Below are 128,519 nucleotides of genomic sequence, written 5' to 3'. Positions count from 1 at the left end.
TATTTTTCTGATCTCTTTTGGGTTCTATTTGCCTTTTTTTGTCTTTTTCTTGGTTATTATAGACCTTAAAAGTCATGCTCAGAAGATTCTGCTGAAGGGCTCAAGGGTTCGTATCTGTCTATATAAACTTTCGGAAAAAAACAAAACCAGCATTATTAGCTGGATCAAATAAAAGAGGGTAAAAGTTTGCAAAAGGAACAGATTCGGTGTCTCCTTTAGGGTTCCAGAGTTTCTCTTCTGCTGAATAAGTCAGCATATAGTGTTTTAAAAGAAATTTTAAGCAAAGAGCATGATAAAAATAGATTTGCTGGAGTTCCAGGATATGACTCCCTTTCTTATATTACCTAGAATGAACAATATTGTTTCAAAATGATAATAAACAACATTATATAAAAAGACATTATTAATAATCATATTTTTAATATCAAAACTAAGATTTTAATATTACAGGGCTATGAGACAGCAAATAAAAGGAATTAACAAAAGACCTTTGAAATAATATATATATATACATTTCTAACATGGGAAATACTTTTTCACACATTAGTGGGGAATAATAAGTCATTATTCCTAACCCAGTGGTCGGAAAACTTATTAGTTAATAGAGCGAATTATTAACAATACAATAACTGAAATTTCTTTTGAGAGCCAAATTTAAAATGATATAGGTAGGTATATTCCCTACTGAGGCAGATCCCACATATGGCACTCTATTGGAGAACTATACCCAAAGGAGCAAAAGGCCTTATGTGGTCCACAAGCTGTTTACAAGCGGCAGTTTGCCAACCAGGGTTCTTAGAAAAGGGGGAAAAAGAAGAGGCATCCGATGGGCCTGTCCCTTTTTATGAAACCCTAGGCCTAGCTGAACCCTAGCCTGGCCAAGCACAGGATGGCAGCAGCAGCAAGGATCTGGGCTTGGTTGCAAGGTAGCGCCTAACCTACCCAGGGCTCCCGTTCCCTTTTGTTTCACCGCTGTTTTAGGAATGCAGCTGCCACAGGAGAGGTGGCGCAGGCAGGCGGATGTTTGGACCTGGAATTTTCAAGAACTAAGCTGACTTATTTCCTCCCCACCCCCGGCCGCTGTCTAGCTTTATTTTTTACAACAAATGCAACAAATTAAAATATAATTTTTACAAATTTACCTTCCTAACAATGGGCTGCTTTAGTCCACGTGAGGTTTCCAATTTTCCTGCAATATCCTGAAAATTCTTTTTATAATTTTTACTATTATAGCTAAAGTAGTGGGTCTCCCCCATGACTCCCATGCCTCCCTCATTAGATAACAATTATGCCACACGAAGGAACTGAGAGACTTGGAGGGGACCCAACACCTGCCTTACCCTGTGGGAGAGAGTTGGAACCTTTCTATAATTTTTACACTAGTGGAGGGCTACAAGCCTCCTCCCCTTAACCCACGGAGGGCTTGTCTTTGATAATTCTATATTTTATGCTACTATTATTCATATTTCTATTATTATTTCTGGAGCTTCAATTTAAATAAAGAAACTGACAATTAACTAGCAAGGTCCACACCCATGTTTTGTTAATTTCTAAATCCTTTTTGTTTTCTGTAAGATTTTTCTAAAGCAAAGTTCTAATTTTTAATACGATTCCTACCCTGTATTTTCAAAATGGGCAAAATTTCTTTTGGTCAGTAGGTGGATATATGAAACTAGTTTTTACTCTATACATTTTCTAGCTACCTTACCGTTACTCCAGCCCCCTTGCCTTCCCCCCTGCTGTTCCACACACAGCACGTCCCAGCCCTGCCTTCTGCTTTTCTCTCACTCAAACTGCTTACTTGCCAGCCCTTCAGCTCCAGAGGCTGGAGAAACAGTTTCAGTTTGTGGGCTCCACTTTTCTCTCACCCCCTTGGCTACTATTTTTCCAATGCCCTTCTTCCTTACAATAGGCACACTGATTCTTTCCTAGGAGAGTCCTAGTCTTTCTTGAATTGTTTCCTTTCTCTCCTCTATTTCGCTCCTTTGGGGGTCCCTTATCCTAAAAGAGTTTGTCTCTTGGAGTGCTGCTACTATTGCTTTAGTTATTCTTTTTTTCTGTTTTTGACTCAAATTTGGCTTGACTAAGAAGCCGTGGCACCTGCTCTGTATCAAGTATGTTTTAAGCCACTGTGGCAGATTCATTGTTAAACTTAGCTATTGATCAATGTATTATAGAGGTATTAATTATTACATAAGACAAAGGGAAGAAGCCAACAGAAGAGAATAATTTTTTCAGGAGAGAAGTCTAACAGGGTGTCCTGAAGCCAAAGGTCCTGAATCCAAGAAAAGATATGTAGTGGAGCAGGGTACAGGAGTCCAAACCATGAAATGCCACAAGAAATTTCTCAAAGGAACAAAGAAAATCTGCAGTATACACAAATCACCATTTAATATTACTTTCTAGTCAGAAACTTCCAATTTTTGACAGAAAAACTCATGCCAGACCTTAAAAACAGACACATTTAGACATTAAACAAAGACTTTATATACAAATATTAATCGACTTACAACCTATGCAACTTATGACCATTCGACTTTACTACCATAATTGCTACCCACTCCTGCTCCATGTCTGTCAGCGCAAGCGTTGCTCAGTTGGGTGCATGACAGTGCAAACCAGCTTCTAGCAGCACTACCATCTCTGCGTGCACCATTTCAACTGTTATCCCAGACTCAGTACAGCAGTTTGTGTTTTGTGTCTTGGATACTTTTCATCAAACCCCTCCCAAGCTGTCTATCAAGAGGAAATTGTGTTTCCAAATATTAAACCAGTTGTACTGGTAATGCAGTGTTTAAATTAAACCTGACGAATGTAAAAATAAGAAACAAAATGGTGTAGAGATGATACAAATGGCATAAAATGAACAAAGAAAATTGTGATATATAACAATGAAAGAAAATTATGATAAAATATGACTTAAAGATTTTTTTAACATCAGCCTGACCAGGCAGTGGTGCAGTGGGTAGAGCATTGGACTGGGATGTGGAAGGACCCAGGTTCGAGACCCTGAGGTCTCCAGCTTGAGCGTGGGCTCATCTGGTTTGAGCAAAGCTCACCAGCTTGGACCCAAGGTCGCTGGCTCAAGCAGTGGGTTGCTCGGTCTGCTGAAGGCCCATGGTCAAGGCACATATGAGAAAGCAATCAATGAACAACTAAGGTGTCGCAACGAAAAAACTAATAATTGATGCTTCTCATCTCTCTGTTCCTGCCTGTCTGTCCCTATCTATCCCTCTTTCTGACTCTCTCTCTCTGTCTCTGTAAAATAAATACATAAACAAAAAAATTAGAGAATGACGTCAGAGTAATGGCGGGATAGGAAGCGATACCGATAAATCTCCCCCAAAACTCAACGAGATCTTCAACCAGAAACAGAAAAACCTATCCTTGGAGCCTCCAGATGTTTCGCAATACACCCAAAGGTATGATTGAGCGAAAAATTGACTAAATATATAACCAAACAACGAAGGAAATAGGGAGTAAGAAATGCTCCACTTTCCTCACTAACCTAAATAGGGCAGCTTTCACTGGAAACTGAGAATATAGAAACTAAGGCGGGCAAAGGGGGTGAATAGATCCAGGCCGCTGCACAAACGGCCGAACCAGGCTGTGGCACGGAGATCCAAGCTGAGAAAAAACTGTTCCTGTGACAACCCGGGCAATACAGCTAACACTCATGCCAAACCCAGACAAAGAAAGACAAGCGGGGCAGCCATTTTACCTGATCTCCTGGTCGGCGTGTGCAGATAGTGGGCGAGAGGTTCCTTCAAAAGCCCCGGGAGTGTGCGCCATGTTGTCCCACAGAGAGGCAGAGTCAGAGGCATTTGTGTGGGCTGAAAGTGGAATCTCCGGGCCACCCCAGCACCCTGGGGGAGCCATGCACGGGGAGGGAGCGAGAACTAATTCCAACGCTGGAACTTTTCCGTGCGGGAGGGGGTTTCACTCAGAGGGTGAGGCCGCTGGTCTGATATCCTGGTCTGCGCGTGCAGATAGTGAGCAAGAGATTCCTCCGAGTGCCTCGGCAGTGTGCGCCCGTGTTACCCCACAGAGAGGCAGAGTCAGGGGCCTTTGTGTGGGCCAAAAGCAGAATCTCGGGCCGCCCCAGTGCCCTGAGGGAGCCGCGCATGGGAAGGGAGCGAGAACTAATTCCAACACTGGAACTTGTCCGTGCAGGAGGGGTTTCATTCAGAGGGTGAGGCTGCTGGCCTGATATCCTGGTCGGCGTGCACAGAGAGTGGGCAAGAGACTCCTCCCAGCACCTCAGGAGTGGGAGCCCGTGTTATCCCACAGAGGGGCAGAGTCAGAGGCCTTTGTGTGGGCTGAAAGAGGAATCTCAGGCTGCCCCAGTGCCTTGAAAAAGCCACACACAGGGATGGAGCGAGAGCCAATTCCAACGCTGGAACTTTTCAGTGTGGGCGGGGGATTTCACTCAGAGGGCGAGACTTCCGGCCTGACATCCTGGTCTGCGCGCGCAGATAGTGAGCGAGAGTTTCCTCCAAGCACCCCGGGAGTGGGTGCCCGCCCGTGTTACTGGACAGAGTGGCAGAGTCAGAGATCTTTGAGTGGGCGGAAGCCCCGGCTGATTATGCTAGCAGCTCTGACTGACTAAGCCTTACCCAGAGCCCTGTGCTGAGTGGGAATAGAGTGGGGAGTGGCCAGCTCTTTGAGCCTCTTACTATCCAGGCAGAGGCAACAGCAGCCCCATAGCTGGATTATCAGGCTACTAATTGAGGAAGGAAAGACTAGGAGAGAGGCTCCAGGAACACGGACTCTCTCACTGTCGGAGCCTATAAATGCTAATGAGCCTCGACTGCCAACGTGACTAAAGCACAATACATGACATCGCCATAGAGACTTATCAACTGCAAACCTCTACCTGAGCATGCCAAAGGGGCAGAACCCGGGGTACACAGTCACCGACCAGGAAGAGGGAGAGAAAAGAAAAAGCAAGAAGATAACCTCTCAAAATCAAGAATAATCCGCAGACTTTATAACCTATCCCATTTTATTATATTTGTTCGTTTGTTTCTATTATCTTCATCCTTGATTTTTTTTTTTCCTCCTCCAATTTGGTCGTTTAACTCTCTACCAGTCTTACTCTCTCTTCTCCTTGAACTACACTACCCATAAGTGTTACATCTCCCATTATCTTTTCTTTCCTCTTCCTTTCTCTCTATGAGGGTTGCACTCCAAAACCCTTAACTCTCTCTCTCTCTCTCTCCTCTTTTTTCTTTTTCCTTATTTTAGTGGTTCCCTTTTTTTCTCTCCCTCTCTCTCTTTCTTTTCTCCCTCTATATTAGTTTCTTCCTTTCTCCTTTATGTCTCCTCTCATTCAAACCTCAATAACGAACAAATTATCTTATCTGGGACTCAAACTTATGTTTGTGGCATTTTGGGGGTTTTTTACTTCACCTTTTTAACTCACTAGCAGTGCTCCCATCCCTGGCTCTCCATTTTATCAAGCTCTTGGTCCACTAAATACAATAGTAATTCTTAAATTTGTCCCCCCATTTTCCTGTTTCCCTCTTATTCCTCTCATCATAACTCTTAGTCAACCAATACCTAAACACAAATCATTTTATTCTTGATCCAAATTTTTTCCTTATTTGCTTTGTGTGGGTCCATACCCCCCCTTTTTAATTTTTTTATTTTTATTTTTATTTTTTTAATTTTAATTTTTTATTTTATTTTATTTTTGCCCCTTTATTACTTTTCCCCAATTCAGGCCCTCCATTACAGGCATTGTTTGTTCTGTTTAATACAATATAATTCACAGTTCACCACAAGATTTTCTCAAGAAAGAGGGGAGAGGAGAGGAGAGGAAAAAAGGAGGGGGGAATAATTTCCTTTTTTAAATTTTAATATTTATTTAATTTTATTTTTCTTTATTCCATTATTAATTTAAAAAACAACTTTTTTTGATTTTTGATTTTTTTAAATTTTTATTCTTTATTAAATCTCATTAATACTATCAACAAAACTACCCTCATATGCCATTAAGGAAGAGAAAATCAAATATCATGGATACAAAAGAAAGAGAGGTAACACAGATGAGAAAAAATCTATGGAGAAAAAATTTAATATATTGGAAACCTTGGAGCTAAATGACAGAGAATTCAAGATAGAAATCCTAAAAATACTCAGAGATATACAAGAAAACACAGAAAGACAATTTAGGGAGCTCAGAAAACAACTCAATAAACACAAAGAATATATTTCCAAGGAAATTGAAACTATAAAAACAAATCAAACAGGCCCTGGCCGATTGGCTCAGCGGTAGAGCGTCGGCTTGGCATGCGGGGGACCCGGGTTCGATTCCCGGCCAGGGCACATGGGAGAAGCGCACATTTGCTTCTCCACCCCCTTCCTCTCTGTCTCTCTCTTCCCCTCCCGCAGCCAAGGCTCCATTGGAGCAAAGATGGCCCAGGCACTGGGGATGGCTCCTTGGCCTCTGCCACAGGTGCTAGAGTGGCTCTGGTCGCGGCAGAGCAACACCCCGGAGGGGCAGAGCATCGCCCCCTGGTGGGCAGAGCATCGCCCCTGGTGGGCGTGCCAGGTGGATCCCGGTCGGGCGTGTGCGGAAGTCTGTCTGACTGTCTCTCCCCGTTTCCAGCTTCAGAAAAATACAAAAAAACAAACAAAAAAAAAAACCCCCAAATCAAACAGAGATGAAAAGCTCAATTCACAAGTTGAAAAACGAGGTAACAAGCTTAGCTAATAGAACAGGCCAGACAGAAGAGAGGATTAGTGAAATGAAAGACAAGCAACTTGAGGCACAACAGAGAGAAGAAGAAAGAGACTCAAAAATTTAAAAAAATGAGATAGCCCTACAAGAATTATCTGACTCCATCAGAAAGAATAACATAAGAATAATAGGTATATCAGAGGGAGAAGAGAGAGAAAATGGAATGGAGAACATACTCAAACAAATAATAGATGAGAACTTCCCAAGCCTGTGGAAAGAACTAAGGCCTCAAATTCATGAAGCAAACAGAACTCCGAGTTTTCTTAACCCCAACAAACCTACTCCAAGGCACATCACAATGAAATTGGCACAAACCAATGGCAAAGAAAAAATTCTCAAGGCAGCCAGGGAAAAGAAGAATACAACATATAAAGGAAGGCCCATTAGATTATCATCAGATTTCTCAGCAGAAACTCTACAAGCTAGAAGAGAGCGGATCCCAATATTTAAAATCCTGAAAGAGAGGAACTTTCAGCCACAAATACTATACCCATCAAAGCTATCCTTCAAATATGAAGGAGAAATAAAAACATTCACAGATACAGAAAAGATGAGGGAATTTATCATCAGAAAACCCCCACTCCAGGAATTACTAAAGGGGGTTCTCCAATCAGATACAAAGAACAAAAAAAATAAAGCCACAAGTAAAAGCTCTAAGAAGAACACAATAAAACCAAATTTAAACTGTGACAACAACAAAAAGAAAGGGGGGAGAGGATGGAGATTAACAGTAGCAAAGGACGATGGAGTGCAAAAGTACTCACAAAATAGTGTGCTACAATGAACAGGGTAGGAACCCTTTTCATTACTTAAAGGTAACCACCATTGAAAAAACCACCACAGAAGCACATGAGATAAAAAAGATAGCAACAGAGGAAAGATTTATGGAATACAACCAAATAAAAACAAAAGATAGAAAAACGAAAGAGAAGGATCAAACAAGACACAAAACTAACAGAAAGCAATCTATAAAATGGCAATAGGGAACTCACAAGTGTCAATAATTACACTAAATGTAAATGGATTAAACTCACCAATAAAAAGACACAGAGTAGCAGAATGGATTAAAAAAGAAAATCCAACTGTATGCTGCCTACAGGAAACTCATCTAAGTAACAAGGATAAAAACAAATTCAAAGTGAAAGGCTGGAAAACAATACTCCAAGCAAATAACATCCAAAAAAAAGCAGGCGTAGCAATACTCATATCTGATAATGCTGACTACAAGACAACAAAAATACTCAGAGACAAAAATGGCTATTTCATAATGGCTAAGGGGACACTGAATCAAGAAGACATAACAATTCTTAATATATATGCACCAAACCAAGGAGCACCAAAATATATATGACAGCTACTTATTGACCTTAAAACAAAAACTGACAAAAATACAATCATACTTGGAGACCTCAATACACCGCTGACGGCTCTAGATCGGTCATCCAAACAGAGAATCAACAAAGATATAGTGGCCTTAAACAAAACACTAGAGCACCTGGATCTGATAGACATCTACAGGACATTTCATCCCAAAGTGACTGAGTATACATTTTTCTCCAGTGTACATGGATCATTCTCAAGAATTGACCATATGTTGGGCCACAAAAACAACATCAGCAAATTCAGAAAAATCGAAGTTGTACCAAGCATATTTTCTGATCATAAAGCCTTGAAACTAGAATTCAACTGCAAAAAAGAGGAAAAAAATCCCACAAAAATGTGGAAACTAAACAACATACTTTTAAAAAATGAATGGGTCAAAGAAGAAAGAAGTGCAGAGATCAAAAGATATATACAGACTAATGAAAATGACAATACAACATATCAGAATCTATGGGATGCAGCAAAAGCAGTGATAAGAGGGAAGTTCATATCACTTCAGGCATATATGAACAAACAAGAGAGAGCCCAAGTGAACCACTTAACTTCACACCTTAAGGAACTAGAAAAAGAAGAAAAAAGACAACCCAAAACCAGCCGAAGAAAGGAGATAATAAAAATCAGAGCAGAAATAAATGAAATAGAGAACAGTAAAACTATAGAAAAAATTAATAGAACAAAGAGCTGGTTCTTTGAAAAGATCAACAAAATTGACAAACCCCTGGCAAGACTTACCAAGGAAAAAAGAGAAAGAACTCATATAAACAAAATCTAAAATGAAAGAGGAGAAATCACCATGGACACCGTAGATATACAAAGAATTATTGTAGAATACTATGAAAAACTTTATGCCACTAAATTCAACAATCTAGAAGAAATGGATAAATTCCTAGAACAATACAACCTTTCTAGACTGAGTCAAGAAGAAGCAGAAAGCCTAAACAGACCTATTAGTAGAGAAGAAATAGAAAAAACCATTAAAAACCTCCCCCAAAATAAAAGTCCAGGCCCTGACGGCTATACCAGCGAATTTTATCAAACATTCAAAGAAGACTTGGTTCCTATTCTACTGAAAGTCTTCCAAAAAATTGAAGAAGAAGCAATACTTCCAAACACATTTTATGAGGCCAACATAATCCTCATACCAAAACCAGGCAAGGATGGCACAAAAAAAAGAAAACTACAGACCAATATCTCTAATGAATACAGATGCTAAAATACTAAACAAAATACTAGCAAATCGAATACAACAACATATTAAAAAAATAATACATCATGATCAAGTGGGATTCATCCCAGAATCTCAAGGAAGGTTCAACATATGTAAAACGGTTAACGTAATACACCATATCAACAAAACAAAGAACAAAAACCACATGATCTTATCAATAGACGCAGAAAAGGCTTTCGATAAAATACAACACAATTTTATGTTTAAAACTCTCAACAAAATGGGTATAGAAGGAAAATATCTCAACATGATAAAGGCCATATATGATAAACCATCAGCTAACATCATATTAAATGGCACTAAACTGAAGGTTTTCCCCCTTAAATCAGGAACAAGACAGGGTTGTCCACTCTCTCCACTCTTATTTAATGTGGTACTAGAGGTTCTAGCCAGAGCAATCAGACAAGACAAAGAAATAAAAGGCATCCATATTGGAAAAGAAGAAGTAAAGGTATCACTTTTTGCAGATGATATGATCCTATACATCGAAAACCCCAAAGAATCCACAAAAAGACTACTAGAAACAATAAGCCAATACAGTAAGGTCGCAGGATACAAAATTAACATACAGAAGTCAATAGCCTTTCTATATGCCAACAATGAAATAACTGAAAGCGAACTCAAAAGAATAATCCCCTTCACAATTGCAACAAAAAAAAATAAAATACTTAGGAATAAACATAACAAAGAATGTAAAGGACTTATATAATGAAAACTATAAACCATTGTTAAGAGAAATTGAAAAAGATATAATGAGATGGAAGAATATTCCTTGTTCTTGGTTAGGAAGAATAAATATAATCAAGATGGCCATATTACCCAAAGCAATATACAAATTTAATGTAATTCCCATCAAAATTCCAATGACATTTTTTAAAGAAATAGAGCAAAAAATCATCAGATTTATATGGAACTATAAAAAACCCCAAATAGCCAAAGCAATCCTAAAGAAAAAGAATGAAGCTGGGGGCATTACAATACCTGACTTCAAACTATATTATAGGGCCATGACAATCAAAACAGCATGGTATTGGCAGAAAAGTAGACACTCAGACCAATGGAACAGAATAGAAAGTCCAGAAATAAAACCACATATATATAGTCAAATAATTTTTGATAAAGGGGCCAAGAACATACAATGGAGAAAAGAAAGCCTCTTCAATAAATGGTGCTGGGAAAACTGGAAAGCCACATGCAAAAGAATGAAACTGGACTACAGTTTGTCCCCCTGTACTAAAATTAACTCAAAATGGATCAAAGATCTAAACATAAGACCTGAAACAATAAAGTACATAGAAGAAGACACAGGTACTAAACTCGTGGACCTGGGTTTTAAAGAGCATTTTATGAATTTGACTCCAATGGCAAGAGAAGTGAAGGCAAAAATTAATGACTACATCAGACTAAGAAGTTTTTGCTCAGCAAGAGAAACTGATAACAAAATAAACAGACAGCCAACTAAATGGGAAATGATATTTTCAAACAACAGCTCAGATAAGGGCCTAATATCCAAAATATACAAAGAACTCATAAAACTCAACAACAAACAAACAAACAATCCAATAAAAAATGGGAAGAGGACATGAACAGACACTTCTCCCAGGAAGAAGTACAAATGGCCAACAGATATATGAAAAGATGCTCATCTTTATTAGTTATTAGAGAAATGCAAATCAAAACTGCAATGAGATACCACCTCACACCTGTTAGATTAGCTATTATTAACAAGACAGGTAATAGCAAATGTTGGAGAGGCTGTGGAGAAAAAGGAACCCTCATACACTGTTGGTGGGAATGTAAAGTAGTACAACCATTATGGAGGAAAGTATGGTGGTTCCTCAAAAAACTGCAAATAGAACTACCTTATGACCCAGCAATCCCTCTACTGGGTATATACCCCAAAAACTCAGAAACATTGATACGTAAAGACACATGCAGCCCCATGTTCATTGCAGCATTGTTCACAGTGGCCAGGACATGGAAACAACCAAAAAGCCTGTCAATAGATGACTGGATAAAGAAGATGTGGCACATATACACTATGGAATACTACTCAGCCATAAGAAATGATGACATCGGATCATTTACAGCAAAATGGTGGGATCTTGATAACATTATACGAAGTGAAATAAGTAAATCAGAAAAAAACAGGAACTGCATTATTCCATACGTAGGTGGGACATAAAAGTGAAACTAAGAGACATTGATAAGAGTGTGGTGGTTACGGGGGGAGAGGGGAAAGGGAGAGGGAAAGGGGGAGGGGGAGGGGCACAAAGAAAACTAGATAGAAGATGACAGAGGACAATCTGACTTTGGGTGATGGGTATGCAACATAATTGAGAGACAAGATAACCTGGACTTGTTATCTTTGAATATATGTATCCTGATTTATTGATGTCACCCCATTAAAAAAATAAAATTATGAAAAAAAATTAAAAAAAAAAGATTTTTATAACATCATTTCACAGTACTGTACTGTACATAAAGCCTACTCAACTTATGACCAAATCATGTTATGACCAGTTTGTCAGAACCAATCATGGTCATAAGACGAGCACTAGCTGTATACAAATCATAAATTAACAAATTTAAATTAGTGTGCTTTATTTAAATTATAATTATAACAAATATTTTTTTGACAAACAAAGACAGAGCTTCATAGATGAGGGAAGGTTTCCTCCTAGTGGCCTTTTAGGTGCACGCATGTCAGGTCCCTGAAAGGACTTGAGACTCAAACTCAGGGGTTTCAGACAAACAATGAAAGCAAAGAATGAGATCTTAACTAATACAAAGATGTCCCTGAAAATCCTGAGACAGAACCGATCAGCTCAGTATCAACTCAGTCCCTACTCAGGTTTCTTCCCGAGGGCACCACCAAATGTAATGTGCCACCATCAAATATACCCACTTAGGTCTTTCTCTGAGAGTATAACACAACTAGATGCCTCTGGAAATTCGGGGTCTCAACTCAGTCCCCCTTCATTGTCTTCCTAGAGCATGAACAAATGTACAAATATGCGAACAAAAATATACATCTCTGAAAGCCCGAGAGAGAACTGGTGGACCTGGTCAACTCAGTTCCCACTAATTTTCTTTCTAGAGTACGACTGAATCTGCAAACAGAAATGGACATCTCCAGAAGCCTGCTTTCCAGAGTACAACCAGATGCATCCCAGAGAATCCTAAGGCAGGAACAACAGACTTCTTACCAACATCTTGGTCTTTGGAGAGTCCCAGATCCAGACAGACTAGTTCCAAATAACAAAGTAGAAGAGTGGCTCTACCTACACCTCCGGAGCTTCAATTCAGCAAAGCAGAAGATCTGTTCCACTTACACACTTCTGAAGTTACAAATTAGTAAAGCAAAAGACTTGCTTTACCTACAAATTTTCAGAGTTTTAAATCAGCAAAACAAAAGATTTATCCCACCTACATATTTCTGGAGTTACAAATTAGCAATGCCACAAATCTAGCTTACCTACAACCTAGTCCCAAACAAATTTGACCAGTAACAGTTTCAAACAGAAAAGCGAAAGCAAGAATTCAGAGGAAAGCTATAATTCAATAAAGCAAAAGAGTTGCTTCACCTACCTCCTTGATTTCTCTGCCGAATTGTCCAAACTATCAAATTTGGGAACTGGAAGGCATCTACTGAAGAACTGTCTGGACCCACAGGAAAACCGGGAGCCCTGAAAATGTCTCAGGTGGTGCCTCTCCTCGAGACTCAAGTGGGGTCGGGCAGCTCCTTGGAAAGAACCTTCGATTCGGGGTGTCTCTACCAGGTGACACAAAACACTGAAGCCCCACGTTGGACATCAAATGTTGTAAACTACCCGTACCTCAATTCCGCAAGTTTACATAGAGACACTGTTGGGTAGATAAAATATATTATGCTCACTTAGTTAAAGATGGTGCTGGCCACATAGAAGCATGTTGCCCAGGTGATATTAATGTGTGTTGAGGGTGGGCTGTGGGCAGGCAGGATCCTGGTAGCCTGGGCCTTGGTTTTAGGACTAAGTTTTTCCCACCCTTTTTGATGTGGGTGGTACAATCCCATTATGCCTCAGGTAAGTGACTTTGTATTAGAGACTTTCCTATTTTATATATTTGATTAAAGGTTTTGATTTCTGCACTATAAAGTGGGGCAGACTGGGAGCTTGCTCTCTCAGTTTCTGAGATTAGCATTAGAGGAGAGAGCAGAAAAGGAGAGCAGAAAAAGGCCACGTAGAGGAGGCCAGGAGAAGCAGCCTAGATGGTGGAGTGCTGAGGAACAAGCCAGTTTGTGCAGTTTGTGCAGGGAGAAGGAAGGAGATGGGGAACAGAGGTGAATAAGTCTGGTGAGCTAGAAACCTTTGATTCTAAGAAACTCGGATAAAGTCAGTAGCTTTATGAGCACTGAATGAGTGGGTTTTGGAACCCAGTGTGTGTTTTTACTTGCCCGCTGGGTGCAAGCTAGGATTAAAGATGATGGCCTACCAGTTCTTGGCTCCATTGTTTCATTACCATCTGTCCAAATCTAATGCGAACCTGCATGGGCCAGGTGGCTGTTATAGTGGCCGTGGATACTGGCTTTACACTCAGATAACCTTTAAAACTAAATGACCCATTGTTCTTTTAAACCAGAAACTTCTACATTCTTCTGCCTCCCCTCCCAAAGGAAAGACTGGATAGAAAGCCTGACCTTTTCTTCTAAAATATCAATATTAATTTTGCAACTTTTTGGTACTTTACTACAATAACCTACATGCTATAGGAGTTTTGGGTTTTTTTTTAAGATTATACAGATTTCATGGAGAATGGAGGGCCAGCATGTCTATTAATTCCATGTCCTGAGTGGAAACAGCACAGAATTAAGAAAATAGTTTTAGACAAAAAGGATGGGCTCAGAAAGTCTCTTTACAACACAAGAGAGAGCTTGCGAAAGGCAAAGCTCCATTCCCCAAGCTGCTTTATTTATAAGGCAAAGTAAGGCCATTAGCAAATCAAAGAGATGAATAAAGCAAAGTCACATTTCCAAGGCATCTCAAGAATTCTCCCAAGTGTAGAAAAACCCCATCATACATAACATCTTAACTTCTCAAGACAAAGGATAAAAGAAACTTGCCTCCAGTCTTTCCAGGGACATGAGGGGCAGGATGACTATAAACAATCTAGCACCAAAGCACAACAGCCTTTAGCAACTTCACAGAACAAGTGAGGTGGGAGGTTGGGCAGACTGTCAGCTTACTGCCACTTCCCCACACCTCTGTGCCCCCAAAATCTAAACTACAAAGACCCTGTAAGCTTTCAGTTTCCAACAGAGAGGGACATGGAGCTAGAGGTATAGTCAATGCATGGTTGCTTAACTTTCAGTTGTTCAATGATTGATTGCTTTTTGTACATACCTTGATTGGGCACTTCCAGGGTCTCAAATCAATGACCTCAGCATAATAGGTTGACACGACCTACTGCTCCACCTCAGAACTGGCCAGAATTTTCTAAAAGATTATTTCCAATGAAAAGGTCCCTCTGATTTCCTCAGAATTAATACCAGCTTCTTGTCTCTTAATATTGCTCTCTAATATTCTGAGGAGGTTGTATTACTTTAAATATTTAAATACTTAGACTCATGGTGATTGCAATTTTGGAAGTTAAATTGTTCTTGAGAAGGATAACAGAAACAAACCTTCCCTTGTCCCTCTTACACTCTGATCTCCGAGGACTGAGCTCACTTTTGCTGAGCTCTGCTCACTGCACAAAAACTGAAATCCCATTTTTCGAGGTGACTATTTCCAGAAGTAGGAGTGAGAGAAAACGTACTTTATAGTGTTGTAAAGCACCCAATCCACAATTCTGTGGGTTTTTGTAGAGACACCAAGTCCAGATGAGTTTTTAAAAGTTTTACTAAAGGAGGAAATTTATTAAATATGCTGGCCACATATAGTTTACACGTGGCAACAATCCTAAATTGTGTGTGTCTATAATATTCTAGGGGGTCATTATATACCCTTAATTATATGTATACATGGGCAAGGATAAAGTCTGACATCACAGCATAAGCTTTTAACCTTGGTCTTTAGGGACAAGGTTTGGGAAAAGGATTAAGGGGGAGAATGGGACATAATTCATTAGCAAGTTTATAACATCTGTCTATAGGATTTATAAAAGACTCTTCTACACATTAAAACAAGGTAACAGCCCTGGCTGGTTGGCTCAGCGGTAGAGCGTCGGCCTAGCGTGCGGAGGACCCGGGTTCGATTCCCGGCCAGGGCACATAGGAGAAGCGCCCATTTGCTTCTCCACCCCTCCGCTGCGCCTTCCTCTCTGTCTCTCTCTTCCCCTCCCGCAGCCAGGGCTCCATTGGAGCACAGATGGCCCGGGCGCTGGGGATGGCTCTGTGGCCTCTGCCCCAGGCGCTAGAGTGGCTCTGGTCGCAACATGGCGACGCCCAGGAGGGTCGCAACATGGCGACGCCCAGGATGGGCAGAGCATCGCCCCCTGGTGGGCAGAGCATCGCCCCATGGTGGGCGTGCCGGGTGGATCCCGGTCGGGCGCATGCGGGAGTCTGTCTGACTGTCTCTCCCTGTTTCCAGCTTCAGAAAAATGCAAAAAGAAAAAAAAAAATTAAAACAAGGTAACACAATGGTAAAAATGTTACTTTACATATTAAAAGACATTTTTTATATTTTCTAGTGTTCATTTGCTATTCTTTTGTGCAGAGGTACATACATTAACTACATGCTTTCAGGAGGGGAGAGATAGTTTCCATGGGGACAAATGCCTATAAATGGCCCATTAATATAATAAAAGGTTTAATTTACTCTTTCTCTTCCTGCACTTGGCTAGCTATTCACCTATTTCCTTACAGGTGTAGGGGAAGATCAGAGAATTCAAATCACCTTCCCCTCTGCATTTACAATACAATGTTATTGGCCAACTGGTATTATGCTAATCACACAAGCATAGAAATCCTATTTACAAAAATCTTTCTACACCTAGCCCAAATTAATAAAATGTTCTTTAAACTTCCTAAAATATTAATATTAATTCTGTAACTTTTGATACCTTACAACAATAGTATATGTTAACTAACAAGTACTTCTATAAAAGTTACTGAGAGTAGAAATTAAGTTATTGGATATTTTAGCATTTAGTTTACTTTCTTCAGGGCTCATGTTACAGGGAGTATATTTCCCTACAAAACGCCTTTAGTTATATTACTAAATTAATTCTTTATAAGTGAATATTATTTCTTTTATTTTCCTGAGACTATAAATTTTACAAGCGTTGTCATCCACAACAGAAAGAATATTCAGGAATAAAAAAGAGCCCTGGCCAAATAGTTCAGTTGGTTACAGTATTTTCCCAAAGCATGGAAGTAGCTGGTTCATTCTTGATCAAAAATAGACCGTCACTCTTTCTCACATCAATAAATCAAAAAATAGGAAATGAAAAAGTAACAGAAAGCAAAAAGCCCTGTCTAGATAACTCAGTTAGTTTGAACATGGTCACCATACTCCTACGTTGTGGCTCTGATCCTCAGTCAGGACACACAGAAGAATCAACCAGTGAATGCATAAATAAGTAGAACAGCAAATCAATGGTTTTTCTCTCTTTCTATAACTTTAAAATTAATGTTTAAAAATTTTTAAAGAGAAAACAAAAATAGAGCTAAAAAATACTCGTAGGGAAACAGCAGTGTTAGGCTTTCTCACTTACCCTGTTATTGATTAGTGCGTGAGTACACTGTGGAGCCTCGTGTGTGTAGTCTACATAAGGCTACAGGTACTGTCCATCAGGGATGTTTTGAGGATTCCTTGTCCACCAGTGTGAGGGGCCATGTTGCTGTTTGTTTACCTGCTGCCCTGATAAGTTATCCTGTGCCTATCTATTCATCCTTCTTTGCAAGACTTTATTAAATAAGAATGACCCAAATTTTTCCAGCTCCACAGTTCTACCATCTGCCCGAATCCAATGCAAATCTTTCTGGCTCAGCCTCCTACATTAAAATCTACAATTTAAAAATGAAGATAAACTTTCTCATTACTCCAAAGGAACATATATAATCAGTTTTTGGCTAAGATCAAGTGTGGTAGCTGTTCCTCTAGTTTAATATCTGATAAGTCCTCTATTAAAGGACAATATAGTAAATGCTTTTTTGAAATTAATAAATGAGAAAAAAGCTTGATCCATCACCTTCATGCTCTTACCTGGTATTGCAATATTTCCAGGAATTGGGAAGGGGGAAAAATGAACAAAAGAACACATAATAAATTAAGTATTATGTTATACTGCGATATATTGACCTAATAAATTGTTATCAGAAAGAAGAACTAGCCCTTCAGGTCAGTTCTGGCCTTGAATTAGTGTAGAAAGAGATTTACAACATGAGTCCATGTGATTTTTTTTTTTGAGACAGAAACAGAGAGAGAGACAGGAAGGGATAGATAAACAAGAAGGGAAAGAGAGCCTGACCAGGCGGTGGCACAGTGAATAGAGCGTCGGACTGGGATGCAGAGGACCCAGGTTCGAGACCTCGAGGTTGCCAGCTTGAGCACGGGCTCATCTGGTTTGAGCGAAAAGCTCACCAGCTTGAACCCAAGGTCGCTGGCTCCAGCAAGGGGTTACTCGGTCTGCTGAAGGCCCGCGGTCAAGGCACGTATGAGAAAGCAATCCATAAACAACTAAGGTGTTGCAACGCGCAATAAAAAACTAATGACTGATGCTTCTCATCTCTTTCCATTCCTGTCTGTCTGTTCCTGTCTATCCCTCTCTCTGAGTCACTTTCTGTCTCTGTAAAAAAAAAAAAAAAAAAAAAAAAAAAAAAAAAAAGAAGGGAAAGAGATAAGAAGCATTATTCTTCGTTGCGGCACCTAAAATGTTCATTGATTGCTTTCTCATATGTGTCTTGAGTGGAGGTTCCAGCAGAACGAAGGACCCCTTAATCTAGCCAGTGACCTTGGGCTTCAAGCCAGTGACCTTTGGTGACTGAGGCCAGGTAGGTTCACATTGGTACCAAGCAGACAGTAGTGGAACTGCAGATCCATAAAGCATTGGGCTATTACAATTAGTACATTCTTGCAATGGTGGCAAACACAAAGGAAAAAAGCGGTTCTCATGGCAGCGGGCAAACAAACACCAAAAAATCCCCTCAGAGTTGTGGGCAAGCAATCCGCAATCCGTCAAACACTGCCCTGAGTCCAAGCACCTGTAGCCTTACATAGTCTATGCACATGTGGCTCTGCCATGTGCTCACACATTAATACAAAGTGCAAGCGACCAAGCCTAACAGAGCTGTTTTTTCTCCAGCCTAGAATAGAAGATACAGGCAAGAGCCTAGGCCAGGCTGCCTTGGCTCTCTGCAAAATTTATGGGAAAGAAATGACCCTGCACTGGAACAGTAGCAAAAAGGGGACCTTGGAGAGCGGTTTGGGCAATTAGCTGTGGACGAGCTGCCGCTGCCCATTGCTCTTCTGGCTGCAAGTCCCTTGGGAACCCTTATAGTTTACAGGGGTAGTCAACCTTTTTATACCTACCGCCCACTTTTGTATCTCTATTAGTAGTAAAATTTTTTAACCACCCACCAGTTCTACAGTAATGGTAATTTATAAAGTAGGGAAGTAACTTTACTTTATAAAATTTATAAAGCAGAGTTACAGCAAGTTAAAGCATATAATAATAATTAGTTACCAAGTATTTTATATCGGATTATCGCTAAATTTGGCAGAATAAATCTTTATAAAACAACTTACTATTGTTAAATCTATCTTTTTATTTATACTTTGGTTGCTCTGCTACCACCCACCATGAAAGCCAGAATGCCCACTAGTGGGTGGTAGGGACCAGATTGACTACCACTGGGTTCGAAGAAGCAAGCCTGTGGGGGGAAAGGAGTGTGCTAGTAGAAGAAAGAGCATGCTCTCAGCCTTTTGTTTTGAGAGTTTTTAAAGACTGAGTTAGGAGAAGATCTCAATAGAATATTCATCAACTTTTCTTGGTTAGTATTATCTGAGTCCTGGTCTCTCCTGATTAGTCAGCGCCAGGGTGTTATTAGACAATGCATCTGGTCCTGGCATACCCACTGTGTTTTGCTGCTTTTTTTGGCTGGAGCTCAGATGCAGCTGAGGCCTAGATGTTATATGCAGGGAGATGACCTTGTGTATTTGGCTGTAAATTGCTTGGTCAGTTTAGTTATCTGTTTCAGTTTCCCCATTCCCCTGGCAGAAGAATTTTATTAGCTTCTTAGTAATACTCCTCAGCAGTATGATGTGAACAGGTTAATCACAAAGGTATTTGAGGGTAATTGATTTCAAGTGTGGAACTGATCAATTAATATTTTTTTAAAGAATTTTGATTCATTTTAGAGAGAGAGAAACACAAATAGAGAAAGATAGTATTCACTGGTGGATTCTTATACATGCCCTGAACAGTAATGGAACCCCCAACTTTGGCATATCAGATGATGCCCTAACCAACTGATGTACCAGGGCCCTCATTCTAATGCTTAATTGGTTCCCATCCAACTGTAAAAGACATAGTATTCCTAATCCTAGAAAACAACCTCTGGGAGTGAAGCACAAGTACACTCTGTGATCTATCTCACCAACTTCTACCTTGGTTTAGTTTCCCTTTATAGAGTCATTGCGCATAACTGGCTTCATTGGGCCCCATCCTCCCAAGCTCCATTTCTTGGTCAACCCCATTCGCATGATATGCCGCGTTCCTTCTGCATTCTTGATGTTCTGGCGCGCATGCCCAGTGTCACCAGGGGCCGCCTCAAGGACGTCCCCTTCTTCCTCCAAGCGTCATCTTCTGCGGATGGGGAACTGGAATCGAAAGTCATACTATGAACCGTGAGGTCCCGTTTTTCTAGTTTAAACCTTCATTTCATAGCCCCCTTTCTTCATTCAGAGTCTGAATGTCATGGAACTTATGGTTCCCTCAGGCAGTCATGCACTCCATGGTGTCCCCACCAGAGTCCGGCGCTTTCCTTGGGGGATAAAATGGCTCCCAGGCTGCTCCCTGCACTCGGCTCTTTGTCCACGGAGCCTCATCTTTGGCGTCGTTTTTATTATTTATTTTTATTTTTGAGTGAGAACCAGAAAGAGGAACAGAGAGACAGGAAAGTTTTGAATTTTAATTTTCCATGGGATAATTTTATTATTTATCTGTATTTTTTTCTGTAATTGTTATTTATTATAGAGTGTGGTGTGGGGCAATAAAAAGCATCAAATCCCATGTATGCCTTTACCAGGAAAGCCCAGGGTTTCAAACTGGCGAATTTAGTGTTTCATTTGTCCACGGCACCACCACAGGTCAGGGGAGGATAGCACTGTTTCGGGATGTTCGGCTTAGCCCGTGATCCCTTGATGAATTCAGAGACCTTGGTTTCAAGCCAGCAATCTTGGGCTTCAAGTCAGTGACTTTTAGTCAAGCCAGCCATGTTGACATAATTCCACACTCAAAGTGACAACCCTGTGCTCTAGCTGGATAAGCCTGCATTCAAGCCAGCGACCTCAGGGTTTCAAACCTGGGTCCTCAGCATTCCAGATCAGAGCTCTCTATCCACTTTTCCACTGCTTGGTCAAGGTTACATTTCAATAGTTTTGATTAGTTATTTAATTGCTTTACAAGTCAAAGGTCTCTTCGATTTTTTATGTCTTCCTGATCCAACTATCTTTGGATGTGGTTTTCCTCCCCCCTTAAGTTAGAAGTGGGGTGGCAGTTATACCCCATCATGCACCCAACCAGGATCCACATGGCATGCCAACCAGGGGCCAAACAGGGGCTGTTGTTTCATTGCTGCTGGAGCCTGAGGCAGAGGCCATGGAGCAGTCAATCCTCAATGCATGGGACAACTTTGCTTCAATGGAACCTTGGCTTCAGGACAAGAAGAGAGAGATGTAGAGAAAGTAGAGAGGGAAGGGTAGAGAAACAGATGAGCGCTTCTCCTGTGTGCCCTGACTGGGAATCTGCTGGAATCCATGGGAGTCCAGAAAGACCAGATTAACAGGCTTTATTGAAAGGAAGAAAGGACCCATGCTGGGCACTATTCCTGAGAGAAGGGCATCAGTTACAGACTAGGGGTGAATTTTATAGGGTTTGGGAGAGCCTGAGGGGATACCGAGTCAAAAGTTCTGGTATGTTCCCTTTAACAGTTTTACGATTTCAGCTTTCTGGAAATCTTCTGCCTCAGGGGTGACTGTCCAGTAAGTGAGGGTGAGGTCAGACAGCCAGGTGGGACAACCAAAGGGGAGTTGGAATTTCTGGTAAATTCATATGTCTATCATTTCCCAACTCTGTGGTATGATAAAAAGAAAAAGCTGTGGGAGGAAGGAGAGAATATGGGGTTCAGGAAGGAGGTTTGTCTTGGACCAGCCATCTGCTGGAGATACTTTCTGCTGTTATCCCTATTGGGAGCTTTCTTTGTGAACCACCCCTGGGGTAGTTGGAGTAGGGGTTGTAAAAGCATTTGATTGTAGGTAATCCTGGAGATTTCCCTCATTTGAGCCTGCAGGAACTTGATAAAGAAAAAGACAAGCATTATAATTAGGTACAAAATTAGGATTTGTTCTATAATTGGTGGTAGCATTAAGAATAAGGGGATTTTCGGCCCTGGCCGGTTGGCTCAGCGGTAGAGCGTTGGCCTGGCGTGCAGGGGACCCGGGTTCGATTCCGGCCAGGGCACATAGGAGAGGCACCCATTTGCTTCTCCACCCCCCCTCTTTCCTCTCTGTCTCTCTCTTCCCCTCTCGCAGCCAAGGCTCCATTGGAGCAAAGATGGCCCGGGCGCTGGGGATGGCTCCTTGGCCTCTGCCCCAGGCGCTAGAGTGGCTCTGGTCACGGCAGAGCGACGCCCCAGAGGGGCAGAGCATCGCCCCCTGGTGGGCAGAGCGTCGCCCCTGGTGGGCGTGCCGGGTGGATCCCGGTCAGGCGCATGCGGGAGTCTGTCTGACTGTCTCTCCCCGTTTCCAGCTTCAGAAAAATACAAAAAAAAAAGAATAAGGGGATTTTCCACCATTGTTCAGAGTAGGGTGTTTTTATAGGGTTCCAGATTATTCTGTTTTACTAGGGCAGGTTTCAGGGTTGGTGTGTACGGTTAGGTAGATTTTTCAAAATTTCTGATTGGAAAAGGCCTGCATAGTGAACAAACGTAAGAGGCAGGGTTCAAAAGTTAAAAAAATAAATAGGAGAGTGTATGGACCAATGAAAGGCAATAGTCAAGACACCCAGTTTGTGTGAAACCACTAATTTCATGTTTACGAATTCGCTGGGCTTCAGAGACAGAGAGAGTAGGAATAAGACAGGGAAGTGGCCAGTCCCCCTGCTACTAGAACTACTTATGTAAAGATTCCTAAAGCAACAAGGAGAGGAATTACCTATACAGTTGGTTCAGTCCTTAGATTGATGGGTAGTGTACTAGGAATTGCAAGAGGCTCATGGGGTGGGATTAGGTTGATATTTGGGGTGAGATAGATTAGGGTACAGGTTTCTGTCCAATTAGTAGGGAGACATATATAGGTGTCATGCCGTTTTTCTAGTTTAGCTGCAGTGGGAGTTGTCAGGATGACAGTGTGTGGACCTGTCCACATGAAAGTCAGTCCTTGGGTGATGTACTGCTGTAAGCACCTCTTAGACAAGCTTTGAACACTTTTCTGAGTAACCTGTAAATCCTGCAAGTACTTAGGGAAAGGATAGTTATATTTTTACATTTTGCAGTGAGAGTTTAAGTCCTAGTGACCACTGCTTCTAGCTGGAATTAGCAGTAGGTCCCAGCCTACAATAGGAATGGGGCATTGAGACAAGAGGATTAAAGCAACAAAATCAGACTGTCAATATCCACAGTAGAGATCTTCCAGGGATAAATAAAACAAATATTCAGGCAATGTATAATACATGGCCCGTGTGTTTACAAAAAATGAGATCAGTTTATCTGCTACTTGGAAGAAATACCTTAGGCTCGTGAACAATATCCTTGGGCCTTCAGTGGCAATTCCAAGCATGCTGGGCAAGGTCAGGTCACAGGTAGCTGGAGCAGGGCTAGAAGAGACTGAACCCTCCTTCCATGGAGCAAGGGGGCAGCTTACCTTCTCGTGTCCTTCTTTCCACAGCAGAGATGTGTCCCTTGGTGGAGTTGAGAAGCCTCACAGGCTTCAGTTCAATGGCCTTCTTTCCACTCTGGAGCAGGGCCCTGATAGAATTCTATGAAGTCCTTTAGGGCGCTGGAGCCTTTAAGTGCATATGCCAAAAGCTGGTATTTCCTGACTTCTTTTGGGCCTTATTTGCCTGTTCTGTTACTTCCTTAGCCATTATAGACCTTAAAAGCCATGCTCAGAAGATCTCACTGAGGGGCTTGACTAAGAGAGCAAAACTGGGAATCCAGTGTCTAAGGAAGCCTATTAGACTGAGGAGAGAAAGGATTTGATTTGCGGTGGTATGTGGTTGGAGAGTCTGGAAGGTCTGAGTTCAATCTAGGGTGAGACCTCAGGTGGTGGGGGTTAAGGTAATGCTCAGATAGGCTATGGACTAAGAGTTAAGTCGAGCCTTAGCAAAGAAGACATTATATCCCTTTATGGTGAGGAAGTTAAAAAGGGTGGCACTGTGTCTCCTTGAGGCAGGCAGGGAGGGACTGTAGAGGAGTAGGTTATTTACATATTGCAAGAGAGTACTAGTTTAAAGATTGCTTGCTGCTAAATCCTGAGCTAGTGCCTGCCCAAACAGGTGTGGGCTGTTTTTGAATCCCTGGGGTAAGACAGTCCATGTAATTTGCTGGGCTGCATTAGTGTCCAGGAGAAGGCAAACAGAAAGTAAGAGTAAGGGTGTAGAGGAATAATAAAGAAGGCATCCTTGAGGTCTAGAACCGTGAAGTGAGTGGTGTTTGAGGGAATGTGTGACAGTAACTTGTAGAGATTAGGGATTACTGGATGGAGGGAAATTACTGCCTCATTGATTAGGTATAAGGCTTGTATGAGATGATAAGCCTCTGAAGGTTTTTGAACAGGGGAGATGGGGGTATTGCAGGGAGAGTCCATGGGGATTAGTAAGACTTGATTTAAGAGGTTGGTAAATTATTGGTTTAAGGCCTTAGAAACAGACACAGTTACACATTAAACCAAGATTTTATGTACAAATTATGAATTAAAAATTTAAATGAATGTGCTTTACTTGTTTTAACTAAAATTATATTAAAGATATTTTCTGACAAACAAAGAGAAAAAACAGATTACTCACACAGCTCAATAAACAACTCTGCTTTTTTAAGCTTTTTGAGGTGGCAGGGAGTTGTCAGCATAGAGGTGAGGAAGAGAGAAAGCAGTTGGATGGACACTGTGAGCAGCTGGATGGAAAAGAAGGAGGGTCAGAATACACAGGAGGAGGAGGAGATTAAAGTGCTGGTGGTGGTGCCATGTGGTCAGAGGAGTCAAAAAGATTTAAAGCTCTGAGGAGAGGGGAGAGGACGAGGGGTAGTGGAAGGCACAGTCAGTCTCTGAGGAGGGGGAAGAACAGGTCAAAGAAAAAAAAGAGACAGAGCCACCTGTCTGTAAGGAGGGAGGAGGGGTTTAAGAACACAGTGAAGAAGGGAGAGGCCCCTGGTCAGCCGGGCAAGAGAGAGAGAATGGTATTTGCAAGTAAATGAGAAAGAGGATTCAGTGAAGTGAGGGGAGGGGGCTTTCTGGAGGGAGGAGACTCAAGTGAAAGAGATTTGCAGAGGGACCAGAGAAAGATCCTGAGAGAGGGGAAAGCCCAGTGGTCAGGCAGGAAGGGGAAAGAGTTGGGAGTCCATGGAGAAGTAAAGATTAGGAGCGGAGATTTTAGGTGAGGTTTCTCTGGACAAAAAATGGCCTGCATGTAGAACAAACAGCACAGAAACTAAGGACAGAAGGGAAGGGAGAAGAAAGCCTGCATGTAAGAAATCTCTGAGACCTTCCAAGTCTGGTGGCAAACATTATCTAGATCTCTCAGTATTCTGAAATCAAAGGTCCCATTTTCAGGCCAATGGAAGTTATTATCGAGCCTGTATTGAGGCTAGACTGTGTTGCAAAGGAAAATAAGTTTCTTTGGCTTGAGGTCAGAGAGACCTAATTTAGTAAGACTTTTTGAAAAATACCCAAACGGGGTATTATCAGATGGCTTTGACTCTGAAGAGCCCATTGTGGAGATTAGTGATCTAGAGAGGGCATCCTGTCTCTAATCACAATCTTAAAGGAGAAAACTCTCCTGGGAATGTGGAGTCGTCCTACTTAGGGATCATCACCACACAAGAAGGAGCTCAAAGCGAATGTGGAAGGATTTGGCTAAGCACTTCAACTTTTGGAATGTGCTGTCTCCTGAGACGAAAAAATGGCAAACCCCTCAAAATGTGAGGCTGACTGGAGAAAGCTGTCCAATGATGGATTAGGGACTTATGGGTTCAAATTAAAGCCATCCGGGAGAGGGAAGGGAGAAACTCCTTACATTTCTGGTCTGGCAGGGGTTCAGGACAGGGACAGATCGCTGGCCAATCAACCTACAATTACATGTCCAAACTGAATCAGGGAGTAAGGAGTAAGCCCAGGATGAGCTGCCACTGCCCATTGTTTCACTGGGTGTAAGTTTGGACAGCATAGAGGGATCGTCCAGGCAGTTAGTACCCTGTCCTGGGTTTCGGCACCAAATGTTGGAATCCATGGGAGTTCGAAAATACCAGAGTAACAGGCTTTTATTGAAAGGAAGAAAGGAACCCTGCCGGGCACTTCTCCAGGGAGAAGGGCACCGCTTACAGACTAGGGGCGAATTTTGTAGGGTTTGGGAGATCCCGAGGGGGTACTGAGTCAAAAATTCTGGTATGTTTTCTTTTATGGTTTTACGATTTCAGCTTTCTGGAATTCTTCTGCCTCAGGGGTGATTGTCCAGTATGAAAGGGTGAGGTCAGGCAGCCAGGTGGAACAACAAAAGGGCAGTTGGAATTTCATATATCTATGAATTGAACCTGGAACTTTTACCATTGAGTGATGACACTCTACCACTGAGCCAACTGGCCAGGGCCATTGGATGTTGGTCAAATAAATTTTTAAATATAATATATGTTTGCTCATTTATAGTTTGCATTGGGTATGGGGGACAGGCTGTAAGCAGGTAGAGTGTTTATAGCCTAAGGCTTAGTTTTAAGACTAAGCTTTTCCCCACACCCTTGACTGATTGCATGATGTAAGGTGGTGGTGCAATCTCATGAGGAATCCAATTATGCCTCAGATAAGTGACTTTGTATCAGAGACTTCCTTGTTTGTATATTGGATTAAAGGTTTGGATTTCTACATTATAAAATGGGGGCAGACCTGGAGCTTGCTCTCTCTTCATTTCTGGTATTAACATTGGAGAGGAGAGCAGAGAAGGCCACATGGAGGAGGCCAGGAGAAGCAGCCAAGATGGTGGAGTGCTGAGGGACAAGCCAGTTTGTGTCGAGTTTGTGTAGGGAGAAGGAGATGGGGAACAGAGGTGAATATGTCTGGTGAGCTAGAAACCTTTGATTCTAGGAAACTCGGATAAGTCAGTGGCTTTGTGAGCACTGAATGAGTGGGTTTTGGAGCGCAGTGTGTGTTTTTACTTGCCTGCCGGGTGCAAGCTAGGATTAAAGCTAATAGCCCACCAGTTCTTGGCTCCATTGTTTCATTACCATCTATCCAAATCTAATGTGAACGTGTCCAAATCTAATGCGAACCTGCATGGGTCTAGCGGCTGTGATAGTGGCCATGGCTACTGGCTTTACAGATGTGTTTTTCTAGGAATTTATTTCTTATAGATTGTCCAATATTTATTTATTTTAGAGAGAGAGAGAAAGAGAGAGAGAGAGAGAAAAGGGGGAGGAGCAGGAAGCATCAACTCTTATATGTGCCTTGACCAGACAAGTGCAGGGTTTTGAACTGGCAACCTCGATGTTTCAGGTTGACACTTTATCCACTGCACCACCACAGGTCAGGCTAGATTGTTCAATATTTAGACATAAAAATACTCATTCTATTTAGAATCATGGCTGTAATTTCTGTACATTCAGTTATAAACAGTTGTAACATCCCATCTTTTATTTGTGATCTTAATTGTCTTTTTTCTTTAGTTCTTAGCAATCTAGTTAATAGTTTGTCTACTATGTTGAATTCTTCAAGGAGCTGACTCTTAGTTTTGTGTGTATATGTTTTCATGCTCCATATTGCTACTCTGTAACCTCTTTTTTCCCCTGTTGTTTGGATTGGCTTTCTTTTGTTTTTCTGAAAAAATTTTTTGGTATTATTGTTTTTGATTATTTTTTAAAATCCCTTTAGCCAAGATTTCTATCTGCACTCTTTTCTGTTTTTATTTTTTACTAGACATATTATGTTTCTATTAATATAGTGTAAATTTAAAGGGTACTTTGTGTTGATTCAATGCATGTGCGTATTCTAAATCAATACTGCAATGTGTTAATTCACATAGGTATCATTTCACATAATTATAATTTTTATTATAGTGACAATATTTAAGGTCAGTTGTTTTTATTATTTCAATGTCCTTTTTTATATTTGTTATCTCTTTACTTAGGTTTTCGTAATGGCCATCTATGGTGGTTCTAATATCTTTGAGCATCCTAACAATTGTTATTTTAAACTCTGCATCTGGTAATTTGGTTATATCTGATTCACTTAGGTCCTTTTCTGGGGATTTCTCTTGGTTTATTTGTGTTGTATTTCTCTGCCTCCGCATTTTCTCTTCACGGGAGTGGCTGTGATCACGTGCTTGGGTGCACAAGGGTTGGTGGCCTTGGCCTTTGCCCCGCCCCCGTGTGTGACGTTATGCTCGGTCCTGAGGGCACTGGTGAGCACCTTTGCTCAGCTGCGGTCTCCACCTGTTTCCGAGCTTTCGCCCTGCCCTTGCAGGAGGATCCCACTCAAGGAACAGCTGCTAGCCTTGGCTCTACTACCGGGCAGGGCTGCGTGCCCAAGCTCAGCTCCATAGCGGAACTCCGCCTCTTCTGGGCTTTTGGCTCCACCCTCACGGGAGGAGCCGGCTACCAAGTCAGACCGCAAGCCTGGGTTGCACGGGTGGGGCAGGGCTGTGCTCCTCTGCCCTTGCTCTGGGGCTGGTCTCCACCCTTTCCGGAGTTCCCGCCCTTCTCCCAGAGGCTGGATTACAGGCTGCTGGCAGCTGAGCTTGACCGCTTTTGCACGCCCCCTTCTCCCCTGCCAGGCAAGATTGAGCTCACACCTGAGCCCAGTGGTGGCCAGCCGGCTTCCGCTCCTGCCAGCAGAACCGCGCTTTTGTCTCCCGCTGCCGCCCACTCTCTGGTGCGCCCTCAGCTGTGTGGGTGGGGGCATTGTAGCTCAGACCCTAAGACTCACTACTGTAGACCCGAAAGCTCCCTCCTTCTATGCGACTCTGCTCTGAATGCCACGGGGGAGCTTGTTTGGCTGCTTTCCTGCTTCCCTTTGCTGGTATTGCTGTTTCCGGGGGAAATATTCACTTCAGCTTTGGAGAGTGACTTGTCCCAGGGGTTAGGGTGGCTATCTCCCAAAATGTTTCTCCCTATGCCTCCTAGATTACACTCTCTTCCTGTTACTGTGGTCCTCTCCTCCCCCCGCGTCCCCAGGAACCCCAGGTGATTGCTTTTGAGAGAGATGTTCTGCGCAGTCCCTTTAAGAAGGATCCTGGGTCTGAGAAATCAGACTCTCTCACAAACAGTATCCTGACTTGTTTCCAGCTAAATACTGTCCTTACGCCTCTTCTGGGCTCTGGGGCTGCAGGCTGGGGCTTTGTTCCTGGGGCTCAGGACCCTTTCCCCTCTGCTAAACTCACTTCCCGCCACGCGAGTCTCTCCCTGCTGCCGTTCGCTCCGAGGAGCTGGGCAGCCCTCTCTGCGTTTCCGCTTTTCCTACCAGTCTCGATGTGGCTTCTTCAGTGTTCCTTGGTTGAAGAGTCCTCCTAGTTTAGTCCAAAGTTGTTTTTTCCAGATGATAGTTCATAAAATTAGTTTGTAATCCACTTTGGTTCTGGGAGGTAGATTCTGGTACTCCGCCTACTCCAGCGCCATCTTGTCTCTCCAAGGTCAGTTGTTTTAACAACTTTGAAATATATTATTCAGTATTGTTAATTATAGTAGCCATAGTATACATTAGCTTCCCATAATGTATTTGTGTTATATATAGAAGATTATACTCTCTGATTGTCATCTCCTCATTTTTGTCACTCACTGCCCAAGACATCCACTGTTTCTACTGTCCTTTTTTATCATATAGGCTTTTGTTTTAGGTTAACATATAAGTTTTATAAATGAGATTATACACTCTATCTCTGACTTATTTCACTTAGTGTAATACACTTACAGTTTATATATCTTGGTACACAAAGCAGAGTTTTCTTGTATTGTTAAATAATACATCTTTTATTTTGTTTCTTTATATGTTACATATTCTTTAGTCATTGATCTGTTGTTGGACACTTAGGTTATTATTGATATTTTTTTTGTTTTTTTCTGAAGTGAGAATCAGGAAGGCAGAGAGACAGACTCCCATACACCCCCTACTAGGATCCACCGGGCATGCCCACTAGGGGGCAGTGCTTTGCCTATCTGGGGTGGTGACCTGTTGCAACTGGAGCCATTCTAGTGCCTGAGGCGGAGACTAGTGAGCCATCCTCAGTGCATGGGCCAAATTTGCTCCATTGGAGTCTTGGCTGCTGGAGGGGAACAGGGAGATAGAAAGTAGAAGAGGAAGAGTGGAGAAGAAGATGGGTGGTTCTCCTGTGTGCCCTGGCTGGAAATCAAACCCAGGACTTACACACGCTGGGTCAGTGCTCTACCACTGAGCCAAATGGCCACAGCAGGTTGTTTTTTATGATTTGGAGTTTGACATAGTGTAACTTTATTTTTTAAGTGAGAGGTCGAGAAATAAAGAGACAGACACCCACATGCGCCTTGATGGGGATCCACTGGCAACCCCTATCCAGGACCTTTGCTTTGCCCTTCTGGATCCATGCTCTCAACTGAGCTATTTTTAGTGCCTGAGGCAGAGGCTGGACAGAGTCATCATCAGTTCACAGGGCTGATATGGTCAAACCAATCAATCCATGGCTGAGGGAGAGGAGTAGCTGGGGTGGGAAAAAAGGAGCCAGTCACCTCTCCTGTGTTCCTTGACTAGGAATTAATCCCAGGACTTCCACATGTTGGGTCAACACTCTACCAGAGAGGCAACTGACCAGGGCCACAATATTATTTTCATTAACTTATAGTTTATTATATAGATGATGGTATTTCATCTTGTCTTGTATGATAAAATGAACTTGCACCACTTGATGTTCTAAAATGTTTGTATTTTGTGGGTTCACATAGTTTTATAATATATTTAGAAAATAGTTTTGTTTTAAAGAATATTTTACTGATTTTTTTCATGTATTCAATGCTATATTTTTTGTACAATTTTAAACTGACCTTTATTTAGATTATTCCCCAGAGAATCTTCTTTTAGATTATCTGCCATAATAATATATGGTCTGTTGTTCAGCATTTACTTCTGTCTATTATGTATATCAAAAAAAAAAAATATATATATATATATATATATATATATATTACAAGGGGGGGCAAAGGCAGGTTTACATTTGTTTGGATGGAAAATAATTCATTAATTAGTAAATGATAATACAAGAATAATCTTTGTTTCATGTACTGACAACTGTACACCTACTTCCCCCCCACACCGTACATATTTTATTTTCAGTTTTGAGATTATTGTGGTTACTGCTTATTTGGTTTGGTTATGTGGTCACGGGGGGGAAATATTATTTCCTCAAAGGCTAGTGTAAGTTTTCACTACATGAATTGGAATCATAGGGTGTTTTAAACCAGTCTCTCAAAGCCCTAGCCAGTGGATCAGTGGATAGAGTGTTGGCCTGACATATGGACGTCATGGGTACACTTTTCCTTCAGGGTACACAAGAGGAGCAACCAACTGCTTTTCTTCCCTCCCTCTTCTCTTCCTCTTTCCCTCCTGCAGCCAGTGGCTCAATTGGTTCAAGTGTAGCCCAGGCACTGAGGATGGCTCCATTGGGGTGTGTTAGTCTCAGGTGCTAAAAATAGCTCAGTATTTGAGCATCTTCTTGTGATGGGATTTCTGGGTAGATCCTGGTGGGGGCACTGGGCTCTCAAGCCCCATAACCAATCAATAGCTCGTTTGATTATTGAGTTTTGTCCTGAAGCATAGAAGTTGCCAATTCGATCCCTGGTCAGGGCACATATAAGAACAGATCTATGTTCTTTCTCTCTAAAACCAATAAATAAAAACAGTTATATAAATTTAAATTTGGTTCTTGAAAATTTATTTGAACTGGATGTAGCCAGTATTTCATTAGTGAACAGTCCTATTTTATTAGTATTTCTGGGAATTAGTGGGTCATTCTTAGGGAAGAGTCTAAGCTGTTTTCAGTACATCTTGACTTGGATGTAGTGTTTCTTTTCAACATGAAGCATTTATTTAGAAACTAATTAATAGAATAGCTATGGTCCTTTATTTTATAGATGCCTGTTTTTCACATGTGATCAGGATATTAAAACCAAAAAAGACAGTAATACTAGAGAAATCTAAACCGTGATATTTGGGAGACATGAGAACCATGTAATTAAAGGTTTCTACTTTTAGGAAATCCTGAAAAATATGCCTGGATTTGCATGTGAGCAGACAGATGATAAAAGAAATGACAAAAGAATGCCTGTAACTCATAAAACCCACTTTACTGATAGAAGAGAAAAATACGGTTGAAGTCATGGTCACAGGTTTATTAGAAAGAGCCTTGAACTGAGGTGTCATTCACATATCGATGAGATGAAGAGATTTCAAATTAAAAGGAAATTTTATCAATGTAAGCGAGTTGAGAAGTCTGTCATCAATACATATTCAGTTTCATTACTTCAAAGAGTTTTTGCTATTCTGCAAGCCAACATTTTTAATATGGATGGAAATGATTTTATAAAACATGGAGCAACTGTTAAGAAACAGTATGTCTTCCAGATTTGCCAAAAAATTTATACTGGGGAGAATGCTTACGACTGTGCCTTGGACCAGCACGGCTAGTAATTGTCCAGATTCTGAGTGAGAATGGTGCAGAAAGAAGAAATAAACTCAGAAATAGGTTTGGATCAGGAGGCCTCTGCCATGCCTTTAGCTTGCAAGAGCACTAGTCTCCACCCCCAAACTGCTTTATTTATAGGGCAGAGCAGACTCATTAGCAAATCAAAGAGATCTCTGATACAAAGTCCCATGTTCAAAGCAACTCAAGAATTCACCCAAGTGTAGGAAAACCTCCACCCTGCATAACATCTTAACCTCACAAAACAAAAGATTAAAAAGAAAACTGCCTCCTGTCTCTCAAGGAACATGGGGGATAGGACAACAAGTAAAAACAATCCAGCATCACAGCTAACATGGAAGTGTGGAGAAAAACTTGGCCTTTAGCCACTTAATAAAGCAGGTGAGATGGGGCTTGGGCAGACTGTCAGCTTACTGCCAGTCTCCCACACCTCAGTCCCCCCAAAATTTAAACCACAAGAAACCCTTGGCCTGCGGTCTCCAACACAAGTGTAATGAACAGTCAATATTTTAATCCTTTCTCAAAAACAACCATACATTTAAGAGTCCATACTTGGGCCTGACCAAGTGGTGGTGCAGTGGACACAGCATTGCACAGGTTTGAAACCCCAAGGCCACCGTCATGAGTGCAGTCTTATCTGGCTTGACTGTGGAATCATAGACATGACTCCATGGTAGCAAGCTTGAGGCCGGAAGATCAGTGGCTTGAGCAAGATATCAGTTGGTTTGCTGTAGCTCCCCCTGCCCTGCCCCATCAAAGCACATATGAGAAATCAATCAATGAACGACAAAAGTGATGGAATGAAGATTTGGTGCTTCTCATCTCTCTCCCTTCCTGTCTGTCCTTCTCTCTCTCTCTCTCTCTCTCTCTCTCTCTCTCTCTCTCTCTTTCTCTGTCACACACACACAGACATACAATGCATATTTGGAACAGCTATGTCTCAAATTTTCTAAAATCAACACCAACGCTTATATGTCGCAAAGAAATTACAAGTCAAATTATGAAAAATGTAGTTTATGTTCTGTATTGCAGGAACAAAGATGCATACAAAGAGCCCTTGATATTTACTGTTTATAAAATTTATTTGTTTATTTAAAAGACTACATTACTGGCCTGACCTGTGGTGGTGCAGTGGATAAAGTGTCGACCTGGAAATGCTGAGGTTGCTGGTTCGAAACCCTGGGCTTGCCTGGTCAAGGCACATATGGGAGTTGATGCTTCCAGCTCCTCCCCCCTTTCTCTCTCTCTCTCTCTGACTCTCCTCTCTCTCTCTCTCTCTATCTCTCCCTCTCCTCTCTAAAATGAATAAATAAAAAAAAACTAAGTGAAAAAAAAAGACTACATTACTATTTATAAATTTTAACCTTATATTGATGTCTGCCATCTTAGGCTTTCCCTTCAAGATCTGCCATGATGGTCTCTGAGAAGCCATCATTACAGCGAAAGGGCCTACTTCATTGGGTCTGCTTGATGCCTATCTATGACTCCTTCAAAATAAGGACACTGAATGTGAAATTCAAACTGGTGTGAATTCCCCCTGGCTAGACGGTACTCTGCATCTACCTCTTTTCCTTCCAGACTGTGCTGTCCTGCTGAAATGGGAATAGACGCACGAGATTCCTTCCTGCTTTCTGGACTGTAAGCTCAATTTGGTGCATCAGTAGGGAGAGGGCAGCCAGCTCTGTGACATGTTTGTGTTCCTGACAGATGTTCTCACAACTCTACAATTGTCAGTACACTTGTAGGGACAGTGACAGCATCTGCTTCATAAGCTGAGACCTTTCCTGGAAAACTTTGTTCTTATTGCCAATTCCCACCTCATTAGTGAGCATTAGTGAGTGTTTCTAATTCTCACCACCATAGACATTACTGTGGTGAGAATCTATTATCTATAGATTCTGTTCCGTGTCACTGGAGATGAAAGGTTCACACTGAGGAAGCAGAATACGCTGAGTTCTGGAATTTGATGGACAGTGGAAAAAGATATACATATACACATTTGAAAATATTTTAATTTGTTATTTTCTCCCTGTACATCTTCCATGAAGAATCTCTTCATGTTTCTGTCCATTTTCTGATTCAAGTTTCTTATTGTCATTGTTCGAGAGCAGAGTTCGGGAACTTCTTTGGCTGAGAGAGCAATGAATGCCACATATTTTAAGATGTAATTCCGTGAGAGCCATACAATATGTTTAACACTAAATACAAGTAAATGTGTGCATTTTATGTAAGACCAACACTTTTAAAGTACAAGAAGTCTCTGAATTCTTTTTAATAACGTTGTTATGCTGTTGCTAACCAATGATGAATAAAGTACTTCTTACCATTAATGCAACTTCTGGTGCTGCATGATTTTGCTGATGGCTTTGTAGTCTGCTTGATACGTGGTGAGGTTAAGCTTCATGCAGGTGTTGAGACTTTCATCTGTTAAACGTGATCATAGGTTCATCTTAACATTCTTTAGATGTGAGAAAGACTGCTCATATGCATACATAGAGCCAAATATTGTCAGTATAGCAGTACTCACACTGCAGGGTGTGGTATGTCATGGGAAGTGCATTCCAAGTTTTGACAATCAGCTGGTTCACGGGTTGAAGTTTTTTCATTAATCCCCATTTGGGTTTGCTCGCCAACTCTGCTTGCTGTCGTGCAAGTCTTCCCAAATCTTCATTCAGTGACTTGAACTTACTCACCCACATATCTGAGGCCTTCAGGTCAACAGCTTGTAGATAAAAATCTCTGATGGAGACACTGGGGATATAACTCAGGTCGGTGCTGTCCACTGCACACTCGTGTGGATGGGTGATGAATGTAAAAAGACAAGTGCACTCACAAAATTCTCCAAAGCACACTTTAAATGACTGAAGGAGATTAGATGTGAAGCCCTAATCTAGCTGCTAGCTTCTAGAGATCAAGAGGTTGAGCAGGGTCAATTGCTGTGCATGCATCTTTAAACTCTCCCAGTTTTTCAGAGTGTAGTAAATGACCTGTTTCAATGTCAGTGATGAAGAGTTCCAGCTTGTTTTCAAATGCAAACACTGCTTTTTGAATGGATAAGACTGTATTTCCAATGCTTTACATTTTCACATTGAGCTGGTTCAGATGTTCAGTCATGTCCACAAGATAGTAGAACTTCAGGAGCCACTCAGTGTTAGCTGAGGATGCTCGACATTTTTCCTTTCAAGAAAAGTCTGGATTTCACTCAGACAAGCCGCGAATCAGCTGAGCACCTTCCCTCTTCACAACCAACACACATTGCTGTGCAGAAGCAGACCAGGATAATTATTCCCAACTTTATCCAGCAGTGTTTTAAACTGGCAATCATTTAAAGCTCGGGCAACAATAAAGCTGACCACTCAAATGAACAGCGACATCATCTCACTGAGCTGCTCGCCACACATCTGAGCACAAAGTGCCTCCTGATGTAGGATGCAGTGAAAACTTAGGATGGATCTCTTTTCATGTTCACGAAGAAGTGCTATGAATCCTCCATTTTTCCCCACCATGCACAGTGCGCCATCAGTACACACCAAAATAAGTTTATTCATCAGTAGATTTTTTTCTTTAGCAAACTCAGTGAAAGACTTGAATAAATCCTCCCCTCTTGTTGTCTCTTTCATAGGCAAAACAGCAAGACTTTTCTTGCGTAGTGTGTCACCGACAGCATACCTTGTAATCACACTGAACTGGGATAAATCGCTTACGTCTGTTGACTCATCCAAAGCGAGAGAAAAGAATGGTGCTGTATTTATGTCCTTCACTTGTGTTTCCTCACTTTGATTTGACATCATGATGGTACAATCGTGAACAGTTCTTGCCAACAGAGGCATGTCTTTTATTCATTTGATTATCTTGTCTTTATCTAGAAAGTCATCAAAAAATTCATTGGCAACATCAAGCATGAATGTTTTGGCATACTCTCCATCTGTGAATGGCTTTTTGTTTCTCACAATTGCTAAAGCACCAGCAAAGCTAGCCGAATTCCAGTTACCTTGTTGGGTCCAAACACAGAGTTGCTGCTGACTAGCTTGCACTCTGCACTGTAGCTCTTGAAATGCTTTTTTTCTGCTGTCCCCTGCTGGATATTTTGATACAAATGTAGTATGGCGTGTGTCGAAGTGCTGCTTTATATTTGACCATTTCAATGATGCAATTTTATCATTGCATATTAGACACACTGCAGAACCTGCTCTCTCTACAAAGGTGAATTCCTCTGTCCATTCCTGCTGAAAAGTACGATTCTCATCTTTTTTTCTTTTAGCCATATTCTTCATCAAAAGGGTTTCTGAAATTAGCTAGCTAGCTTACTACTTGATTAAAAGGAGGGAAGTTTATTTCCTGGCTTCACAACAACTCGTGTACTTTACGCATTATCCAATAAAAATTTGATGTTGTCTGGAGGACAGCTGTGATTGGCTCCAGCCACCCGCAACCGTGAATACGAGTGGTAGGAAATGAATGGATTGTAATACATGAGAATGTTTTATATTTTTAATGTTATGATTTTTTTATTAAAGATTTGTCTGTGAGCCAGATGCAGCCATCAAAAAAAGAGCCACATCCAGCTTGCAAGCCATAGGTTCCCAATCCCTGGCATAAAAAGTACCCAACCCAAGTCCAGACCACAAGGAGGGTCACTGGTCCTGAAAGTACCCCTGCCCATGGCTGCCCACTAAGTCCTGCCTTAACTGCAAGCAACACAGTCACTGGTGGAGTGATTGTCCCTTTGGAAAACAGGCTTTTCCTCAGTGCCTCTATGTGGAGGACAAGCCACCCAAATGGGAGGCTAAGCCAGCCCAGCGGGCCCACCGCTCAAACTCCTAGGCCTCATGGACAACTGACATGACCCCGACTTGGAGATCCCCATCACCCTCACTGAACCCAGGGTAATGCTACAGTAGTGGGTAAATCCATCTCATTTCTTTTGGACACAGGGGCTACCCTCTCTGTTTTGCCATCACACTCAGGACCTCTAGTTCCCTCATAGGTCTCAGTTATGGGAGTGTATAGGACCCCTTTTTTTCCCTTTGCATCCAGTTTGGACAGAATCCCTTTTTCACACTCCTTCTTAGTTATGCCATCATGCCCTGTAACCCCTCCTAGGTCGAGAAATTCTACAAAGTCTCAAAGCCACTATCCAGCTGAACAACATCTTCCTCACTACCAAAGGCTCCCCCATAATCAATACTACCCTCATTTCTAATTATGTTTCTCATCTCAAGCTTGCCCCCATGCAGGACCACTGGCAGTTGGAACCACTGTGCCCTACCCTTCTCCAGCTCACCAAAAGCCTGAACTCTGCAGATCCTCCTATTGCTCCTCTTTTTTTAAATCCTTACAGAACCACATTTGCAAAGTTTCTCAAGTCACAAACAGATGTTCCTCCTGACTCCCCTCTAAGCCACCACCTTCTGATCTTTCCTCCCCATGATGCACATAACCAGCAGGAAGTAGCCAGATGAATAACGGTGCCCTATCTAACACAAAAGGTCAGAATGTAAGATTGGTGGACAATGGGGAAAGGTCACGTGAGGAACCAGATTCAGGAACTTTGGCTAGAACTGCCCACACCCATGCATGCCAAAAGAAATTTCCCAGGAGTCCTTTGGAAAAGAGCAACCATCTGTCACCAGGTGAGATTTTGTCACGTCATATCAACTCGACCAACCTAGAAGAGACCCTTTAAATATCCCCCACCCAGTTTCTCTATGCGACTTCCGTGGCCCTTGTCCCCCCAGGCCAGAAAACATCATCCGGGAAGCACTGTACTAAATAAATCTTTTGCTTATCCACACTTTGTGGCTACGCCCTTCCTTCTTCCTCAGCGGGGAAAAATACCTTTCACTGATTTCAGCCCTGGGCTTCCTGGTCTAGGCACATAGAAAAAGCAGCTACTATGGGCTACTGCTTCCTTTTCTTCCCCCATTTTCTTTCTCTCTCCTCTAATAAATCAGTAAATAAAATATTTCTGTCTTAAAAAATAATGAGACCTGAAGATGGCAGTGGAGTAGGCAGATGCACAGACTCCCAGCTCAAACCACCGAACTGGATTATAAACTAATTTATGAACAATCAGCATGAAAAACCGAATCTGGACTACAAGAACAGCTCTCAAAAACCAAGGAGCAAAGAAGAAGCCACAACAAACCTGGTAGGGAGTGCCTGAATCTCCCCTGTTTACAGGAACAGAGGGGATGGTGAGGCTGAGAGCCCAGAAGGGATCTCAATCCAAGGAAAAGAGCAGTAAATACTGCTCACAGCCACTTGCCTGGTGACCAGGGAATGAGGTGTGTTGAAATGGCTGGCTTGTCTTCCAAAAAGGAAAGGGGAGAGAGAGAGACAGATGGTGAGGGGCAGAGGAATGCAGGGGACCTGAAAAGCTGACTCATTCAGTGCTGGAGGCGGCCATATCTGGGAGAGGGGCTGATCCTTCCACAAAGTGAAATACAAAGTGCTTCTAGGTCACAGATCTCCAGACATCTCTCCAGCTCCAATCAGCGCAACAAGACACAGCTGAAAACAAGAAGTGGGGAGGAGAGGCAGTAACTCAAGTCTCCATGGAGATCTGAGATACACCTCCCCCTACTGAAGCTGAGAAAGCAATCGCGCCCAGAGAGATTAACTGACAGAAGAGAATTTCAGAGCCTCAGGTTACATCCACTGCATTCCTGGATACAGTTTCAAATAAGCCCCCTGCTGAGATCAACAAACAAGACAATCACCTGTTAAGAAAACAAACAAATCAAGACTTCAAAGCAGCCCAAATCTGAAAGTGGATTACAAATAATAGCTGATGCCAACCCAAGAAGACCTAGAAATAACACAATTGAAAACTGGAGGCACACAACCCCAAGCCTAAACTTAACCAGCTCTACAAACAAAACACCCAAATACACAGATATAATGAGAAGAGAAGTGCAATCCAAATGAAACCACAAGAGAAACATCCAGAAATGAACTGAGTGATATGAAATAACCAAACTTCCAGATGCAGAGTTCAAAATAATGATTGTAAGGATGCTTAGAGATCTTAAACAACAATGGGTGATCATTACAAACACCTAAATAAAGGAATTGCAAGTATAAAAAAGGATATAGAAATATTAAAAAAGAATCAGTCAGAGCCTGGCCTGTGGTGGCGCAGTGGATAAAGCATTAACCTGGAGATGCTGAGGTTGCCGGTTTGAAACCCTGGGCTTGCCTGGTAAGGCACATGTGGGAGTTGATGCTTTATTCTCCTCCACCCTTCTCTCTCTCTCTCTCTCTCCCTCCCTCCCTCCCCCCTCTATAATGAATAAATAAAATCTTTAAAAAAAAAAAAAGAATCAGTCAGAGATGACAAATACAATATCAGAAATGAAGAACACAATGGAAGGTATTAAAAACAGGATAAATGAAGCTGAGGATTGAATAAGTGAGTTGGAGGACAACTGGAATGAAGGCATGTAAGCAGAGAAGAAAAAAGAAAAGAGACTCAAAAAGTCTGAGGAAACTTTTAGCTCTGTGACAACATAAGGAGAAATAACATCTGCATTATAGGGGCTCCTGAAGAAGAAGAAAAAGCACAAGGGATAGAGACTTTGTTCAATCATATCATAGCTGAAAACTTCCCTAAATTAATGCAGGAGAAACTCTCACAAGTTCAAGAAGTACAGAGAAATCCATTAAAGAGAAACCCAAAGAAACCTACACCAAGACACATCATAATTAAAATACCAAAGCTAAGTGATAAAGAAAAAATATTAAAAGCTGCTAGAGAAAAAAAGGCCATTACCTACAAAGGAGCCCCCATAAGAATGACATCAGACTTCTCAACAGAAACACTTGAGGCCAGAAGGGAATGGCAAGAAATATTCAAAGTAATGCAGAACAAGAACCTACAACCAAGACTACTTTATCCAGCAAGGCTATCATTTAAAATTGAAGAAGAAATAAAAAGCTTCCCAGACAAAAAAAAAAACTAACTAAAGGAATTCATTACAACCAAACCAATGCTGCAGGAAATGTTAAGGGGCATAATGTAAATAGATCAAAGTGGGAAAAGAATATAGCAAAAGAGAAATACAGCTTTAAAGAATAAAATGGCGCCTGACCTGTGGTGGTGCAGTGGATAAAGCGTCGACCTGGAAATGCTGAGGTCACCGGTTCAAAACCCTGGGCTTGCCTGGTCAAGGCACATATGGGAGTTGATGCTTCCAGCTCCTCCCCCCCTTCTCTCTCTCTGTCTCTCCTCTCTCTCTGTCTCACCCTTTCCTCTCTAAAATGAATAAATAAAAAAAGAAAAAAAGAAATTAGAACTATCTTTAAAAAAAAAGAATAAAATGGCAATAAACAACTACATATCAATAATAACCTTAAATGTAAATGGATTAAATGATCCAATCAAAAGACATAGGGTAGCTGCATGGATAAGAAAACAGGACCCATACATATGCTGTCTACAAGAGACACACCTTAAAACAAAAGATGCAAAGGAAGATGGCAGCAGAGTAGGCGGTTGCACAGACGCCCAGCTCTCACCACCAAACTGGAATACAAATCGATTTAAGAAAAATCAGCATGAAAAACCAACTCTGAACTGCAAGAACAGCTCTCAAAAACCAAGGAGCAAAGAAGCCACAATCCTGGTAGGGAGCGCCTGAATCTCCTCTGCTTACAGGAACGGGGGGTGGGGGGGTGAGGCTGAGAGCCCAGAGAGGATCTTACATAGGAAAAAGAGCAGAAACTACTGCTCATAGCCACTTACCTGGAGACAAGGGAGCGAGGTGTGTTGAAAAGACCAGCTTATCTCCCAAGTGGAAAGGACAGGGAGAGGGACAGACTGTGAGGGGCTAAGGAATGCAGAAAACGAACTAAAAAAGCTGACTCATCCATGCTGGAGGCAGCCATAGTTGGGGGAGGGACTGAACCTTTCACAAAACAGAGCTGAATTGCTTCCGGATCAGAGATCTCCGGACATCTCTCCAGCTCCAATCAGCGCAACAAGACACAGCTGAAAACAAGAAGTGGGGAGGAGGGGCAGTAACTCAGGTCTCCATGGAGATCTGAGATACACCTCCCCCTACTGAAGCTGAGAAAACACCCTGCCCCCAGTGAGATTAACTGGCTAAAGAGGCCTTCAGAGTCTCAGGTTACACCCATCGCATTCCTGGATAGAGTTTCAAGGAAGCCCCCTGCTGAGATCAGTAAACAAGACTATCACCTGTTAAGAAAACAAACAAATCAAGACTTCAAAGCTGCCCAAATCAGAAAGTGGATTACAGATAACAGCTGATACCAACCCAAGAAGACCTAGAAATAACACAACTGAAAACTGGAGGCAGACAACACCAAGCCTAGACTCAACCAACTCTACAAATAAAACATGAGAAGACAAAAAAGTGCAATCCAAATGAAACCACAAGTGAAACCTTCAGGAGATGAACTGAGTGATATGGAAATAATCAAACTTCCAGATGCGGAGTTCAAAATAATGATTGTAAGGATGCTTAGGGATCTTAGAACAACAATGGATGGTCACTATGAACACCTAAATAAAGAAATAGCAAGTATAAAAAAGAATCAGTTGGAGATGACAAATACAATATCAGAAATAAAGACCACAATGGAAGGAATTAAAAACAGAATAGATAGAGCAGAGGATCGAATCAGCGAATTAGAGGACAACTAGAATGAAGGCATGAAAACAGAGAAGAAAAGAGAAAAGAGACTCAAAAAGTCAGAGGAAACCCTTAGAGAGCTCTGTGACAACATGAAGAGAAATAACATCCGCATCATAGGGGTTTCTGAAGAAGAAAAAGAACAAGGAATAGAAATGTTGTTCAATCATATCACAGCTGAAAACTTCCCTAAATTAATGCAAGAGAAATTCTCACAAGTCCAAGAAGGACAGAGGACTCCATTAAAGAGAAACCGAAAGAAACCTACACCAAGACACATCATAATTAAAATACCAAAGCTAAGCGATAAAGAGAAAATATTAAAAGCTGCAAGAGAAAAAAAAGTTATCACCTACAAAGGAGCCCCCATAAAGATGACATCTGACTTCTCAACAGAAACACTTGAGGCCAGAAGGGAATGGCAAGAAATATTCAAAGTAATGCAGAACAAGAACCTACAACCAAGACTACTTTATCCAGCAAGGCTATCGTTTAAAATCGAAGGAGAAATAAAAAGCTTCCCAGACAAAAAACAACTCAAGGAATTCATTACAACCAAACCAATGCTGCAGGAAATGTTAAGGGTCCTGTTGTAAACAGATCAAAGTGGGAAAAGAATATAGCAAAAAAGGAACACATCTTTAAAGAAGAAAATGGCAATAAACAACTACATATCAATAATAACCTTAAATGTAAATGGATTAAATGATCCAATCAAAAGACATAGGGTAGCTGCGTGGATAAGAAAACAGGACCCATACATATGTTGTCTACAAGAGACACACCTTAGAACAAAAGACACACATAGATTGAAGGTAAAAGGATGGAAAAAAACATTTCATGCAAACAGAAATGAAAAAAAAGCTGGGGTAGCAATACTTATATCAGACAAATTGGACTTTAAAACAAAGGATATAGTAAGAGATAAAAAAGGCCACTACATAATGATAAAGGGAGTAATCCAACAGGAAGATATAACTATTATAAATATCTATGCACCTAATATAGGAGCACCCAAATATATAAAGCAGACTTTGATGGATTTAAAGGGCGAGATCCACAGCAATACTATAATAGTAGGGGATTTCATTACCCCACTAACATCACTAGATAGATTCTCAAGAAAGAAAATTAACAAAGAAACAGCAGACTTATTGGAAACACTAGATCAACTCGATTTAATAGATATCTTCAGAACCCTTCACCCTAAAGCAGCAGAATATACATTCTTTTCAAGTGCTCATGGTACATTCTCTAGGATAGACCACGTGTTAGGACACAAAAGTCCTAACAAATTTAAGAAGACTGAAATCATATCAAGCACTTTCTCCAATCACAACAGCATGAAACTAGAAATGAATCACAACAGAAAAGCTCAAAAATTCTCAAACACATGGAAACTAAATAGCAGGATGTTAAATAATGAATGGATTAAGAATGAGATCAAAGAAGAAATAAAAAAATTCCTAGAAACGAATGACAATGAACATACAACGACTCAAAATTTATGGGACACAGCAAAAGCAGTGCTGAGAGGGAAGTTCATAGCACTACAGGCACACTTTCAGAAGCTAGAAAAAGCTCAAATAAACAACTTAACCCTGCATCTAAAAGAATTAGAAAAAGAACAGCAAGTAAAGCCCAAATGTAGTAGAAGGAAGGAAATAATAAAGATCAGAGCAGAAATAAATGACATAGAGGCTAAAGAAACAATACAGTGAATCAATGAAACTAGGAGCTGGTTCTTTGAAAAGGTAAACAAGATTGATGAACCTTTAAGTAGACTCACCAAGAAAAAGAGAGAGAGGACTCAAATAAATAAAATTAGAAATGAGAGAGGAGAAATAACAACTGACACAACAGAAATACAAAATATTGTAAGAAAATACTATGAAGAACTGTATGCCAAAAAACTAGACAACCTAGATGAAATGGACAAATTCCTTGAAGCATACAATCTTCCAAAAATCAATCTGGAAGAAGCAGAAAACCTAAACAGACCAATTACAACAAATGAGATCGAAACAGTTATCAAAAAACTCCCAACAAAGAAAAGTCTGGGGCCCAATGGCTTCACAACGGAATTCTACAAAATATTCAAAGAAGAACTAACTCCTATCCTTCTCAAACTATTTCAAAAAATTCAAGAGGAAGGAAGACTCCCAAGCTCCTTTTATGAGGCGAGCATAATTCTGATTCCAAAACCAGGCAAAGACAACACAAAGAAAGAAAATTATAGGCCAATATCTCTGATGAATATAGATGCTAAAATCCTCAACAAAATATTAGCAAACCGGAACCAACAATATATGGAAAATATCATACACCATGATCAAGTGGGATTTATTCTGGGGAGGCAAGGCTGGTACAATATTTACAAATCAATCAATGTGATTCATCACATAAACAAAAAGAAGGAGAAAAACCATATGATAATTTCAATAGATGCAGAAAAAGCATTTGATAAAATCCAGCACCCATTCATGATCAAAACTCTCAGCAAAGTGGGAATACAGGGAACATACCTCAACATGATAAAAGCCATCTATGAGAAACCCACAGCCAACATCATACTCAATGGGCAAAATTTAAAAGCAATACCCTTAAGATCAGGAACAAGGCAGGGGTGCCCCCTTTCACCACTCTTATTTAACATGGTCCTGGAAGTCCTAGCAACAGCAATCAGACAAGAAGAAGAAATAAAAGGCATTCAAGTTGGAAAAGAAGAAGTAAAACTATCATTATTTGCAGATGATATGATATTGTATATAGAAAACCCTAAAGTCTCAGTCAAAAAGCTACTGGACCTGATAAATGAATTCAGCAAAGTGGCAGGTTATAAAATCAATACTCAGAAATCAGAGGCATTTTTATACACCAACAACGAACAGTCAGAAAGAGAAATTAAGGAAACAATCCCCTTCACAATTACAACCAAAAAAATAAAGTACCTAGGAATAAACTTATCCAAGGAGACTAAAGACTTGTACTCGGAAAATTACAAAGCATTGATAAAAGAAATCAAGGAAGATACAAACAAGTGGAAGCATATACCGTGCTCATGGTTAGGAAGAATAAACATCATTAAAACATCTATATTACCCAAAGCAATCTATAAATTCAATGCAATACCAATTAAAATACCAATGACATACTTCAAAGATATAGAACACATATTCCAAAAATTTATATGGAACCAAAAGAGAACACAAATAGCCTCAGCAATCTTAAAAAAGAAGAATAAAGTGGGAGGTATCACACTTCCTGATATCAAGTTATACTACAAGGCCGTTGTACTCAAAACAGCCTGGTACTAGCATAAGAACAGGCATATAGATCAATGGAACAGAACAGAGAACACAGAAACAAACCCACAGTTCTATGGACAACTGATATTTGACAAAGGAGGTAAGGAAATACAACGGAGTAAAGACAGCCTCTTTAACAAATGGTGTTGGGAAAATTGGACAGCTACCTGCAAAAAAATGAAACTAGATCAACAGCTTACACCACTCACAAAAATAAACTCAAAATGGATAAAAGACTTAAATGTAGGCCGTGAAACCATAAGCATCCTAGAAGAAAACATAGGCAGTAAGCTCTCGGACATCTCTCGGAGCAATATATTTGCTGATTTATCTCCACGGGGAAGTGAAATAAAAGACAGGATAAACAAATGGGACTATATCAAACTAAAAAGCTTTTGCACAGCTAAAGACAACAAGAACAGAATAAAAAGACAAACTACACAATGGAAGAACATATTTGACAATACGTCTGATAAGGAGTTAATAACCAAAATGTATAAAGAACTTGTAAAACTCAACACCAGGAAGACAAACAACCCAATTCAAAAATGGGCAAAAGAGATGAATAGACACTTCTCCAAAGAGGACATACTGATGGCCAATAGGCATATGAAAAAATGCTCAACATCACTAATCATTAGAGAAATGCAAATTAAAACCACAATGAGATATCACCTCACACCAGTCAGAATGCCGCTTATCAACAAAACAACACAGAATAAGTGCTGACGAGGATGTGGAGAAAAGGGAACCCTCCTGCACTGCTGGTGTGAATGCAGACTGGTGCAGCCACTGTGGAAAACAGTATGGAGATTCCTCAAAAAACTGAAAATCGAACTGCCTTTTGACCCAGCTATCCCACTTTTAGAAATATACCCCAAGGACATCATAGAACGGCTCCAAAAGGAGAAATGCACCCCATGTTTGTTGCAGCATTGTTCACAATAGCAAAGATCTAGAAACAGCCCAAGTGTCCATCAGAGGACGAGTGGATTAAAAAGCTTTGGTACATATATACTATGGAATACTACTCAGCCATAAGTAATGATGACATCGGATCATTTACAATAACATGGATGGACCTTGATAACATTATACGGAGTGAAATAAGTAAATCAGGAAAAAAAAACTAAGAACTACATGAATCCATACATAGAAGGGACATAAAAATGAGACTCAGAGACAAGAACAAGAATGTGACGGCAACAGGGGTGGGGGTGGGGGGAGGGGGGATGGGGTGAAGAAGGAGACAGGGGCTGGGGGAGGGGAGGGGCACAAAGAAAACCAGATAGAAGGTGACAGAAGACAATTTAACTTTGGGGAAGAGGTATACAGCACAATCAAATGTCAAAATAATCTAGAGATGTTTTCTCTCAACATATGTACCTTGAATTATCAATGTCACTGCATTAAATTTAATAAATAAATTTTTTAAAATAAATAAATAAATAAATAAACAAAAAACAAAAACAAAAGATGCACATAGACTGAAGGTAAAAGGATGGAAAAAAACATTTCATGCAAATGGAAATGAAAAAAAAGCTGGGGTAGCAATACTTATATCAGACAAAAATGAACTTTATTTATTTATTTTTATTATTTTTTTATTTTTCTGAAGCTGGAAACGGGGAGAGACAGACAGACTCCCGCATGCGCCCGACCGGGATCCACCCGGCACACCCACCAGGGGTGACGCTCTGCCCACCAGGGGGCGATGCTCTGACCCTCTGGGGCGTCGCTCCGCTGCGACTAGAGCCACTCCAGCGCCTGGGGCAGAGGCCAAGGAGCCATCCCCAGCGCCCAGGCCATCTTTGCTCCAATGGAGCCTTGGCTGCGGGAGGGGAAGAAAGAGACAGAGAGGAAGGAGGGGGGGGGTGGAGAAGCAAATGGGCACTTCTCCTATGTGCCCTGGCCTGGAATCGAACCCAGGTCCCCCGCACGCCAGACCGACGCTCTACCGCTGAGCCAACCGGCCAGGGCCCAAAATGAACTTTAAAACAAAGAATATAGTAAGAGATAAAGAAGGCCACTACATAATGATAAAGGGAGCAATCCCACAGGAAGATATAACTATTATAAATATCTACACACCTAATATAGGAGCAACTAAATATATAAAGCAGACTTTGATGGATATAAAGCGCGAGATCAATAGCAATACTATAATAGTAGGAGATTATAATACCCTACTAACATCACTAGATAGATCAGTGTTTCCCAACCTTTTTTATGCCATGCCCCACCTTAACCTTTCTAAAATTTTTATGTCTCCCCCTATGTAACACACATAATTTTTAACATTAAAAAATTGATTTGTTCACTTAATAAACATAAATGATAGGTTCTAGGAAGAAATCACTATGAAATTGTTAACAAAACACATTAAGTAAAATTTCAAAATATATAATGAAAAACAGAAATTTAAATTTCAAATAATTTTAATACAGATTTCTCTATATTAATTTATTATTTTAATTTAGTGTGATCCTTGCACTTGATGCTTGCTGCACAGAGATTTTATATTAGGTTCCAATTTGGTTAGCTTTAGTCTCAAGTCTCCACGTTGTGTTATATCCAGCCGATTTCTTTTTTTTACCAGTAAATCATTTACAGCACTAAATCCACATTCAGCTAAAAATGAAGATGGAAACGGTAGCAATAGTTTTCTTGCACATTTGGTTGAATTTGGGTATTTGATTTCTGTTTCCTCACAAAGCCATGCCATCACTCCTTTGATATTAAATAAAGCTTTAACTGAGTCATCATTTTGCAATTCTGTGAGTTCTTCTTGATACTGCATATTTGATATATCAGACAAATCCACTAACATTGGCTGCATCATCCATGTTGGGAAATCAATTTGTTTTAAATCAGAAAATCTTTCTTTTAAATCAGCCGATAGAATATTCAAATGATTGACAATAACAAGTAAAGCAGTATCAGTTACTTCACATTTTTGGAGCCAATGAAACTGTTGAAAGTTTTTGTTGTTAATATGTTTCTGACATAACTCAATATTGGTAATGAAACCAAATATCTTTGCTTTTGCATCGACAAGAGTTTTATTTGTTCCTTGAAGTTGCTTATTTAATATATTTAGTTTTTCAAAGACATCGGCTAAATAACTCACAAATGCTTTACTATCTATTGTTAACAGATACTTCATTTCAGGTTTGTCGCTTAAAAAATCACTAAGAGTATCAAACAGTTCCATAAATCTTTTCAAACAGTTTCCTTTACATAACCATCTGACTTCAGTATGAAGTAAAAGTCTCACATGGTCTTCATTTTGTTCTTCACAAAATAGCTTGAAAAGATGCTCACATTTGGCACTAGCTTTAATAGCATTAACACACTTTATTACTGTATGTAATACTTCATTCAGAACAGGTGAGATGTTTTTAGCTACCAAGTTTTCCCTATGAATAACACAATGCACAAGAATCATTTCTGGATTTGCATCTTTCATCAATTTTAAGCAGCCATTTTTCTTGCCCATCATATTGGGAGCACCATCTGCAGCACAAGATGTTATATTTTTCATTGGTATATCATTGACATCTAAGTAGTTTTTTAGCTTATTATATATATCTTTGGAGGTAGTGGTGCTTTCTAATCTTTTACAGAACAACATTTCTTCAGCAAAATGTCCTTTATCAATATATCTTACATAAGTTATCAATACTGCCTCACTGTCTCTCAAAGTTGATTCATCCATTTGCAAGGAGAATTTTCTTGTTTTCAGCTTTTCAATAAGTTGTTTTTCAATATCCTCACTCATTTCGTCTATTCTTCTGCTAACAGTATTGTCACTGAGTGGCATAGCTTTTACATCTTTGTCATCTTTTTCAAGAACCGTTTTAAGAAATCCTGATATTGACGGTTTTATTGAATTCTCTCCTATAGTGTGATTTTCTCCAGTTTTAGCGATGAATAAAGAAATTTGATAACTAGCCTCAAGAACACGATTATTAGTTGAAGTATGAGCAGTAAATAGAGACTTTAATGTTGTTCTTTTTTCAAAAAATTTCTTTAAAGTTTTAAAGTAACTCAAATCTGAATTAATATGAGCACTATGTTTCACCTTCAAATGCGCCTCAAGACGACCTCATTTCATTGATTCGTTGGTCAAGCATTGCTGGCATAAAAGACAAAAAGGAATCCGCTCATCATGAACAGAGTCTATGAACCCAAATTTTAAATATTCCTCTGAATATTGATGAGTTTTTTTCTTGCTTGCACCACTCATTTTACTATGGGTTATAAGAAATAAAAATAAGGTCAATTAAAAACTAATATTAAAATATGTGTTAAAATATATTCAATGTGACATAGAGTAAATGTATACTAAAAATTCATATTTATTTAAATGTATATAACACGTTTACAACAATACCACCACAAATCAAAAGGTATCTATATTTTTTCCACTTGACAAAATTTTCTGGAAAGTTATGCTTCTAAAATTAAAATTGTCGTGCATGCACTATTATAGCCCCAATAATATTTATAAAATATTATTGCTTTCTAGCCCCGATGCAAGAAGTACTTAATAAAGAGTTTAATATTGATAAAAATAAAATCAAATACTTACCAATTATATCTATACAATGTATATATATGTATATTTATTAAATCAACGAGCTTTTACAACAGTTTTGACTGACACTTATTTCAAATTAACACCAACTGAATAATGTGAAATACTACAGAAGTTGCAATGGGCCAATTAGGTGAGAATAACTGCGTTGTTTAGTGAGTTTTTAAAATGTCTGGGGTTCCCGCATGCTCCATGGTGAACCCAGGACGAAGTTTACTTGACGACGCCAATCACCCAGTTGATATTTTGGTCTCGTCAAACAAAATTATACTTAATAATTATTTACCACAATTATTTAAGAATTGCATTTTTTGTTAAATTTGGCACTGATATCTAGCATTGCATTTAAATGGCCCGGGGCGAAAGAGTTAAAGTCGTGTCGAGTCCATTTTCAATTGCCCCCCTTAACTATCAAATTGCCCCCCTGTGGGGCGTGGGCCCCACATTGGGAAACACCGAGATAGATCCTCAAGAAAGAAAATTAACAAAGAAACAGCAGACTTAAAGGACACACTAGAAGAACTCGATTTAATAGATATCTTCAGAACCTTTCACACTAAAGTAGCAGAATATACATTCTTTTCAAGTGCTCATGGTACATTCTCTAGGATAAACCACTTGTTAGGGCACTAAAGTGGTCTCCACAAATTTAAGAAGATTGAAATCATATCAATCACTTTTTCTGATCACAATGGCATAAAACTAGAAATCAACCACAACAGAAAAGCTCAAAAATTCTCAAACACATGAAAACTAAATAGCAGGTTGTTAAATAACGAATGGATTAAGAATGAGATCAAAGAAAAAATAAATAAAAATCCTAGAAACAAATGATAATGAGCATACAACAACTCAAAATTTATGGGACACAGCAAAAGCAGTACTGAGAGGAAAGATCATAGCACTACAGGTACACTTTAAGAAGCTAGAAAAAGCTCAAATAAACAACTTAACCCTGCATCTAAAAGAAATAGACAAAGAACAGCAAGTAGAGCCCAAATGTAGTAGAAGGAAGGAAATAATAAAGAGCAGAATAAACGACATAGAGACTAAAGAAACAATACAGAAGATCAATGAAACTAGGAGCTGGTTCTTTGAAAAGGTAAACAAGATCGATGAACCTTTAACTAGACTCACCAAGAAAAAGAGATAGAGGACTCAAATAAATAAAATTACAAATGAGAGTGGAGAAATAACAACTGACACAACAGAAATACAAAATACTATAAGAAAATACTATGAAGAACTGTATGGCAAAAAAACTAGACAACCTAGATGAAATGGAAAACTTCCTTGAAACATACAATCTTCCAAAAATCAATCTGGAAGAATCAGAAAACGTAAACAGACTGATTACTCCAAATGAGATCAAAACAGTTATCAAAAAACTCCCAACAAAAAAAAGTCCTGGGCCTGATGGCTTCACAGTAAATTCTACCAAATATTCAAAGAACTAACTCCTATCCTTCTCAAGCTATTTCAAAAAATTGAAGAAGGAGGAAGACTTCCAAGCTCCTATTATGAGGTGAGCATAATTTTGATTCCAAAACCAGGCAAAGGCAACACAAAGAAAGAAAATTATAGGCCAATATCCCTGATGAATATAGATGCTAAAATCCTCAACAAAAAATTAGCAAACTGGAGAAGACAAGATGGCGCTGGAGTAGGCGGATATACCAACATCCACTTCCCAGAACCAAAGTGGATTACAAAATAATTTTAAGAACTATCATTTGGAAAAACCAACTTTGGACTAAACTAAGAAGACTCTTCAACCAAGGAACACTGAAGAAGCCACACCGAGACTGGTCAGTGTACCCCAAGGTTCTCTTTACCAAACCACAGTCACAGAGCTCCAGGGAAAAGCAACCTGGTCTCATCTCTCCAGGCAGAGAAGAACAGAAGCTCCATCTCCACACATGCTGCAGATGGCTTTTCCAGTCTACCTGAATCATTACCAGCTAGAAGCAGCGTTCATTGGGACTTGGACATGAACTGCAAAGTATAGAATTGTGACAATTCCAGTGCCATGCAGACTTTTTCTGGATGTGGACTTTTCCTGGACTCCTGCTCCTTGTGACAGCTCCTAACAGACTGAACTTGGGTTGGATTGTATTGTTCAGGGACTTGGCATGGTGTTGGGGCCAACTTGGACTTGGTGAACATGTTAAGGACACTAATCTTTTATGGATTCTTTCTGTATTGGCCAAGAGTTTGCTTAAAGGCTTTAATCACTGTAAAAAAAAAATAGAAGACTGGATAAAGAAGATGTGGCACATATACACCATGGTATACTATTCAGCCATAAGAAATGATGGCATCCAGGCCCTGGCCGGTTGGCTCAGCGGTAGAGCGTCGGCCTGGCGTGCGGGGGACCCGGGTTTGATTCCCAGCCAGGGCACACAGGAGAAGCACCCATTTGCTTCTCCACCGCCCCTCCATCCTCTCTGTCTCTCTCTTCCCCTCCCACAGCCAAGGCTCCATAGGAGCAAAGATGACCCGGGCGCTGGGGATGGCTCCTTGACCTCTGCCCCAGGTGCTAGAGTGGCTCTGGTCATGGCAGAGTGACACCCCGGAGGGGCAGAGCATCGCCCCCTGGTGGGTAGAACGTCACCCCTGGTGGGCGTGCCGGGTGGATCCCGGTCAGGCGCATGCGGGAGTCTGTCTGACTGTCTCTCCCCGTTTCCAGCTTCAGAAAAAAATAAATAAATAATATAAATAAAGAAATGATGGCATCGGATCACTTACAACAAAATGGTGGGATCTTGATAACAGTATATGGAGTGAAATAAGTAAATCAGAAAAAAAAAAAAAACACAAGAACTGCAGGATTCCATATATTGGTGGGACATAAAAACGAGACTAAGAGACATGGAAAGAGAGTGGTGGTTATGGGGGGCAGAGGAGGGAAGGAGGGAGAGGGGGAGGGGGAAGGGGAGGGGCACAAAGAAAACGAGATAGAAGGTGACGGAGGACAATCTGACTTTGGGTGATGGGTATGCAACAGAATTGAATGACAAGATAACCTGGACATGTTTTCTTTGAATATATGTACCCTGATTTATTGATGTCACCCCATTAAAATTAATAAAAATTTTTTAAAAATTAGCAAACCGAATCCAACAATATATGGAAAATATCATACACCATGATCAAGTGGGATTTATTCTGGGGAGGCAAGGCTGGTACAATATTTACAAATCAATCAATGTGATTCATCACATAAACAAAAGGAAGGAGAAAAACCACATGATAATTTCAATAGATGCAGAAAAAGCATTTGATAAAATCCAGCACCCATTCATGATCAAAACTCTCAACAAAGAGGGAATACTGGGAACATATCTCAACATGACAAAAAGCCATCTATGACAAACCCACAGCCAACATCATACTCAATGGGCAAAAATTAAAAGCAATCCCCTTAAGATCAGGAACAAGGCAGGGGTGCCCCCTTTCACCACTCTTATTCAACATAGTCCTGGAACTCCTAGTCACAGAAATCAGACAAGAAGAAGGAATAAAAGGCATTCAAGTTGGAAAAGAAGTAAAACTATCATTATTTGCAGATGATATGATATTGTATATAGAAAACCCTAAAGTCTCAGTCAAAAAACTACTGAACCTGATAAATGAATTCAGCAAGGTGGCAGGATATAAAATTAATACTCTGAAATCAGAGGCGTTTTATACACCAACAATGAACAGCCAGAAAGAGAAATTAAGGAAACAATCCCCTTCACTATTACAACCAAAAAAGTAAAGTACCTAGGAGTACATTTAACCAAGGAGACTAAAGACTTGTACTCGGAAAATTCTAAAAGATTGATAAAAGAAATCAAGGAAGATACAAACAAGTGAAAGCATATACCGTGCTCATGGTTAAGAAGAATAAACATCATTAAAATGTCTATATTAACCAAAGCACTTTATAAATTCAATGCAATACCAATTAAAATACCAATGACATATTTTAAAGATATAGATCACATATTCCAAAAGTTTATATGAACCAAAAGAGAACACGAATAGCCTCAGCAATCTTAAAAAAGAAGAATAGGCCCTGGCCGGTTGGCTCAGCGGTAGAGCATCGGCCTGGTGTGCGGGGGACCCGGGTTCGATTCCCGGCCAGGGCACATAGGAGAAGCGCCCATTTGCTTCTCCACCCCCACCCCCTCCTTCCTCTCTGTCTCTCTCTTCCCCTCCCGCAGCCAGGCTCCATTGGAGCAAAGATGGCCCGGGCGCTGGGGATGGCTCCTTGGCCTCTGCCCCAGGTGCTAGAGTGGCTCTGGTCGCGGCAGAGCAACGCCCCGGAGGGGCAGAGCATCGCCCCCTGGTGGGCAGAGCATCGCCCCTGGTGGGCATGCCGGGTGGATCCTGGTCGGGCGCATGCGGGAATCTGTCTGACTGTCTCTCCTCATTTCCAGCTTCAGAAAAAAATACAAAAAAAAAAAAAAAAAAAAGAAGAAGAAGAAGAAGAAAGTGGGAGGTATCACACTTCCTGATATGAAGCTATACTATAAGGCCATTGTACTCAAAACAGCCTGGTACTGGCATAAGAACAGGCATATAGATCAATGGAACAGAACGGAGAACCCAGAAATAAACCCACAGCTCTATGGACAACTGATATTTGACAAAGGAGGTAAGGGCATACAATGGAGTAAAGACAGCCTCTTTAATAAATGGTGTTGGGAAAATTGAACAGCTACCTGCAAAAAAAATGAAACTAGACCACCAACTTATACCATTCACAAAAATAAACTCAAAATGGATAAAAGATTTAAATGTAAGCTGTGAAACCATAAGCATCTTAGAAGAAAACATAGGCAGTAAGCTCTCCAACATCTCTTGCAGCGATATATTTGCTGATTTATCTCCACAGGCAAGTAAAATAAAAGACAGGATAAACAAATGGGACTATATCAAACTAAAAAGATTTTGCACAGCCAAAGACAATAAGAACAGAATAAAAAGACAAACTACACAATGGGAGAACATATTTGACAGTACATCTGATAAGGGGTTAATAACCAAAATTTATAAAGAACTTGTAAATCTCAACACCAGAAAGACAAACAATCCAATCAAAAAACGGGCAAAAAGAAATGAATAGACACTTTTCCAAAGAGGACATACTGATGGCCAATAGGCATATGAAAAAATGTTCAACATCACTAATCATTAGAGTAATGCAAATTAAAAACACAATGAGATATCACCTCACACCAGTCAGAATGGCGCTCATCAACAAAACAACACAGTGCTGGCGAGGATGTGGAAAAAAGGGAACCCTCCTGCACTGCTGGTGGGAATGCAGACTGGTGCAGCCTCTGTGGAAAACAGTATGGAGATTCCTCAAAAAATTGAAAATCATGCCTGACCAGGTGGTGGCGCAGTGGATAGAGCGTCGGACTGGGATGCAGAAGGACCCAGGTTCGAGACCCCAAGCTCACCAGCTTGAGCACGGGCTCATCTGGCTTGAGCAAAGAGCTCACCAGCTTGGACCCAAGGTCCCTGGCTCCAGCAGGGGGTTACTCGGTCTGCTGAAGGCCCATGGTCAAGGCACATGTGAGAAAGCAATCAATGAACAACTAAGAAGTCGCAACGCGCAACGAGAAACTGATGATTGATGCTTCTCATCTCTCTCAGTTCCTGTCTGTCTGTCCTTGTCTATCTCTGCCTCTGTAAAAAAAAAAAAAAAAAAAAAAAAAAAAATTGAAAATCAAACTGCCTTTTGACCCAGCTGTCCCACTTTTAGGAATATATTCCAAGAACACCATAGAATGGTTCCAGAAGGAGAAATGCACCCCCATGTTTGTGGCAGCATTGTTTACAATAGCGAAGATCTGTAAACAGCCTAAGTGTCTGTCAGTGGACGAGTGGATTAAAAAGCTTTGGTACATATATACTATGGAATACTACTCAGCCATAAGAAATGATGACATCAGATCATTTACAATAACATGGAAGGACCTTGATAACATCATACGTAGTGAAATAAGTAAATCAGAAAAAACTAAGAACTATATAAACCCATACATAGATGGGACGTAAAAATGAGACACATGGAAAAGAATGTGATGGTAACAGTTGGTGGGGTAGGGGGGTGGGGAGGGGGCAAGTAAGGAGAGAAAGTGGGTGGAGGGCGGGGAGGGGCACAAAGAAAACCAGATAGAAGGTGATGGAAGACAATTTGACTTTGGGTGAGGGGTATGCAGCATAATCAAATGTCAAAATAATCTGGAGATTTTTTTTGGAACATATGTACCCTGATTTATCAATGTCACTGCACTAAAATTAATAAAAATAAGATAATAATAATAATAATAAATAAAATCTGGATTGTGGTGATGTTACAACTAAACTTACTAAATGTCAGCCCTTGCCTGGCTGGATAGCATGGTTGGTTAGTGTAGTCTGGAAACACTGAACTTGCCAGGACATACAAGAAAGGTACCAACAAATCATGGAAGAAGATAATAAGAATTTGGATAATGAGCTCTGGCGTGGTAGCTCAGATGGTTTGAGAGACATCCTGATAGATCAAGGTTGTGAGTTTGATTCCCTGATGAGAACCAAATAATGAATGCATAATTAAGACAGAAATTGATATTTCTCTCTTCTCTCTCCATGGATTCTCCAAATTAATAAGTTTAAAAAAGAGTTTATAAAACAGGATTGTGATTATACAGGGATTATATATAAACTGAATCATAATTAAATTTTGCTTATTTTTAAATTTATTGATTTTAGGAAGAAAGTTGATAGACACATGAATTTACCAGAACTTCCAACTGCCCTTTTGTTGTCCCACCTGGCTGCCTGACCTCACCCTTACTTACTGGATAATCGCCCCATGAGGGAGAAGAGTTCCAGAAAGCTGATCAACCACCTCTAGGAGAAGAGTTCCTGGAAGCTGAAACCGTAAAAGGGAACATACCAGAACTTTTGACTCAGTACCCCCTCAGGCTCTCCCAAACCCTATCAAATTCGCCCCTAGTCTGTAAGCGGCGCCCTTCTCCCCGGAGAAGTGCCCGGCAGGGTTCCTTTCTTCCTTTCAATAAAAGCCTGTTACTCCGGTCTTTTCGGACTCCCATGGATTCCAATATTTGGTGCTGAAACCCAGGACAGGGTACTAACTGCCTGGACAATCCCTCTTTGCCGCCCAAACTTACAACCAGGGAAGCAATGGGCAGCGGCAGCTCATCCCGGGCTTACTCCCTGATTCTGTTTGGACGTGTAATTGTAGGTTGATAGGCTAGCGATCTGTCTCTGTACTGAACCCCTGCTGGACCAGAAAGGTAAGGAGTTTCTTCCTTCCCCTTCCCCAGTCGGCTTCTCTTTTCCACAAAATTTTCTCTGGTAAGACGGTTTTCTCTGATATGCCTCATGTTTTGAGGGGTTTGACTTTCAGTCTCAGTAGACTGCACAGAAAGACTAGGTGCCTAGCCAAATGTCTCCACTCTCTCTTTCGAAGCTCTCTGACAGGTGGTGATGACCTCTATCAGGGATGACTCCCACACACAGAGATTTTCTCCTCTTCTTTCTTTCTATTTTTTTTCTTCTGAAGCTGGAAATGAGGAGAGACAGTCAGACAGACTCCCACATGCGCCCGACCAGGATCCACCCGGCATGCCCACCAGGGGCGACGCTCTTCCCACCAGGGGGCAATGCTCTGCCCCTCCGGGGCATCGCTCTGCCGAGACCAGAGCCACTCTAGCGCCTGGGGCAGAGGCCAAGGAGCCATCCCCAGCTCCCGGGCCATCCTTGCTCCAATGGAGCCTTGGCTGCGGGAGGGGAAGAGAGAGACAGAGAGGAAGGGGGGGTGGAGAAGCAAATGGGCGCTTCTCCCATGTGCCCTGGCCGGGAATCGAACCTGGGTTACCTGCACGCCAGGCCGATGCTCTACCGCTGAGCCAACCGGCCAAGGCCCAGATTTTCTCCTCTTGAGACAGTGACAAAAGGCGGAGATGCCCCCTCTTGCTCACCTGTCTCCACGGCTCTTCAGAGTCTAAGCCTTCTGACCAGACCCCTCTAGGATGTCTCATAAAAAAAACCTCACTAAGTTGGGCCTCTCTGACTTTAAGCCAAAAAACTCATTTTTTCTGTAACACGGTGTGGCCCCAATACAAATTAGACAGACTCCCATTGGCCTAAAAATGGAACATTCAATTACAATATTCAGAGTGTTGGTCAAATGAGTTTGTAAATATGATATATGTGTTTGCTCGCTTGTGGTTTGTGTTGGGTGTGGGGGACGAACTGTGGGCAGGCAGGGTCGTTGTAGCCTAGGGTTTAGTTTTGAGACTGGGCTTTTCCCCACACCCTTGACTGATTGTATGATCTAGGTGGTGCACTCTCATGTGGAATCCAATTATGCCTCGGATAAGTGGCTTTGTATCAGAGACTGCCTTGTTTGTATATTGGATTAAGGGTCTTTGGTTTTCTGCACTATAAAGTGGGACAGACCAGGAGCTGGCACACACAATTCCTGCTATCACGATTGCAGGGGCTTCCCTGATCCCTTGCCCTTCATGGGAAAAGCTGGTTTTCTGCTTTTCCCTTGTCTTCTTTTGTGGTTTGCCTGTCTTGGTGAGACAACAATAAATAGGATGGCCCACCATCTTCCAACTCCGCCATTTCTTTACCGTCTGCCCAAATCCAATGGGAACCTGCATGTGAATGGCCACGATGGCGGCTCCTGGCCTTACACAGAGGAACCTAGATAATTTTTGCTACCGAACTGGGAAGGCATCAGAAATTCCTTACGTGCAAGCTTTCTTCTCCCTAATCTCCTGTCCTTAATCTCTATGCCACTTGTTCTATATACATGCAGTCCGTTTTTGGCCAGAAAAACTTCACCTAAAACCTTTGCTCCTAATCTTTCCTTCTCTGCAAACTCCCAACTCCCTTCCCCTCCTGCCTGACGCCCAGGGGCATCCCTCTCTCTGAACACCTGTCTGGTTCCTCTGCAAATCTCTTTCAATTGAGTTGCTTCTCTCCAGAAAGCCCCCTCCCCTCTCTTCGCTGAATCCTCTTTTTCATTCACCTGCAAATACTATTCTCTCTTTCTTCTCCCCTGCTGGCCAGGGGCCCCTCTTTTCTCCACTGTGTTCTTAAACCCCTCCTCCTTCCTTACAGATGGGCGGCTCTATCTCTTTTTCTTCTTTGACACATCCTCCCACCCCACCGGCTTTGGTTCTCTCTTTTTCTTCTTCTACCCATCCTCCCCCCTCCTCAGAGACTGTGCCTTCCACTATTGTCCTCTGCCCTCTCCTCAGAGCTCTAAATCTTTTTTTTTTTTTACATAGACAAAGAGAGAGTCAGAGAGAGGAATAGATAGGGACAGACAGACAGAAACACAGAGATGAGAAGCATCAACCATCAGTTTTTTGTTGTGACACCTTAGTTGTTCATTGATTGTTTTCTCATATGTGCCTTGACTGGGGTGCTACAGCAGACCAAGTAACCCCTTGCTCAAGCCAGCGACCTTGGTTCCAAGCTGGCGAACTTTGCTTAAACCAGATGAGCCCATGCTCAAGCTGGTGACCTCGGGTCTCTAACCTGGGTACTCCACATACCAGTCCAATGCTCTATCCACTGCACCACCACCCAATCAGGCAGAGCTCTAAATCTTTTTGACTCCTCTGACCACGTGGCACCACCATCAGCACTTTAATCTCCTCCTCCTCTTCCTGCGGATTCTGACCCTCCTTTTCCATCCAGCTGCTCACACTGTCGATTTGTCTGCTTTCTCTCTTCCTCCCCTCTATGCTGACAACTCCCTGCCATCTCGAAAAGCTTTAAAAAGCAGAGTTATCAGCCCTGGCCGGTTGGCTCAGCGGTAGAGCGTCGGCCTAGCGTGCGGAGGACCCGGGTGCGATTCCCGGCCAGGGCACACAGGAGAAGCGCCCATTTGCTTCTCCATCCCTCCGCCGCGCCTTTCTCTCTGTCTCTCTCTTCCCCTCCCGCAGCCAAGGCTCCATTGGAGCAAAGATGGCCCGGGCGCTGGGGATGGCTCTGTGGCCTCTGCCCCAGGCGCTAGAGTGGCTCTGGTCGCAACATGGCGATGCCCAGGATGGGCAGAGCATCGCCCCCTGGTGGGCAGAGCGTCGCCCCATGGTGGGCGTGCCGGGTGGATCCCGGTCGGGCGCATGCGGGAGTCTGTCTGACTGTCTCTCCCTGTTTCCAGCTTCGGAAAAATGCAAAAAAAAAAAAAAAAAAAAAAAAAGCAGAGTTATCTATTGAGCAGTGTGAGTGAGTAATCTGTTTGTCTCTTTGTCAGAAAATATCTCTAGTATAATTTTAACTGAAACAAGTAAACTGTGCTTATTTAAAATTCTTTTTTTTACATTTTTAAATTTTTGTATTTTTCCAAAGCTGGAAACGGGGAGGCAGTCAGACAGACTCCCACATGCACCCAACCAGGATCTACCCGGCATGCCCACCAGGGGGCAATGCTCTGCCCATCTGGGGCATTGCTCTGCTGCAACCAGAGCCATTCTAGCGCCTGAGACAGAGGCCATAAAGCCATCCTCAGTGCCCGGGCCAACTTTGCTCCAATGGAGCCTTGGCTGTGGGAGGGAAAGCGAGAGGCAGAGAAGAAGGAGAGGGGGAAGGGTGGAGAAGCAGATGGGTGCTTCTCCTGTGTGCCCTGGCCAGGAATTGAACCCGGGACTCCTGCACGCCAAGCCAACACTCTACCACTGAGCCAACCAGCCAGGGCCAAATTTCTTAATTTATAATTTATATGTGAAGTCTTTGTTTAATCTGTCTGTTTCTAAGGCCTTAAACCAATAATTACACACTCTTAAATCAAGGCTTACTCATCCCCACAGACTCTCCCTGCAATACCCCCATCCTTCCTGTTCAAAAACCTTCAGGGGCTTATCTCCTCATACAAGCCTTACACCTGATTAATGAGGCAGTAATTCCCCTCCATCCAGTACTCCCTAATCTCTAAAGGTTACTGTAACACATTCCCTCAAACACCACTTACTTCACAATCCTAGACCTCAAGGATGCCTTCCTTACCATTCCTCTAAACCAGGGGTCTCAAACTCGTGGCCCACGGGCCGCATGCGGCCTGCCCAACAATTTTGTGCGGCCCACAGACTGGCCCGCAGACTAATCCACGAAGTTTGATTAGTCTGCGGGCCGCACAAAATTGTTGGGCGGGGCCCGTGGGTCGCGAGTTTGAGACCCCTGCTCTAAACCCTGACTCTTACTTTCTTTTTGCCTTTACCCAGACACTTATGTAGCTCAGTAATGTATGTGGACTCTTACCCCAGGGGTTGAAAAACAGCCCACACCTGTTTCAGCAGCCACTAGCTCAGGATTTAACAGCATACAATCTCAAAACTAGTACTCTTTTGCAATATGTAAATAACCTACTCCTCTGCAACCCCTCCCTGCCTGCCTCAAGGAGACACACCACCACCCTTCTTAACTTCCTCGCTATGAAGTGATATCGTGTCTTCTCTGCTAAGGCTCAACTTCACTCTTAGTCTTTAGTCTATCTGGGCATTGCCTTAACCTCTACCACCTAAGGTCTCACCCTAGATCAAATTCAGACCCTCCAGAGTCTCCAACCACCTACCACCGCAAATCACATCTTTTCTTTCCTTAGTCTAATAGGCTTCTTTAGACACTGGATTCCCAATTTTGCTCTCTTAGTCAAGCCACTCAGTGAGATCTTCTGAGCATGGCTTTTAAGGTCTATAATGGCTAAGGAAGTAACAGAAAAGGCAAATAAGGCCCAAAAGAAGTCAGGAAATACCAGCTTTGGGCATGTACACTTAAAGGCTCCAGCGTCCTAAAGGACTTTATAGAATTCCATCAGGGCCTTGCTCCAGAGTGAAAAGAAAGGCGACTGAACTGAAGCCTGTGAGGCTTCTCAACCCCACCAAGGGACACATCTCTGCTGTGGAAAGAAGGACACGAGAAGGTAAGCTGCCCTCTTGCTCCATGGAAGGAGGGTTCAGTCTCTTCTAGCCCTGCTCCAGCTACCTGTGACCTGACCTTGCCCAGCATGCTTGGAATTGCCACTGAAGGCCCAAGAACATTGCTCATGAGCCTAAGGTATGTCTTCCAAGAAGCATATAAGCTGATCTCATTTCTTGTAAACATAAGCACCATCTATTATGCCTTGCCTAAATACTTGAGTTTTATTTATCCCTCAAAGATCTCTACTGTGGAAATTGACAGTCTAATTTTGTTGCTCTATTTAATGTATAGTATCTCCTTTATTTCTCTTATCTCAATGCCCCATGCCTATTGTAGGCTGGAACCCGCTGCTAATTCCAGCTAGAAGCAGTGGACACTAGGACTTAAACTCTAGCTACAAAGTGTAGAAATGTAACCACATTTCCCTAAGTACTTGCAGGATTTACAGGTTACTCAACAAACTGTTCAAAGACTATCCAAGAGGCGCTTCCAGTAGTACATCACCCAAGGACTGACTTTCACATGGACAGGTCCACACACTGTGATTCTGACAACTCCCACTGCTGCTAAAGTAGAAAAACAGCATGACTTACTCCAACCACAAACCAGAAGCTGGTTGGTCTACATATGGCAAATATATGAAGAAAGTAAGGACTCTTTTAATCAGACTTTGGGAAAGGGTAATCTATGGTAAAAAGAAAGTCAACTTAACTATCACTAAAGGTTAAAGATTTTTAAATCGAGAGTTCTGACACAAAAGGAATTGTATGGGGGGGTTGCCTTTTTTTTTTTTTTTTTTTGTATTTTTCTGAAGTTGAAAACAGGGAGGCACTCAGACAGACTCCCACATGTGCCCAACCAGGATCCACCCAGCATGCCCACCAGGGGGCGATGCTCTGCCCATATGGGGCATTGCTCTGTCGCAACCATAGCCATTCTAGAGCCGGAGGCAGAGGCCATGGAGCCGTCCTCAGCGCCCGGGCCAACTTTGCTCCAATGGAGCCCTGGCTGTGGGAGGGGAAGAGAGAGACAGAGAGGAAGGAGAGGGGGAGGGGGGGGGAGAAGCAGATGGGCGCTTCTTCTGTGTGCCCTGGCCAGGAATCAAACCTGGAACTCCTGCATGCCAGGCCAACGCTCTTCCACTGTGCCAACCAGCCAGGGCAGGAATTGTATGATTTTGATAAAAGAAGGTATAAGGTACAAAAATACTTCTGAAAAAAAAAGGAAAAGGCAAGTTGTTATGAAGGCCAGTTATTTCTGGATAAGAAAGTGGACGAAAGCTGAGGGTTTATATAAGTTGTAGGAGGTTTGTACAGAGAAAAAGAATTTGGTCAGAAAACTGGTTTTTGAAGAATGTTTAATTAGTCACCCTAGGTAACAATCCTCTACTCTCCCCACTTATTGGGGCAACTCTTTCCTCCACCCTGACCATCTGGAGCTCAGAAACAGAGAAATAAAACTGACCTTTTGTCCTTTTATTCTCTATTCACCTCTCAGCCTGCCTCACCCAATCAGGGGCTTTCTACTCACGTAGGACCAACACCTATATGTGTCTCCCTACTAATTAGAAAGAAACCTGTACCCTAATCTATCTCACCCCAAATATCAACCTAATCCCACGCCATAAGCCTCTTTCAATTCCTAGTACATTACCCATCAATCTAAGGACCAAACGAGCCATACAGGTAATTCGTCTTCATGCAGGGGGACTGGCCACTTCCCTGTCTTATTCCTACTCTTTCTCTCTCTCTCTCTCTATCTCTCTCTCTCTCTCTGAAGCTTAGTGAATTCATAAAACACAAACTGAGTCATGGAATCAGTGGTTTCGCACAAACTGGGTGTCTTGACTATTGCCTTTCATTGGTCCACACACTCTCCTATTTATTTTTCTAACTTTAGACCCTGCCTCTTACGTTTGTTCACTAGTTTTGTACAGAACTGCATGCAGACCTTTGCCAATCAGAAAAGTGGAAAAATCTACCTAACCCTACAAACCAAACCTGAAATCTGTCCTTGTGAAACAGAAGAATCTGAACCCTATAAATACACCGCTACTTCGACTACCCCAGGGAGAGGTTCACAAAGGAGGCCCCCAATAGGAATAACAGCAGGAAGTAGCTCCAGAAGATGGCCGTTCTGAGACAAACCTCCTTCCTGAACCCCATACCCATTCCTTTCCCTCAGCTTGTTTCCTTTTTTATCATATGACAGAGTTGAGAAATGATAGATATATGAATTTACCAGAAATTCCAACTACCCTTTTGTTGGCCCACCTGGCTGCCTGACTTCACCTTTACTCACTAGATAATCACTCCTGGGGCAGAAGAGTTCCAGAGAGCTGATCAACCACCCCTAGGAGAAGAGTTCCAGAAAGCCAAAACTGTAAAAGGAAACATACCAGATCTTTTGACTCTACCCTCTCAGGCTCTACCAAACCCTATAAAATTTGCCCCTAGTCTGTAAGCAGTACCCTTCTCCCTAGAGAAGTACCCATCATGGTTCCTTTTTTTCTTTCAATAAAAGCCTGTTACTCTAGTCCAGGGGTCTCAAACTCAACTCAGCATGTGGGCCGCAGAGCAAGATCACAGCCGTTCGGCGGGCCGCACTAGGTCTACAAAAGGCAACTGTTACGCAACACTTTTCTCACTGCAGTTGAAAACAAAAAAAAATCAGTACAACAAGCACAATCCTACATGCAGTTTACTCAGTGTCACAAAACGACCAGAAACTGTAGTTCGCATCACAACTGCTGTTAACTAAGCTAATATCTAGCTAGGATGCTAGAGAAATGAAAAATACAAGTAGGCCCCTAGGCTTACTTAATTTTATCCAAAATATTTTGAACTTCGTGGATTAGTCTGCGGGCCGCAAAAAATTGTTCGGCGGGCCGCATGTGGCCCGCGGGCCGCGAGTTTGAGACCCCTGCTCTAGTCTTTTCAGACTCCCATGGATTCCAACAAAAGGTAAAAACAGTGATGTGTTTTTCAAGTTTACTCCATGTTTTCAGAAGAAAAAAAGTTATTTTAACGTTTTGAGAGAGACAGAGGGGAAAAGACAGGAACATGTACTTGCTTCTGCATGTGGCTGGACTGTGGAATTAAATTGGCAACCTCCGCTCTGAGAGTAGGCTCCAACCAACCGATATTCTAGCCATGACATAATTTTTATTGATTTTTTAAAAGACAGAGGAAGGGAGAGGCGACAATGGGGAAAGGAAACACTTGTTATTACACTCAGTTGTGCATCTTCTGGGCCCTTCCCCTCTCTGACCTGACCAAGTATAAAACCTGCAACCTTCTTGTTTTAGGACAATGCTCTTAAGTGACAGAGCAAACAATTCAGGATAAAGAAAAACTTTATTTAGAGAAAAAAAGAGAAGTGAGCCATCAAAGAAAAGGCTTCAGGAAACAAGTTACAGAAGCAAATGAAGGGACTTTGGGACTCAGGAACACACACACACACAGAGACAGACAGACACAGAGAGAGACACCTTGAGAGGAATTAAGAAGAGGGTAGGGAAGGGCAGCAGCACACTGTAGAGAGAGCCTCCAAGTGTCCCTCCGCTTTAATGTATAACTTCTGTTAACGCATAACTATTATGTGACTCTAGTTAACTTCCTACTGGTTCACCAATAATTTTATTATTCCCATTTAGTACTAATTACTTATAGCTAGGCATAAACATTTTTTTTATTCTTTTTTTTTTTTTTTGTATTCTTCTGAAGTTGGATACAGGGAGGCAGTGAGACAGACTCCCGCATGCACCCGACCAGGATCCACCCAGCACGCCCACCAGAGGCGATGCTCTGCCCATCTGGGGCATTGCTCTGCCACAATCAGAGTCATTCTAGCGCCTGAGACAGAGGCCAGAGAGCCATCCTCAGCACCAGGGCCAACTTTGCTCCAATGGAGCCTTGGCTACAGGAGGGGAAGAGAGAGACAGAGAGGAAGGAGAGGGGGAGGGGTGGAGAAGCAGATGGGTGCTTCTCCTGTGTGCCCTGGCCAGGAATTGAACTCAGGACTCCCGCACGCCAGGCTGACGCTCTACCACTGAGCCAACCAGCCAGGGCCTAGCCATAAATGTTTTGTAATATAAAAATGTTTATGAGAAGGTAAAATAAAATTAGATCATAAGCTTTTTTTCAATTTTATTGAGATATAATTTACATAGCTTAAATCTAGTCATAATAACATTTCTCTTGGGAAAATTTTGTATTTATATAAAAGTCACTACAGAATACTACAAAAAATTCATATATTCCTTCATTCAGCTTCTCATCACATGAACATTTTATATCATCATTGTACATTTGTCAAATTGAGAAACTAGCATTCATATAATATGCAACCAAATCACAGGTTCTATTCTGATTTCATAAGTTTTTACACTACCACCATTTTCTGTTGCATGATTTAAACCACAATATTATATTTAGACACCATTTTTCTGTGATTTTTCTCTACATATTTCAAGACCATTTCTCTGTTACATTTTTCTCAATGATGTTCTCAATTAATTTCAGGAGTATTGGTGAGGTATTTTGTATATTAATCCATCATTTGGGTTGTACTAAATTTGCCTCATTATACAATGATCATGCATTTTGGAACAGACACCTCAGAATTGAAGTCTTTAACACACAATTAACTAGGGGTAGAAAATATCAAAATGTCTTACAGCTTATCTCCTCGTAACGGTAATATTTACCAGGTTTTCACCCTAAAAACAGCAAGAAAATTTTTGACCAAAAACAACCAGTGTACAGACCCCACATTAAAAGATTTCAACACTTATATGTAGCATCAGAATTCATAGTACTTCTAAAAGCATAAAAGTGCAGATAAATGGAACAGAATAGAGAACCCACAAAAAACCCTGCACAAATCATATAAATTCAATGGTGCAAAGGCATCAATTTTCAAAGGATATGCTTTCCAAACTATATGGATCCTTTCCAAAGGATATGCTTTCTAAACAGATTCATCAAAAATTTTTTATTGATAACAGACTAGTATACAGCTGACCTGTGGTGGCACAATGGATAAAACATCTACCTGGAATACTGAGGTTACCAGTTCGAAGCCCTGGGCTTGCCTGGTCAAGGCACACATGGGAGTTGATGCTTCCTGCTTGTTCTTCCTTTTCTCTCTCTCTCTCTCTCTCTCTCTCTCTCTCCTCTCTAAAATAAATAAATAAAATCTAAAGAAAGAAAAGACTAGTATCTAGAACATAGAATTCCTAAGGGTCGATAATTTTAAAAAGATTGGGAGAATGTGGGAGGATGGATATAAAAAGGGACAAATATAAGGTGACATAAAATGATATGACTGTGGGTGATGAGTATGCAACAAAATCAACAGTTTGAATACTATAGAAATATTTACCTAAAACCTAGGTACTCTAATTGATCAATGTCACAGTGTTACAGTTAACTTTCTAAATATAAATTTGTTAGAAAAAGAAACTATGACAAGACCTTGAACAGACACTCTTCCACGGATAAGAAGATGGCAAAAGAGCATGTAAAGTGGAGGTCAATATCATTTGTTATTAGAAAATTACAATAGAGCACAGTGATGGGATTGATACAGATACTCAGCTATGAGAATTTCTAAAACAAACAAAAAAGTCCTGAGAGAATATGAAATGCTGCTGATACTGTGGAGGAACAGGAACTCTTATTTGACAGAGAAAAGGCCAAAGCGATAAGCATGTTGGAAAGTAGGCAGATTCTTCAATGCATGATTTTATATGTGATTTCAAATTTTTAGGAAATATGTCTAAGAAATTCTTCTAGTAAAATGGTCTCACTAATGAGTAGAATTTAGGAAAATGGTTGTGGTTACTTATGTTCAAGAACCTGAACAAAAATATTTTTTTAAAAACCAGACATATAAGAATAACAAAGAAAACCTTACTTATGGACACAGCCTTTGATCATGCTGAACTACTCAGATGATGACACTGTGTCATGTGGATGTAGAAGACTGAATTTTTTAGAACCGTTGATTTGAGCCAAAGTGAGAAAACATAACAAGGAGCAAGACCTCAAATCCTCTAGGAGACAAATTCTGAATAGGAAACTTAAGCCACTTGGATTTGGAAGAATGAAATGTTTCCAATATACAAACCTTGAATTTCAAAATTCCCACTAGTCTGGGGCTTTGCTTCTCAAAATTTTCCAGACTCCTAAATTTCCTAACCTACACAAATCCTGCACTCCCTGGTGATCTCAAGATCAGTCTGAAATTCACCAGGAAATCCTTGTGTACTGACACTCCTCAGTGATATATTTTAAAATTAGATTTAAATTAAATTGCTTACCTAGACAAGCATGGTTCATGCTTCACACATTCCACTTTTCATTCAAAAAGCCTAAAAAAAATGACTTAATGCCCTTTGGCCTTGACCTTCAGACATTCAGTTCTCAAACTCTTCAGAGTCAGGGGCCCAAACAAATGCCCAGATTCTTCATAGAATGAATCCACAGAAATCCCCAAAAGACAATTCTCATGCATTCCTGCTTCACCAAACTCACAGGCCCTTCATTCAGGATCCACACATAATCCAGCTCACAAGACCTGAGGACTCTCCATTTGCAGCACCAAGAGGCTGAACACTAGTATAAACTACTTCCAATCCGGAGCTCTGTCCCCAACTTTCTTGGAGGGTGGTGAAAGGAGGAGTGTGTAGCCAGGTCTGTGGCTCACTTCTAAAATTTCAAATTCTGGCCTTGAACAAGGTCCACAACATTGTATAATATATTAAAGCAGTGGCTCACAACCTTTTTTGGGCCACGGACAGGTTTAATGTCAGAAAATATTTTCACAGACCGGCCTTTAGGGTGGGACGGATAAATGTATCATGCGACTGAGACAAGCATCAAGAGTGAGTCTTAGACAGATGTAACAGAGGAAATCTGGTTATTTTTTTAAAAAAATAAAACATCTTTTAGACTTAAATATAAATAAAACAGAAATAATGTAAGTTATTTATTTTTTCTCTGCAAACTGGTACCAAATGGCCCATGGACCGGTACCGGTTCGTGGCCCAGGGGTTGGGGACCACTGTATTAAAGTTTCTGATGGGCCCTGGCCAGATAGCTTGGTTGGTTATAGCATCATCCAGAAGCACAGAGGTTGCTGGTTCGATCCCTGGTCAGGGCATATACAGGAACAGATCGTTGTTCCTGTCTCTCTCTGTCTTACCCTTCTTCTCTCACTAAAATCAATCAATAAACATAAAAAAAGACTAAAAAAAAAAAAAAAAAAAAAAAAAAAAGTTTCTGATGGGTGTGAACATCACACCTGCTATCACTCTCTCAGGTAAAAGCTAACAGAAATGTTCCAGGGGCTCCTCGATGCCTTCCAGTATTCCCGAGAGATGGTCACAAGCACAGAGGCACTACTTAAATTTCTACACAACACAACCTGTCCAAGGCCAACCTTGTAGATGCATTTTATCCATCACTTTAAGTAAAACAGGAATTTGACAGTATGCTTGTCACAGTATCCTTTTCACACAGAAACAGCAAAGGTAAAGTATCCAGAAGGTCTGATGACCGTGTGTCTCGAAAGAATCCAGAGACCTTGGGGCTGGGAATTAGGTTAAATTCAACTGAGGTCCACTTTTAAATCGCCTACAGTGCAGTCCTCCTCCTTTCATCTTTACTCTCACACTACTGCCGCTCTCACAATAGTCCTGGTCACCCAGCGTGTGTTTTATTGGATGGGGGGATGCCCCACACCAGAAATTCTCCACACACTTGGGTGCCCAGAAATTTAGCTCAATTATTACTCAGCAGTGTCAAATCCGAAAAACAAAGGCTCAGAGCCACACACTGCTCCCAACTCACTTCAGAAGCCAAACAAATGGAGGTTCCCTCAACCCATCTCAGGTTCACTTCATTCCCCAGAGCAGCTCACATCACAAAACAAAACAAAAACAATAATGTTTCCACTTTCCTAACGGGTATTATAAAGGTTATAGGTGAACAGACACATGAAGCAATACATAGCTCAAGGTCCGGGAGGGTCCCAAGCACAGCCGCTTCTGTCCCCATGGAGTTAAGGTGCCTCAGCCTCCCACACTTGGATGTGCTCACCCACCTAGAAACTCTCTGAAGCCCCTCCTGTAAGAATTTTTTCTGGAGGCTTCAGGTAGGCGCGATTTACTTACTCTTTTTCCAGACTCTTTTTTTTTTTTTTTTTTTTTTCATTTTTCTGAAGCTGGAAACAGGGAGAGACAGTCAGACAGACTCCCGCATGCGCCCGACCGGGATCCACCCGGCACGCCCACCATGGGGCGACGCTCTGCCCACCAGGGGGCGACGCTCTGCCCACCAAAGGGCGATGCTCTGCCCATCCTGGGCGTCGCCATGTTGTGACCAGAGCCACTCTAGCGCCTGAGGCAGAGGCCACAGAGCCATCCCCAGCGCCTGGGCCATCTTTGCTCCAATGGAGCCTTGGCTGCGGGAGGGGAGGAGAGAGACAGAGAGGAAAGCGCGGCGTAGGGGTGGAGAAGCAAATGGGTGCTTCTCCTGTGTGCCCTGGCCGGGAATCGAACCCGGGTCCTCCGCACGCTAGGCCGACGCTCTACCGCTGAGCCAACCGGCCAGGGCTCTTTTTCCAGACTCTTGCCCCTCTCTGGATGTGTCCGGTGGGCTTGAAATTTCAAATCAGTCACCTCAATATAACAATAGATGCTCCTGGTTCTGGTGTCACTTAGGCATTAGTAAGGGTGTCAGGAGTTCTTTGCCAGAAACCGGAGACAGAGAGCACTCTGAATGTATTTAGTGCATCTCACTAGGTCAAATACATAGTAAAGGACTATATTTTTCTAATACTTTGTAAATTACAAAATTATAGATGAAAATAGAGCTGTGCTGCTAAGCAATAGGGTTGGAATAAAGGATTTAACCAAGAATGGGGAGCATGAGGAAGTGTGTGATTCAAAAAAATAAAATCACCAACAGAACTTTCTACTGTGGTTTTGGATACAAGAACCTGACGCAGAGACAAGAACTACTCTGAGAGCAGACGGAGTGCACCGAGGGCCCTGGGGACACCGCCTCACCATCCCATATTCAGGTTTCACATGAACGACCTCGACTAAATTTAAAAGCTCAGGAAACAGATGGGAATAAAGTCAGGAAGGGAAATTTTTTAAGAGCAGACAAAAGGACAAGACAAGTAGCTCACTTTTAAAATATTATATCTACCCAGTCTACTAAGTAGTCAGAATTGGTCATTCTATTCCTATCATGTGCTGTGTTCAGCACCTACTGATTTCAGCTCTTCTCAAAACTGACACCACTGGCTTTTGCCAAAGTGCAGTGAAGTATGTACTTATTCTATATTCTATGGTCCTAATCAGTGCCTCTACAAGAACCTACATATGTACTCAAGTTTCTTCTTTTTTTCTTTGACAGAGAGAAAGAAATAAGGAGACAAACAGATAGAGAAAGATAGGAATGGTTAGAGATGAGAAACATGAATTCTTTCTGGCAAGACATTCATTGTGCATAAATTATTTTCTCATATGCACCGTGACCAGGGGCTATAGCACAGTAACTGACCCCTTGCTCAAACCAGAAATCTTGGGCTCAGCCAGGGACCTTGGGTTTCAAGCCAGTGATGATGAAGTCATGTATATGTTCCCACGCTCAAGGCAGCGACACCATGCTCTAGCTGGTGAATCCACGGTCCAGCTGGATTAGCCCGCATTCAGGCCAGTGAGCTCAGGCTTTTGGACCTGGGCCCTCTGTGTCCCAGTCTGATACTCTATTCGATGGGCCACCAACTGGTCAGGTTGTGCTCAAGTTTCTTAAAACCATTGAACAACCTAACAGAAATAAATGCATGTTAAAATTGGAGATACAAATATACCCTCTAGTTCAGTGGTCCTCAACCGTTTTTGGACCACGGACCGGTTTAATGTCAGAAAATATTTTCATGGTCCAGCCTTTAGGGTGGGACGAATAAATGTATCACGTGACTGAGACAAGCGTCAAGAGTGAGTCTTAGATGTAACAGAGGGAATCTGGTCATTTTAAAAAAATAAAACATTGTTCAGACTTAAATATAAATAAAACGAAAATAATGTAAGTTATTTATTTTTTCTCTGCGGACTGGTACCAAATGGCCCACAAACCAAATGGTCCGCGGCCCAGGGGTTGAGGACCACTGCTCTAGTTAACAGTACTAGAACAACTTCACTTTCTTCATTTGATAATGATGGGTATGAGTAATTAAGATTTTATTTATTAGAGTACCTGCCTGTAAAGCATTTGGGACATCTCTCAAAACTTTCAGATTTTGATTCTAAACTTAATTTGAATTTATAGTTATGAATCCTGCCCTGCCCTGATAGCTCAGTTAGAGTGATGTCTGGAAGGCAGAGTTTGCTCATTCTGTCCCCACTCAGGGCACACACAGGAACAGATGGATGTTCCCGTTGCGTGCTTTTTATTTTTAAAATAAAATAAAAAAAAGTTTTGTGTTCTAGTTGGTTTGCTAAATAGTGTGGGCTGGATGTTGGAAGTGCCAGGTTCAATCCCTGGTCAAAACATACAAGAGGCTGAACTGTGATGATGCAATGGAAAAAACATAAGCCTTGCAATGCTGTTTGCCAGTTTGAAAATCAGGCCTGCCCAGTCAAGTTCCTCTCTCCTTCTCTCTCTCTTCCCTCTTTAAACTGAATAATTAAAAAAAAATACATAAGGAACAACTATCTACTATTCCACTTTCTCCACTCCTTCTCTCTCTCTCTTTCCTTTCTTAGAAAACAAGGTTTTATTTATACACATTTGGAAAGGAAAATGAGAACTGGGAAGGGCAGGAAGCATCAACTCCCATATGTGCCTTGACTGGGTAAGCCCCAGGCTTTGAACCAGGAAAGTCAACATTCCAGATAGACACTTTATCCACTGGGCCACCAGAGGTCATCCACTCTCTTCCCTTCTCCCTGGCAGTGGTGTGATTGGTTCAAGTGTCAGTCCCCCGTGGTGAGAATAGCTTTGTTGATTGGAACATTAACCCCAGAAGAAGATTGCTGGGTGGATAACTGGTGGGGGTGCATGTAGAAGTCTATTTCCCCTTCTCTAACTTTAAAAAGTAAAAATAAATAAAAAGTTACTTAGAAATATTTCTTAAAGCTTTTATGTATTGATTTTAGAAAAAAGAAACATAGATCGTGGCGTAGGAGGAGGATTAAAAAGCGTCAATTCACCCTGCTCAACTAGCTTAGTTGTAGAGCATCATCCCAGCATGTGTAAATCCCGGGTTCAATTCCTGGCCAGGGCACACAGGAGAAGCGACCATCTGCTTCTTCATCCTTTCCCCTCTACTTTTCATCTCTCTTCCTCATCCTCAGCCAGGGCACCTTTGAAGCAACGTTGGCCCAGGCACTGAGAATGGCTCCATGGCCTTGTCTCAGGTGCTACAATGGATCCAGTTAGAATACAGCATCTCCCCAGATGGGCAGAGGATTGCCCCCTGGTGGGTATGCTGGGTGGATTCCAGTCAGGTGAATGCAAAAGTCTGTCTCTCTGCCTCTGTCCTTCCCACTTTACAAAAATAAAAAACAAACTGACCCGTGGTGGCGCAGTGAATAAAGCGTCGACCTGGAAATACTGAGGTTGCCGGTTCGAAACCCTGGGCTTGCCTGGTCAAGGCACATATGGGAGTTGATGCTTCCAGCTCCTCCCCCCTTCTCTCTCTGTCTCTCTCTCCTCTCTAAAAATGAATAATTTTTTTTTAAAAAAATAAAAAACAAAGAAACAAAAAAAGCATCAACTCATAGTTGCTGCTTCTCATATGTGCCTTAACAAGGCAATCCTGGGGATTCAAACAGACAACCTCAGCATCCCAGGTCCATTCTTGACCCACTGAGCCAGAGGTCAGGCTAAAATGATTGATTTTATACAACACTCAATGTCACTTATAAAGGTCAACACATCAAAATATGTTATTAATGAAATGAACATATTAACTTTGAAGTACTTTATGTATTCTAAAATAACACCAACTTTAAATTAAGAAAAAGCAAAACTTATTTATATATTGAAACAGGCACAGAACACTGTTGTAGACATTAGGTTTTTTTTGTTTTTTGTATTTTTCTGAAGTTGAAAATGGGGAGGCAGTCAGACAGACTCCTGCATGCGCCCAACCGGGATCCACCCGGCACGTCCACCAGGGGGCGTTGCTTCGTTGCAACCAGAGCCATTATAGCACCTGAGGCAGATGCCACAGAGCCATCCTCAGCACCCGGGCCAACTTTGCTCCAATGGAGCCTTGGCTGCGGGAGGGGAAGAGACAGAGAGGAAGGAGAGGGGGAGGGTGGAGAAGCAGATGGGCGCTTCTCCTGTGTGCCCTGGCCAGGAATCAAACCCGGGACTCCTGCATGCCAGGCCGATGCTCTACCACTGAGCCAACCGGCCAGGGCTATACACATTAGGTTTAACTCACGTTGAGAGTAACTCCATTTACTTATAATTTCAATTACAAGGCAAACAGAAATGAGGTCGATGCTGGAGCATCTGAGATCATGCTTTGCAGCATATATAATCAATTTGGCTCAAATAAACACATAAAGATTTTTTGAAAAGAAATATGGCTGAAGGTGTTCTGTCCCAAATTGCTTGGAAGGTGTACTGTCTGTTTAGATTTGTGCCAGAATGCTTTTTCATTTAAGAATTCTTTTCTATTCCAAGTTATCTGAGGTTTTGCTAAAACCACCAAATTCGATGTCTTCATGAACTATTTCTGCATGGATTTCATATTCAGTCCCACATCAAAGTCCCTCACCATATTCAGTCCCACATGAAAGTATTTCACTAGTGTAAACTGACATTTCTTGAGGTCTTACTTTCTGACCCTTCATTTCCACAATTAGAAACATCCACTCATGATTTCTGATGATCTCATATGACAGTCTACATTCCACTGCACGGTTTCAAAGTCTGTCACATTCATAGGATTTCTTTCAGTATACACATTTTACAGATACAATTTCCTAAAATATTATCAAGCCTGATTGCATCAGAATGTTGTGTAAATTGTTATAATATATGAGGTAACTGATCAGGACAAACAGAACCATGTTTATTACTATAAGTTATTCCTTTTTTAGTTTCTCTTTTTGCACTGTTATTCTTCATTGCATAGAACTATATGGAGGACATACAACTGGCAACAGGCAATCACAAAGCAATGTCCTGTGAATTCTCTGATGTTTAACAAAAACAAACAAGTGAAAAAAGCTTTTCCACAATTGCTGCACCCATAGAGCCTCTTTTGTATGTTTTTTTTATGAACATTGAGTCTTGACTATGCACTGATACTTTCCCACATTCATGACATTTGTAGGATTACTCTCCTGTGTGAATTCTCTAATGGATAATTAGACAAATTTTACTCAATGAGAATTTAATTTTCACATTCAGTATATGCAAATATAGTCTTTTCTGACAAATCACTGATGTTCCATGAGGCATATCTTTTTTTAAAATAGAAACACAGACATACATCTACAGACAGACTAAAAGAGAGAAATGAGAAGCATCAACTCATTGTTCTGACACTTCAGTTGTTTATAATTGCTTTCTCATACATACCATAACTAAAGGGCTCCAGCTGAGCAAGGAGCCTCTTCCTCAAGGTAGCAACCTTGCGTATAAACTAGTGACCATGAGGTCATGTTTATGATCTAATGCTCAAGCCAGCAAACTTCTGCTTAAGCTACTGAGCCTGCACTCAAGCTGGCGACCTAGGAGTTTCAAACCTAAATCCTCAGCATCCCAGCTCAAACTCTATCCAAAACACCTGCACCTGATCAGACCATCATGCATATCTTCTTAAAGCTTTCATCAAAATACCTGACTTGTGTTGGAGCACTGTGCAAGCAGTAAACCTGGAATGTTGAGGTCCCTTGTTTGAAATCCTGGGCCTGCCTGATCAAGGCACATATGGGAAGCAAGTTGTGGAAGTTGATGCTTCCAGATCTGCTCCTGCACTGATCTTATCTTTTATTTAAAATTTAAAAATTCTTTTAAAATGGAGTTTTACAATAATCACTGCATTTGTATAATTTCTATGAGGTTGCATATATATATATATATATATATATATATATATATATATATAGATAATACTCTTCATGGGGAAGCCTTTCCCACGTTCATTGCATATTCATGGTTTCACTAAGGAATGAGCATGCTTCTGTACAGTTAGATCACTCTTCCTGTGAAAAACATTCCTACATACAGTACAGAGAACTTTTCTTCTATGAGTCCTTTGATGTACAGTCGGTGCTTCACTGCAAAGCCTTTCCCACATTCACAGCATACATACATACAGCTTTTCTCCTGTATGAATCCTTTGATGTACAATCAAGCTTTTCTCCTGTATGAATCCTTTGATGTACAATCAGTCGGCGTTTCTCTATAAAGCCTTTCCCACACTCACTGCATACATATAGCTTCTCTCCCATATGAATCATTTGATGTTTAATCAGATTACTCTTCTCTGAAAAGCCTTTCTTACACTCACTGCATATATACGGCTTCTCTCCCGTATGAGTCCTTTGATGTCTAATCAAACTACTCTGCTGTGAAAAGCCTTTCCTACATTCACTGCATACATTCGGCTTCTCTCCTGTATGAATCATTTGATGTCTACTCAGACTGCTCTTCACTGAAAAGCCTTTCCCACACTCACTGCATATATACGGCTTCTCTCCCGTATGAGTCCTTTGATGTATGATCAGGTTAATTTTCACTGAAAAGTCTTTCCCACACTCACTGCATACATACGGCTTCTCTCCCGTATGAGTCCTTTGATGTATAATCAGACTACTCTGCTGTGAAAAGCCTTTCCCACACTCACTGCATACATATGGCTTCTCTCCCGTATGAATCCTTTGATGTATAATCAGATGAGTTTTCACTGAAAAGTCTTTCCCACACTCACTGCATACATATGGCTTCTCTCCCGTATGAGTCCTTTGATGTATAATCAGACTACTCTGCTGTGAAAAGCCTTTCCCACACTCACTGCATACATACGGCTTCTCTCCCGTATGAGTCCTTTGATGTATAATCAGACTACTCTGCTGTGAAAAGCCTTTCCCACACTCACTGCATACATATGGCTTCTCTCCCGTATGAATCCTTTGATGTATAATCAGATGAGTTTTCACTGAAAAGCCTTTCCCACACTCACTGCACACATACGGGTTCTCTCCTGTATGAGTTTGCTGATGATTGCTGAGCTGATACCTATAAATGTAACATTTCCCACATTCACTACATGTGTAAGGTTTCTTTCCCACATGAGTTTTCTGATGTATATTCAACTGTGATTTATTGAAGGTTCTATTATATGTATTGTATTCACTCTGATTCAGTTCTGTATGAATTTTTTCACTGGATTTTCCGTAGAAGGTTTTTCCACATAGACTGCATCCATAAGTTTTCTCTCCACTATGAATTCTCTGATGATCAGTGAGCTGAGCCATCTTGACTAAAGTTATCCCACATTCAGTGCATGTGAGGGCTTCTTCTCCATTGTCAGTTCTCTGTTGCTGAATGACCTGTGACTTATTTTCAATGGACTTGGTACTGGAATGCAACCTAATTTCAGTGTAGAATTGTTCATGGATATGACGTGTAATGGATGTCCCATCTCCATTCAAGGGAACAGAGTTCTTTAAATTAAAACTTCCGGTTTGGTTTTCAAAACTTAATTTTGATTTTATAGGTTTTCCGCATATCTCCAACATATCGCAGTGTTGCCTCAATATGGACTGGCTTTCCCTTTGATTAACAATATTTGCAAACATATCATGCTCATAGCATTCTTCTCCACTCTTCTCTGTGGCTGGACTTTGGAAGGGACTCTGCAAAGGCACATTAACTTTCTGGATTTCTAGGAAAGAAGAGAAGAGCAAATCATCCTATAATCTTTCATAATCTTAGTTTGAAATTAAAATTTGTTATGAAATAACTTTCTGTAAAGTAACTCTTCAGTAATACCCCACGGGTTGTAAAAAAAAGAAATGCACTTAATCATCCAGATTCTAGACAGAGCCTGTAAACCTCTTGAAGTTTCCTACATAATAAGAGCATATTTTGTTTAAAAAGTTCTTTCATTTTCATTGTTTTCTGTTATTTCTTTTAAGGTGAGACATGGGGAAATGATGAGGCACAGTCCCACATGTGCTCTGACTTGGATCCACCTGGCAACTCCATGTGAATTCGATGCTAAATGAGCTATTATTAGTGCCTGATAAAAGTGTACACTGACAGACCAAGACATCCTGAACTCCTGGTGCCATACTGGAACAAAGGCAGCCACTGCCTGTGAAAGGGAAAGAGAGGAGAGAATGAGTAGAGGATGCAGAAGAAAAGCAGATGGTTACTTGTCCTGTGGGAGACGGGCTGTGGGCTGGTGGGGTCGTTGTAGCCTAAGGCTTGGTTTGGGACTGAGCCTTTCCCTCTCTTTTAATACTGAGATCTTTTCAACACTAAGCTTTTCCCCACACCCTTGAATCTTGCATGACATAGGGTGGTGCACTCGTATGAGGAATCCAATTTATGCATAAGATGAGTAGCTTTGTATCAGACTTCCCTATTTGTATATTGGCTTAAAGGCTTTAAATTGTCTATGCTATATAATAAAGCAAAGACCGGGGGCTCTCTATCTGATCTTGCCATCAGCATTGCAGAGGCCTCCTGATCCCATCCTTTTTTTAAATTCTGCGCTGTTCTCCCTCAGTACCCAGAATTACTATCTGTGGTGGTTCATGACAAATGGTGGTCAACAAGGGGCATGATTACAAGAAAACTAAACTAAAGGCAGGTGACGGAACTCCCTAATTGTGCAGTGAGTTAATAAAATTTTTGGGGAGAGTAGAGTCGGCAGTAATAAATTATGGGACAGTTAGGGTCAAAAGTAAAGGACCTTTTTGTAGAAATGTTTCCATATGAGGATGAATCATTGTCTGAAGAGTATCAGGGTGAGCTGGAAATGAAGGGATGTCAATATGAGAACTTGGAGCCTAAGGATGACTCGGGGGATAAAAATTTTGAAGTTATGGCTGCCTTAACTGTGGGGCCTCTGCCACCCTCAGCTCCTTCCTACATTCAACCCTCTGCTCCTCCGTACCCTTATCAGGCTGATTCCAGAGTCAAGATCTGGGAAATCCCTGTTCCAAAAATCTATAGACCAGACTTAAGATACAGGGGCCAAAATGGAGGAATTCAGCAATATTAGGCAAGGTGCTGATGAGCAGTATCAAGAATATATTTCACGGCAACTAATTCAGGGATTTGAAAGAATAGTGGTAGAAAAAGGAGTTTATATCAGAATATGTACTGATATCAGGCCTTCATACATGCAAGGTCTTGCTTTTGCCACACAGGTGTTAAGGCAAGAATTCCAGGATATTTTGATAAAAGGGAAAACAAACAAAAGAGGGAAAGTCAGGGAAATACTTATACCCATGGATCTTGTTTCTAATGCAGGGATTCGGGGCATTTTGCTAGAAACTGCCTTGTTCCCCCCAAATATCATCCTCAGCCTCTTTTTCAAGCCTGGCTGGGATACAGACATTTGCCCACACAGTAAAAAAGGGAAACACTGGGCAAACAAGTGTAAGTCTAAATATAATGCTAAAGGGCAAAGGATTCAGAGAGGCCGCAGTGGCGGTAGGAGCAGTTGTGTGGATGTGGTGTGGCTTGGCTTGGCACCGCGGTTCCAGGGTGCAGGCAAGTGGGCAGAGCAGCAGATGGTGCCCAGGCTGCCAGACTCGTTGGGGTTCTCAGCCACCCATGCCTTTCAATAGGCAGCTCGCACCTGCTCAAGAAAGGCATGCCACTGTGTCCGACCTCCAAGCATAGACTGGCCCCCAGAGATGATGTCTGTAGCTGAAGGGTGGGTAATTCAGGGAGGCGAACGGCGGAGCCTTCCCCGCCCCAATAAACTAAGCCTGCCACTCAGCTTGGGTTAAGATAGAAGGACTTAGGCTGCCAGACACAGCAGCTATTAGAATTTGAAAATGATTAGAAAACTCAGATGCTTTTCAAAATTACAGCTTGTTCTTATTGTCTAATTCTTTTTTTTTTTTTTTTTTTTTTTTTTGTATTTTTCTGAAGCTGGAAACGGGGAGGCAGTCAGACAGACTCCCGCATGCGCCCGACTGGGATCCACCCGGCATGCCACCAGGGGGCGATGTTCTGCCCATCTGGGGCGTTGCTCTGTCATGACCAGAGCCACTCTAGCGCCTGGGGCAGAGGCCAAGGAGCCATCCCCAGCGCCCGGGCCATCTTTTGCTCCAATGGAGCCTTGGCTGTGGGAGGGGAAGAGAGAGACAGAGAGGAAGGAGAGGGGAGGGGTGGAGAAGCAGATGGGCGCCTCTCCTGTGTGCCCTGGCCGGGAATCGAACCCGGGACTTCCGCACGCCAGGCCGACGCTCTACCACTGAGCCAACCGGCCAGAGCTGTCTAATTTTCTTTAATGTTTTAGTTCTTTAATATTTTAGCTACAATCCTCTTAACTATCATTTTATTTCTTTCTTATTCTATGCCTTGAAAGAGGGCAAAGGGAATGCCTATTTGGGTATGGCTAATCAGAATTTTCATGAGGCCACCTCGAAATTTTTTGAGAGAATTCTATTTGGTTTTATCCTTCTTGGGTTCTCTCTTTAAAAATAGCCCTAAGTAAAATCAAACAGGTAGCTTTCTGATCTTTAAAATCCCAAGTTTCACTCTTGATTTATGTGATTCTTGTTTGTGAAGTCTGTGTAATGTCTAAATGTGATTTTTTTTAAAGCCTGAATTAAGTTCTTGCATGTAAAAATGGAAAATGCCACCTCTAATATTCAAAAAATAAAATTCATCCCTACAAAATTTTAATTGTAATTAGAACAAGTAAAGCACACTCATTTAAATTTAAATAAAGTGGAATGTGGATCCTAAAGACTTGATAATTTAGCCAGGCTGCTCCAGGCTAAAGTTGCAGCTGCTCCAGGGCTTGAAGCAGCATGGATTTGCATAATAAAATAAAAGTCACACTAGAATTTTCCAGCCTTAATGTACTTTTTAAATTGCCTATTAATTAATAAGATAGAGATGTTTTGAAAAATATAGGAGCATTACTAATAAGTCCTAATAATTGGTCAGTGCTCAAATGCTTAATCAAGAATTTTTGCCCACTAAAGAATTAGAGTATGAAAATTTAGCATAGGGACTTTAGCAGCTCCTGCTACCCCAATAATGCATTGTGCAGACCCAATTACTTAGAAGTCAAATAATCCTGTATAGATAGACCAAGAGCTCTTTTTTCAGAAGAAACTTAAGGTAGCTGCTCAATTATTATAAGAGCAGTTACAGAAGCACATTGGACGCCCCGGAGGGGCAGAGCATCGCCCCCTGGTGGGTAGAGCATCGCCCCTGGTGGGCGTGCCGGGTGGATCCCGGTCGGGCGCATGCGGGAGTCTGTCTGACTGTCTCTCCCCGTTTCCAGCTTCAGAAAAAAAAAAATAGAAAATAAAAAATGTGGAAAACATTTTAATAAAACAATTAGCCTATGAAAATGCTAATTCTGCTTGTCAGGCTGCACTTCAGCCTCACCGCAAGACAGGAGATATAGAGGACTATATCAGAATATGCGCCGATGTTGGGCCTTCATATATACAAGGTCTTGCTTTTGCCACAGATGTTAAGGCAAGATTTCCAGGATGATACTTTGATAAAGGACAGAACAAATGAAAGAAGGAAGGTCACGGAAGTACTTCTGCCCATGGATATTGTTTCCAATGCGAGGGTTTGGGGCATTTTGCTAAAAACTGCCCTGCTCCTCCCAGATATCAAGGATAGCCAGCCCTTAAGGCTCTGGACCTCTGCCCATTTTCTAGGAAAGGGGAACATTGGGTAAATAAGTGTAGGACTAAATATACTACCAGAGGGCAGGGAAATGGACAATGGGGCCCTCCCCAGCCCCATCAAACAACAGGGGCGATGTCGGTGTTTCCTCAGCAAATTCTGATTCCAGCAGGCCAAACATGGCCCAACTATCCCAGAAAACAACAGACAGTGCAGGACTGGACCTCAGTCCCACCTCCCAATTTGTATTAACTCCAGAGATGGGACCTCAAGCCATACCCACTGGAATTTTTGGGCCACTTCCCAGTAACACAGTAGGACTCTTGTTACGCAGAAGTAGTTTAACTATGAGAAAATTCTTTGTTCTTCCTAGAGTAATAGACTTGAATTATACAGGGGAAATTAAAGTAATGGTTCACACTCTGAGGAATATAGTCACTATCTCCCCTGAAAATTGCTCAATTAATCCTTTTACTTCTTTTAAGACAAAGCCAAACCCTGCAAAAGTAACCCGGAGAGAATCAAGAATTTGGCTCCACTGATGTGGCCTACTGGATTCAAAAAATAGGTCAGAAATGCCCTGAAATGGAACTAACAATAAATACAAGGGCATAAATTTAAAGGACTTTTAGATACCGAAGCTGATGTATCTGTTATTGCTAAGCTACATTGGCCTCCTTCCTGGCCCACTCATGCAGCAGCCACAGAATTACAACGTATAGGACAGAGTAAATACTTCAACAAAGCTCTAGTTTTTTACAATGGGAAGATAAAGAAAGTCATTCTGGACTCTTAAAGCCTTATGTGCTCCCTGGATTGCCAGTTAATTTGTGGGGTAGAGATGTTTTGAAATATGGAAGCGTTACTAGTCAGTCCTAATGGTTTTAGTCAGTACTCAAATGCTTGATCAGGGATTTTTGCCCATTAAGGGAATAGGGAAAGAACAGTGGGAAATTCTCATTCTCATAGAAGTGACACCCAATACCAGAAGGCCTGGATTAGGATATCAAAATTTAGAATAGGAGCCTTGGTAGCTCCTGCTACCACAATAATGCATTGTACAGACCCAATTACTTGGAAATCAGATAATCCTGTATGGGTAGACCACTGGCCCCTATCTCAGGAGAAACTTAAGGCAGCTGCTCAATTGGTACAAGAGCAGTTACAGCTTGGGCACATTGAACCATCTAATATAGTCCATGGAATATGCCTATATTTGTCATTAAAAAGAAATCAGGAAGGCCCTGGCCAGTTGGCTCAGTGGTAGAGCGTCGGCCTGGCATGCAGAAGTCCCGGGCTCGATTCCCAGCCAGGGCACACAGGAGAAGCGCTCATCTGCTTCTCCACCCCTCCCCCTCTCCTTCCTCTCTGTCTCTCTCTTCCCCTCCCGCAGCCAAGGCTCCACTGGAGCAAAGATGGCCCGGGCACTGGGGATGGCTCCTCGCCCTCTGCCCCAGGCACTAGAGTGGCTCTGGTCACAACAGAGCGATGCCCCGGAGGGGCAGAGCATCGCCCCCTGGTGGGCATGCCGGGTGGATCCTGGTCGGGCGCATGCAGGAGTCTGTCTGACTGTCTCTCCCCGTTTCCGGCTTCAGAAAAATACAGAAAAAAAAGAAAAAAGAAATCAGGAAACTGGAGGCTATTACAAGATTTGAGAGCAATAAATAAGACTATGGAAATTATGGGTCCTCTCCAGATAGGACTCCCTTCTCCTACTGCCATTCCATGGAATTTTCACCTTGTAATTATTGACTTGAAGGATTGCTTTTTTACTATTCCTTTAAGCCCTCATGATTGCAAGCGTTTTGCATTCAGTGTTCCTTCACTTAATTTCCAGGCTCCAATGGAGTGATACCAGTGGAGAATTTTGCCTCAAGGTATGGCTAACAGTCCTACCTTGTGCTAAAAATGTTTGATTATCAAGGGGCATAGGCGACTCTTACAGCTTATAGGTTTTGAGCCTCAAATTGTTGTTGTTTCTTTTTTCAAAGGATCAACAACAATGGCTCTGGGAAACTTCCACTAAATAAATGGCAAACTGCTTTTGCAAATTTTATAGGCCAAATTGATTCTCACTACCCAGCCGATAAAATAGTTACATTTGTATTCCCTAAAACAATTGTTAATGAGCCCATTCCTGAAGCACCTACAGTCTTTACTAATGGGTCCAGCTCAGGAATAGCAGGCTTAATAATCGATGGACAAGTTTTTACTAAAATAGTCACTTTAAAATCAGCTCAAAAAGTAGAATTACATGCCATTATAATGGTTTTTTAACATTTGCCATGTTCCTTCTTTAATCTGTATATAGACAGCTTCAAAGACTTGTATGTCAACATAGAGCTCCATGTTTTATAGGACATATTCGAGCTCACTCCATGCTCCCTGGAGCTTTAACACAAGAGAATGCCCTTGATCAAACTACTCAAAAGAAAATTATTGGAGCAGCCATGACAGATCAAGCAATCCAGTCTCATACTATTCATCACCAGAATGCTGCATCCCTGCATAAACAGTTTCAACTTTCTCAGGAGCAGCACGGCACATTGTTAAATCCTGTCCAAGGGGTCCTATACTACAATCTGTCCCTTCATTTGGAATTAACCCTCGAGGACTCCTACCAGGACAACATTGGCAAATGGATGTTACTCATATACCTTCATTTGGCAACAGTCCTTTGTCCACATTACAGTGGATACTCATTCTGGATTTATAGTAGCCTCTGCCAAACAGGAGAGGCTGATAAGCATGTTATAGCTCATTGTCTGTATGCATTTTCTATTATTCGACTTCCTAATGTGATTAAAACTGATAATACTCATACATATGTAGGAAAAGCATTTACTATATTTTGTCAAACCTTTCAAATTACAGGTATTTCTTACAATCTTTAAAGTCAAGGTATTATTAAAGTGTACCCAGCAAATATTTATGGTCAATTTAAAAAAATATAAAAGGGGGAATCATATCCTGGAACTCCTGCAAATCTACCTTATTTTTTAAAAGTTTCTTTTGAATCCTGATGAACAGGAGACGCCAAATCTTTTTCTCCTGCAAATTTCTACTCTTTTTTATTTGATTCAAGCTAATAACACTTTTATCTTTTTCCAAATAACTCCAGATATATAGGCAGATAAGGACCCTCAAACCCCTCAAGATCTTTTGAGCATGGCTTTTAAGGTCTATAATGACCAAGAGGCAGACAAAGCCCAAAAGAGATCAGGTAAAATACCAGTTCTTGGCATACTCCCTTAAAAGCTCCAATGCTCCAAAAGGGCCACATAGGACTCCATCTAGGCCCTGCTTCAATAGTGAAAAGGAAGGTCATTCAGCCAAAGCCTGCCAGGCTTACATGCCTTTGTGAAAAAAAAGGGACACTGGAAGGTTGGCTTCCCCCCTCACTCCTTTAAGGGAGAGTTTATTCTCTTCCACCCTGCTCCAGCCACCTATGACCTAACCTTGCCCAGACTGCTGGGACTTGCCCCTGAAGGCTAAAGGTGCCCAAGGCTGTCGGCTCCATCTCACATGGACATGCCTAGGGTATTTCTTCCAAGTAGCAGGTAAACTGACCTCATTTATTATGGACACAAGGGCCACTTACAATGTCTTGACTGAATATTCGGGTTTTTATTCATTCCCTTGAAGATGTCTGTTGTGGGTGTTGATAGTCCTACTTTCTGCTGCTTTGTTTAATATATAGTGTTTTCTTTATTCCTCCTGCCTCAATGCCCCATTCATATTTTAGGCTGGGACCTACTCCTAATTTAGAGCTGTCTTTCTCCTTTTTGCAAACTTCTGTTACAAATTTACCTCTGCCACCCAGCTTAGTGTATCCCAAGGTTCTCTTCACCACACTACGGTTGCAGAGCTCCAGGGAAAAGCACCCTGGTCTCATCTCTCCAGGATGAGGAGAACAGAAGCTCCATCTCCACACATGCTGCAGATGGCTTTCCCAGTCTACCTGAATCGTTACCAGCTAGAAGCAGCAGTCATTGGGACTTGATTCAAGCTGCAAAGTATAGAAATGTGACAATAATTCCAGTGCCATGTGGACTTTTCCTAGACTCCTGCTGCTTGTGACAGCTGAACTGGGGTTGGGTTGCGTTTGCAGGAATGTGGAATCGTGATGGTATCAACATGGACTTGGTGAAATTACATGAACATGTTAAGGATATTACTCTTTTATAGATTCTTGTTATACTGGCTAAGAATTTGCTTAAAGGCTTTAATCACTGTAATGTATTAGAATGTTTGTTTGGATATCTCTTAGCATTGGCTATACTAATTATGTGTTTACTCTGTATTTTTTCAGTCTGCCTCCAAATTAGGATCTGGGAAACTAGGAAATCAGATGAGTGCAAATCTCAGCACACAAATTAAAAATAAAAAAGGGGGCCTGACCTGTGGTGGCGCAGTGTATAAAGCGTCGACCTGGAAATGCTGAGGTCGCTGGTTCGAAACCCTGGGCTTGCCTGGTCAAGGCACATATGGGAGTTGATGCTTCCAGCTCCTCCCCCCCTTCTCTCTCTCTCTCTGTCTCTCCCTCTCCTCTCTAAAATGAATAAATTAAAAAAATTAAAAAAAATAAAAATAAAAAAGGGGGATATGTTGTGGACCATAAATGGCACAAAGCCTTTGTAGATTCGAGGCTTAGCAAAAGGCTAAGTTCTCCCTCCTCCCCCTCCGTATTGGCTATGATGCTGAGTATTTGCACTCACTTCACTTGCTTGCTTAAGTCGCTGGGAGCAATTTACATGCCCTTCCTCTTACTCTTTGTTCAGATGTTAGTTGCTTTCACTTATGCATGGTGAGGGAATTCCTGTTTATGCCTTGGAGAGTTCCTGTTTTAGTCTCAGGTGTGTAACTTTATAACAAGAACTTCATTGATTTGCATATGGCTATATAATAAAGCAAACTAGGGCTATTGGGCACTCAGATATTGCCATCAGCATTTGAAGAGTCCTCCTGGCCCATCTTTTTTAATAAGTCTGTTTCCTTAATTCTGCAACATTCTTAGGAGCCATGCTGGTCTGCGGCACTCTGCCCATCTGAGGCGTTGCTCCATTGCAACAGGAGCCATTCTAGTACCTGATGCAATGGCCATGGAACCATCCTCAGCGCCTGTGCCCACATGCTCCAATAGAGCCTTGGCTGCAGGAGGGGAGGAGAGAGACAGAACGGAGAGGGGGAAGGGTGGAGAAGCAGACGGGTGCTTGTCCTGTCTGCCCTAATTGGAAATGGAACCCAGGACTTCCACATGCTGGGCCAATGCTCTACCACTGAACCAACCAGCCAGGACTTCAATAATCTTGAAAAGGAAGAACAGACTCAAAGAATTCACTCTTTACAATTTTGAAAGCTGCTACAAAGCTATGGATATAAAAAGCACGATGAAAATGTGTACACATAAAATGTCCCAAAATTGTTCCACTGATGGTTGTACAACTAAACAAATAAACTAAAAACATATTAGCTATTTATTTAAGTGGCTAAACTAATTGGTATATGAGTTAAACCTAAATAAAACCATTAAGTATATGATGTAAAATCAGAATCTTTAGAAAAACAAAGGCAGAGATAACATGTGCCAAGAAGAAAATCTGATTTAGGAAAACTGAGAAGGATCACACGTGAAGCACACGTAAGTTGGGTACAAGTTTGAGCTGGAACTCATATAGCATGTTAACAAGATCTATTCTTGTTCATTAAATGAAGCAATACAGGCCTTTAAGAAGAGAGCTACATAGAAAAAAATAAATGAGTAAAACAAAACAAAACAAAAAGAGCTCAGAAAGTAGAGAACATCATAGGTGATGCTAGGACAGATGAAATTTAAAATGTCTAGTGCAGAATTCTAAATTTTAAAAAGGATAGAAAGAATGTGATTCTTGCACTCACAAAGAATGAGAAGTCGGAGGCCAGCTGTCATTACAATGGGTATGATGCACAGGAAGGAAGCGCACAATAGACAACAATGGGGAGACGTCAGACTGGGAGTCCATTTCAAAGTACCGATACAGGTTCAACGAGGGGAACTGAGGAAACATTTAACAGTGATGAGAACTGAGTATGAAAAAAGCTGGAGAGAAGGGAGGCGAAGAACGACATAAACGCACAATGAAAACCAGACTCTCGTGGCAAGACAGCATCCAACGTGTGGATGGATTTTATGGTAGAAAATCACTATTTCCAAACAGGGCACAAAGGCTGAGTGGTAAGAAAACTGATGAATTGATCATTCTATCTTTCCAAAGAGGCCCAGAAAATGGAATTTCTCAGAAACAGAGGGGGTAACACAGGCTGAGACTCTGTGGCCAAGACAGAGAGTAAAATCTGAGAATGCTAGAATAAAAGCACACAAACAAAACTATGATGTAGATGAAACCAATAGGTGTCATTACTCAATGAGAAAAAAGGGGTGTTTCCCTCTAAATTTCTAGAAATAAAAAGGGTTCTCATATGTGAAGGGGTAATTTGGTTTCTTTATCCAATGTTACAGGTCTGATGTGTTCTCTGACTAGAGTATGACTTCCTGCCATTCTGCCCCCCAAATTCCCGGCTTGTTGCCACCCACTAACCTGGACAGACTAGATGTTGGGGTTCATCCCCTACTGTCCACAGTTCTTCCTCTCGCTCCAACTTGGAAAGCACAACTGATTTTCTGGATTGATTCCCTGCTCAGAGAGAAAAATGACACAAGACTTAATTTAAATTTACTGAACTGGGCTGGGGTCGGTCAACAGGAAAAATAGTACATTTTAAGAAAGGAACATGCTTCACATCTGTAAACAAAGCCTTTTGTCTCAGGAAGCAGAATGTGATACCTTCTTCTCTGAGGTAATGGAAGGATCTGAGGTTCTTCCTTTTCAGAGAACTGTAGTTATTCAGGAGAGTTAAGCAACTGAGGAGGGAAAAGCCACTAATAGAGCACCTTCTAAGTGACACAGGGGAGCTGTCCTCACCCACTGACACCAAGTGGCTGTAGTTCTCCAACATCACGTCCCGAAACATGTCCTTCTGATTGGGGTCCAGGAGCCGCCACTCCTCCCGGGTGAAGTTCACGGCCACATCGTGAAATGTCAGGCATCCCTGTATCAACACCGTGCTGTTTAGTGGTGCGATGTGCTTTTGATGATGCAAAAGAAATGTTAGTTTTTCTCCCATTTTACTTGATCTGATAAATGTATAGAGCAAAAAAATTTTATTTTATTATAAAACTGAATAATCACATGCCTAGTAAAATACAAGTTGGAGCAAAAGTAGGTTTAGATTTTTGTGCACAGAAAATACAATCATAAATAATCATACAAAAATAAACTCTATTTTACACATAATAACAACTGCAAACCTACTTTTGCCCCACTCTGTAGTCTGCAATTGTGCATTTAGTCACCTATGCATTCATCTGATCACAAGATCATGCAATGTGAAAGAGAAATTGTACTGATATAGTTCAGTATTTCTCAAATTAACTAAGGTAGTTTTTCATATTCCTCTACAAATCCATAATGAATAAAAAAATTAAAATAAACACAAATGCCTACCCAGGCGGGGACGGAGTGGACAGAACATCAACCTGAGACCTGAAGATCCAGGTTCGAAACACTCAGGTCTCTGGTTTGAGCACCGTTGCTTGCCAGCTTTGGTGTGGGGTGGCCAGCCTGTAAGATCATCAAAATGACCCCATGGCTGCTGTCTTGAGCTTAAGATTGCTGACTTGAGCAGAAGGTACCTGACTTGGTTTAAGCCCGACTTCATGGACAAAGTAATTATGAGAAGTAATCAATGAACAACTGAAGTGTCTCAACTACAAGTGGATGCTTCTCATCTCTCTCCCTTCCTGTCTATATTGCTCCCTCCCACTCTCTCAAAAGAAAAAAAAAAGCCCAAAGTCACCTGAGCCAGGAACATCTTCTACTGCTCGAAAAAAGCTGGAAATAGAGAGGGTGTGTCTCGCGTGTTGTGGGTCTGCTCTAAATTTCAGCTCAGAAACCTGTCTTCACTCAAGTGTGATGGCAGAGATACTGACACCCAATTCTAAAATGTCTTCCTGCTCCTCATGATTTTATTGCTCTGGGGAGTCAGGACCTGTGGATTGAGGAGAAAATTCAGTGACTGGTACATTTCCTCTGGGCCCAGATGCACTCACCCTCACACAGTGACCACAGTATCACTAGTGTCCATTTACATTGTGTCCCCGAAGTTTATCCCTCAGGTCAAAAAAGCCTCAGCTTCCAACTGTGGTGGAGGACCCCCTTATCCTGTGAAGTTTAAGTGGGGTGACTGTCAAAGGAGCCCTGGGCTATGACAGCCAGCCCTGCACCATCCTCAGGGGCCAGGGAGTCTCAGGAAAATCACTCATACAAAGCTGACCACATGGAAGGAGGGGACGGGGCACTGTTTTCCTTAAACCACATGTGCTCGGATTCCTCCTCAAACGATTCTGCACACCCCAAGACTGCACCCATTTCTGGGAGGGGGGGGAAGCACTAAACACATCATCAGTGTTGTTTACTTTCTTTTATTATTATTTTTTTTGAGAGAGAGAGAGAGCTAGGAGGGGAGAGAGAAGAACATAGAGCAGCTCCTGGATGTGTCCTGACTGGGGAATCACACCGGCAACCTTTGGTTGCCAGGATGATGCTCCAATCAATCGAGATCTCTCGTCAGGGCTCTTTTCTTTAGAGACAGAGAAAGGGAGAGAAAAAGAAGGAGGAGGGAAGAATTCACATGTTTTTTATTCAGTCGTGCACTCACTGCTACCTTCCTGTGTGTACCCTGGCGGAGAAATGAATCTGCAATTTTGTCACTTCGTAACAAAACTCTTAATTGATTTAGCTAATTTGCCAGAGCCTATTTTTTTAAAATATTTTAAATTATTTATTTACTTACTTATTCATTTTAGAGGAGACAAAGAGAGAGAGAGAGAGAGAGAGAGAGAGAGAGAAAGAGAGAGAGAGTGAGAAGGGGGAGGAGGGGCAGGGAGCATCAACTCCCATGTGTGCCTTTACTGAGTAAGCCCTGGGTTTTGAACTAGCGACCTCAGCATTCCAGGTGGATGCTTGATCCACTGTGCCACCACAAGTCAGAGCCTGATATTTTTTTTAATTTTTTTTTTGTTTTTTTGTTTTTGTTTTTCTGAAGCTGGAAACGGGGAGACAGTTAGACAGACTCCCGCATGCGCCCGACCAGGATCCACCCGGCACGCCCACCAGGGGGCAGCGCTCTGCCCACCAGAGGGCGATGCTCTGCCCCTCCAGGGCGTTGCTCTGTTGCGACCAGAGCCACTCTAGCGCCTGGGGCAGAGGCCAAGGAGCCATCCCTAGTGCCCGGGCCATCTTTGCTCCAATGGAGCCTTGGCTGCGGGAGGGGAAGAGAGAGACAGAGAGGAAGAAAAGGGGGAGGGGTGGAGAAGCAAACGGGTGCTTCTCCTGTGTGCCCTGGCCAGGAATCAAACCCGGGACTTCTGCACGCCAGGCCGACACTCTACCACTGAGCCAACCGGCCAGGGCCCAGAGCCTGATTTTTTATTGATACATTTGTGACAGAGAGAGAGAGAGAGAGATTAAAGAGAAAGAATCATAGATCTGATGTTACACCCATTTATGCATTCATTATTTGACTCTAGTATATGCCCCGAGCAAGGATCAAACTCACAACCTTGTCATATCTGGAAGACAAGCAACAAATGAGTGCACAACTAAAATGGAAAGACTAAGTGGAACAAGGACAAGATGCTTCTCTCTCTCTCGCTCGAATCAATGGAAAAATAAATGCATCAAAACCTACCCAGATAACTAAGTGTGTTAGAGCACCAAACAGAGAAGCCAGAGTTGTGGGTTTCATTCCTGGTCACAGCACGTACAAGCATCCAAAGAATGCAAGTGTTCCCAGAATGCTTGTCCCTGAATTAATGCTATAGATAAGCATTGTAAATGAGCTTGTTCCACTGCTGTGTTTTACTGCTAGGCTTCCCCTACTCCCTACTTCCCAATCTGTAGCAATTTTGCCTTAAAAGCTGACTTCAAACTATGTTCTGGGTTGCATAATTTGACTGATTTAGGTCTCTGAGTGGTTGCTGGCTTCAAAATAAAGACTCCTTAATTTGGCTACTTAATTGTGTGGCACAACACCTGTTTCTTGCTATTCTGATAAAACAATATATAACATTTTATACATACAATAGTCACACATACAATATACATTTATGTTGTTTTAGATATATGATATGTCATCAGGACATATAGACATATACAATATTTATAAATACAGCTTCAATACTGACTAACCTATATATTAAATTGAACTCAATGAAAGAACTGAACTATACCAAAAACTTTTCCCTTGAAAACACCAAAAATATATATAACTAATAGAGAAATGGAAAGACAGAAATCTTGGGCAAACAATGTATATAAAGAACTAAGAACACCAGACCAGGCCATGTCTCAGTGGATAGAGTGTCAGACTAAGACACAGAGAACCCAAGTTTGAAACCCCAAGGTCAGTGGCGTCAGCACGGGGTCACTGAGTTGAATGTGGGTTCATAGATATGACCTCATGGTTCCTAACATGTGCTCAAAGGTCACTGAATTGAAGTCCAAGGTTGCTGGCTTTAGCCCAAGGTTACACGATTGACCAAGGGGTAACTCGCTCTGATGTAGCCCTGCAGTGAAGGCACATGAGAAAGCAATCAATGAACAAGTAAGGTGCCACAACAAAGAACTGATGCTTCTCATCTCTATCCATTCCTGTCTGTCTCTTCTATCTGTCCTTCTCTCTATGTTTCATACAAAAAAAGGAATTAATGGCAGAAATAAACCACATTAAATGGACTTTTTTTGTCCTAAACGATACTATAGCACTGGTCGGGATAGCTCAGTTGGTTAGATCATCTTCTGGTACACAAAGGTTGCCAGTTCGATCACAGACAGGGTACATACAAAAATGAGTCCATATTTCTGTCTTTCTCTCTCTAAACATTTAGAAATTAAAAAGAATAATATAAATATTTTTATGGCATTAAATTAGTAATTTTAGATGAATCATATTTTATGATTCTACCCTCCTAGAAACTGGTAACTGCAGACACACTGGCAGGTGAATAATATGAGGAGGCATCAGGAAGGACACAAATGTCCACGACAAACCCACTTTCCTATTGTGTATTAAAGAATGCAGTCAATGCCTGAGATAAGAAAAAGTGCAAACTGCAAAGTAAGAAAGATAAAGTTATATTCAGGAATTACATATTTGAAAAAGAAAATGCATTCACTAAGCACATTTTCATTTATATGGTGAGAAAGGAATATATTCACCCATGTAATTAAATTCATTTCCTTTTTTTTTATTTTAGTGAAAGAAAGGGAGACAATCAGAAAGTCAGGGACAGACAGAAAGGAAGGGATAGAGATGCACCAACATTTAAGAAAGTGAAGACTAAAGACAGAGATTGTGAGAAAATATTTTCATTTTATGTATCTAATAAATAATTGTACTTAAACTACACAAACGATTTGCAAAACATAACAATAATACCACTATCCAATTCCATTATGTATGAGGTCATAAAATTCTTTAAAAACTGAATTTTGATAATGTCACAACTGTAAACTTACTAAATATCAGTAAGTTGTAGAATTACTATATAAACAATATATACGAATTACGGCCCAAAAGCCATGCCTGGTTTGACCATTGTTACAACATTGGTCTATCATTAATTTATTGATTTGAGAATGACAGAGAAAGAGAGAAAGAGAAAAAAAGAGAGAAAACAAGAGAAAGAACATGGGGAAGAGAAAGAGGACCAAGGATTTGTTGTTTAACCCATATACGCACTCATTAGTTGACTCCAATTGTTCCCTGAGCAAGGATTAAACCTGCAACCTTAACATATTAATGGACACTCCCATGAAAAGCATCACTCCACCAGGTTAGCACAGTCTCATAAGTAAATATTATAACATTTAAGGTTTGAAACACATATAAAAAACAAAAGTTCACAAAAATGTAAATAAATTGGAATGTGGTAATTGAAGTTGAAGTGCCTTGAAATCCTTATATTGTCATAGAAGAGTGTAAAGACACTGTTTATCACAGGATTTATAAAGTTTTACACTATACATAATCTCTAATGTCAGGATGAAAACTAACAGCTGTCTTAATTTTTATGCATACAAAAGTGGAATATGTAACTGTAAAAACTCATCTGAGGCTGACCAGGCAGTGTGGTGCAGTGGTAGAGAGTCGGACTGCGATGCGGAGGACCCAGGTTCGAGACCCCAAGGTTGCCAGCTTGAGCACAGGCTCATCTGGTTTGAGCAAAGCTTGGAACCAAGGTCTCTGGCTCGAGGAAGGGGTTACTCGATCTGCTGTAGCCCCACGGTCAAAGCACATATGAGAAAACAATCAATGAACAACTAAGGCAGGGGTCGGAACCTTTTTGGCTGAGAGAGCAATGAACACCACATATTTTAAAATATAATTCCGTGAGAGCCATACAATATGTTTAACACTAAATACAAGATAACATGTGCATTTTATGTAAGACTAACACTTTTAAAGTACAAGAAGTCTCTGAATTCTTTTTAATAACGTTGTTATGCTGTTGCTAACCAATAATGAATAAAGTACTTCTTACCATTAATGCGACTTCTGGTGCTGCATGATTTTGCTGATGGCTTTGTAGTCTGGTTAATATGTGGTGAGGTTAAGCTTCATGCAGGGGTTGAGACTTCCATCCGTTAAACGTGATCATAGGTTGGTCTTAACATTCTTTAGATGTGAGAAAGACTGCTCACATGCATACATAGAGCCAAATATTGTCAATACAGCAATACTCACGCTGCAGTGTGTGGTATGTGACGGGAAGCGTGTTCCAAGTTTTGACAATCAGCTGGTCCGCGGGTTGAAGATTTTCATTTCTCCCCTCCTGTTTGTTAGCCAACTCTGCTTGCTGTCATGCCAGTCTTTCCAAATCTTCATTCAGTGACTTGAACTTACCCACAAATCTGAGGCCTTCAGATCAGCAGCATGTAGCTCAAAATCTCTGACGGAGATACCGGGGATGTAACTCAGGTCGGCGCTGTCCACTGCACACACGTGTGGATGGGTGATGAACTTAAAAAGACCAGTGTGCTCACGAAATTCTCCAAAGCACACTTTGAATGACAGCAGGAGATTAGATGTGAAGCCTGCTAGCTGCTGGAGATCAAGATGTTGAGCAGGGTCACTTGCTGTGCATGCATATTTCCCTCCCAGTTTTGCAAAGTAAACGACCTGTTTCAAAGTCCAGGATGAAGAGTTCCAGCTTGTTTTCAAATGCAAACACTGCTTGTTGAAGTGATAAGACTTTATTTCCAATGCCTTACATTTTCACATTGAGCTGGTTCAGATGTTCAGTCACATACACGAGATAGTAGAACTTCAGGAGCCACTCAGTGTTAGCTAACTGAGGATGCTCGATGTTTTTCATTTCAAGAAAAGTCTGAATTTTGCTCAGACAGCCACGAAACAGCTGAGCACCTTTCCCCTTGACAACCAACACACACTGCTGTGCAGAAGCAGACCAGGACAATTATTCCCAACTTCATCCAGCAGTGTTTAGAACTGGCGATCATTTAAAGCTCCGGCAACAATAAAGTTGACCACTCGAATGACCAGCAACATCATCTCACCGAGCTGCTCACCACACATCTGAGCACAAAGCGCCTCCTGATGTAGGATGCAGTGAAAACTTAGGATGGGTCTCTTTTCATGTTCACAAAGAAGCTCTACGAATCCTCTGTTTTTCCTCACCATGCACAGAGCACTATCAGTACACACCGAAATAAGTTTATTCATCAGTAGATTTTTTTTCTTTAGCAAACTCAGTGAAAGACTTGCATAAATTCTCCTCTCTTGTCTCTTTCAAAGGCAAAACAGCAAGACTTTCCTCACATAATGTGTCACCGACAGCATACCTTGCAATCACGCTGAACTGGGATAAATGGCTTATGTCTGTTGACTCATCCAAAGCGAGAGAAAAGAATGGTGCTGCATTTATGTTCTTCACTTGTGTTGCCTCAATTTGATTTGTCATCATGATGGTATGATCGTGAACAGTCCTTGCCAACAGAGGCATATCTTTTATTCATTTGATTATCTTGTCTTTATCCAAAAAGTCATCAAAAAGTTCATTGGCAACATCAAGCATGAACGTTTTGGCATACTCCCCATCTGTGAATGGCTTTCTGTTTCTTACAATTGCTAAAGCACCAGCAAAGCTAGCCAAATTCCTGTCACCTTGTTGTGTCCAAACACAGAGTTGCTGCTGACTAGCTTGCACTCTGCACAGTAGCTCTTGACATGATTCTTCCTGCTGTCCCCTGCTGGATATTTCAATGCAAATGTAGTATGGTGTCTGTCAAATTGCCACTTTATATTTGACCGTTTCATTGATGCAATTTTATCATTGCATATTAGACACACTGCAGAACTTGCTCTCTCCACAAAGGCAAATTTCTCTGTCCATTCCTGCTGAAAAGTACGATACTCCTCATCCTTTTTGCTTTTAGCCATCTTCTTTGTTAAAAGGGTTTCTGCAATTAGCTAGCTGACTACTTGATTAAAACAAGGGAAGTTTACTTCCTGACCTCACAACAACCTGTGTACATTATGCATTATCCAACAAAAATCTGGTGTTGTCCCAGAGGACAGCTGTGACTGGCTCCAGCCACCCACAACCATGAACGTGAGCGGTAGGACATGAATGGATTGTAATACATGAGAATGTTTTATATTTTTAACATTATTATTTTTTTTATTAAAGATTTTCCTGTGAGCCAGATGCAGCCATCAAAAGAGCCACATCTTGCCTAACCAGGCGGTGGTGCAGTGGATAGAGCGTCAGACTGGGATGCGGAAGACCCAGGTTCGAGACCCCGAGGTTGCCAGTTTGAGTGCGGGCTCATCTGGCTTGAGCAAAAAGCTCGCCAGCTTGGACCCAAGGTCGCTGGCTCAAGCAAGGGGTTATTCGGTCTGCTGAAGGCCCACGGTCAAGGCACATATGAGAGAGCAATCAATGAACAACTAAGGTGTCACAATGCGCAACGAAAAACTAATGATTGATGCTTCGCATCTCTCCGTTCCTGTCTGTCTGTCCCTGTCTATCCCTCACTCTGACTCTTTCTCTGTCTCTGTAAAAAATAATAATAATAAAATTAAATTAAAAAAAAAAGAGCCACACCTGGCTTGTGAGCCATAGGTTCCCAACCCCTGAACTAAGGTGTCACAATAAAAAAACTGATGATTGATGTTTATCATCTCTCTCTGTTCCTGTCTGTCTATCCCTTTCTATCCCTCTCTCTGACTCTCTGTCGCTGCATAAAAAAAAAATGAAAAAAGAAAACCTCATCTGAGCCCTGGTTTGGTAGCTCAGTTGGTTAAGAGTGTCTTCCCCATATGCTAAGGCTGCAGGTTCCATCACCGGTCAGGGCACATGTGAGGAGCAACCAATGAATGCATCAATAAGTGAATCATCAAATTACCTTACATTTCCTGCTCTCTCTCTAAGAATATCAATCAGTGCAATTTAGAAAATTATTTAAAACAAAACCAAAAAAAAAATACGAAGAGATACAGAAAAAAAGAATATAAGCCACTACAATTCACTTAGATTACTGTTTTTAAAAAGATGAAAAATATTAAGCCTGACCAGGCTGTGGCACAGTGGATAGAGCGTCGGACTGGTATGTGGAGGACCCAGGTTCGAGACCCCAAGGTTGCCAGCTCAAACGCGGGCTCATCTGGTTTGAGTAAGGCTCACCAGCTTGAGCCCAAAGTTGCTGGCTGGAGCAAGGGGTTACTTGGTCTGCTGAAGGCCTGCGGTCAAGGCACATATGAGAAATCAATCAATGAACAACTAAGAAACCGCAACAAAGAATTAATGTTTCTCACCTCTCTCCCTTCCTATCTGTCTGTCCCTATCTGTCCCTCTCTGACTTTCCCTGTCTCTGCCTCAAAAAATAAAATAAAAATAAATTATATTAAGTATAAACAAAATAAGCATTCCTGTTAGTTATATTATGCCGGGGTCCAGCCCTGGGGGGGATCCAGGGGTCCCACAGGAGGAGACGGCGTCAGCGAAAATCGAGTGAGAGCCGAATTCTTTTCTTTCTCTTTATTCTCTAGTTAGCATTTACTGCCAGGCATCTCTTCCAAATGCTAGTACAGCTCCTTTTTTATACACACACACCAAGTTACAATTACATGGTATTAATCATTGCTTCTGTTTCACTATGTTTACATGTTTCTAGATAACAGTTAATTTATAGCTATAAACTACAAATCAGGTGGCAAATTATTCAAAGTACAATTAAAAAATAACTTGAATAGCGATAACAACATTGGTAAAAGCTTTTAAAGTATTGGTAATAACTAATAACTCAACTTTACTGTTGTTGGGAGTCAAGGGGCAGAGAGAGATTAACAGACAAAATCATTAAGGATTAGCAAAGGACCACCGCTTGCTCAGGCAAATGGCCTTGAGTTCATGCAGTGTCCTAATTTTTCTCACAAGACTTCAAAAGGCTTGCTTATTAAGAAATTGTCATAACATCAAGAGTAACTTTTGCTTAAAGATACATAGAGTGCACTCGCAAGATAGCTTAGTAGCAACATAATATCAGAAGGCATTAATTGCTATTGCTTCTATGGATTCTCCCATATTTCTCTTTATTATCTGAACGAAAAACCCTGGAAAGTATATAAATCTCATGAGAATGTCTCACTGAGAAAGCCCAGCAACTGCCTTTAGTCATAAAACAAGTCTCTTAGCAAAACATTCTTTTCTTGCCGACTGCACTCCCATCCAAGGCCACGTAACAGGCCACTTCACTACACTTTACCTAAGATTCTAATGTCTAGTTAAACTTTATTCAGTTACTATATTCATACACTAGTTAAGTTCTAACTTTATTCTTTCTAACATGATTAATAAGAAGAAATTCTCCTACAAACTTAACCCTTTATGAGAGATATTATGGCCAGCCTCTTATATTTATGAGCCCAGTTCAAGGGGCTTACAGGCTTTTCTGTGGAACTTACACCTTCTGTCTCATTTCCAAAGAAATTACTACAAATCTACAGGGAAAGCACGGTACTATTATCCCTGTGCCACAAATAATAGCACACACCCAGAAAAAGGGGGGATATAAGGCCAGATTAATTCAAAAAGTCAAAGGGGGAAGTATCCTTGTGCCTTTCCTTTGTGGTGACTTTGTCAACCCGCAGCCATTGGTCTTCACTGCGGTGACTTTGTCAACCAGCAGCTGTTGGTCTTCTCTGCTGTGACTTTGTCAATCAGCAGTTTTTGATCTTCTTCTGCTGTGACCTTGTCACCCAGCAGTTGTGGGTCTTCTGCTGCTGTGACCTTGTCAGACAGCAGTTGTTGATCAGCTCCCGACAATATTAAACACAAACTTTACAAAACTGTCACATTCAAATAAAATTTAAAATTAAATAACATTCTATTATAGGTGACATGTAAATAACATAATGATATGGAAAGCTTGAAATAAAAGGTTAGAAAATGATACATCATGGCTGACCAGGCGATGGCGCAGTGGACAGAGCGTTGCCTGTGATGCTGAGGACTGAGGTACAAAACTCCAAGGTTGTCATCTTGCACTGATCAACCTTGATAATGTGCTCAATATGCGAAAGCATGGACTCACCAACTTGAGCATGGGCTCGCAGACATGACCTTATTATGGTCACTGGCTTGAAGCCCAAGTTCACCAGCCTGATCACGGAGTCACTGGCTCCGCTGTGGAACCCTCGCGTTTAAAGCATGTATGAGATAGCAATCAATGAACAATTAAGATGCAGAAACTACAAGTTGATGTTTCTCATCTCTCTTCCTTCTAGTTGGTCTGTCTCTGTCTCTCTCTCTCTCTGAAAGAAAGAAAGAAAGAAAGAAAGAAAGAAAGAAAGAAAGAAAGAAAGAAAGAAAAAGAAAGAAAGAGATACACCATGAAAGGCTCACCACAAATAAACTGCTGTAACCATACTCTTATAGAAAAAGAACAAGAATACCCTAAAGTTACTGCTGAGAAAGAAAAACAATGCTCAGTAGTATTAGTTTCAATTGACCACCTTGTAAAAGCCTGAAATTCCTTTCCTGCCTGACCCTTTGGGTGCAATGGATCAGGTGTTGACCCAGAATGAAGAAGTTACTGGCTTGAAACCATGGGCTTGTCAGGTCAAGGCACAAGTGAGAAGCAACTACTATAAATTCATGCTTCCCTCTCTTCACCACCTCCACCTTATCTCTCTCTCTCCTCTCTTAAAAATTAATCCATAAAATCTTGAAAGAAAAATATTATCAAAAGCCTGCCACTCCTATGCACCTAACATAGCCTTGAGATGTATAGTGAAACTGGACCATAAAACAAGAAGAAATAAACAAATCCAGACTAATCATACACCATTGAGACATACCTCCAGCAGTAACTGACAGATATACAGGCTATCAAGAAATGATACAGCCTGACCTGTGGTGGCGCAATGGGATAAAGCATCAACCTGGAATGCTGAGGTTGCCATTTAGAAACCCTGGGCTTGCCTGGTCAAGGCACATATGGGAGTTGATGCTTCCTGCTCCTCCTCCTCTCTCTCGGTCTCTCTCTCTCTCTATCTATCTCTCTCCTCTCTAAAACTGGAATAAATAAAGTCTTTAAAAAAAAAAAAAGAAATGATACAGAATTTATGAACTACCATTTTGAAGACCAACAGAAATATTTTATAATGAGCGAAAAATGCTGAGCCTTGGCCAGGTCACTCAAGTTAGCTGGTTAGTGCCAGTCAGAAATGTATCCAATGATGCAGATTTCATCCCCAGTCAAGGCACATACAAGAATTTACTGATGAATGCATTAATAATTTGAACAAGAAATATTTCTTGCTGTCTCTTGCTCCCATTTGCTTTCTCTAAAATCAATCAATCATGCTCCCATTCGCTTTCTCTAAAATCAATCAAAATTTGTTTTAGGCCCTGGCCGGTTGGCTCAGCGGTAGAGCGTCGGCCTGGAGTGCGGGGGACCTGGGTTCGATTCCCGGCCAGGGCACATAGGAGAAGTGCCCATTTGCTTCTCCACCCCCCCCCTTCCTCTCTGTCTCTCTCTTCCCCTCCCACAGCCAAGGCTCCATTGGAGCAAAGATGGCCCGGGCGCTGGGGATGGCTCCTTGGCCTCTGCCCCAGGCGCTAGAGTGGCTCTGGTCGCAGCAGAGCGACACCCCGGGAGGGGCAGAGCATTGCCCCCTGGTGGGCAGAGCATCGCCCCTGGTGGGCATGCTGGGTGGATCCCGGTCAGGCGCATGCGGGAGTCTGTCTGACTATCTCTCCCCGTTTCCAGCCCCGTTTCTAGCTTCAGAAAAATACAAAAAAAAAAAAAAAAAAAAAAATTTGTTTTAGAGACAGAGAGAGGGACAGACAGGGACAGAAATACAGAGAGAGCGATGAAAAGCATCTACTTTTCAATGAGGCTCCTTAGCTGGTCTGTTATTTCTTTGTCATATCTGTCTTTACCACGGGGGCTACAGCAGACCAAGTCACCCCTTGTTCAAGCCAGCAACCTCGGGCTCAAGCTGGTGACCTCCAGGTTTTGAACATGGGTCCTCCACGTCCCAGTCCACTGCTCTATCCACTGCGCCACTGCCTGGTCAGGCAATCTCAACTTAAAAAAAAAAAAAAATCTTATATTAAAATAAAATTTGACTGACCAGGCAGTGGCACAGTGGATAGAGCATTGGACTGGGATGCGGAGGACCCAGGTTCAAGACCCCGAGGTTGCCAGCTTGAGCGCAGGCTCATCTGGTTTGAGTAAAGCTCACCAGCTTAGACTCAAGGTCGCTGGCTCGAGCAAGGGGTTACTCAGTCTGCTGAAGGCCCATGGTCAAAGGCACATATGAGAAAGCAATCAATGAACAACTAAGGTGTCGCAACAAAAAACTGATGATGGATGCTTCTCATCTCTCTCCGTTCCTGTCTGTCCCTATCTGTACCTCTCTCTGACTCTCTCTGTCTCTGTAACAAAACAAAAAAAAGTTGAGATAAATTTCAACTTAAATACATGGAAAGGTTGACTGTGAACAAGACTCTCAGAAGTTCATGCACTTTAAAATGTCTTGTTTCCCAAATGTATTTATACACCGAATGAAATTCCATTCAAAATCCTAAACTAACAGCTATACACAGCTTTAATAACAAAAAAGAAAGAAAGATATGCTCTATCACAGTGGTAGTCAACCTGGTCCCTACTGCCCACTAATGGGCGTTCCAGCTTTCATGGTGGGCAGCAGCGGAGCAACCAAAGTATAAATAAAAAGATAGATTTAACTATAGTAAGTTGTCTTATAAAGATTTATTCTGCCAAACTTAGTGAAAATCCAACATAAAGTACTTGGTAAGTAATTATATTATATACTTTAACTTGCTGTAACTCAGCTTTATAAATTTTATAAAGTAAAGTTACTATCCTACTTTATAAATCACCATTACTGTGGAACCGGTGGGCGGTTAGAAAATTTTACTACTAACAGAGATACAAAAGTGGGCGGTAGGTATAAAAAGGTTGACTACCCCTGCTCTATCAGTTATGAGGCTTTAAGTTACTTTAATTCTGACAGTACAATAATAGTACTACAGACAAATAAGCCACAGGAACAAAATACAAAGCCAATGAGCAGACTCCTGCACAGATGGAGACGTGATGGCACAGCAGGCTCTCCATCGAAAAAGGTAAGGCCAAGGCTCCATTGGAGCAAAGATGGCCTGGGCACTGGGGATGGCTCCTTGGCCTCTGCCCCAGGCGCTAGAGTGGCTCTGGTCGCGGCAGAGCGACGCCCCGGAGGGACAGAGCATCGCCCCTGGTGGGCGTGCCAGGTGGATCCCGGTCGGGAGCATGCGGGAGTCTGTCTGTCTCTCCCCGCTTCCAGCTTCAGAAAAATACAAAAAAAAGAAAAAGAAAAAGGTAAGAATGGTTTTTTTAAACCTGACCAGGCAATGGCACGGTGGATAGTGTAGCTTCAACTGAGAGGGGATGGAGGGAGTGTTAACTACAGGCACTAAGGGCTGCTCCCCCTCCCCCCATCTACTGACATGAGGGTTGGTGCATCTAGTGTGCTCAGATTAGCACATCCTGGTCTATGGCCTTGGTCAGTAACTTTCTGAAAAACAACAGCAGCATGAGTTACTGAAGAATAATAGGAGGAAGCAGATTTTGTCCTTCAAGAATGTACAAGCTTTTAGCACTAGAAGGTGAGATATGTCTTAACACTCCAGCCTCTTTTTTGTCTTTTTCTCTTGAGGTGTATGGGGACGTTCATCTCAATCTTTTCTGCTTTCACCTTATCTGGGGTCTTAGAGCAGTCCCTGTTTACCTCTGTTTACTTCTTCAGTCTTTCTTTCATTTAGTTTCTTCCCCCTGCACAAAACTTCTGCACCTTACAGAAATCTTACTAACAATTCAGAAATAACTAGCTTCTAGAACAACTTAGTTTCTTTCCTTTCCTTCAAAAAGTACCTCTATACCTGTTAGGTTGAGGTCTAGGACCGCTTACCAGAAATCCTCTAATCCTCTACTGGCCAGGTTCAAGTGATTTGGCTTCAGGGCAGTTCCTTAACTCTCCACCTGAGCAAAACTGACTGATATTCCACCTCCCCTCACCACCCACACCTATATCCCCGCTGGGGCATTTCCTCATTAAGTAATCCCCTTCCCTGCCCCAAACAAAAGTTTCCACCAAAATTAATCTTGCTAGCCTTGCTCACTAACACTATAAAAGCTTAAATCCCCAGGCACTGAAGGCTGACGCCATTTTGGACTCAGCCCATCTGTTTGCAGATACATCAATAAATTTCTTATAAACCTCATCAGGCCTGACCTGTGGTGGCGCTGTGGATAGGGCATCAACCTGGAATGCTCAGGGCGCTGCTTTGAAGCCCCAGCCTTGCCCAGTCAAGACACATATAAGGAGCAAACTACAAGTTGATACTTCCCGCTCCTCCCGCAGCCTTTCCTCTCTCACTCTCCCCTATCTCTAAAATAAATAAATAAAATCTTTTAAAAATATGCCTGAATAGACGGTCAAGCAGTGGATAGGGCATCAGCCTGGGATGCTGAGAACCCAGGTTCCAAACCTTGAGGTCACTGCCTTGAGCATGGGATCATAAACATGACACCCAGGGTGGACAGGGGGGGGAAAAACCCTTCTTCACCAAACATTAGCAATACAACGGCTCCTTCCAAGCAGAAACGGAATCTGCGATTTACAATCTGCGACCCTGAAGGCAAACACCGCAGCCTTACACTGAGTACACACAGGTGCTGCCCAGGCCAATGCAAAATATAAGCAAGCAAACTTAAAAAACATTTGTAAAGATTATTTGCCCAAAAGCACCCAAACCACAGGCAGTCACCTGCTTCCTCCGAAATATTTTGGAGTTTCTTCCACACGACTCATCCCACCACCATAATTCCAGGGGTCCACACTGCACCACTTCCACCTTGTCATGTGAGAGACAAACCTCCCACCAAAAAAAACATTTCGGAAAATTTGAAAGGACAACAGCACACTAACCTGATTTTCTGCAGCCCACGAGGAATTTAAACTTGACACTTGCACAAACTGATCTGGCGCCTGAAAGCGTCATCCCGATATAACCGTTACGGTGGCCGAGGAGGACCTTAAGCCTTAGATTGAAACACAGGTAATTTCCCACACTCCCTTCGAAGGTGATACGTCAGCGCTGGCTTGCTCCACAAAGGCGCATTGGGAGCCGCCATGTTGGAAAACTTAAACCCCTATGTATATAAAAAAAAGCAGCAAAGTTGGATCCTGTCACCTGGGGTGGCTTGGAAGGTGGGAAGGTCCTCAAACTCTGTTTTCTTGGCACTATTACTCTTCGCGGAAAGCGAGTGTATTCTCAGAGACTGTAGTTTCCAGAGGCAAAATAAAAAGTGAGCTAAGTTTTCTTCGGTGACTCAACAGAAATATCATAGACACAGCAGTTTTTTTAAAGTTTGTATTTTTAAAAAGTGAGTTCAGGCCCTGGCCGGTTGGCTCAGTGGTAGAGCGTCGGCCTGGCGTGCAGAAGTCCCGGGTTCGATTCCCAGCCAGGGCACACAGGAGAAGCGCCCATCTGCTTCTCCACCCCTCCCCCTCTCCTTCCTCTCTGTCTCTCTCTTCCCCTCCCACAGCCGAGGCTCCATTGGAGCAAAGATGGCCTGGGTGCTGGGGATGGCTCCTTGGCCTCTGCCCCAGGCGCTAGAGTGGCTCTGGTCCCGACAGAGCAATGTCCCTGGTGGGCGTGCGGGGTGGATCCCGGTCGGGCGCATGCGGGAGTCTGACTGTCTCTCCCCGTTTCCAGCTTCAGAAAAAAACAAAAAAAAAAAAGTGAGTTCTTTTCAAATTTTTGAAATGGTCAAGAGTTTATATAGTTGATGTAACAGCAGAGAGTGATACTCTACAGAGAAGAGGTCATACGTCCTGTAAAGGAACACCAACCGGGAACTGCTAGCGGAAATTTTCATAATATTTTTAAGACCAGAAAAAGATTTGAAGAAATGGGTTCTGAGTAAGGCTGATCATCACCAACCAGAGAGGAAGAGCGGCAGACGATCTAAAGTTTTCATTGATACTGGATCTTGAGGAAAGCCACTGAGAGCAAAGCCAGTAAAGTGGGGCTCCATTTCTCTGCAGCAATGAGAAAGGCACCACCAGAATGGAGAATCCAAATATATTACCATCAATTACTTTTTCACCACGGCCCTAGGATAATCCAATGGGGTCTTTCATCAGAAGATGCTGGGATAATTGTATACCTAGTGGCAGGGAAATAAATAAAGATCCTTAACTCTAGTCATAAAGAAAAATTAAGTCAGAATAGATCACAGTTTTAAGTATAATATGAGAAAGTATCAAACTTATAAAAGCATACAGGAAATAATCTTCCTGAACCCAAATTAGCCAGAGTTCTCAGAGAAGACAATAAAGGATGAAAACTAACAGTTGTGTTGAGGTACATAATTCCCATGATTACAGAGGGGGATATATTATTTAAAATAAAATTACCTTAAGGCCTGGCCGGGTGGCTATGTGGCTAGAGCATTATTCCATCACTGAGGGCATATATGAGAAGCTAGCAATGAGTGCACAACTAAAATGCAACAACTAAGTGGAACAATGACAAAATGCTTCTCTCTCTTCTGCTCTATCTTTTCCTTCCTCTCTCTCTCTCTCAAATCAATGGGAAAAAAATTTTTCTCACAGAGACAGAGAGAGTCAGAGAGTGGGACAGATAGGGTTATACAGACAGGAAGGGAGAGAGCTGAGAAGCATCAATTCTTTGTTGCAGCACCTTAGTTCTCATTCGTTGCTTTCTCATATGTGCCTTAACTGGGGAACTACAGCAGACTGAATACCCATTGCTCAAGCCAGTGACCTTGGGCTCCAGCTTGAGAGCCTTGCTCAAACGAGATGAGTTTAGGTCAAGCTGATGCCCTCGGGAGTCTCGAACCTGGATCCTCTGCATCCCAGGCTGATGCTCTCTGCACTGTGCCACAGTCTGGTTAGGCTAAAAAGAAATTTTAGATACTAACCGAAGCCCTGGCCAGTTAGCTAAGTTGGTTAGAACATCATTCAGAGCAGACATGGTTGTGGGTTTCATTCCTGGTCAAAGCATGTATAAGCAACCAAAGAATACATAAATAGGCCCTGGCCAGTTGGCTCAGTGGTAGAGCATCGGCCTGGCATGCAGGAGTCCCGGGTTCGATTCCCGGCCAGGGCACACAGGAGAAGCGCCCATCTGCTTCTCCACGCCTCCCCCTCTCCCTCCTCTCTGTCTCTCTCTTCCCCTCCCGCAGCCAAGGCTCCATTGGAGCAAAGTTGGCCCGGGCGTTGAGGATGGCTCCGTGGCCTCTGCCTCAGGCGCTAGAATGCCCCTGGTTGCAACAGAGCAACACTCCAGATGGGCAGAGCATCGCCCCCTGGTGGACGTGCCTGGTGGATCCCAGTCGGGCACATGCGGGAGTCTGTCTGCCTCCCCATTTCCAACCTCAGAAAAATACAAAAAAAAAAAAAAAATACATAAATAAGTGGAACAACAAAATGATGTATGTTTCTTTTTTTTTATCTCTTCCTTCCTATTACTATTAATTCAATAGGAAAAAATTTTTTTCTCTGACTGAGAAGTGGGGAGGCAAAGGGACAGACTCCCACATGCGCCTGACCAGGACATAACTGGCATGCCCACTAGGGGGTAAATCTCTGCCTATCTGGGTAATTGCTTCATTGCAACCGGAGTCATTCTACCACCTGAGGTGGAGGCCATGGAGCCAGGACTTCCACACCCTTGGCTAATGCTCTCAATAAATAAAATTTAGCAATTTTTAAAATCAGCCTGAACAGGCAGTGGCACAGTGGATAGAGAGTCAGACTGGGATGTGGACAACCCAGGTTCAAAACCCCAAGGTCGCCAGTTTGAGCCCAAGGTCGCTGGCTTGAGCAAGGGGTCACTCACTCTGCTGTAGCCCCCTGGTCAAGGCACATATGAGAAAGCAATCACTGAGAACTAAGGTGCCACAACAAAGAATTGATGCTCCTCATCTCTCTCCCGTCCAGTCTGTCTGTCCCTATCTGGCCCTCTTTCTGTCTCTCTCTGTCTCTGTCACAAAAAATAACTTTTTAAAATCATTTTTTACTGCCTGACCTGTGGTGGCGCAGTGGATAAAGCGTCGACCTGGAAATGCTGAGGTTGCCGGTTCAAAACCCTGGGCTTGCCTGGTCAAGGCACATATGGGAGTTGATGCTTCCAGCTCCTCCCCCCCTTCTCTCTCTCTGTCTCTCCTCTCTCTCTCTCTCTGTCTCTCCCTCTCCTCTCTAAAATAAATAAATAAACAAACAAATAAATAAATAAATAAAATCATTTTTACTAAAAAAAAATAAGAAATGTGCGCAGTTAGAGTCACTCTCTCAGAGTTTCTGTGTACCTGTCAGCGCTGCCCGGATGACCTCACAGAACCTCAACCCAGCTGCTCCCAGCTTCACTGCAGCTCTTAAAGGAGCCAAGCCCAGTAGGGGTGCTGCCCAGGGCCCCAGGAGCAAGAGGTCACAGCAGGAGGTGATGAACCCTCATGATATTTGACGAAAAAGGAATTTTTGCCTTCCCAGAATCAGACAACCTTTTCAAATGGGTGAGCACCATCCATGGAGCAGCTGGCACAGTCTATGAAGACTTGAGGTATGAGCTCTTTCTAGCGTTCCCCAGGGGCTACCCATACAGCGTGCCTACAGTGAAGTTTCTCATGCCCTGCTACCACCTCAGTGTGGACACTCAGGGTAACTTCTGCCTGGATATCCTAAAGGACAAGTGTTCTTGCCTGTATGACGTGAGGACCATCGTGCTCTCCATCCAGAGCCTGCTAGGAGAACCCAACCCTGACAGCCCACAGAACACACATGCTGTCCAGCTCTGGAAAAGCCCCGCAGCCGTTAAGAAGTACCTGCAAGAAACCTACGCAAAACAGGTCTCCAGCCAAGATCCCTGACCCAGGCTGTCCTGTCTCTGTCCTTGAGGTTTTTGTTTTTTTCCTTAGATGGTCTGTCCTTGCCTTGATTTCTGTACAGGACTCTGTATCTTCAGCTGTGGTGTATACTTGTTTTTGTTTTTTTTTAATTAAGTCTCTGGTTGAGCTTCTGTGGTGACTGTATTAAATAAATACATTTTGGGTTTAAGAAAAAAGAAATAAGGAAAGAAAAATTTTTAATTGTTATTTATGGATTTTAGCAAAGAGAGAATTAGAAACAGAGAGAGAAAGACAGGAACATTGGTCTGTTTTTGTATGTGCCCCAACCGGAGATTGATCCAGCAACCTCTGTGCTTCCAGTTGATCTCTAACTCACCGAGCTAGCCAGGAAGGGCTGGAGGGAAATGTCAACAGACTTAAATAAATAGGAAGCTTGACTGTGAGCAATATTCATAAATGAAAGCATTGTAAAGATGTCATGTCTACACCCTGGCTAGTGTACCGTGGATCGAGTGACTCCCTGGAGCAGTCCTGTTGCCGGTTCAGTCCTGGAGTTACCACCTTGATCATTAGGTCACCAGATGAGCCCCAGGACGGACATTTAACACATGAGAAGCAATCACTGGGTGTACAACTAAGTGAAACAAGTTGCTCTCTTCTGCACTAAATAGATAAATAAATAAATAAATATGTCATGTCTCCCAAATGTATATATAGATCCAGTGAAATGCCAATAAAAATTCTAAACTGTTACCTATTTTCATTTTTTAAAATTTGAAAGAATTTTTCTATCAGTTAATGAGAGCTTCAAGTCAGTACAATAGACAAACCAGCCAAAGTTGCGTAGAATATGCCTGTGCACAGACTCACGCATAGACAGCATGTGATGGCACAGGAAGTTCTGCAGGGAAGGGGATTAAAATGATTCTGGGACAATAAGACATCCACGCTAGAATGGGTGGACAAAGAGAAGAAGATGGAACCTTGTCTCAGACACACACAAACATTTTGGCAGACGGCTCTAAATGGAGCAGTACATAAAACTTACAGATACTGAAACACAGGGCCAAGTACCTCAATAGGTTGTAGCACTGCCCTGATATGCCAAGGTTGCAGGCTTGTTTGTTTGTTTTTCATTCAGTGACAGGAGGGGAGGCAGGAACAGACTTCTGCATGTGACACAACAGGGATCCACCTCGCAACCCCACTAGAAGGCCTTGCTCTGTTCATCTGGGTTGTTGCTCCATCGCTCAGCAAATTTTAGAGCCTGAGGTGGAGGCCATAGAGACATTGTGAGCACCTGGAATCAACTGGCTCCAATGGAGCCATGGCTGTAGGAGGGGAAGAGAGAAAGAAAGTAAAGCAAAAGGGGGAGGAGTGGAGTACCAGTTGGGCATTGCTCCTCCTCTGTGCCCTGTTGGGTAATCAATCCCGGGTCGTATACACTACGAGCCAACATTTCACAGCTGAGTAAACTGGCCAGGGAAAGATTTCAGGTTTGATTTCCAGTCACAGCACATAAAGGAATCAACCAGTGAATGCAGGGATGGGAGAAACAACAAATTGATGTTTCTCTCTTTCTCTCTCTCTCCCTACCCGCTCACTTTCTCTCTCTTGCAGATCAATGAATAAATATTTTAAAATGAAAGTAAGAAAGAAATGGGCCCTGGCCAGATAGCCTGGTTAGTCACTGTCATCTCTAAGCTCAGGTTTGCCAGTTTGATCCCTCGTCATGGCCCACACAGGAACAGAATGATGTTTCTGTCTCTCGCTCTCTCCTGTGCTCTCTCTCCAAAATCAGAAAATAAAAAAATAAATACAAGGCCCTGGCTGGTTGGCTCAGTGGTAGAGCGTTGTCCTGGCGTCCAGGAATCCCAGGTTTGATTCCCGGCCAGGGCACACAGGAGAAGGGCCCATCTGCTCCACCCCTCCCCCTCTCCTTCCTCTCTATCTCTCTCTTCCCCTCCCGCAGCCAAGGCTCCATTGGAGCAAAGTTGGCCCGGGCACTGAGGATGGCTCTCTGGCCTCTGCCTCAGGCACTGGAATGGCTCTGGTCACAACAGAGCAACGTCCCAGAAGGGCGGAGCATCTCCCCTTGGTGGGCATGCCGGGTGGATCCCGGTGGGGCGCATGCGGAAGTCTGTCTGACTGCCTCCCTGTTTCCAACTTTAGAAAGATACCAAAAAAATTAAAAAATAAATACAAGTAAATTAAAAAATGAGAAAATTTCTCAAAGTGATAAGATATGAAGAGATTTTAACAGGCACATAAACCACACTGTACACTAATACAGTGGAGGTCTGTAGCTGGAGGAAATGTAAAGGGTACATTTACTGTGGAAAACATTTCCATATCATCTATTCAGACTGAAGTTATAAACACACTAACATAAAGCACTTTCAGCCTGAAGAAAATGTCTGAACTATGCAACTCCGTGAAACACACACAAAAAAAGTGCACTGCTGAAACAGAAGTACAAGGATTTTCATGGCAGCTGAATGCTAACCATCTGGACTGCAAACAACACAAGTTCAGTTATTGGCAGGACCACCTGCCATGCACTCAAACTACGGCATGCTATGGGAAAATACCACCTTAGCTCTTTTAACATTTCTAAAGGATGATAAAACAAAAACATTTTTTAAGTGAAAAGACAGAGAGACAAATAGAAAAAAAGAGAGGAAAGAAGAGAGATGAGAAGCATGAACTCTTAGCTGCGGCACTTTAGTGTTTCATTGATATGATTCTAATACGTGTCTCAACCGGGGCAATTCAGCTGAGCCAGTGATGCCTTCCTCAAGTCAGTCACCTTGGGCTTCAAGGCAGCGACCATTAGGCTGAAGCCAGGAACATTGGGCTCATGTCTATGATCCCATCCTCAAGCCGATGACCCTGTGCTAAGCCAGCAATCTCAAGGCTTCAAACCTGAGTCCTCAGGCTCAGGTAGATGATCCAGCCACTGCACCACTGCCTGGTCAGGCCAAAAAACACCTTCCTTTGTGAAGCATATGGAATAAGTCTTTCATGGCTTGTAACTCCAAAAAATATTTACTGTGTGAGCATTATACAATAATTTATTTTGTTTTTTACATTTATTACACATACACACACACACATCACCCACCACATTCAAATTAAGCAAAAGAATCCTGACATTAAAAAATGTATGTGTTAGATTCAGGGAGTACTGGGGCTGCCAAAGAGTGTAACTATTGAAGGAACAGTAAGTGCTGATATGGCTCCTGTGAGGCTGGGAACAAAGAAGGTCAGAGACCCTTATCAGAAGTTTAGGTTTGAAATTCGCCACTAAGCTAAAACCGGCCCCTGTTGCTATGCTGCGTGTGACCTCCCTAGCCAATAGCTAAACTGCCACATCTGCTTCTGACCTATGCTTGCTCACTTAGGATATATAAGGGCTTGGCTGTAAGCTTCAGGCGCGGCTCCCATTTGCAGCTCCTTGTGGGCACGGTGTCTCCGGACATTTCGGGAGTTCGCCCCTGCGCAGGTTAAACTGGCCAATAAAGTAACATCTTAACTCCTGAAAGTCTCCGACATTTGTTCTCATACCCGGTGGATGCTACAGTATGATGTATGATTAGTTGATACAGGAAAAATTAGGCACAATTAAATAAAGTAAAAAGATTTAGAATGATGCTTCACTTCTGGCAGTGCAGTGAATAAAGCGTGACCTAAAATGCTGAGGTCTCCGGTAGGAAACCCTGGGTTTGCCTGATCAAGGCACATATGGGAGTTGATCCTGCCTGCCCTTCCCTGCCTTCTCTCTCTATATTTATTTATTTCTGTAAAAATAAATAAATAAAATCTTTAAAAATAGATTAAGACCAATTAAATGTATGATAAAACTATAAAGAAAATCCAGAAAGTGCTCTGTATGGGAAGCACAGGTTAAGTCAAGCCCCTGATGCTTCACCAAAACATCAGGAACACTCCAGGTGGCCTCTGCCAACACAACATGCCTGTCACTCTACAGTTAACATCCACACTTTAGTTTCAAGAAATAGACACCAGGTTCCTCCTAAAACAAATAGCCGCTTACTCCATCCAGTCCGGTTTCCCTCCTTTCCTACATTACAAGCCCCTTCTTTTAATTGTTCTTGTTGTAAAGTACCTGTACCTCACTTCCGTGGGTTTACATAGAGACACCAAGTCCAGATGAATTTTGAAGGGTTTTATTAAAGGAAATTTATTAAATATGCCAGTTGCATATGGCTGACACGGGGGCATTTGCAGACCCAAATCGTGCATGCCAAATACATTTCAGAGGCTGGTTATATACCCTTGATCACACACAGATTGGAAGGAGCATGACATCATGACACAATTCTTAACAAGCCCACAACATTTTTTAGGGAATTTACAAGAACATTAAAACTTCCAAAGTAATACAATCAAAGATATTTACAAATCTTTCAGTGTCTATCTTCCTTCCTTTGCCTAGAGGTAAGTTGCTCTCAGGACTCCAGGAAGGGAGGGAAGGCCTAAATCAGTGTAGGGTGGTATGTAAATTCTGTCTCTTATTGAAAGAGTAAAGAAGTTCCTCAGACAACCTTTATTCTATAGTTAAAACTAAATGACCCATTGTCCTTGCAAGCCAGAAGCTTCTACATTCTTCTTCCTCCCCTCACAAAGGAAGGACAAGACAGAGAGCCTGAACTTTCCTCCTAGAATATCAATATTAATTTATAACTTTTTGGTACCTTACCACATTCCCCACTGGTTTTATATCCTAAGTCAAATCCTTGACTTAATTTACTGAACAGCATGAGTCTGTGATATTTAACAGACAGCATTAATAACAATACAGTTCATTAAAGAAACAAATGTTACTGATTAATTTCTTATAAACTGTACCAACCATCTGCAATTTACATAAAATTAACTGGCTTTTGTAACAATTTACTTTTAATCATGTGGTAAGGTGCCAGAGAACTGTAAAACTTAGTATTGGCAATACCATTTTAAAGAGGAAAAGTCAAGCTTTCTGTCTTGTCCTTTCTTTAGAAAATGAAGGAAAAGGAATATAGAAGTCTCCTGACTACAAGGACATCTAAGGTCATTTGGTTTTAAGTTCTCTGAAAGGCTTAAGGTTATCAGAAGAACTTTGTTTTCCTTTCAATAACAGACAAAATTTACATACCACCCTACACTGATCTTAGCTCTCTCTCCCTTCCTGGAATCCTGAGATTAACGTGTACTTCTAGGCAAAGGAGGATAGATAGATACTAAAAGGTTTATGAATGTCTTTGATTATATTACCTTGAAAGTTTTAATGTTTTTTGTAAATCCCCTAGACAAATTGTTGTTGTGAGTCGGGGGCGCAGAGAGAGAGATCAGCAGACAAAATCATCAAGGACTAGCAAAGGACCACCGCTCACTCAGGCAAATGGCCCTGAGTTCATGCAGTGTCCTAATTTTATTCACAAGACTTTAAAAAGCTTGTTTACTGAGAAATTGGCATAACATCAAGAGTAACTTTTGCTTAAAGATACATGGAGTGCACCTGCAAGATAGCTTAGTAGCAACATAATATCAGAAGGCATTAATTGCTATTGCTTCTATGGATCCCACCACATTCCTCTCCTTATCTGAAGGGATAACCTTGGAAAGTACAGAAATCTTATGAGAATGTTTTACTGAGAAAAGCCCAGCAACTGCCTTCAGTCACATAGACCTGTTTCAGTGACCCGTCTTCAAGTCACAAAACAACTTTCTTGGCAAAACATTCATTTCTTGTTGGCTGTGTTCCCATCCAAGGCCATGCAATGGGTTATTCCACTACAACAAATGTTATAATCTTGTTAATGATTGTGTCATGCTGTCATGCCCCAGCAACCTGTATGTAGTCAAAGGGTATATAACCAACCTCTGAAATATACTTAGCATGCATGATTTGGGTCTGCAATTGCCCCATGTCAGCCATATGTGGCCAGCATATTTAACAAATCTCCTTTAATAAAACCCTTCAAAATTCACCTGGACTTGATGTGTCCACATAAACCCACTGAAGTGAGGTATGGTACTTTGCAGAATCTGGGGTACAGTACTTTACAACAGTCAGAACTTTTAATTTTAAAACCTTTATCCCAGGGGTTGGGAAACTTTTTGGCTGAGAGAGCCATGAATGCCACATATTTTAAAATGTAATTCCATGAGAGCCATACAATGACCTGTGTACATTATGCGTTATCTAATAAAAATTTGGTGTTGTCCTGGAAGACAGCTGTGATTGGCTCCAGAAACCCACAAACATGAACATGAGTGGTAGGAAATGAATGGATTGTAATACATGAGAATGTTTTATATTTTTAACATTATTATTTTTTTTATTAAAGATTTTTCTGCAAGCCAGATGCAGCCATCAAAAAAGCCACATCTGGCTCGTGAACCATAGGTTCCCGACCCCTGCTTTAACCCTTAGTGACAACCAAGCTGGCTGCTGGAGGGGCAAGAGGGGGTGCAGCTTGCCCTAAGGAGGGCCACTTCTCACCAGTTTTAAAAACAAATTTGATTAAAGTTTCCTTTACAATTTGATTCATGCATTCTACCTGCCCTGAACTTTTGGGGCCTGTGGGCACAATGTAACTTCAAATTAGTTTCTAATTAATATTAGGTTCCTTTCTTACTAGCTGTGAGATTTTGAACACAAATGCAGGCCTAACATTAGAATGGGTAAGCTAAATCCAGAAGGAATCCTACCTAGCAACTTCCTAACAACTATCACTGTGGCCCCACTTCTAGTAGGAAAAGCTTCTATTTATTTGTCAATTACTTTAGTCAAATTTATTTCTAAATGTTTACCTGAGAAAAGTTCCTCTCTCCTTGTTTCTTTGCACAATTTTGTTACTTTGCCTAATATTCACTTGGGCATAAATTAAACACTCAGATATTATGCCTTCTGTAATAGATTCTAAGTCTGGCTTTTTAATTATCCCTTTCCTGTTGGCAAAATCTTTTTCTAGTTGTTTTTGAATAAACCTTTAGTAACAAGGGTTTTAGTGAAGTTCGTAAAACCCCACTGGATTTATATAGCATTTTTCTACTCATTTGAATTCTGAATTCCTATGTTCCGATTTTGAGGCAGACTGGAAAAATGTAAAATAAACAACAAAATTAAAACAGCTAATGTTGCCCTGGCCGGTTGGCTCAGCGGTAGAGCGTCGGCCTAGCGTGCGGAGGACCCGGGTTCGATTCCCGGCCAGGGCACACAGGAGAAGCGCCCATTTGCTTCTCCACCCCTCCGCCGCGCTTTCCCTCTCTGTCTCTCTCTTCCCCTCCCGCAGCCAAGGCTCCATTGGAGCAAGGATGGCCCGGGCGCTGGGGATGGCTCTGTGGCCTCTGCCCCAGGCGCTAGAGTGGCTCTGGTCGCAACATGGCAACGCCCAGGATGGGCAGAGCATCGCCCCCTGGTGGGCAGAGCGTCGCCCCTGGTGGGTGTGCCGGGTGGATCCCGGTCGGGCGCATGCGGGAGTCTGTCTGACTGTCTCTCCCTGTTTCCAGCTTCAGAAAAATAGAAAGAAAAAACAAACAAACAAAAAAAAAAACAGCTAATGTTGCTTGAGCAGGTGGTGGCGCAGTGGATAGAGCATCAAACTGGGATGTGGAGGACCCAGGTTCGAGACCCTGAGGTTGCCAGCTTGAGTATGGGCTCATCTGACTTGAGCAAAAAGCTCACAGCTTGGACCCAAGGTCGCTGGCTCCAGCAAGAGGTTACTCGGTCTGCTGAAGGCCCTATGAGAAAGCAATCAATGAACAACTAAGGTGTTGCAACAAAAAACTGATGATTGATGCTTCTCATCTCTCTTCGTTCCTGTATGTCTGTCCCTATATATCCCTCTCTCTGACCCTCTTTTTGTCCCTGTAAAAAGAAAAAAGAAAAAAAAACCCAGCTAATGTTAACAAATGTTATAACAAGTATCTTAATATAATGAAGTAGTTAAAGCCTATTAAATTATTAAGCAAACTCTAAACTAATATAACAGGATTTAAAATAAAATTCTTACAGTCTTAAATGTCCTTAACATGTTAATGTAATTTCCCTAAGTCCATGTTGACACCATCACCACTTCATATTATTTTTAAATGTAACCTAATCCCACTTTAGTCTGAGAACTGTCCCAAGGAGTAGGAGTCACACATATTAAGGGAAAGTCCACAAGGCACTGGAGTTGTGGTCCCATTTTCACACTTTTCAGTTAGAGTCTAAGTCCCAATGACCACTGTTTCTAGCTGGCAATGATTCAGGTAGACTGGAAAAGCCATCTGCAGCACATATGGAGACAGAGCTTTTGTTTTCTTTAAACTGGAGAGATGAACCCAGGGTGCCTTTCTCTGGAGTTCTGCAACTGTGGTGTGGTAAAGAGAACCTTGGGATATGCTATACTGGGTGGCAGAGGTAAATTTATTTAACTTAGGAGTAGGTCCCAGCCTAAAATAGGCATGGGGCATTGTGACAAGAGGAATAAAAGAGACACTATACATTAAACAAAGCAGCAGAAAATAGGATTATCAATACCCACAACAGAGATCTTTGAGGGATAAATAAAACACAAACACTCAGGCAAGGCATAATAAGTGGCCCTCGTGTTTACAAGAAATGAGATCAGTTTACCTGCTACTTGGAAGTAACACCCTAGCCTCATCCACAGGAACGTGAGATGGGGCCAATGACCCTGGGCACCTTTAGCCTTCAGTGGCAAGTCCCAGCAGGCTTGGTAAGGCCAGGTCACAGGAGACTGGAGCAGGGCTGGAAGAGATTGAACCTTCCCTTAGAGGAGTGAGGGGGCAGCTTACCTTCCAGTGTCCCTTTTTTCCCACAGCAAAGGCATGACCCTGGTGGGGGCCGAAAAGCCTGGCAGGCTTTAGTTTAATGACCTTTCTTTCCACTCTTGAAGCAGAGCACTGATGGAGTCCTATTAAGCCCCTTCAGGGCATTGGAGCCTTTTAAGGGTGTATGCCAAGAGCTGGTATTTTGCCTGATCTCTTTTGGGCTCTATTTGCATTTTCTGTTTCTCTTGGTCATTATAGACCTTAAAAACCATGCTCAGAAGATCTCACTGAGGGGCTTGAGGGTCTGTATCTGTTTATATAAACTTTTGAGAAAAGACAAAAACAGCATTATTAGCTGGATCAAATAAAACAGGGTAAAATTTTGCAGGAGAAACAGGTTTGGCATCTCCATAGGATTCTAGAGTCTCTCCACTGCTGAATAACTCTGTACATTAGCATTTTTTTTTTCAGAGACAAAGAGAGACAGTCAGAGAGGGATAGACGGGGACAGACAGACAGGAACAGAGAGATGAGAAGCATCAATCATTAGTTTTTCATTGCGCATTGCGACTTCTTAGTTGTTCATTGATTGCTTTCTCATATGTGCCTTGACCGCGGGCCTTCATCAGACCGAGTAACCCCTCGCTTGAGTCAGCGACCTTGGGTCCAAGCTGGTGAGCTTTTTGCTCAAACCAGATGAGCCCGCACTCAAGCTGGCAACCTAGAGGTCTCGAACCTGGTTCTTCCATATCCCAGTCGGATGCTCTATCCACTGCGCCACCGCCTGGTCAGGCTGTACATTAGCATTTAAAAGAAACTTTTAAGTAAAAATCATAATAAAAATAGATTTGCAGGAGTTCGAGGATATAACTCCCCTTCTTTATATTTTATACAATTGACCTTTAAGACTGTTAGGCTAATCAATAGTATATCTGTTACTCTGGGTTTTGGTGACCTAAACATTGGACAATACTGCTTCAAAAATGATAATAAACTAAACATTACATAAAAAGACATTATTAACAATTATTATATATTTCCCAAATATTTTTTTAATTTTTTTTATTCATTTTTTAGAGAGGAGAGGGAGATAGAGAGAGAGAGAGGAGAGGGGGAGGAGCTGGAAGCATCAACTCCCATATGTGCCTTGACCAGGCAAGCCCAGGGTTTCGAACCGGCAACCTCAGCATTTCCAGGTCGACACTTTATCCACTGCGCCACCACAGGCCAGGCCTATATTTCCCAAATATTTAAACCAAGATTTCAATATCACAGGGCTATGAAACAGCAAATAAAAAGGAGAGTTAACAAAAGGCTTTTGAAATAGCATTACATTTCTAATATGGAAAATATTTTTTTTTATAATTTTTCACACAACAGTGGGAAACAATAAACCACTATTTCTAACCCAGTGGTCAGAAAAGTTACTAGTTAATAGAGCCAAATTTTAAATTTAAACTATATAGGTGGGTACACTCCCTACCGAGGTAGTGCCCATACATGGCACTCTGAGGGAGAGGTACACTCAAGGGGGCAAAAGGCAGTATGTGGTTTGTGAGCTGCTTGCAAGCAGCAGTTTGCCAACCAAGGATCTTAGGAAAGGGAAGGAGCAGGCCTGCACTTGTCTCTCCGCGGCCTTGGGCCCACTCTGTCATTGGTGCCAGTGGGTCAAACACAACAAACACGACCCTGTAGTTCAGAGTCACGGCTGCCGCAAGAGAGGTGGCACACACAGGCGGGTGCTGGCAACCTGAAGATTAAATCTGAACAAACGCAGAGGGTCAGGGAGGAGGCGACCAGAGCCAGAGGCAACAGCCTGGTCTCATACTTTTTCTGCTTTTATCTCACTCCTTTGCCTAGCCCGGCATTTCCAAGAACTAAGCTTGAATTTCACCTCCCTCCCGGCAGTTGTCTAGCTTTATTTTTTACAACAAAATCAGCAAATTAAAAATTATACATTTTATAAGTTTACTTTTCTAACAGTGGGCTATTTTAGCCTACATGAGATTTTTAATTTTCCCAGGGACATAGCAATCCCGCAATTCCATTCCCTGAGAATTTTCTTTTACAGTTTTCTACTATTATAGCTAAATCAGTGGGTCTCCCCCTTGAATCCCATGCCTCCTATGTTAGACAACAGCCATGCCACACAAAGGAATTGGGGAAGGGGAGGGGAAACTTGGAGGGAACCTAACACCTGTCTTGGCCCCAGGGGAGAGAGTTGGAACCCTTCTATAATTTTTTTATACCAGTGGAGGGCAATAAGCCACCACCCACAACTCAGGGAGGGCCCACGTGACCCCTATGTCCTAGGGAGGGAAAGGGGAGAGGCAGCTGGAGGGCCTGTTTCTGATAATTTTATTTTCTATCATTCTATTATTTATTCTGGAGTTACAATTTATTTCAAGGAACTGATAACCAGCAAGACCCACGCCTGTGGTTTGTTCATTTTTAAACCTTTCTACCTGGCCCTCTTTCCTTTTCTTTTTCTAAGATTTTTTTCCTTTTTTTTTTTTTTTTTTTTTTTTGTATTCTTCCGAAGCTGGAAATGGGGAGGCAGTCAGACAGACTCCCACCCTGCGCCCGACCGGGATCCACCCGGCATGCCCACCGGGGGCAATGCTCTGCCCATCGGGGCATCGCTCTATCGCGACCAGAGCCACTACAGCGCCTGGGGCCGAGGCCAAGGAGCCATCGCCAGCGCCCGGGCCATCTTTTGCTCCAATGGAGCCTCGGCTGCGGGAGGGGAAGAGAGAGACAGAGAGGAAGGAGAGGGGGAGGGGTGGAGAAGCAGATGGGCGCCTCTCCTGTGTGCCCTGGCCGGGAATTGAACCTGGGACTTCTGCACGCCAGGCCGACGCTCTACCACTGAGCCAACCGGCCAGGGCCTCTAAGATTTTTTAAAACAAAGTTCTAATCTTTAATTCTATTCCTAACCTGTATCTTCCAAATGGGTGAAACTTCTTTTGGTCAGTAGGTGGATATCTGAAACTAGCTTCTATTCTATACTTCCTCCAGTCACCTCACCCTTACTCTAACACCCTTCCCCCCAGAGGCTAGAGAAACACTTCCCTTGGCTGCTTATAATATGGGACATTTATTTTTTCAATGTCCTTCTTCCTTACAATATGTGCATTGATTTTTTCTTAGCATAGTCCTAATTCTTTTCCATTTTTTTTAATTTTTTATTTTTATTTTATTTTATTTTTTTATTTATTCATTTTAGAGAGGAGAGAGAGAGAGACAGAGAGAGACAGAGAGGAGAGACAGGGGGGAGGAGCTGGAAGCATCAACTCCCATATGTGCCTTGACCAGGCAAGCCCAGGGTTTCGAACCGGCGACCTCAGCATTTCCAGGTCGACACTTTATCCACTGCGCCACCACAGGTCAGGCCTAATTCTTTTTCTTGAATTGATTCCTTCCCCTCCCTCTTTATTTCACTCCCTTAGGGGCCCTTTGCCCTTAAAAGAGTTCATTTCTTGAAGTGCTGTTACTGATACTTTAGTTATTCTTTTATCATGTTTCAGACTCAAATCTGGCCTGACTAGGAAGACAGTCACCCTCCTTGTATTGAGCATGCTTTTAGCCATTTTGGCGGATTCACTGTTAAATTTAGCCATTGATCAATGTATGGAAACTGACCAGGGTAGCCTGGATCTTCAGTTATGATGTTCCAAACTGCTCTTACTAGCCGGGGGTTAAAAGTTCTGGCCGATGGCTATACAACCCTGAAGGTGGGCCATTCTGATTCACAGAGAGAGCATAGCCTTTTCTTGGACCATTTAATTCCGTATTCACGGCTGTCTCCATAAGCATCTTGAAAGTGCTTTAGGAGACAACCTAAGGGGGTCCCCTGTGTACTGGGCCCTCCTCCCATATTTAATAGATAGGGCCAACAATTTACAAAATTGAAACTGTCCAGGAAAACCCAGGAATTAACATACTATTAAAAGCAAAAAGATAAGACAGATAGTAACTAGCACCTAGAATAAAGGATGTTTAACTATAGAGGTATTAATTATTACACAAGAAAAGGGGAAGGAGCCAACAGAAGAGAATAATTTCTTCAGGAGAGAAGTTAACAGAGTGCCCTGAAGCCAAATGTCTTGGCTCTAAGAAGAAAGAGAATTTATAGTACAGACAATTCACCATTTAAGATTGTCCTCTAGGCTCTGGCCAGTTGGCTCAGCAGTAGAGCGTCGGCCTGGCGTGCGGGGGACCCGGGTTCGATTCCTGGCCAGGGCACATAGGAGAAGCGCCCATTTGCTTCTCCCCCCCCCTCCTTCCTCTCTGTCTTTCTCTTCCCCTCCTGCAGCCAAGGCTCCATTGGAGCAAAGATGGCCCGGGCACTGGGGATGGCTCCTTGGCCTCTGCCCCAGGTGCTAGAGTGGCTCTGGTCACGGCAGAGCAACCCCCTGGAGGAGCAGAGCATCACCCCCTGGTGGGCAGAGCGTAGCCCCTGGTGGGCGTGCTGGGTGGATCCCGGTCGGGCGCATGCGGGAGTCTGTCTGACTGTCTCTCCCCGTTTCCAGCTTCAGAAAAATTTTAAAAAGCCTGACCAGGAGGTGGCGCAGTGGATAGAGTGTCAGATTGGGATGCAGACGAACCCAGGTTCGAGACCCCGAGGTCACCAGCTTGAGCGCGGGCTCATCTGGCTTGAGCAAAGAGCTCACCAGCTTAGACCCAAGGTCGCTGGCTCCAGCAGGGGGTTACTCAGTCTGCTGAAGGCCCGCGGTCAAGGCACATGTGAGGAAGCAATCAATGAACAACTAAGAAGTCGCAACACGCAATAAGAAACTGATAATTGATGCTTCTCATCTCTCTCCGTTCCTGTCTGTCTGTCCCTGTTTATGTCTGCCTCTGTAAAAACAAAACAAAACAAAACAAAAAACAAAAACAAAAAAAAAAGGTTGTCCTCTAGTTTTAAGCTAGAAACTTCCAATTTTTGACTCAAGAACTTAAGCCAGGCCTTAAAATCAGACACATTTAAACATTAAACAAAAACTTTACATACACAAATCACAGATCAAAAAATTTAAATGAGCACAATTTAGTTATTTCAATTAAAATTATATCAGTGATTTTTTCCTGACAAACAGATCACTTTTCAATTTAAGTACACAGCTCAATAGACATGGGAAGGGTTCCCCCTAGTGGCTGCTCAGATGCTCACAGGCCATGTTTCTAGAATTTAGGCTCTGGCACCAGAGATTCTTACTTATACACCAATTACTCAGGGGGTATTAGACAGAAACATTAAAAACAAAGACTGAGATCTCGACAAACACAGTGGTGTCCCTGGAAGTCATAAGATGAGATTGATCAGCTCAGTATCAACTCAGTCCCTACTCAGGAACTGAGAACACCCCTAAACGTCCGCACTAATGTCTCCATCTGAGAGCACTACTAGATGTTTCTGGAAGTTCGAGGTGGGATCTGGTCCCCATTAATGCCTTCTTAGAGCATGAACAAATGTGCAAACAAAAATAGATGTCTCTGAAAGCCTGAGGCAGAACTGATCAACCTGGTCAACTCAGTTCCCACTAATTGTCTTCCTAGAGTACGAATAAATGTGCACACAAAAGGACATCTCCAGAAGCCCAAGGCAGAACCAAGTCCCCACTAATGTCCTTCCAGAGTACAACCAGACATCTCCCAGTGGAGCCCAAGGCAGGACCAAAAACTCTCCACTGACGTCTTGGTCTTGAAGAGCCTATTACATGAGTGAGATTGCATTCGGTCTACACAATGACCCAAATTGACTAGTCCCAAACAGAATTCAGCAAAGCAAAATATATGCCTCCTCAATCTTTCTGGAAAATTATCCAGATTGTCAAATTTGGGAACCAGGGGGCATCTGCCAAAGAATTGTCCAAACCCACAGGAAAACAGAGAGTCCTGAAAATATCTCAGATGGCACCTCTCCTTGAGATTCCAGCGGGTTTGGGCAGCTCCCTGGAGAGACCAGCCAATTCGGGGTATCTCTAACCAGTGACGCGAAACACAGCAGCCCCACGTTGGGCGCCAGTTGTTGTTAAATACCTGTACCTCACTTCCATGGGTTTACATAGAGACACAAACTCCAGATAAATTTTGAAGGGTTTTATTAAACGAAGAGATTTATTAAATATGCTGGCCGCATATGGCTGACACAGGGGCATTTGCAGACCCAAATCGTGCATGCCAAATACATTTAAAAGGCTGGTTATATACCCTTGATCACACACAGGTTGGGGGGAGCATGACATCATGACACAATTCTTAACAAGCCCACAACATTTGTTTAGGGGATTCACAAGAACATTAAAACTTTCAAAGTAATACAATCAAAGATATTTACAAATCTTTCAGTGTCTATCTTCCCTCCTTTGCCTAGAGGTAAGTTACTCTCAGGATTCCAGGAAGGGAGGGAAGGCCTAAATCAGTGTAGGGTGGTATGTAAATTCTGTCTCTTATTGAAAGAGTAAAGAAGTTCCTCAGACAACCTTTATTCTATAGTTAAAACTAAATGACCTATTGTCCTTGCAAGCCAGAGCTTCTACATTCTTCTCCCTCCCCTCCCCAAAGGAAGGACAGGACAGAAAGCCTGACCTTTCCCTCCTAGAATATCAATATTTTGCAACTTTTTGGTACCTTACCACACTTTTATCCCACCCTCTCCCTTTTCCCCAGGATCACCTCCCATCCTGGTGTTCCCGCTCATTTTCCCTGCACCCAACAAGCAACTATTTACTCATCTTTCTCCCCTTATTGGAGAAAGAATAGCATCTACATTATCAGTCTGGACAGCAGAACCCCAGGAAAGGAGCACACCTCCCTATCCTCTTTCTCACCTCTTTTCAATTTATCTCTCTCCCTGCCTGACAGAACAGGGAATATTGTTCCTCTGCGGGGAGGATGCTTACCTTTGCCTTCCTACTACCTGGACAGGAACCTGTGCATTAACATTCCTCTCTCCCAATGGTGATGTAGCCCTCAACAACCAGTCTCTACCCATTCCAGGGATTCAGCAGCTCCGGCACAGAAGGGCAGTGCAGCTCACCCCTCTCTTAGTAACTTTCCACATAACTTCAAAGGTTGAGACAGGTTCAGAAGGACTGGCCACCTCTGTCCTAACCTCCCTTATAATTATCACTTAAGTATTCATTCTTTTTTTTTTTTTACAGAGACAGAGAGAGAGTCAGAGAGAGGAATGGGTAGGGACAGACAAACAGGAATGGAGAGAGATGAGAAGCATCAATCATCAATTTTTTATTATGGCACCTTAGGTGTTCATTGATTACTTTCTCACATGTGCCCTGACCATGGGGCTACAGTAGACCAGGTAACCCCTTGCTCAAGTTAGTGACCTTAGGTCCAAGCCAGTGAACTTTTTTTTCCCTCAAACTAGATGAGCCCGCTCTCAAGCTGGCGACCTCGGGGTCTCGAACCTGGGTCCTCTGCATCCCAGACCGATGCCCCATCAACTGCGCCAAAGCCTGGTCAGGCTGAAGTGTTTATTCTTGCAGGCTGCTGCTTCACCCCGTGCACCAGAGGTCTTATAAAGAGGCTGACTGAGACAGTGGTTACAAAAACCACCAGTTACATTTTCCTCCTCCAGGCTGTATACCAACCAGTTCCCCAGCAAGTGACTGCCTAAGGACATTTTCCAACCAGTTTAGGTCTGCTGACTCTCGTCTCTATCCCCTGCCCCATAAATACTTCACCAACCCTAACTAGCAGGAAGCTGTTACAGAAAATGATGAGACAGACCTTCATTCTTTTTCCATAAACAACAAAGGCTGAAATGTAAGGTTTGGGTCCAGGGCACTTTTAGAACCAGAGTCCCCTTTAAAAGTCATATTCTCTTTCTTGGGTAAACAAGTGCTTTTTAGTTTTGCTTGCTTGTATTGGGCAGCGCCTTGTGTGTATAGTCTATGGAAGGCTGCTGCTTGTCCTCAGGGAGGCAGATTGCAAACTGCAGATTGCCTGCCTCTATGGGGAGGAGTAATTTTTTGCTATTGTTTGCAGGAGTAGGGGTGTTTCCACCTAGTCTGTTTTGCTGCAGAGTCCAGAGAGAGAGAGAGAGTGCTGATGAGTTTGGCAGCCTTGTTGACACTGGTGGAGACCTGTGAGTCCAGAGGGTGAGTCCAGAGAATGAGTCTGGGTTGTGGAACTGCAGACCAAGTTGGAGATAGGGAGCCTTGCCTGTTTGCTGTTCGCAATTATGAGACTTTAATAAACGGAATGGCCCACCTTCTTCTGGCCCCACAGTTTCTTTACCATCTGCTCGAATACATTGGGAACCTGCATCTGCATGGCCAGGGCCACAACCACTGGCCTTATACCCCCTCATCCAATTTCTTACTTGAAGAATACTATTGTCCTAGTTGGGAATAGCTCGGTTGGTTATGGCGTCGTTCTGGTACACAGAGCTTGCTAGTTCGATCCTGCGCAGGGCACATACAAAAACAAATCCATGTTTCTGTCTCTCCCTCTTCTCTCTCTAAAAATTAAAAATAATAATAAAATAAAAAAGAATACTATAAATATTTTTATGTCATAAAATCTGGATACTGGATGAATCATATTTTGTGAAAATATCCTTATAAAAACTGTTAACTGCAGACACTGTGGCGGGTGAAATTTCTGAGAAAGCAACAGGACACAGATGTCCAATACAATCCCACTTTCCTATTTTGTATTAGCGAGTGGAGCCAATGCTTGAGATAAGACATAAGGTAGCTGCTTGGATAAGAAAACAAGACCCGTACATATGCTGTCTACAAGAGACACACCTTAAAACAAATGATGCACATAGACTGAAGGTAAAAGGATGGCAAAAAATATTTCATGCAAATGGAAGTGACACACCACTTGAGTTATGCTTGGTTTTTTGGCGAATTTTGACACACCAAGCTCAAAAGATCGCCCGTCACTGACCTAGGGTGTCTGTGCCACCATCTCATCCCTTTGCCCCTCTTTCTCTGGGGGCTTTGTCTTATTGAACCTATTGTACACATTTATAATGTCATTCTCTAAATACTTTATTTTTTCCAGTAGCATCTCAAACTAAGGTGGTGATCCTTATAGCATTTTTCAAGCCTGTGTATTATTATTTATACTGTTCTTGTAGGTTGTTGTCCTGAGGTCTGAGATCCAGGTATCCTTCTGTAAATGAACTTGTCATGGAGAGAGACATGTGGTGACTCCATTAGTTCATATTATGAAAGTTTATGTAACGTAACCCATTTAATATAATTGGGAGAGATTATAAATGAGTGAAAGTTTTTATGTGATTAGTTGTATATGTGAATATTTGTGAATTTACAATGAAAATCATGTGAATGAGTAATTGTGTATGTGTGTGTGTTTCTTTTGTCTTTTTTATCTTTTTTTTTTTTTTTTTTTTGTATTTTTCTGAAGTAAGAAGCAGGGAGTCAGAGAGACAGACTCCTGCATGTGCCTGACTGGGATCTACCCAACATGCCCACCAGAGGGTAATGCTCTGCCCATCTGGGGCATTGCTCCATTGCAACCTGAGCCATTCTAGTGCCTGAAGTGGAGACCATATAGCCATCCTCAGCACCCAGGCCAACTTGCTCCAATGGAGCCTTGACTGCAGGAGGGGAAGAGAGAGACAAAAAGAAAGGAGAGGAGGAAGGGTGGAAAGGCAGATGGGCGCTTCTCCTGTGTGCCCTGGCCGGGAATCGAATCTGGGACATCTACATGCCAGGCCGATCCTCTACCCCTGAGCCAACCAGCCAGGGCCTTCTTTTTTATCTTTGGAGAGAGGAGAGAGAGAAAGGCAGTGGGAGTGGAGTGGGAAGCATAAACTCATAATTGTTGCTTCTCATCTGACCAGGCAAACCTGGGGTTTCAAAGTGGCAACCTCAGTGTCCCAGGTTGAGGCTTTATCCACCATACCACCACAGGTCAGGCTATGAGTGTGTATTTCTGACACTGCCCATGCATGCGTGTAATTGCAGTTGTGTTTGTATAAATGAGGTCCTGTGAATGTGTGGTCTGGAAGGCCTACAATTATGGCTGTACATGTTGCCTTGAAACTTGGATGTAAATGGATTGGGAAACTAGAGAAAACTGTGGATTCATTCATAGGACAAATAAAAGAATTTGTTTCAACTCCTAATTTATGTTTCTTAATTACCAAAGTAAAAAGTGCTCATTCTAGACAACTCAACAAAAACACAAATGTAGAACAAAGTGGCCACCACAGGACTCCTGAATTTGTGAAGTAGCATAGCTCCCTGCCAGCACTCAGGCCTGTGCCCAGGCACATGTTCGGCTCCATCCATTGAAAAATAAGAATATAGAGGAAGGGAAGACTTTGTAAAGCATGTGATTATCTAACCACTAAGCTATACACCTGAAACTAACACAAAATGTCAAATGTAGACTATATGTGAAAAATAAAATTGAACAAACTATATAAAACAAATGACTCTGCGCCTGAGAACACCTCCCTGTGTCAATGGTTCCTGAGTCCCCCCCAACCACCCAACTTCCTCCCAACAACTCCCATGCACAAAATATGCAGCTCTGAGCTAGTTTCTCACAAACCTGTGCCCCAGAACCTTCCCTGAAATCTATTGTACTTGCCAGCTCCGAGGACATGACTAACATTCTTTCTTATTCTTCAGTTATAGTTTGCTTGGTCATAGGCAAGGCAGCTGTGATTCTTAAATGGTTAACATCATAATTTTAACTAAAAACTAAATTCTAGTTGTTTTATGATTTGCTATCCATTTCATCCTCAATACTGGCTTCACATGTAGGATCCTATGGGGTTTCAGGAAACCCTATCACCTGTGCTCTGTCATTCCTGTTCTTCCTTTCTGTCCATTGCTGAGCCTTCAGGACACATTTCCTTTTTTGTGTGACTGAGAGAGGAACAGATAGGGACAGACAGAAATGGAAAGAGACAAGAAGTGTCAATTCTTCATAGTAGCACCTTAGTTGTTCATTGACTGCTTTCTCATATGTGCCTTGACCAGGGGGCTACAGCAAAGGGAGTGACCCCTTGCTCTAGCCAGCAACCTTTGGGATCAAGCCAGCTACCATGGGGTCATGTCTATAATCACACGCTCAAGCCGACGACCCCGCGCTCAAGCTGGTGAGCCTGCACTCAAGGCGGTGAACTCAGTTTCAAACCTGGATCCTGCCTGTACGATCCCTCTTTACCGTCCAAACTTACATCCAGGGAAGCAATGGGCAGCAACAGCTTGTCCCGGGCTTACTCCCTCATTCGGTTTGGACGTATAATTGTAGGTTGAGCCTGACCTGTGGTGGTGCAGTGGATAAAGCGTTGACCTGGAAATGCTGAGGTCGCCAGTTCGA

The 128,519-nt window shown here is 42.1% G+C and overlaps 1 protein-coding gene, 1 non-coding gene and 1 pseudogene across 2 annotated transcripts; 2 read left to right on the top strand and 1 right to left on the bottom strand.

The window, feature by feature from the left end:
- Positions 1-17,400: 17,400 nt before the first annotated feature.
- Positions 17,401-17,582, top strand: LOC136401760 (U2 spliceosomal RNA). Its single transcript, XR_010750754.1, has one exon. It is a non-coding gene; the product is annotated as a U2 spliceosomal RNA (small nuclear RNA).
- Positions 17,583-76,256: 58,674 nt separating this feature from the next.
- Positions 76,257-104,521, bottom strand: LOC136398210 (zinc finger protein 615-like). Its single transcript, XM_066372581.1, has 4 exons — positions 104,449-104,521; positions 94,831-94,919; positions 88,788-88,950; positions 76,257-77,869 (listed from the first exon to the last, which is right to left on the bottom strand). Exons 1-4 carry the CDS (start codon positions 104,519-104,521, stop codon positions 76,257-76,259), a joined length of 1,938 nt encoding a protein of 645 aa, XP_066228678.1.
- A 3,354-nt stretch (positions 104,522-107,875) lies between these two features.
- LOC136397442 (ubiquitin-conjugating enzyme E2 C-like) lies at positions 107,876-108,416 on the top strand (annotated as a pseudogene).
- Positions 108,417-128,519: the final 20,103 nt, after the last annotated feature.

This window comes from Saccopteryx leptura, chromosome 3 (assembly GCF_036850995.1).
Source record: "Saccopteryx leptura isolate mSacLep1 chromosome 3, mSacLep1_pri_phased_curated, whole genome shotgun sequence".
Taxonomy (NCBI): Eukaryota; Metazoa; Chordata; class Mammalia; order Chiroptera; family Emballonuridae; genus Saccopteryx; species Saccopteryx leptura.
This window is presented reverse-complemented; position numbering and strand designations above follow the sequence as displayed.

Bases quoted from the DNA above. Each gene is read 5' to 3' on its own strand.
- LOC136398210 (XM_066372581.1), bottom strand. From the start codon at position 104,521: ATGACGCTTTCAGGCGCCAGATCAGTTTGTGCAAGTGTCAAGTTTAAA. The intron at 94,920-104,448 runs GTTAGTGTGCTG...ACGTGTGTGCAG, and splicing joins CGTGGGCTGCAGAAAATCAG to TGGACAGCGCCGACCTGAGT. The intron at 88,951-94,830 runs GTAAGTTCAAGT...CATCATCAAAAG, and splicing joins TGAAGGCCTCAGATTTGTGG to CACATCGCACCACTAAACAG.